The sequence below is a fragment of the Eleutherodactylus coqui genome, chromosome 5 (assembly GCF_035609145.1).
Source record: "Eleutherodactylus coqui strain aEleCoq1 chromosome 5, aEleCoq1.hap1, whole genome shotgun sequence".
Taxonomy (NCBI): Eukaryota; Metazoa; Chordata; class Amphibia; order Anura; family Eleutherodactylidae; genus Eleutherodactylus; species Eleutherodactylus coqui.
The window spans coordinates 137324866-137469044 of NC_089841.1; the positions used below are offsets into that span (position 1 = coordinate 137324866).

At 42.6% G+C, this 144179-nt stretch overlaps 1 protein-coding gene across 1 annotated transcript; it reads left to right on the forward strand.

The window, feature by feature from the left end:
• The first annotated feature begins 16082 nt into the window (after positions 1–16082).
• Positions 16083–89708, forward strand: LOC136626963 (chemerin-like receptor 1). Its single transcript, XM_066601917.1, has 4 exons — positions 16083–16167; positions 17927–18068; positions 83238–83291; positions 87687–89708. The coding sequence occupies exons 3-4, from the start codon at positions 83262–83264 to the stop codon at positions 88740–88742; spliced, it is 1086 nt and encodes a 361-aa protein (XP_066458014.1). The 5' UTR covers positions 16083–16167; positions 17927–18068; positions 83238–83261; the 3' UTR covers positions 88743–89708.
• The last annotated feature ends 54471 nt before the right edge of the window (positions 89709–144179 follow it).

Below are 144179 nucleotides of genomic sequence, written 5' to 3' on the forward strand. Positions count from 1 at the left end.
GGGGGAGGGGGACTGCTTGGTGTATACTCCCACACAGAGTAGATACAGAGTGGTAGACTTTATGATACATGTAGTTCACCCCTGGCATTTTAAAGACACACTGCATGTGAATAATAGATAATAAATGCAAGTCATTAGTTGGATTTTGGCCAAGACACATCAGCTCACTAACCACTTCACGGTTCCTTGCTTGTAGTGAGTCCCTATACTACTATAAATACGCCACAGAAGGAGAAATCTAAAAACATAAAAAGAATCACAGAAAATGGCCATATACTTACTGACTAAGGTGGACAGATAGCTGCATCCCACCATTATGCAGGTAGCAGACTACCAAATGAGGGAGCTAATTACACCTGTGAGGGACACCGATGAAACAGCCACTCACACAGCCTCTTAATATAGAGGGGGTAGCTGCTTGGTGTATACTCCCCCACAGAGTGGATACAAAATGGCAGACCTTCTGATACATGTAATGCACCATGCAGACCAGCAACCTATTAATGACGCCATAATAGTTCGGAGGGTTGCCCTGCACCTCAAAAAGTGAACCACATTGGTACTGCCACCCTGGGCTCCCCCTGGCGTTTTAAAGCCACACTGCATGTGAATAATAGAGCCCAGGGTGGCACTACTAATGTGATTCACTTTTTGAGGTGCAGGGCAACCCGACGAACCTTTATGGCGTCATTAATAGGTTGCTGGTCTGCATGGTGCACTACATGTATCAGAAGGTCTGGCACTTTGTATTCACTCTGTGTGGGATTATATACAAAGCAGCCACCCCCCATATTAAGAGGCTGCGTGAGTGGCTGTTTCATCGGTGTCCCTCACAGGTGTAATTAGCTCCCTCATTTGGTAGTTTACTACCTGCATGTTGAGGGAATGCAGTTATCTGCCCTCCTTAGTCAGTAAGTAAATGGCCATTTTCTGTGATTGTTTTTATGTTTTTATATTTCCCCTTCTGTGACGTATTGATTTTATATCAAATTTTTCCCCACTTATTGGGTACAGTAAAGCACACAAACCAGTTATATTTGCAGTTGTAGAAATGGAAAATTGAGAATTATGACTCTCAAGGCCTTTTTATACAGGCCAACAATCAGGTTTGTCCGCTGATCAAATCTTTTGTGCAGCTGCAAAAAAATCATCAGCAGCAGCAGATATCCCAGTGTAAATGGGTGATGTGCTGCCAACAGTGATGATTCTCTATGCGTAATGAACAATCACATTGACAAGCATTTGTCCCGCAGTAGAGACTAATTTGTTCCCATCTTGCCCCAGAATGCATATGTACTTCCTAAGTGTATGGGGTGAATATGGTGTGGGCTTGGAAGCAGAGCCAACTTCATACACAGCTTTCTTCGACAGCCAACACCGGGCAGAATTACTGCCGCTGGCAAATCCTATACTTCACTATATTCTTAATTTTATGTCAAATTTTCCCCCAATTATTGGGTATAAGGAAACTCATGAACCAGTTATATTTGCAGTTCTGGTAGTGCAAAATAATGGAGAAATATATGATTCTTAAGGCCTTTTTGTACGAGCTGACAATCGGGTTCATTGGCTGATCGTATATTTTGTGCAGCTGGTATAAATAGCAGATATGCTGCCAACAGTGATGATTTTCTATGTGGGATGAATGATCGCATTGGCAATCATTTGTCCTCCAGTAGAGTATAATTGGCCTGTGTAAAAGGCCAGTTAAACTAGCACCAATCCTATGGCAAATTGCTTGTGTGACCTATATATACATATATACATATATGTACTATACATGCTAGGAACATGAGATTAATATGGTGCAAGCTTAGAAGCCAAGCCTGGTCCATGTACGATCAGCGACAGCTGTCTTTGACAGCTAACACTGGACTGCAGCAACTGCAATTGGAGGTCATGTCAATTCCTTTTGTAAACTCTTCTGCTGTCAATTTAAATGTCCTGATTGGAGATTCCAAACAGCCCCTGTGAGATCACAAGGTGTCCTCCAGGTGTCATGGCTGCCATTTATTGCTGCCTATTAGGACGTGCCAGAAATATTGCAGTATATGGTATAAGCAATAAAATGATTGCAAGTTCAAGTCCCTTTAGAGGACTAAAGCAAAGTAAAAATATTTTACTTCAAAAGTAGGGTAAGGCGTAGATACATGTTATACAGTGATAGAGGTACAATAGGATACTAGAGCTTTAGTAATCGTTTTCAAGTATTACGGTGTATATATATCTGGTTCTGAGGATTCAAATTTAGTTTATAACAAACGTTCATTGCATATTTTGTTGCATCTGATCTATCAGGCCTTAGTCACACGAGCGTTTTTTCGCGCGATTTGCGGATCGCATGACGGATGCACATCCGCAAATCGCGTGACCGGGGCCAAAAAAAAAAAAAAAAAACGCCCGAAAAATCTGCTCCTAGCCGCGTTTCATTAGAAACGGGCCGGAGCTGTCCAGCGCATTGAATTCAATGGAGCCGGCAATACAGCCGGCTCCATTGAAAGCAATGCGCTGCGGGCGAGCGAGGGATGAATTGTCGGGAAGGGCTTAAATATATAAGCCCTTCCCTGCAATTCATCCAGAAATGTGTAAAAATGAAAAAAAAAATGTATACTCACCTTTCCGCTGCAGCCGCAGTTCAGCGGCGGCCGCCGGCAGTTCTCCTGAACTGCTTCTCTATAGTATTCAGCAGCCGGGGCTTTAAAATCCCCGCCTGCTGAATGAGCTGCCTCTAATTGGTCACAGCCTGACCAATCAGAGGCAGATCTCACTCACACACCCATTCATGAATTTATGAATGGGTGAGTGACTGCTGCCTCTCATTGGCTCAGCGGGACCAATCAGATAGGTGAGATCTGCGATTTCTGTTCTATAATTTATTGGACGAGCGCATAAAAAGCGCTCATGTGTCCGATACCATGGCAAAGCAATGGTTTTAAAAAAAATCGCCGGACGCATGCGCAAATCGCGCGAAAAAACGCCCGTCTGACTAAGGCCTCAAAGTAATGCATTATTTATCCTGCATGGTGAACGTCATCAGAAAAAAACCCAAAAAACATAATTCTAGTATTACAGTCGCCCCCGTTTCCTAGGAAAAATGTAATAAAAAGCAATCAAAAAGTTTTATGTACTCCTGAATGGCACCAGTAGAAACCACAGGACATCCAACAAAAAATGAGCCCCCACACAGCTGTACTGATGGAAAAATAAAAAAAAGTTATGGCGGTCACAAGATAGCAGCAGAATTTTTTTTATAAGAATATATATATATAAAACAAAAGACAGAGACAATATAAATATGGTATCATCGTGATGATATTAACCCACAGAATAAATTTTGCCATTTTTGCAATAGTATGTATGCAGTAAAAACAAGACCATCCAGTAAAGATGGTGCAATGTGTTTTTTTTCTATTTTATTCCACTTAATACATTTTAAAACATAAGTTTTTTTTGGCATGCTATATGGTATATTAAATAGTATCATTAAAAAATACAACTCGTCCTGCGAAAACAAACCCTCAGGCTGAGGTCAGCCAAGCATTTTTTTTTTGCACACCTATAGGTGTACAAAAAAAGGGCCACTCGCATGTCTGCAAATCGCGTGAACGGGCAAATTTTCTAAGCGCAGAAGACCCGAGCCAGGAGGAGAGAGAGAAGAAGCCCCCCAGGGCTTTGGGATTTCCCCAGAGCAGGGAGAGAGAGCGGAACTATGGGGGATTTCCCCCATAGCATTGAGAGATGGAGCGGGGCTATGGGTTAATTCCCCATTGTTCCGCTCTCTCTCCCTTGCTATGAGGAAATCCCCCATAGGTCCGCTCTCCTTGCTATGGGATACTCCACCATAGCTCCCCTCTATCTCCCTGCCATGGGAAAATCCCGAGGGATATCCCCATAGCACAGAGAGAGTGGGCGTGGCTATATGGATTTTCACAGAGATTCCCTATAGTAAACCATAGAGGGGGCAAGGCTAGAGGGGTGGTGCTAGGGGCGGATCCCTCTAACCCCACCCCCTCCCCCCACACTCTTGGGGAAAGCCATTGGGGAAGCCCTGTAATTCCAACTCCCTCTCTCTCCCCGCTAGAGTGAATTCCCTTGGGGAGAGAGTGGGAGGGAGTCCCCCACTGTCTCCGCTGCTGGGCAATTGCCCAGCAGCGGGGCAGGAGGAATACCCCACTGCTTACATCAAGGCATTTAAAAGGTGCTGCCCAGAAGCACTTTTTAAATGTCCCATTGTAAGTTGCTGTTACTCCCCACGGGGATTACGGGAACCCTCAGTAAGTTCCCTCATCCCCACAAGCACTAACAGGAGTTTACAGCGGGACATTTAAAATGTGTTTTCTGGGCAGCAGGTTTCAAATGCCCTGCTTTAAGCTGGGGGGAATCTATTCAGAGCGCAGGAGTTTCCATTAACTCCTGCTCCCATAGAAGTCAATGGAAACTCCTGAACCGCGCGCAGCACGGACCTGTGTTTTGGCATTGTAGCCATGCATCTCCTATCTTTGTTAGGTGCGCTCCGTTTAGTGCACCTACATTCTCTCATGTGAGCGCTTCTATAGGAACCCATTGGTTCGCACTCTTTTTGTAAGCGCATAAAACATGCATTTTCTGAGCGAACCCTTAGACGGATATGTTGACAGGAAAAAAAAAGACAATATTTTGAAAAGTTGAATGAGAAAGAAAAAATGTAAAATAAAAAAGTCTCTGTCCTTAAAGGGGTTGTCCCGCGATGACAAGTTAAGTTAAACACTTCTGTATGGCCATATACATGCACTTTGTAATATACATCGTGCATGAAATATGTGCCATACAGAAGTTATATACTCACCTTCCCTGCGCTGGCATCCCCGTCTCCATGGTGCCGTCTAATTTCAGCGTCTAATCGCCCAATTAGACGCGCTTGCGCAGAAGGCTCTTCTTCCTTCTGGTCGGTCCGGGCACGAGCGGTGTTCTGGCTCTGCCCCCTTCTACTCATCATCGCGTAGCTCCGCCCCGTCACATGTGTCGATTCCAGCCAATCAGGAGGCTGGAATCGGCAATGGACCGCACAGAGCCCACGGTGCACCATGGGAGAAGACCCGCGGTGCATCGTGGGTGAAGATCCCGGTGGCCATCTTGGAGGAAAAGAAGGAAGAAGTTGCAGAGAAGGGATTCGGGTAAGTAAAAATTTTTTTTTAATTTCTACACATCCCTTGGGTTTGTCCTGCGCTGAACGGGGGGCCTATGCAAAAAAAACCAAACCTGTTTCGGCGCGGGACAACCCCTTTAAGGACACTGCGACTAGGCCATGTAAAAGGGCCCTTAGCATTCTAATCGATATCCTTATCTTTCGAGTCAAGGTGCAACTAATGCTTCATTTATATGGGACGACTGTCGGTTAAACGACAGCATAAGCGCTGATATCACTGGTTGTTAGCGCTCGTGCAGAGCATTTAAACAGGCATTTAAACACCACTGACTATCACAGATTTCTCGCTGGCTTCTTAGCAGGAAGCGTTTATACGCAGCAGGAAGTCAGTGATCCAGTGATGATTTTTATGCTGGTCGAAAATGAATGACAAATGAAGTAAACAAATAGTAGACAATGTTTTGCATTTAGGCACAACGATTATCGCGCATTTTCGTAAAATAGGCCTTAACAAAGTTCAATATTATAAGGGTACCTGTAGATGCTATGGTTGATCTGCTGTGATTGCATGAGGATCACCACTTATTGGATTTCTAATGCTGATATAATCTGTTTCTCTCTATCTAGCTTTTTATGTATCTATATGTTGTCAGCTGCAATTTTAGTATAGCCATAATGTAGAATTAATGTTGTATATGTAGTCATCTTCATATTAAACATATAAAACAGTGAAATTGAGTGGAAAATTTTATACCATCTACTAAAAATCATACAATGAAAAGTCACTTCAAGCATAATCTGTTTTGAAGGATGCAATCAAAAGACACATATAATTTTTCAGGCATAAGAACTTGTTCATCTGTGATTAAATGAACAGTAACTATATATTTATATACCAAAATATAACAAATGATATAAGAGCACTCCAAACTCACCTGTAGAATTCGGGTCAAGAATCACATTGAATACACACAGTCTTTGGTCAATCTGAGTATAGTGGTATCACTAGTATAGTACTTTGCATAGTACAATGTAAACAGTGGTCTTGGCCCAATTTCACAGGATGTGTATATATGCCACATGCCAAATTAATCCAGAATTTATATTTAAAAATTGCTGTCTTACTAACAAGAGGAATAATAATGGTGGCTCACTGGTTAGCACTGTTACCTTGCAGTTTTGGGGGCCTAGGTTTAAATGTCACGAAGGGCAACATCTGCATAAAGTTTCTATGTTCTACCTGTGTTTGTGTGGACTTTTCCCATACTTCAAAAACATACTAGTATGTAAATATGGATTGTTAGCCCCAATGGGGATTTAACATGTCAAGTGATGTGTAATATGCATGTGCTGTATAACTAAAAGTGATTATTATGAAATACAAAGAGAACATACAAACTCCATGCAGATGTTGTCAGGTTTGAACCAAGGACCCTAGCAATGCAAGGCAACAATGCTAACCAGTTAGCCACTACATCACCTCACCAGGATGATTAGTTTAACGGCCCTGTATATTTTTTTAAAATTTTCGTTTTTTCCTTCCCGCTTTAAAAAACCATAACTTACATTACTCCAGGATAAGTTGTATTTTTCAAGAGTACTATTTAATGTACCATATAACATACTGAAAAACGTTAAAAAAAATTTCTAATTGGAGTGAAATGGAAAAAAAAAAACTAAAATTCTGCCAACTTTGGGGGAAGGTGGGGGTCTTGTTTCTATGGTGTACACACTGCACCAAAAATGACATAACTTTATACTATAGGCCAGTATGATGACTATATATATATATATATATATATATATATATATATATATATATATATATATACATATATATATATATATATACATATATACATATATACATATATATACATATATATATATTTTTTTATGTTTTATTTTTTATTTTTTTTGCTGTACTGCTTTTAAAATACAAAATATCTTTAGAAAAAAAATAATTCTGCTCACAGCCATAACTTTTTATTTTTCCATTGACATAGTTGTGCGAGAACTGATTTTTTGTAAGATGTCCTGTAGTTTCTATTGGTACCATTTTGGAGTACTTATAACTTTTTATTTGCAGTTTATTACATTTTTTCTTGGAGATAGGGTGACCAAAAAAAGAGCAATTTTGGTGTTGTTCATTTTTTTCTAATGACATTCACCTTACAGGGTAAATAATGCATTACATTGAAAGAGTGGACTTTTACAGACACAGCAATACTACATCAAACTACTAACAACCACTTGTCTGTAGTATGTGAGTAAGTGCTTCTGATGCTCCGCCCCTGGTAACATCATTGCTCTGCTCCCTGGTGATGCCATCGAAGGTCTTACAACATATATTAAACACAGAGTCTGACCAACAGAAGAACAACACAGTTAGGGCTCTTGGAAGGGGAGGACAAAAGTAACATACTGAGAATACAACTAAGCCATTATAATCTCAGAAGACACAACTCAGCAGTCCTGACATAAGACAACAACCTACCACCACCACAGAGATCCAGTGGGCTAAAGGACCTGTAAAAAATGCAGGAAAATGGGAAGATGGAACAATATCAATGCAGCATGAACTTTCAGAAGGTAACATAATAATGACTTGGAATTGTAAGTCAAGACAGAATATCATACACAGACAGCTGTTTCGTGGTTTTTGCTCCTTATTAGTGTGCAGTAGGTTTTTCGTGCAGCTAGTGAGAAGCCTATAGGTGTGAGTCAGGAAAGGTATCATGTCTTAAGGTGAGTACCTAGAAGGTGTGCAAGGAGACTTATAAGGCCATCTATGCTCCTCTGTGAAATATGCAAATGGAAAGATGGAACAATATCTCTACAGCACCACCTATTGGAAGGCAGCATTCTTGCGAGTCAGTGTCAGATTTTTTAGACAAGCCTTATAACAATCACTGGGAATTGTAAGCCAAGCCAGAATACCATACAGAGGTGGCCGTTTCAGGGTTTTTGCCCTTCACCAGTGTGAGCATTTTTCTGTCTCCGCTAGTGAAGCAAAAAAAACTTTTTTCACGTTAAATAGTGAAAAAAAGGCGAACATTTTTACAGGTATATAGCAGAGTGTGCTAAAAACAAGCCACATGTGCTGTGAACAGATTCACAAGTGTTGAAAATAATTTCTCCCATGTCATGTTTTTTTGTTTCACAGTGATGCATATTTGCAAGAGGAAGTTAGGCCTCATGTCCACGGGGAAAATCAGATCCGCTGCAGATTCTCAATGGAGAATCTGCAGCGGGTCCCTCCTGCCCCGCGGACATGAGCGCTTAAAATCGGAATTTAAAAGCATTTACCTATCCGTAGCGGCCGGCGAAGATCAGCTGTTCCTCACGGCCGGATCTTCATTTTCGGCCGGCGGATGAATTCCTGACGCCGGCGGCACGTCGCCGGCACGTCGCCGACGTGCCGCGCGCATGCGCCGGCACATCCGCCGAGCCGAAGCAAGGGAGATGCGGCCGTGAGGAAGAGCAGAGCTTCGCGGCCCGCTGCGGGTGAGTAAATGCTTTAAATTCCTATTTTAGGTCTCCCGCGGATCCGGACGGCTTCCATAGGCTTCAATAGAAGCCCGCGGGAGCCGTCCCCGCGGGAGACCCGCATGAAAATGGAGCATGGTCCAGATTTTTTCATGCTCCATTTTTTTTAAAATCACTTTTATTGACGATCCGCGGGTATTTATGTACCCGCGGGTGGTCAATGCATCCCTATGGGATGCGGATCCGCATGCGGGAGATCCGCTGCGGATCTTAAATCATATTTTGCCCGTGGACATGAGCCCTTAGTTTCTGGCTTTGGCACGACAATTGTCTCTGTCTCCAAAACAAGCACAGGAGAAATACTTGACTATTACAGTTGATGATGGAAAGACTCGCTCTTGAATTCTCATTTTTGCAAAAGGCTAACCTTATGGGAAATGTAGTCACTGAGCATTCATTATTAATGGTTTGGTATTGTCTTTATCTACCATCCAGTGTGATTCTTAACTTTTCAATTTTTTCATTCTATTTCAGGAAAGAAAAGAGTAACAAAGTCCACATTCAGACAAGTTTTGCTCAGTATTTTAAAATTCTTCTATTTATTCAAAAGTTTTGCACAGAACCATCAGTACAAAGTTCTAGAAATTGAAAGGAAATTCACATATTTTTCTGTCCTGGACTATACACACATTAACAAAAAAGCTGGTTATACCCATGGGGAATCATTGTTCTGGACTGCATCACAGTTTAAAGGTAGATTCAGACAAGCATGGGCGCAGCTACGCTTGGCAGCATGGAATGTAGTTGTGCCTGAATGAGGGGAATCCCTTTGCCGTCTTTTCAAACTCCGCACCTGAGCGCAGGAGTTTGACAATAACTGTGCGAAGAAAGATGCTGCCCAATCTTTCCTGCATGTAGTATTCATTACATGTGGGAAAGATAGGGCAAGTCCTATCTTTACTCGCCAGTACAATTAACGGGCAAGAATTCCAATAGTGAAAATGAAACCAGTGGTTTAGTTTTGTCCTGTTATGGGGCCATGATTATCACATCTGTCTGGAATGATTCACTAAATCATCCCAGACATTAGTCTGTTCAACTTCTGTTTGAACACTTCCATTGAAGCACCTTCTGTGGTAACCTGTTCCACTCATTAATCCCCCTCACTGTCAGAAAGTGTTTTCTAATATCTAATTTGTGTCTCCTCCCTTTCAGTTTCATCCCATTGCTTCTAGTCTTTCCTTGTACAAATGAGAATAGGGCTGATCCCTCTGCATTGTGACAGCCCTTCAGATATTTGTAGACAGCTATTACGTCTCCTCTCAGCCTTTTTTGCAAGCTAAACATTCCCGTTCCTCATAGGACATGATTTGCAGACCGCTCACCATCCTGGTAGTTCTTCTCTGAACATGATACAGTTTGTCAATGTCTCTTTTAAAATGGGGTGCCCAGAACTGGACACAGTATTCCAGATGAGGTCTGACTAGGGAAGAGTAGAAGGGGTTAATTTCCTCACATAATCTAGTTTCTATGCTTTGCGTTATACATCCCAGAATTGTATTTGCCTTTTTATGTGGTTGCATAGTAACATAGTATGTTAGGCTGAAAAAAGACATATGTCCATCCAGTTCAGCCTATTACAGCAATGTTGATCCAGAGGAAGGCAAAAAAAACCCCAGTGAGGTAGAAGACAATCTTCTTTATTTAGGGGAAAAATAATTCCTTCCTGACTCCAATCCGGTAATTGGAATAATCCCTTGATCAACAACCCTTGAAGTTATTAATGATTCTAACATATAATATTGTAACGCTCAAGAAGGATGTTGAAGCATCACACAGTTGACTCATGTTCAGTCTGTGATCTATTAGTATACCCAAGTCTTTTTCACATGTGCTGCTGCTTAGCTAAATCCTTCCTATTCTATATGTGCTTTTTAAATTTTTCTTGCCCAGATGTAGGACTTTGCATTTCTCCTTGTTAAATACCATTCTGTTAGTCGCCACACACTTTGCAAGCTTTTCTAGATCTTATTCAATCCTCTCTTTTCTCTAGTCTTAGTTATCACTCCTTGCTTTGTGCCATCAGCAAATTTGATCAATTTCCACTCAATTCCCTCCTCCAGATCACTTTTAAAAATGTGGAACAACACTGGGTCTAGGACAGAGCCTTGTTGTACCCCACTTGAGAGATTCTTCCCCTTAGATGTGCAGCCATTTATGACCACTCTTTGAGTACGATCACTCAGCCTGTTGTGAATCCACCTAACAGTTGCCTTTTCAATCCCATATTTGGTCATTTTTTTTTAATAAGTATGGTATGAGATACTTTGTCAAATGCCTTACTAAAGTCAAGATATATGATATCTACTGCATTCCCCTGGTCAATCCAGTCCGTAATTTTGTCATACTAGAACATTAGATTTGTCTGGCATGACTTGTTTGTTACAAACCTATTCTGGCTCTGGTTAATTACTCCATTCTCATCCAAGTAATTGCATATATGCTGCTTAATAATTGGTTCAAAAATCTTTCCTGGTATAGAAGTCAGGCCTCAGAAGCCTGTAGTTTCCTGGGTCCACATTCTTCCCTTTTTTCAAGATAAGGACAAAATTTGCCCTTTTCCAATCTTCTAGGACTTCTCCTGTTCTCCAGGAATTTTCAAGCATTATGGCAAGTGGTTCAGCAATTACCTCTGCTGCTTCCTTTAGTATCGTAGGATGTAATTCATCTGGACCTTGAGACTTGAATTAGTTTAAGTTAGCTATTAGAGATGAGCGAACATACTCGGTAAGGGCGATTTCGCAATCGAGCACCGCGATTTTCGAGTACTTCACTACTCGGGTGAAAAGTACTCGGGTGCGCTGTGGGTGAGCGGGGGGTTGCAGCGGGGAACAGGGGGGAGCCCTCTCTCTCTCCCTCTCCCCCCCACTGCTACCCCCCACTCCAGTCTGCAACCCCCCGCCCCACAGCGCACCCGAGTACTTTTCACCCGAGTAGTGAAGTACTCGAAAATCGCGGTGCTCGATTGCGAAATCGCCCTTACCGAGTACGTTCGCTCATCTCTATTAGTTATGTATTTCCTCACCATCTCTCTGTTTATAGATAGCCAGTATTCTTTTATTCCTTCAATAGCACAGGGAAGATCAGCTGATGTTAGATCTACTTTATTAGAGAAAACAGATACAAAATAGGAATTTAAAAGTTCTGCCTTCTCAGCATCATTCTTAACCAATTCACCATTTTCATCTTGTAAGCATCCAATAGCATCTTTAACTTTTCTTTTGCTTTTAACATACCCCCAAAATACTTTTGTATTGCTTTTGGCCTCTCTTGTAAGCCTCAATTCATTATTAGCTTTAGCTTTTCTGATACTTGGCCAAGTTGGCCCACAGTTTCTGCAGACGGCATTATATTCTTCTTTAGATATTCCCCCCTCTTTCCATTTGATAAACATATTTTTCTTCCTTTTTAACATGTGTGCAAGTTCTGTGTTCATCCATCCTGGTTTCTTTAAATGCTTCCCATTCTTCCTCCTTTTAGGGATTGTTAATTATTGTGCTTTGAGGATCTCATTTCTCAATATTTTCCAACCTTTTGGGACATTTCTGTCCTTAAGAACATCCATGCATTGGATCCTTCTTTCCCTCTTTTTGAGTCCATTAAAATCTGCCTTTCTGAAATCCAACCTTGAGGTCTGAGTTCTCAGGTTTTCCTCCCCTTGTTATCCAAAATTCAAGGATGGCATGATCACTGCCTCCTACTGTGTTAAACTGTTTTTGTCCTCCTAGAGAAAAAGAACTTGTGATCTTCTGAACACATCTACGATATACTGCAATACTTCTGTACCACAGTATATTGTACTTTTACCAACAGCCTATTAGGCACGAATACATGGCAAGGCTAAGAGTCTTCAAAATGTCCCAGGCTGCCATTGCAGCCCCCATGCTGTGCTTGTTGCTCTGTAGATGCAGCTCATCTTGGCTGGTTGCTTAGAAACAATTCACACTGACACTATACCTGCTGTATATAAGCTCTGGCTGCCATACCAAACTCAGGTGAGTAGCTCTATTTGTCTCATGGCAGATGCATCTCTGGAAGGAGGGGGGGGGGGGAGCTGCCTTCTTCTAGTTTGCTTCTGGTAGCAGAGAGACTAGTGTTACGGCTGGTAGGGGACAGATGACAGAGGGGGGTCCCTACAATCAGCCCACTCCCGTATCCCTACCTACTTGCCCTTCTGGGCTAAGCCCCAGGGTGACAGCTGGGCGGTGGTCCCTGCTCTGACCTAGTGACAAGGACCCCAAGGGAGAGGGACAGGAGACAGATGGTCAAACAAGCTGGGTCAAAATCTACCGAGAGCAAAACAGAGGGTAACTAAGAGAGTAGTCAGGGAAAACCGAGTCAAACTGGAGAGGCACATGCGCAGTACAAAAGGAGCAAGACAGGAGCGGAGTCAAAGGCATAAATGGGTCAAAGAACAGAACAGCCAAGAACAGTATATGTGGGTGCTAGCAGAGCTAAGTCTAACTAAATACTGGCAACCTCTGCTAGCACTCAGCAGCCTGAAATGTGAAAGTCCCCCCTGAGACAGGGCGGGGAAGTGTGACATGCCGATAGGGGAGGTGATAAGACCGGCTCTCCCCAGGGCCGTGTACTATATAGAGAGCCATGCCGCCAGTCAGAGGGAGCGCGTTCCCAAGCACAGCGGGGCACGCGCCACCGGTGGGAGTGAGCAACCACCAACACGGGGGAACCCCGACTGGAGCCGTCCGCACTGACACCTGCGGCGCCAGGAGGAGTAAAGCATGACCGCCGGCCGCCAGCACCCCCAGCGGTAACCCTATACCTAACAACTAGCTTCACACCTCAGCAGAAAACATATGCAATGTGTGAAATCATCCTATGCAAACTGGGTTTCACGCACTTATATTGTGCTGCAATTCATAATTTCAGTTCTGATTCTGCATCTAATATTCTGCAATATGCTCTCTGTGTAAACTCAATCTTATGGAGTTAAAAAAAAAAAAAAAATCACAGAAAATGGCCGTATACTTACTGATATCCTGATACAACAGGGCAGGTATAAATACCAACTATCCCCCAACAGGCAGACAGCCATTTCTGTGATTTTTTTTTAATCCTACGGAATTAGTTCAATTCAGCAGCAGTAAGACTAGAGAATGGTGCATAACTGGGAAACTATGGTGGTCAGGTACATCAGACATCTGTTGTACAGGAACAGTCAATATATTAACACAGTAGATGAGTGGGAATACATGTGGCTGAAGAAGAGACTCGAAAGTAGAATAGAGAGGAATCCTGGAAGATATGCCTTATCACGGGAACCTAATACAAGTAACAAATATATTTGACCAGCTAGGCATTCCTGCTAATGTGCATACACAGCCCATCCCTCGCACTTACTGGGACAACACAGGCATAATGAGAGTTTATTTGCAACAGCTGTCATTAATAGAGTGTAATGATGGGTAATAGAGAATGCTGTTTAATTAAGTCGACTAAAAGTGAGCAGTGTTTCAAAATATATATTACATTGCATTATAATAGCTTTTAGCTTATTTAGCTATATCCATATTTTCCCAGCAGTATCACATATTAACTTATGTTCTTTTTACATTTTTTTTGCCTATCAATAATGGAGAATACTTTTGCTAACTTACCTTGAACTTTGGTTGCTTTTCAATTCCAGATATCTTTGTTCCATAATCTCCATGTTAATTGTGTGATTGGTTTGCTTATCTTACATGAACCACACTGCCTTGATAATATGTTTTACACCGGGCCAATGACACATGTTGATTGAGGGCACCTCATTGCAATACTTAATAACTGGAATGTAATGGGAAGATAAAGTTCCAATGCATAATTTATCTTCAATTCTGCAGAAACAGTGCTGGGGATGATGTGCCGTGAAACGTCTAAATCACTGAAAGTAATCAAACGATAGGAAGATTTATGTTCAATGCTTTTAAAGAAGTAATTATCATTCTACACGGAGACACAATGCTCAGTCACAAGGCAGGGTGTGGAACTGATGGGATTCTTACCAATGCTTAGAGATGTGATTGTCTATACAATCAAATGAGCACAAAACAATATTTGGTCTATGCCATGGATTTCCATTCCATTATGTCATCTAAAGGTTTTGTTAACCAGTTGTAGTAAGGTAGTACCAAAAATGGGCTTTAGGGGGCTCGAGAGAAGGCTTTCTGGGGAAATATTTGGCAGGGACAGGGTTAGTTTCACCTGTTAATTAGTAGGTGTGGGTATGTCTGCAATACTGAAAAGCTTCTGAGTAAAGCTGCCTGCACACTGCCGAATTTGCATTGTGGAATCCGGAGCTGGCGTCTGCCTCCGGATTTCGCAGCAAATACCTATCATAGCATGCTATGGAAAAGCAGTTTTTCCTGCTCACAAGCAGAAATCAATTGCGATGTTCCGCTCACTGGGAGAAAAAAAAGTTTGCAGCATGCTCTGTTTTTAGGCAGATTCCACACGGACGGCTTCCTTGAAGTCAATAGAAGCCACCCAACCCGCAGGCTTTCCGCAATCATCATTGCGGAAAGGTCGTGGAGTCCGTGTCATCGCCTAGTGACAGAGTGGCATAATCTGTACTGCGCATGTGTGCTGGCCGACACATTTGTAGTACAGACACTGAAGTATGCGGAGTCACCGGCCAGGCATCGGGTTGAATTCCTCTGTGGGATCTTGCATGCAGAATCTGACCCAGTCATGTGCAGGCAGCCCTACTGAGCTCAGAGCCTATTCTGGTCCAGTGGAGACCAACTACTGGTCATTTGTGGAACTTTTGCTGCTACCTGGGAGAACCAAGAGTTTAACAAGGGTGGACATCCCTTAGACTGGCACCCTGGATTAATACAAGATGATGGACTTGAAGCTATGTGTTGGCCCTAAGCCTGAATGGTAGACAGGGTAAAACCTGTGTTATTAAGCAGCCAGATGTCCAGAGACCTGCATATGTTCATGTACACTGTGACAAATAACAAGAGTGGGAAGATTGTGTTATGAAATCTGTTGATTGACCACAATTAAGGATGGATTTACTAAATTTGTATCAAACTTCTAGCCTGGATGTAGTTCAGTGTTATGCAACCATTCATCTGGTAGAGAAAAGATGGCAATCCGATAAGAAAACAACCCCCAAGCTGTCACACACTTTGGGAAGCTACTAATTGCAATCATAAAACTGATATTTTGTTTGCAAATGTAGAACTATTTGGAGAGATGTATAAAATCTGTTGTAAATGAAAAACTGTGTATTTGCCCATGGCAGCGAACTGGGTGTCTGCTCTCATGTTCAAAAAGGCCTTTGAAAAATCACAGCTGGAATCTGTATCATTGTGCAACTACTTTTCCTTTACACTATTTGATACATCGCTCGTTTTGTGTTTAAATTAGATCACTCTTTTGTTGACCACCCAATTTGCCTTGTTTCCTAAAAGGAGTTGTCCCACCACGGCAAGTCATCCCATCCAAAAGATTGCAGATGCAATATTTCTTGTTAGCTAATAAAGGTATCACTTCTAAAATAGTTTTGCTTTCTTGACACAAAATTACAGTATTTAATATAATATTGTTTAAGGTAGACAAAGAGACACAATGGCCACAATATGCTAAAGGGGTTGCCCCGAACTAAGGGACAGCACTACTCATGTTTATAGGATGTCTATATTGGAGCTTTGACAAATGTGAAATTCAATTCTGTTTCTGGAAAAATAGCAAACCTCTATTTTCTAATTTTAAACAGGCTTTTTAAAGGTTTTATGTACACTAAATTGTGTTATATAGTTGATAGTGAATGTCTAAAAAAAACTATTTATACACTTAATGTACACTAAATGATCACTGCATTAAAAACCACTGGTATGTGACATCTTGTGATCAGTAGCGCGGTAACGCCTGATGACCGCATCATGTTCTGCTCTCAGATAATGTGCTGACCTCTTTTCTGCAACATAACATAAGACAACATTTGCTAGTTATGTGTAAACTTGGTGACTTGAGTGACTTAAGCCCCATTTACATGCAAAGATGATCGCTCAAAATTTGTTCAAAAGATAGTTTGACAGTTTGAGCGATCATTTTGCATAAGCTACTAATGGGCACTAATGCCCATTAGTAGCCTTATTAGCTTCATTTGCATGTAAATGAGACTCCCTTTGCTGTATGCAGATACCAGTAGGTGGTCTGTTATCTGCATACAGCCCCTTTGTTCTGCCAGGTTGGACTGCAGCTGAAAACAATGTTATCAGTGTTCTTGTGGAGAACTCAGCTTATGGTCCCTGCTATCATGAAGGATGGATTTAATACTCACATGAAATCCATTGTTCAGCAGAAAAGCAAACAATGGTAGGATTAATACGTAACGATTATCACTCAAAAGCCATCGTTGGGTGAATTTTGAGCCATAATCGTTGCATGTAAAAGGGCCCTAAGACTGCAGGCAGATTGTTGGAGCCTACGGGTGTGATGACCGTATTTCTAAACAGTTGGCTGTTGTTGGTGGTTCCTGAACCATGGTATCAAGGTGTAGTAAGTCTGGTTGAACCATGGACAGACATCTGACAGAAGATCAGATAGTGACAGACCAGGTGTAGTTGATCCTACAGACAGACGTCGAATGGTATTTCTGGTATCTCAGCAACCATGTGCCACAGTGGACCACCTGGCCCAGCAGTATAACAGCTATAATTATACAAATCTCCGCAATGACCATGCAACGAACCTCAACCGAGGCTGCAATAACTGGAGACCATCAAGGGTGCCCCTAGTGAGCCCAATTATCCACAAAGTGTTCACCGACTGACGAAGCTTCTGCAGTGGGCATGGGCCAAGTCGTGTATAGAGGATATTTGCCACCTTGTGGAATCTATTCCCTGACATCTGAAAGCTGTGATTGCCTAAAAAGTTGCAGTAACTCATTATTGAGTAAGTGTTAATAATGCAGTGATCGTTCAGTGTATAGTACATATAAACTTCTATGCTCGGACGTATGGCAAAAGCACGTCTTTTTTGCATTTCTCTATGCATATGCTGATATGCAAATGAAGTGTAAATAGAGCCCTATTTTTCATTCGAAATGGAGATGATCTTGAAGTAAAATTACATTTGAACTGTACATAAAAAATATTTAAGAACTCCCTTGCTTACATTATTATGGCTCCAGAAATCCTGCAGTCACATTTAGCATTTTAATCAATGTAAAAAGGGAAATGAAACTTACAGGCTAAACTTTTAATGTTGACTAAGGCTTTTTATGCTTCTTATTTTTAGGAAACCACTGTCATTGATAAAACTTCCATCATTACTTAAAAGCCATTGCACAGAACGGTACGTGACCCTATACTATGGAAGTTTTGTTTAACTGAAATTGGAAGAGTTTCAAGACACCTCAAGAAAGCGCACAATAAGAAAGGTAAAACAATGCAATATATTTTAGAAACTATTAGCACTGTTATCTTACATGAATGTTAATTTGTATCATGTTTGCTGAATACTTTTTTTGGTACTAGTCATATAAGTGATGTAGCGTATGTTTATTTAACCTGAATTCATGGTGGAATAAGGTGTAAATTTCTTACAATCTAATAACACTATGAATTAATCCCTTTTGTAAAAATACTAAGCAGCCACGGGTGGAATACTGTAGGATTGGCTTAATGTACTTGTTCATTTCAGTTGTAATATATAACCTTGGCTGCAAATTTACTGTACATTTGGGTTTCTGCCAGCACAACTGTACTTGTGTAATCACCATTTCCATAGATGTATCAACATGTCTAGGTTCGTACCGTGTTTATGTCCTATGTCAAGTAAACATATACTGTAAAAAACAAGGATACACCAGGGGTTCCGTCATAGCTGCAGACAAAGCACTGCAACAGAACCCCTGAAGGGAACCATTCACTTGTATTAGTGAAACGGACACCACTTTGGGGTTCATTTTAGGCTAGTTTCACACGGGCGATAAAATTGTGTGATAAGAGAGCACATGAAAATGCAAAATTATGAAACCCGAGGTTTTCAACTGTTTCCTTCACATTTGCAATGTTTTTACTCATGCGATGTTGCGTGAAAAAAAATTGTGGTATGTCCTCTTTCTGAGTTTTCCCTATGGAGCCTTCATTTTATTGCATTGCACCGCAGGAACTTACAATTTTCATGCAATGTGTTTTTAATATTAGAAAGTCCTATTGCCTTTCTTGCGAGAAAATCATGGAAAAAGCAAGCAAAAAAAACGAAAGTGGCAGTGATGGTTTTGCGAGAAAAAAGCAGCGCTGATGCTCAAAAATCATGTGAACAAAGACACAATTTTGCAGCGATTTTCCCACGGCGTTATCGCGATTGCCCATGTGAAACTACCCTTATAAGACTTATGTTCATTTCCATTACTTTTGGAGTATAGGATAACAGTCAACTTTGCTGTTGTATACTCCAAATATAATGGAAATCTTATAAAGCAGATACCAAAGTGGTGTCAGGTTCACTAATCCATGTGAATGTTTCCATTTCTGTTAGGGGGTTCCATTACAAAGCTGTTTTTAGCACCAGATGTCAGAATCCCTAACAGAATCCCACAGTGTACTAAAAAACGCCATGGGAATGCTCCCTAATGGTCAAACTAGCATATCAAAGAATGAAAAAGATTTTTGGATACTATTGGATACTTTTACCTTTGACTTCCATTATATAAAAAATGATTATTTAACATATACTTTGTGGCTTTCTCTAATCAAAAGAAGAGCTGCGTTTGCTTTGAAGAAATGTATACCAAGCCATCCATACACAAGTTTGCCTGACATATGCCAAAAGGAAACATGTTTAACATATTTCTGCCTTATTGGTACTGTACATATGTCTATATGCATTTTCATTTGGAGATATGAGCTTCCAAATATATGGCCACTAGAGATGAGCGAACATACTCGTTTCGAGTAATTACTCGATTGAGCACCGCGATTTTCAAGTACTTCAGTAATCAGGTGAAAAGATTCGGGGGGCACCGGGAGGCGGGGGGAGGCGTGGCGGAGCGGGGGGTTGCAGCGGGGAACAGGGGGGAGCCCTCTCTCTCTCCCTCTCCCCCCCACTCCCCGCTGCAACCCCCCACTCACCCACGGCGCCCCCCGAATCTTTTCGCCCGAGTACGGAAGTACTCGAAAATCGCGGTACTCGGGCGAAAAAGGGGCGTGGTCGAGTACGCTCGCTCATCTCTAATGGCCACACATTGTGTTGCAAGAGCATTAGAGGGGTTTTCCAGGAAAGGCTAACAATGTGCAATTGGTTGGGGTCCAAGCCTTCCCAACATTGCACTTAAGAATATTCTAAAATACAGTGAGTATTACAGTAGATAATTACGAAGTAACGGCTCTTTTACATGGGATGACAGTCGGCTAAACGACTGCAGGAGTGCTGACGTCACCGCTATGGTCGTTAGTGCTTGTGCAGAGCGTTCACACTGACAGAGTTCACTGCTGGATCGTGGGCTTCTTCCTGGCTTCTCGCTCAGCACTTCACCTTCTATGTGAATCACTCAGTGTGGAACATTTACATGGTACGAGAAGCCAGCAAGCCAGCAATAGTTTTTATGTTGACTGAAAAGTCAACTATAACAACTTGCAAACGAATAGTGAGCAATTTTTTTTTTGCTTGCATTTCAAATTAATGAGTATCACTCAAATTTGTTCGTTTAAACAAAATTGAGCAATAATCATTACGTGTAAATGGACTGTTAGACAAGCGTTTACTAAATTGGTGTGCAAATAAGGAGGATGGAACAATACCTCTGCAGTGCCACCCATGGCAGCACTGATGGCAGCATTCCTACAAATCAATGTATGACTCTTTAAACAAGTCTTTAAAACAATGATTGGAAATCTTTGTTTAAAAGACTTGTTAAAAGACTTGTATATTGATTTGAAGGAATGCTGCCATGCAATAGGTGGCGCTGCAGAGGTATTGTTCCATCTTCCTTATTTGCATATATTAACCAGAGGAGCATGCATGGCCTTGCAAGTCTCCTTACTCACCTCCTAGGTGTCTCCACACCCTTTCTGGGTGCTCTCCTTGGGGATCACCATCGCGGGAGCCGCCGCCCGGGAGCAGGGGCCGCAGATGGATCTCTGCCGTCAGCCTAATCTGATAGATAGGCTGACCACGGAGAAACGGGGAAATTCGCAGTGATTCTCTGCTCATGGACACGGAGCCAGCGCTTTCCATAGCAATGCTATGGACTGTAATTTATTTATTTTCATATAGGCTTCAGAACATTTTTTTACCTCCATGTTTATATATAATTTAGTTTAACCACTGAGACGCTGTCACATTTATCAGCCCAGACCTATTTTAAGAAATCTGAAGTGTAAGACTAAAACAAAACTATTCAGTTCCAATGAATTCATACATTGTAATACTGTGCAACAGTACACCATGGCAGAACCAAGGCAAAACCACATGCAAAATATATGTCTGGGTGTAAAGGTGCAGCCAGAAGTGTGACATGAAGTTCCACAATGCAAAATCTGTAAAAGAGCTGTCATGTGCTAGCTATGGTGTCTTGTTTTATAGCATGAGTAAGACTGCTACCCCTCTGCAGACCAATAGCTTCCATATACCGCCGTCTGCAGCAGAATTCTGTCTTATGTGGCTACTCCCTTTGAGCTATTTGGTTAAAAGAGTGTTATAATTGCAGCTTTCTTACTGTTTCAGTGAATATATAGGGGCACTGTAGTAACCACATGTGGCCAAATTCCCCCGCTTGCAGCAGCTACCGTAATAGCAATAAGATTTTTCTGGTAAAAGGGCAGTATTACAGTTTTCTGGCCACTGGGTGGCTTTTTTTTGGGTACGGTTCCAACTACATGCACTTACTGCAGCGTAGCACCCTCAAATGATTTAAGTGTATATATAGGAACTATTAGTCTTATTTGTGCTCTTCTTACTCTTGGACTTGAGGATCTGGTGATGCTTTACAGAAAAAGGAAAACATGTTCCTTCTTTTAATAAGCATTCAGTTATTTATATATATATAAATGGTCTATTCTTTTTTAATTGATTATTTTTATGGCTTTCAAGTTATCACGCTGATGATGATTTAAGCAATTCAAGCAATTATTTTTAATTTAATTAAAGCAGTGCCACCAGCTGCTAACATGAAAGCAGCATGTATCTTGACAGCACTTATCTAGAGAAAAAGTAACATAAGTGCTGCACATATGGCCTTATGGACATCTCAGATAAGGAAATCAACTTCATAAATCAATTACCTTATGGAAGAACAGAAGTCATACAACTTGGACAGTTTTAATTACCTTGCCAACATATGAATGGTTGAATACAGTAAAACCTATGAATGCTTTAAACAGGATGACTTTTTATTAATACCTTATATGTAATACTGAAGGAAAAGTGAGCAAAAAGTGAAACTCTGGAACAGAATGAAAAGTCAGCTCTTAAAACAACCCTCCAGGCCTAAAAAAACAAAGATGGCAGTCCATTGTATGAATCAGTAGTCTAAGGGTTGGTTCACACGTTACGGATTTTGGATCCGTTTTTGTTGCGGATTTCACCGTTCCAATTGATGCAGTTTTTGATACAGAAATTGATGTGGATTTTCTGAAGCAGAAAATCTGCACCAATTTCACTACATATGAACATACCCTAAGACACTACATGCTGCTCTAACTGGCCAGCAATGCTCACATGGGCAGCACTGGTTAATCAAAACAGGCATAGTGTCTTAAGGTTCATTTAGATCCAGCGATTCTCGCTCCAAATTTGCTCAAAGCCATCTTTTGAGCAAGAATCCGTGGGTCTAAACACAAGGCCATCTTGCAGTTTTTGTTAACGATTTGCTCATTGTTGTCTTGATGAGTCTTATCAGGACCACACGCTGAGTTCTCAGCAGGATACCGCTGATACTATTGTTTTAGCTGGTATCCTGCTCAGAGAACACAGCAGACGTATGCAGAAGACAGCGCTCCAGCTGTGTTCTGCGCACCCCGCTTGGAGCGCTCAGCTGTATACCAGCTGAGCACTCTGAGAACACAGCAGCTGTATACAGAAGACAGAAGTCCCACTTGTCTTCTGTATACAGTGTGAGCCTTCATTTACACACTTATGCAACGTGAATGCTCAAAATGGTCACTCAAACTGCTGTTTGAGCAAATTTTGAGTGATCATCTTGCCGTGTAAATGCACACAATGATTATAGCTCAAAAGAGGTCTTTTGAGCGAATTTTGAGCGATAATCGTTGTGTCTAAATGGGGCTTTAGACTAATAATGCATACTAATGCACAGTGTACATCAGGCGTCAGAGAGACTGATGTGGCCATATTTTTTTCCAGGCCTGGAGGGTCACTTTAACCCACTAGGCCACAGCTGAAGACTGTGCTGGCCATGACAAAATGGCAAATGAACACCAATTGTGTGACACACTGGGCAGATAGCATAGGAAATACTGCAATTGGCAAATACAGTGGTTAGCAGTTGTTGATTTCAATGCCTTTGTACTAAAATTCTGCAATAAATCCACCACTTGTGAATGCCTCAATAAGGAACTGACTGTCTCAGCTGACTTTGGCAAAAAGAAAGATGTTTGGTACCGTATTAGCTACCGATAGTAGAACAAAATGTGATTGTTCTCAGTAAGAGGAACAAAATAATCTTATAGATATGATACTTCTAAATGGCTAACAAAAATACATATAAAAAAACAGAATCAGCGCCTACTCAACCATGACAATTTCAGAGTTTATGTGAATACATATAGTACTCACCTGGTGCACGGCAAGACCCTCTGCCTGGAAGGTCCACCGGCACCGTTTATCCACGTTGGCTTGTAGCAGTTCTTGAGGTCCCAAATCTGGTCTCCGGAGAGCGATCGGTGGGGTGACAGCCTTGTAAGGGCTGTTTTACATATAAACCTTGTAAAAGCAAAAAAATACCCCCGCACTCGTGGGCTCCAGGAACATCGAGGACACAATGGTCCGAAGAATATAATTATATTTTATTATTTGGTTGCTACCCGTTTCGGCAGTCTTAACCGCCCTCTTCAAGCATAAAATAAACATATAACAAACATATATTTATACAAATTATCTGTGGGTTAATGTGAGCACAGATAATTTGTATGAATATATGTTTGTTATATGTTTATTTTATGCTTGAAGAGGGCGGTTAAGACTGCCGAAACGCATAGCAACCAAATAATAAAATATAATTATATTCTTCGGACCATTGTGTCCTCAATGTTCCTGGAGCCCACGAGCGCGGGGGTATTTTTTTGCTTTTACAAGGTTTATAACAAAAATACATGATGTTTTTTGTGCAGGCTTTTAAGACTACTTAGATCTCTTCACCAGGCGTATTTTACCAAAATATCTGAAAAAAAAAACACATGTCAAATTCTGTGGAGTTTCCTTTCCTCATTTTTTGTTGTTTATATCTGCATTTCTGCAGATATTTTGTTATTACATATCTGATGAAGAGACCTGAGTTGTCTTGAAAGCCTATGCCGTTACTATTTAATAGCTAACAAAATGAAAACTTGTTATCATATCTACAAGATTATTTTTTTCTGACAGCGATAACATACAGTTGACTTTGAAATTGTTCTTTCAAGTTATTATATTAGCTTGTTCTAGGATAACCCTGGCAACTTGAAAATGCCAACCGTTAAGTAAATGAGACTACGTCACATCCAGGCAGGATGCGCTGGATCCGTAAACCCGAAACACCACGTAACTGCATATCAAATTGTGGTAAAAATTAACACAGCCACAAGGAAAACACTGTCCCTAAAGACCCTTACCCAGAGAAAGGGCCCTTACCACATGCCTGGGCCACTAACAGACCTTACGTGGGATAGGAGAAGACCACAGAAAACAAGATGAAAAGGATAATAACAGCAGTACTTAACTTTGAGCAGACTCAGGCAAACAGGAGATTCAGCACCCTGCTCTGACTTCTATCACAGTCAGAGGAAGACTGAAATTAAACAGCATTGAGCTAAGCACAAGGTCAGAATAAATAGTCCTGACAAATTACCCACAGGTAAGACCCAGCAAGTCTTACCTAATGCAACTCCCACCAGAGCCACAAGATGAAGAAACACATACAAAACCTATACCAGATTCCTAGAAAGGAATCTATGCCAGAGCCGCTGCAACACTATGTTCATTTCCTGCACATGGGGGGGGGGGGCATATGTAGTAATAGAACAGATGGAGGCAGCACTCAGTGTACAGGCAATGGTCCAGTTATTTGCCTACTGCAGCTTATCAGTTCTGGAATAGAGCAGAAATGTTGCGATCATTTATACTGAGTGCTCCCTCCATGTTTTTTGTTCTGCATTCCCTATAGCATCTTGTCTCTAATATCTTAGATTCATAGATCAATGTTGTTCAATATGCTGCTGTTTTTATTTTTTTTGGCTAATCCCCTCATAAAAAAAGTTTGTAAAAGAAACATAGCACTTAATGAGTGAAGCAGCCCCTTTATTCTGAGGATTGGTGGTGCTCCTGGCAGTTGGACCAGTCTTTGGTTTCAAAAGGCTCTATTAGAATAGCATACATTGATAAAAATGCCTTTCATGCCTCGAAAATCCCCTCACAGGGGGCCTTAATGTCATAAGTATAAATGATACAACATTTACATTAATTTAAGCAATTCTAATATAAATTTTTGTGCTTTTTTTCGAATTCTTGAACTTTATACAATAAAAATGCCATGTCTCACATTATAAACTTCAACATTCAAACCTAATCTATGGACCAGTCACTGGGCAGTTTAGGTCGAGAGGAGCGTATGTCGGAATTCCTGAATACTTATCTACTCTATCCAAGGTTCCCACACTACCCCATACCTTTCCAACGTATCCGACCTTATGGCATGTAATCTTTCATACAATGCTATCTGTATTCAGTACCTCTTGAAAGGACAGATGTGGTTGTTTCCATTTGCTTGCAATATGGATCCTAGCAGCCATGCAAATATTTTAAATCAATTAATGTGCCTGGTATTTAACCTTTAATATTGGGGCTCTGTCGAATTGCTATTGCCAAAGGTTCAATGGCTAATGAGAAAAGTGCTGGTGAAAGGGGACATACTTGTCGGGTGCCCCGCCTGATTGAGATAGGGGTTTCCTTATTAGTAGAGAGTTTTAGTAAAGTGGAGGGAGTGGAGTATAGGGACCGAAGGGCTTGCTTGAATGCCCCCCCCCCACCCAATCCCATTTGTTGTGGTATATAGAATAAATATTCCCAGAATGGGGGATTCAAATGCTTTGTCAATATCTAGGGCCAAAAGAGTCAGTGAGATGTTATATATTTTAGCATGATCAATTATATTTAGAACTTTTCTTATATTATCTTAGATGTAAACATTTTCTAATCAATATTTAGTTATGAGATGGGCCTATAATTCTTAGGGGAGAGGGGATCTTTATTAGCTTTAGGGATAACTGTTAGATTAGAGTTTAGAAATTCTTGGGGCAGGATGTCTCCCTTCATCAAAGTCTGGAGCATGTTCTGCAGAGGTTGCAGGAGTATGTCCTTATATTTTTTTTTTATAGTAAATAGCTGTAAAGCCATCTGGGCCCAGTGCCTTTCTCCATTGCAAATTGTCAATAGCCTCGGCTATTTCCTCCAAGGTAATTTTAGAGTTCAGTAACTCCCTTTGAGCTTGGGAAATGGTGGGCAGCTGGAGGAACTCCATGAAGTTGCGCCCCAAAGTCTCCACACCCCCTTTGTGCTCCTTGTATAATGATGCATAGTATTTTTCAAATGTGTCATAGATCTTGTCTAGGTTAGTGGTGGTGGTATTATGGGGGGTGTATAACTTAAAGACTGAATTCATCTTTTGTCTCTCCTGCAGTTTTAATGCTAGCAACCTGTCTGGCTTATTCGTATATTTATAATATGTCACAGGAGAACGCAGAGAATCACTGCAAGCAGCGGAGCTCAGACCACTGTGTCCTCTTAGTTAGCTGGCTAGTGGACCAGTCTTTAATTAGGAATTGATAACATATCCTACTATTATGCCATCGCTTCTTACAGGAAAACTGTGTAGACAATTTCGAGTTTTGATATTTTAAAAACCAGAAAAGAAGCAATGAAACATCCGACAGCCAGGCCTCAATTAGAATGGCTATATCTTTTATACTTTTAGAGAAAGAAAATGTATGAACCGAAATAGTTTAATAAGTGCCATTATAATGTACCTGATATTTCAAGTGACTTTTCAGAATAATCTGTGCTGCATGTACATGAGGGGTAACACTATTTCTGGCCTTTATTATATGACTTGTATCCCTTATTTTACACCAGATTTCAACTCTGTAATTCATATATCTACACTCATTTTCAGTTGTCCCTGAGCTGGTGAGTGTAGACTAGCTGCTATGATGTGTCCAGACACTGTATATAGACAAGGTCAGAATATCTTTTTCTCTATCTCTCTGTAGCACATCCTCATAATATAACGCATCATGCCCGACATTATACAGTAGTACTGAACAGTGTAGATGAAAGTTCAGTTGCTGAGACAGAAAAGACAGAAAAACACTTACCAGTTAACTACAGCCTCTGAGCTTCTCTCTCTCCTCCTTCTCTCCTCTTCATAGACATACATGGGCAGCATAAATCATCATGCTCTTCCACTTCCTGTTATCTGTCTTATCTCTGTTACATGACAACAGGATGTGGACAATAAATCAAAAGAAAGGAAGACCCCTAGTGGCCAGCACTTTTTAAGTACAAAACATCATTTTTGATAATTAAAGTGATTTTTCCCTTTTGCTGGTTATCACATTGGCTACCATACAAGTCCAAGTTTTTTAAAAGGCCAGTGACTATTTAAAGGGCTAGGAATATTTAGTAACACAAAAGTATATAGAATCCAAGTCCTTGTATACTAATAAAGATGAAGCGTGGTTGTATCCAGAAATATTTAGGCCAAAATATGGCTAGTACAGTTCATGTTTATTATACTAAACCTCTAAAGGTACATTGTATTAAAACATACATGATCGGTTTTCTTACTTTCAGCTCAATCTCTAGGTTCAGCCTGGGGACAGTTATCTATAATTCTCCCTTTGCTTATCTTCTATTGTTAGTTCAGCAATATATTAAGGATAGGTCCTTGGATGTGTAGTATAGCAAGCTTTCATTCAGAATTTATATCTTTGTACATGGAGAAGAAAATCTTTAAAATCACTTTCGGCTTAAATATGCCCATATTATGAATTATATTGCATTACAGGTTCATAAGGCGTCATTCACACGAACATATTTGGAATCCAGAATACACCTTTACTGTATTTCAATCAGGTACACATACCACCAGGTGAATCGTATGCAGAGTCTGCATTAAAAAAAATACAGCCCGCGCTATCACATGCCACATCTCAAACCATGCCCCATCGGATTTCAGTGCCTCTAGCGGAAAACTCATTTTGTGAAATCGAACTTCAATCATAAATAAGTGACCAAAATACAGTGACAGACACATGGTTGCAATAATAATGACAGAATGATACAATATGAATGACAGGCATAATACACAAATGCATCTGTATTCAGAATATTCTGCATGCCGTAGACTTCAATAGGTGTTTTCCATCCACAAAGTGGATAAGAGTAAATCAACTACATGTAAATAGGCCTGCAGAGTAATATTTGTATCAGATCTATGATTTTAATACATAATAATGCTGTGTTTCCCTTCAGTGACTTCAGTAGGCATAGACGAGCTCAGGCAACGGCTCATCATCTGCTGTCTCCTTCACAAACCCAGTCTTGCTTCTGTATTACTTCAGTCTATTTATTAGCTTGGGATTTTTTCATTAAGCCTTTTATGATTTATTTATATTATTCTAGTTGGTTTCAAATTTTCATAAACTATTAAGGATCCCCTTTGTTTTTTTCAACCGGAGTTCAATTTATTAAACAGTTTCTTTATCTAAAAATTACATTTCATGACTTATAAAATATGCATGAGCTATAATTGTTATAATTGAGCTTCGTATTATAAATGAAAAAAAAGGAAATTAAGAAGGCTGAATGACGTATGAAGACTAGAAACGGAAGCATTAGAGGGGTTGTCTCATCAAGACAACTCATTCCCATAAAGTTCTGCTGCACTCCATCCTTAGCTATCGCTCTGTAGATCCTGTCCTGACCATAAATTACCTGCACAGCCGTTTATTTAAATACAGAAGAATTAGAAGGCCGCTTGCAAAATGCAGTAACAAAAAACTGTCTTTTTTCCATTAAAGCAGGTGTGACATTTTGGCTGAAGACAGCCTTTTTCAAGCACAGCCAAACACTGTGCATTTTCACTGATTTATACACCCACTGACATCATCAACATGTGTCTCAATTAGTGACATCATAGCAATAGACATACATACATCTTTAGGGCTTGGTCAGACGAGCGGATATTCACGCGTTTCTCCACGCGCAGAAAAAAAACGCACTACGTGTGGAAAACAATCCACGTGACTACATCCATTCCCACCCATATGTTCTATCCTTTGTAGGTGCAAATTTTTTGCCGTGCACGCAGTGCGTTTTTTTTCCGCGCTGAAAAAATGTGCGAATATCCACTTATTTGACAGAGCCCTAACAAAGATATTAAACAAACATAAATTGCCTGGTAATGTACTGCATACCACAAGATCCAATGAATGGCTATAGCTGAGAACTTGATTCAGTATATGTTATTCTGCTGTCATACAGCTTGTATGTATTACTCTGGAAAGTATTAATATACAAAGTGAGGCATTTTTAGCCTTTTGTTGCTATGATAACTTGTTTCGCTTCCTCCATATAGTTCGGATATGTATACTGGATCTTAATTTTCCTGTTTCAGTGCTAAGTGATGGACAGCTAGGGTGTTAGTTTCTTTGAATATTTGTCCTTTCTTCCTTCCAGTTTGGACACTTGGAGTATCTCTTTTACAGTCCTGAACTTCTGAGATCTCGACTGAGTGCAGATGACCGGAGTGTTCTGCCTCCATGGGCACCTCCCTCCCTTTCCAATCCACTGTCTGACGTCTAAAGACATTCTTATTGAAGGCTGTACACAGCTCCGATGTCGGAAGACGTCCAGCAGGGTATTCTTACTGTATATTACTGGCTGCTCTGTTGTCGGGGGCCTCTCCAACATGTCACATACCGCAGTACTGGCTCTAGCCAGCAGATAGCGCCATTGTATAATGGCAGAAAGAGAAAGCCCCCTAGGAAACCCTGAATCCAAAATTGGATTGCAAAGGGTTAAAACCGTATTTTGAAAGCTGCCTTCTAAGAGTGGACTCCTCTTAAGAACACATTTCAAGGACACATCAGGTAATCCAGAAAGAGGTGAGCAAGAAACTAAGAGTAACAGCAAAAGAACAGAAGACTCTACAAACTGCAAAATTCTCTGTTCATGGGTCCGCTATCAGAAATTAATATTGTCAATATAAAAGACATTATCCAGCAAATATGCCCAACAAGCTGCCCCTTCCATCAAAGTGAGAAATCTGTTACGTAGCACCCATGACAGTGGGTCATACTGAGAAAAGGAGATTTGTATTAAGAGAGTGGGGTAGAATATTAAAGTTTCAGTTCAAAAGTCCTGCATATGTGTTTTTTAATATGCATTTTAAGTCATCATATTGATCTGTTAATGTTTTTAATTATAGCCAACTCAGTGATCAACTGGTCTCTTTAGAAAACCACCCCTACAGTGGTATGCCTCCACAAACCACCCCTGCAGTGGTATGCCTCCACAAACCACCCCTGCAGTGGTATGCCTCCACAAACCACCCCTACAGTGGTATGCCTCCACAAACCACCCCTGCAGTGGTATGCCTCCACAAACCACCCCTGCAGTGGTATGCCTCCACAAACCACCCCTGCAGTGGTATGCCTCCACAAACCACCCCTGCAGTGGTATGCCTCCACAAACCACCCCTGCAGTGGTATGCCTCCACAAACCACCCCTGCAGTGGTATGCCTCCACAAACCACCCCTGCAGTGGTATGCCTCCACAAACCACCCCTGCAGTGGTATGCCTCCACAAACCACCCCTGCAGTGGTATGCCTCCACAAACCACCCCTGCAGTGGTATGCCTCCACAAACCACCCCTGCAGTGGTATGCCTCCACAAACCACCCCTGCAGTGGTATGCCTCCACAAACCACCCCTGCAGTGGTATGCCTCCACAAACCACCCCTGCAGTGGTATGCCAGGTATTGAAGTAAATGGCAGATCAGGTAATTTATGAGCAGGGCAGGATCTACAGAGGGAGTGCTGATGAGTGCAGCAATACTTTGCCTATGGAAATGACTTGTCTTGCTGAGACAACCCCTTTAATGCAGATGAGTTGGTGGCATATTACACTATTTTGAGTTGGAAGTAATGGTGTCTATAGATGAGCGAGCGTACTCGGTAAGGACAGATACTCGAGCGAGTATCATCCTTACCGAGTACCTGCCTGCTCGCCCGCAAAGATTCGGGTGCCGGCGTGGGTGAGCGCTGTGTTGCGGGAGTGAGCAGGAGGGAGCGGGGGGAGAAAGAGATCTCCCTCCCGTTCTCCCCGGCTCTTCCCTGCCGCTCCCCGCCCCCCGCCGGCACCCGAATCTTTGCGGGCGAGCAGGCGAGTACTCAGTAAGAACGATACTCGCTTGAGTATCTGTCCTTACCGAGTATGCTTGCTCATCTCTAATGGAACACATATTCCCTTATGCAAGTGTAGAAAAAAACCATAGGATGGATTTACTGTTGTAAACTTGGTAGACTTAGAGAAGAATGAAACCTCCATAGTTAGCTTCACCACACATTGTGTGAATGTTCTCCAGTTACATGGAACAGAGACCCACTCACAAGTAATCAGCGGATAGGTTGCTTCTGTTTCAAGTCGCCATACGTCATTCAGCCTTCTTGATTTCCTTTTTTAAATTTTTAATAAGCTCAATTATAAGAATTATAGCATTTGCATATTTTATAACTCGTGAAATGTAATTATAAGATATAGAAGCTGATTAATATATTGAACTCTGGTTGAAAAAAAGCAAAAAGGATCCTTAACAGTTTATGAAAATTTGAAAGAAACTAGAATAAAATAAATCATAAAAGCTAAAGCTGCTTTCACATCTGCATCAGTTCATGGTTTCCGTCTCACTGCTCCATTTTTGGATGGGAGAAACTGAGATAAAATATAGAACAGATCCGTTTTTTCTCCATTGCTTTCAGTGGGGTTTCAAAAAAGGGGATAGCAGATGGAGGGGGGAGAGGTCTTGTTATTTGTATAGCGCCAACTTGTTCCGCATAGCTTTCAGGTAATTTATTTATTTCCCCTCAGCAAGCTGGGTACTCATTTTACTGACCTCGGGAGCCTGAGTCAAGCTTGAGCCGGCTACCTAAATGATGCTGGGATTGAACTCGCAAGCTTCAGGTCATGAGCAAGAGCTTAGGACTGCTGTCTTAACACTCTGTGCACTATTTTCACATTAAAAAAAACAGAGTGGAACAGAAGCAAACTTAAGGATTTCCGTTTGCTTTCCATTTTTCGAAACCCCATTGAAGTCAATGGGGTAAAAAAATGGATCCGTCTTTTCTTGTTTTATTTCCGTTTCTCTCCTCCAAAAATGGAGCAGAGAGATGGAAATCCGGAACTGAGCGCTAACGCTGGTGTGAAAGCAGCACAAATGAAAAAGCCACAACTAAGAAATAGATTGAAGTAATACAGAAGCAAGAAGCTAAAGAGACAGCAGATGATGAGCTTGTCTGTGCCTACTGAAGTCACTGAAAAGGTGTAAGGGAAACACATCATCATTCTGTATTAAAATCATAGATATGATACAAATATTACTATGTGGGGCTTTTCACATTTGTATATATGGGCTATGTACATGTAGTCAATGTACTATTATCCCCTTTGTGGATGGAAAACACCCATTGAAATCTACAGTATGTAGAATACTCAGAATACAGATGCATTTGTATATTCTCCCTGTCATTCACACATTAGTCTGTCATCAGTGTAGCAACTATATTACAAAGGGGCCTTTTTATGTAATCCAATTTTGTCCTTAGGCAATAGCTCATAAGCATCTGAACTCATGTACAAAGTGTGTGCGTTTTGATTTGTAATACTATGTGCAGCACAGAACCCTATTACACACTGTATCATGGCCACTTATTTCTGATTGAGGTTAGGTTTCACGAAATGGGGTTTTGGCTACATTTTGGAGAAGAACTTGTTTTGAGATGTGGCACGGGATGGCACAGGCTGTGTTTTTTAATGCAGACTTTGCAAATGATTATTACCTGGGTAGTATGTGTACCTGATTAAAATACAGCAACAGTGTATTCTGGATTCCAGATATGTTCGTGTGAATGACGCCTTATGAACCTGTAATACTGATGCAATATAATTCATAATACGAGCAGATTTAAGATGAAAGTGATTTAAATGATTTTTTTCTGAATGTATAAAGATATAAATTCTGAATGAAAGCCTGCTATACTACACATCCATGGACCTATCCTAATATATTGCTGAACGAACAATAGAAGATAAGCAAAGGGAGAAAGAAATATCACTATCCCAGGCTGAACCCAGAAATTGAACGGAAAGTAAGAAAAACGATCATGTATGTTTTAATACAAAGTATCATTAGAGGTTTAGTATAATAAATAGAGATGAGCGAACGTACTCGTCCGAGCTTGATGCTCGTTCGAGTATTAGCGTGTTCGAGATGCTCGTTACTCGAGACGAGTACCACGCGATGTTCGAGTTACTTTCACTTTCATCTCTGAGACGTTAGCGCGCTTTTCTGGCCAATAGAAAGACAGGGAAGGCATTACAACTTCCCCCTGCGACGTTCAAGCCCTATACCACCCCCTGCAGTGAGTGGCTGGCGAGATCAGGTGTCACCCGAGTATATAAATCGGCCCCTCCTGCGGCTCGCCACAGATGCATTCTGACAGAGATCAGGGAAAGTGCTGCTGGTGCCTGAGCTGCTATAGGGAGAGCGTTAGGAGTTATTTTAGGCTTCAAGAACCCCAACGGTCCTTCTTAGGGCCCCATCTGACCGTGTGCAGTACTGTTGAGGCTGCTTTTAGCAGTGTTGCACAAATTTTTTTTTTGTATATCGGGCGTGCAGAGCATTGCGTCCGCAGTCTGCAGTCATTGTACAGAGTATAGGGCCAGTACTGCTGAGGCAGGGAAAGAGATATTCAGGCTATATAGGCAGTGGGCTTTTTCCAAAAAATTGGGGAAAAATACCATATTTGGGCTGCCTGTGACCGTCTTCAGTTTACTGCGTGTCTGCTGGGGGTAGTAGTCCTAATTAATACGCAGCTAAGCGTTACAGCAGGCTTGCGCAAAATTGTTTCCTGGATCTGCTGTCTCTGTTACATCAGCGCTGTCATCCCGCCAGAGGGAAAGAGTATACATAATATTATACGCTGCCTACAGTATCTATCTGCTGGGGGTAGTAGTCCTAATTAATACGCAGCTAAGCGTTACAGCAGGCTTGCGCAAAATTGTTTCCTGGATCTGCTGTCTCCGTTACATGATTGCCGTCATCCCGCCAGAGGGAAAGAGTATACATAATATTATACGCTGCCTACAGTATCTGTCTGCTGTATCAGCTCAGCATTTAAAAAAAATAGAAGCAAAATACTTAAGGCCTACTACTGGCCTTTGGCCACTTGACTGCTTCTGCGCTGTGAATTCCACTAGCTCAGTCATACGCACCTACGTCTCACTACAGGCGTGCGCAAAATTGTTTCCTGGCTCTGCTGTGCGTTCCGTAAGGGAAGTCAGCCTCCAACCACAGGCCAATAAGCGGCACATTTAATTACAGCGTTCTGTTTCTGCACTACTGGTAATACAGCATGCTGAGGGGTAGGGGTAGGCCTAGAGGACGTGGACGCGGGCGAGGACGCAGAGGCCCAAGTCAGGGTGTGGTCACAGGCCGAGCTCCTGATCCAGGTGTATCGCAGCCGACTGCTGCGGGATTAGGAGAGAGGCACGTTTCTGGCATCCCCACATTCATCTCACAATTAATGGGTCCACGCGGTAGACCTTTATTACAAAATGAGCAGTGTGAGCAGGTCCTGTCGTGGATGGCAGAAAGTGCATCCAGCAATCTATCGACCACCCAGAATTCTGCGCCGTTCACTGCTGCAACTCTGAATCCTCTGGCTGCTGCTCCTCCTTCCTCCCAGCCTCCTCACTCCATTACAATGACACATTCTGAGTAGCAGGCAGACTCCCAGGAACTGTTCTCGGGCCCCTGCCCAGAATGGGCAGCAATGGTTCCGAATCCTCTCCCACTGGAGGAGTTTGTCGTGACCGATGCCCAACCTTTGAAAAGTTCCCGGGGTCCGGGGGATGAGGCTGGGGACTTCCGGCAACTGTCTCAAGAGCTTTCAGTGGGTGAGGAGGACGATGACGATGAGACACAGTTGTCTATCACTCAGGTAGTAGTAATTGGAGTAAGTCCGAGGGAGGAGCGCACAGAGGATTCGGAGGAAGAGCAGCAGGACGATGAGGTGACTGACCCCACCTGGTTTGCTACGCCTACTGAGGACAGGTCTTCAGAGGGGGAGGCAAGTGCAGCAGCAGGGCAGGTTGGAAGAGGCAGTGCGGTGGCCAGGGGTAGAGGCAGGGCCAGACCGAATAATCCACCAACTGTTTCCCAAAGCGCCCCCTCGCGCCATGCCAGAGGCCGAGGTGCTCAAAGGTCTGGCAGTTTTTCACTGAGAGTGCAGACGACCGACGAACAGTGGTGTGCAACCTTTGTCGCGCCAAGATCAGCCGGGGAGCCACCACCACCAGCATGCGCAGACATATGATGGCCAAGCACCCCACAAGGTGGGACGAAGGCCGTTCACCGCCTTCGGTTTGCACCGCTGCCTCTCCCCCTGTGCCCCAACCTGCCACTGAGATCCAACCCCCCTCTCAGGACACAGGCACTACCGTCTCCTGGCCTGCACCCACACCCTCACCTCCGCTGTGCTCGGCCCCATCCACTAATGTCTCTCAGCGCACCGTCCAGCCGTCGCTAGCGCAAGTGTTGGAGCGCAAGCGCAAGTACGCCGCCACGCACCCGCACGCTCAAGCGTTAAACGTGCACATAGCCAAATTTATCAGCCTGGAGATGCTACCGTATAGGGTTGTGGAAACGGAGGCTTTCAAAGGTATGATGGTGGCGGCGGCCCCGCGCTACTCAGTTCCCAGTCGCCACTACTTTTCCCGATGTGCCGTCCCAGCCCTGCACGACCACGTCTCCCGCAACATTGTACGCGCCCTCACCAACGCGGTTACTGGCAAGGTCCACTTAACAACGGACACGTGGACAAGCACAGGCGGGCAGGGCCACTATATATCCCTGACGGCACATTGGGTGAATTTAGTGGAGGCTGGGACAGAGTCAGAGCCTGGGACCGCTCACGTCCTACCCACCCCCAGAATTGCGGGCCCCAGCTCGGTGGTGGTATCTGCGGCGGTGTATGCTTCCTCCACTCAACCACCCTCCTCCTCCTCCTCCTCCTACGCAACCACTGTCTCGCAATCAAGATGTGTCAGCAGCAGCACGTCGCCAGCAGTCGGTGTCGCGCGTCGTGGCAGCACAGCGGTGGGCAAGGGTCAGCAGGCCGTGCTGAAACTACTCAGCTTAGGAGAGAAGAGGTACACGGCCCACGAACTGCTGCAGGGTCTGACAGAGCAGACCGACCGCTGGCTTGCGCCGCTGAGCCTCCAACCGGGCATGGTCGTGTGTGACAACGGCCGTAACCTGTTGGCAGCTCTGCAGCTCGGCAGCCTCACGCACGTGCCATGCCTGGCCCATGTCTTGTCAGACCTGCTCGGAAAGGTGCGCCGGCTCTGCGCACATTTCCGCAAGTACCACACGGACGCTGCCAGCCTGCGCACCCTGCAACATCAGTTTCATCTGCCAGTGCACCGACTGCTGTGCGACGTGCTCACACAGTGGAACTCTACGCTCCACATGTTGGCCAGGCTCTATGAGCAGCGTAGAGCTATAGTGGAATACCAACTCCAACATGGGCGGGGCAGTGGGAGTCAGCCTCCTCAATTCTTTACAGAAGAGTGGGCCTGGTTGGCAGACATCTGCCAGGTCCTTGGAAACTTTGAGGAGTCTACCCAGATGGTGAGCGGCGATGCTGCAATCATTAGCGTCACCATTCCTCTGCTATGCCTCTTGAGAAGATCCCTGCAAAGCATAAAGGCAGACGCTTTGCTCTTGGAAACAGAGGCGGGGGAAGACAGTATGTCGCTGGATAGTCAGAGCACCCTCCTGTCTATATCTCAGCGCGTTGAGGAGGAGGAGCATGAGGAGGATGAGGAGGAGGGGGAAGAGACAGCTTGGCCCACTGCTGAGGGTACCCATGCTGCTTGCCTGTCATCCTTTCAGCGTGTATGGCCTGAGGAGGAGGAGGAGGAGGAGGATCCTGAAAGTGATCTTCCTAGTGAGGACAGCCATGTGTTGCGTACAGGTACCCTGGCACACATGGCTGACTTTATGTTAGGATGCCTTTCTCGTGACCCTCGCGTTACACGCATTCTGGCCACTACGGATTACTGGGTGTACACACTGCTCGACCCACGGTATAAGGAGAACCTTTCCACTCTCATACCCGAAGAGGAAAGGGGTTCGAGAGTGATACTATACCACAGGACCCTGGCGGACAAACTGATGGTAAAATTCCCATCCGACAGCGCTAGTGGCCGAAGGCGCAGTTCCGAGGGCCAGGTAGCAGGGGAGGCGCAGAGATCAGGCAGCATGTACAGCACAGGCAGGGGAACACTCTCTAAGGCCTTTGACAGCTTTCTGGCTCCTCAGCAAGACTGTGTCACCGCTCCCCAGTCAAGGCTGATTCGGCGGGAGCACTGTAAAAGGATGGTGAGGGAGTACGTAGCCGATCGCACGACCGTCCTCCGTGACGCCTCTGCCCCCTACAACTACTGGGTGTCGAAGCTGGACACGTGGCCTGAACTCGCGCTGTATGCCCTGGAGGTGCTTGCTTGTCCTGCGGCTAGCGTCTTGTCAGAGAGGGTGTTTAGCGCGGCTGGGGGAATCATCACAGATAAGCGTACCCGCCTGTCAACCGACAGTGCCGACAGGCTTACACTCATCAAGATGAACAAAGCCTGGATTTCCCCAGACTTCTCTTCTCCACCAGCGGACAGCAGCGATACCTAAACAATACGTAGGCTGCACCCGCGGATGGAAGCATTGTTCTCTATCACCATCAAAAACGTGGACCTTTTAGCTTCATCAATCTGTGTATAATATTCATCCTCCTCCTCCTGCTCCTCCTCCTGAAACCTGACGTAATCACGCCGAACGGGCAATTTTTCTTAGGCCCACAAGGCTCAGTCATATAATTTTTGTAAACTATTTTTATACGTTTCAATGCTCATTAAAGCGTTGAAACTTGCACCTGAACCAATTTTTATTTTAACTAGGCTGCCTCCAGGCCTAGTTACAAATTAAGCTACATTAACCAAAGCGATTAATGGGTTTCACCTGCCCTCTTGGTTGGGCATGGGCAATTTGTCTGACGTACATTAGTACTGTTGGTACACCAATTTTTTGGGGCCCTCGCCTACAGTGTAATCCAATTAATTTTTTGCCCACCTGCATTAAAGCTGACATTACATCAGCTGTGCTGGGCACTGCAATGGGATATATTTATGTACCGCCGGTGGGTTCCAGGGAGCCACCCATGCTGTGGGTCCACAGGGAGTTGTAACTGCATGTGTCCACTTCTAAAGAACCCCAGTCTGACTGGGGCATGCAGTGTGGGCCGAAGCCCACCTGCATTTAATCGGACGTTACCTCAGCTCTGATGGGCACTGCAATGGGATACATTAATGTACAGCCGGTGGGTTCCAGGGAGCCACCCATGCTGTGGGTGCACAGGGAGTTGTAACTGCATGTGTCCATTCCTAAAGAACCCCAGTCTGACTGGGGCATGCAGTGTGGGCCGAAGCCCACCTGCATTAAACATGACATTACCTCAGCTGTGATGGGCAATGCAATGGGATATATTTATGTACCGCCGGTGGCTTCCTGGCACCCACCCATGCTGTCGGTCCACACGGAGTTGTAACTGCATGTGTCCACTTCTAAAGAACCCCAGTCTGACTGGGGCATGCAGTGTGGGCTGAAGCCCACCTGCATTTAATCGGACGTTACCTCAGCTGTGATGGGCACTGCAATGGGATACATTTATGTACAGCCGGTGGGTTCCAGGGAGCCACCCATGCTGTGGGTGCACACGGAATTCCCATTGCGGAGTTGTACCTGCCTGTGACTATTTATAAAAAAACGCGGTCTGACTGGGGCATGCAGACACCTTGACAGAATGAATAGTGTGTGGCACATAGGTTCCCCATTGCTATGCCCACGTGTGCAGCTCCTGATGGCGGTGGCACAGGATTATATTCCTCATTGCTTCTGTACAGCATTGTGGGCTATCGCCCCGCCCCTTTTAAAGAGAGTCGCTGCCTAGCCGTGCCAACCCTCTGCAGTGTGTGCCTGCGGTTCCTCCTCATGGCAGACGCACTTATAAATAGACATGAGTGTGGCGTGGCATGAGGGCAGCTGAAGGCTGCGCAGGAACAATTTGGTGTGCGCTGTGGACACTGCGTCGTGCGGGGGGGGGGGGGGGGGTTGGGCAGCATGTAACCCAGGAGAAGTGGCAGTGGAGTGTCATGAAGGCAGTGATTGTGCTTTGTTGGAGGTAGTGTGGTGCTTAGCTAAGGTATGCATTGCTAATGAGGGCTTTTCAGAAGTAAAAGTTGTTGGGAGGGGGGGGGGCACTCTTGCCTCTATTGTGGCTTAATAGTGGGACCTGTGAACTTTAGATGCAGCCCAACATGTAGCCCTTCGCCTGCCCTATCCGTTGCTGTGTCGTTCCCATTACTTTCTTGAATTGCCCAGATTTTCACAAATGGAAACCTTAGCGAGCATCGGCGATATACAAAAATGCTCGAGTCGCCCATTGACTTCAATGGGGTTCGTTACTCGAAACGAACCCTCGAGCATCGCGAAAATTTCGTCTCGAGTAACGAGCACCCGAGCATTTTGGTGCTCGTTCATCTCTAATAATAAACATGAATAATAAATGGCTGTACTAGCTACATGTTGGCCTAAATATTTCTAGATTCAACCACGCTTCATCTAACCTTTCAAAAAACCTGCTTATATTGTAACTAATGTAATAACAAGCAAAAGTGCAAATCACTTGAAATACCTAAAATAATGTTTTGTGCTGAAAAATAATTCTAAAGTGCTGGCCACTAGGGTCCTCCCTTCCATCTGATTTGTTGTCCACAGCCTGTTGTAATGTAACAGAGATGAAACAGATAATAGGAAGTGGAAGAGCATGACGACTTATGCTGCCAATAGAAGTCTATGAAGAGTAGAGAAGGAGGAGAGAGAGAAGCAGAGAAACAAACAGAGGCTGCAGCCATGTGGTATTTACTGCTTTAGAACCTTCATATACAGGGTTTAGTATTACTGTATAATGTCCTGCATGATGCATTTTATTATGGGGGTGTACTATAAAGAGAGAGAGAAAAAGATATTCGGCCTTGTCTGTGCACAGTGTCTGGACACATCATAGCAGCTAGTCTACACCCACCAGCTCAGGGACAACTAAAGATTTCTGTAGATAGGCATTACAGTCTACAGATTTGAAACCTGCTGAAATACACAGGATATAAGTCATATAATAATGGCCATAAATAGAATTAATTCTCACGTACATGGAGGACAGTTTTTTCTTAGAAGTCACTTGAAATATCAGGTACATTATAATGACACTTATTGAAGTATTTTGGATCATACATTTTCTTTCTCTAAAAGTATAAAATATATAGCCATTCTAATTGAGACCTGGTTGTCAGATGTTTCATTGCTTCTTTTCTGCTTTTTAAAATATGAAATCTGGAAATTGTTCACAGTTTCCCGGTAAGAAGTGATGGCATAATTCTAGGACATGCCATCAATTCCTAATTACAGACTGATCCAACTGCCAATCCTTGGACTAAGGGTGCGGGCAGACGAGCGTAGGCGTATTTACGTTCGCACGAGCGCAACGTATAATCGCCCGAGCGATCGTTTTTCACCGATCACGACCAGAGCTAGAAAGCGTATTTTCGTTTGTTCCTACTTTGCAAACGGTCTTTTCGGCGATCGAATATGCGTTGGCGCGTATTTCGGTCGCATATGTTCCGTTTTTTTTCGAATTGCCGTTTTTACGCACCGTAAAATCGCCCATGTGAACGAATACATTCGAAACCATTGCCTCAGATGGTCACGTATATACGTTTGGTCGCAAAAACGCGCTGTTTATGTGCTCGTCTGCCCGCACCCTAAAGGAGCGGCTTCACTCATTAATTACTATGCTTCCTTTACAGACTTTTTCTGTGGACATTAGTTAAAAAGGTGAAAACAGCAGCACAGAGGTACAGCATGAATAGGCTATTGATCCATGACTCTAATAAAACAAAATACAGAACCAAAGAAGATGGAGGGAGCACTCAGTATAAATGATCCATTTCTTCATCCATCGCAACATTTCTGCTCTGCTCTAGAACTGATAAGCTGCAATGGGTAAATAATTGGATCATTGTCTGCACACTGAGTGCTGCCTCCATCTTTTCTTCCACTGCACATTCCATCCATCCATTGTCCATGAAACTAATATAGTTTTATTAAGTCATTCCACATTGTTAAATGTTCCTTGTAAATGTACATAAGTAACAGTAAATCAACTAATAGAGGACCTTTGAGGAACACTGGCAATTTTTTTTTCACATTACATAGATCCGTTGTAAATGGGCCTGTCATAGCATTCACAGCTATAGCGGAAAACAGTCCTAATTGGACGGTTATCGCAATCGGGGCTGTGTTGGGTCTAGTTAGACCCTGGAGCACTGTCAGTTGTCCTGCCAATCACGAGATTGTCTGATAGAGGCAGTGAAAGTAAAAGAGCTTGCTTGTCTGTTTCTACTGTTCTGCAGCATTTGTATTTCTATCTGCTAGATTTTTAACACCCCTCATAAAAGCACTCTACAAGTGGGTGTTACTAGATTAAAGGAATATTATGGTTTCAGCAAGTAAAATTTATTCATTATATAACGAAAAGTTAAAGGGGTTTTCTAGTGAAATACTATTGATGACCTATCATCAGAAAAGACCATCAATAGTTGATCGGCCGGGGTCTGTCGCTCGGGACCCAGACTGATCAGCTGAGTGGGCACATGCTGTCAGCGCCCCAATAACATAGAGGTCGGAGCAGAAGCTTCCTCGCCGACCTCGGTGTAGTGGCCAGCACTTGTAACTGCAGGCATGGCTCTCATTAACCCCTTCCCACTGCAGGGCATACATTTATGTCCTGCAGCGTCGGGGTATGTATGAAGAGAGATGGCGGGGAGACCACTCTTCACACAGGCCGGGCGTCAGCTGTTTATTACAGCTGACACACGTGGGCAATAGCTACAATCCGCCACACGCCCCAATCACGGCTATTAAACCTTTAAACTCTGCTGCCAATTTTGACAGCGGCATTTAAATACCCCGAACATCGTTGAGATGAGATTGCAGGGAGACGTGCAGGTGTCATGGCAGCCAGGGGCATACTGAAAGGCTTGAGAGACTACCTGTCAGGTTGCAGTATGATGTAATGCTGTGGCATTACATCATACTGCAGGAGCGATCAAAGCATCGCAAGTTGTGATCCCCTAGGGGGGGCTAAAAAAAAATAAAATAAAAATAAGATCAATAAAGTTTTACTAATTGTGAAAAAAAGGTATTAAAAATTTAAATCACCCCCCTTTTTCCATATCCATAATAAAAAAAATCTAAATCATAAATACAAAAATGCATATTTGGTATCACCACATTCATGAAAGTCCGATCTATCAAAGTAGCGCGTTATTTACCCTGCACGGTGAACGTCTTTAAAAAATAAAATAAAATAAAGAATGCCAGAAATGCACTTTCAGTCACCCTGTCTCCCAGAAAAAATTCAATAAAAAGTGATCAAAAAGTCGTATGTAGTTTACATGGTACCAATATAAATGACAGGATATCTCTTGCAAAAAATGAGCCCCTGTACAACTATGTCAACGGACAAATAAAAAAGTTATTGCGCGCAGAAAATGGCCGCAGAAAATAATAAAAAAAAATTAAATGTCTTTGAAAGAAAATAAAAGTGGTACAGCAAAAAAATTAAAAACTATATAAATTTGGTATCGTAGTAATCGTACTGACCCATAGAATAAAGTTATCATGTCGTTTTTGTTGCAGTTTGTGCGCCGCAGGAACAAGACACACTGAAAGATGGTGGAATGTTGTGTTTTTTTTTCATTTTACTCCATTTTTTAAAGTTTTTTAATACATTATATAGTACATTAAATAGCACCCTTGAAAAAACAATCCCTCATACAGCGACGCTGATGGATAAATAAAGGCGTTATGATTTTTTAAAAGGAGGGAGGAAAAAGCGAAAATGGGGGAAAAAAAACGGCCGTGTCATTAAGGGGTTAAAATCTTTGGAGGCCATGCCTGCAGCTACAAGCACCAGCCACTACATAGCAGGTCGGCGCGGAGACTTCTGCTCCAAATACACAGAGGTCAGAGCGGAAGCCTCCGCGCCTACCTCCTTATAGTGGCTGGCGCTTGTAACTGCAGGCAAGGCTCCCATTAATTTCAATGTGAGCCGTGCCTGCAGTTACAAGAGTCGGTCACTTCACAGAGGTCGGCTCAGAGGCGTCAACGCTGTCCTCTGTATATTTGCATCACTGACAGCATCTGCCCGCTAAGCTGATCGGTGGGAGTCCCGAGTGGCAGACCCCAGCCGATCAACTATTGAGGACCTATTCTCATGATAGGTCATCAATAGTATTTCCTTGGAAAACCCAAATTTAAATGCAATTTTCTAATATACTTTCTGTATCATTTCCTCATGGTTTCCAAGATTTCTGCAGTCATTCAACGGAAACTTCATAGTGTAGAGACGTAGCAGCGCTGATTAAGAATCAGGCATGCTACATATTCAGCGCAGACTGCCAGGCACCTGTCATAGTGCGACTATTGCCATTTGCTTTGAATGGTGGCTATGCTACGCATTTAGCGTCAAGCTGCTACTTTATTACAGCTGTAACCTGCTAATGCGAGGTGCGGTAGGGACATTACAACTGTACTTTTACAGGATAAACATCTGTCCCGGTCATGTAATACGCACACATTTACAAATGAGGCAGGTTGATGATATGTTGTGGTGACAGAGATGTTTCATGAGCGATAATAAACTTTACTCAAACATTAACAATTGATACATGATATCACTCCACAGGAAGGTTCGTATTCTTGAACGTTACATAATAATTAACTTTTCTTAAAGTGACAGTAACATTCATTGAAATCCAAATGCTACTTACCATATCTGGCATTACACATCAGAATTAGCAGCAGTAAATAGCAATAAACTCTAGCCCTTCCTTATATTCTCTATCTATGCAAAATTTCGTAACTTCTCAGTAGTCCTGATTGATACATGTGCAGGGCTGCAACCTCAATTTCAGGTACAGACAGCATCCAGGGGCTTTACACATTCCTAACAACATTTTAGTATACAAGACTTGAATGGTAGCCCTCACTAAAAGATACGTTTCTTGCGATTTACTTCTGTTTAATAATTCAGCCCCCACTTCTCAAAACCACCCATCGGAACAACCTCTTTAAATGCAGGGAACTCAAAATCTGCAATATTACTCTCCATCAGGTGCCTTGCTGCACTATTACAACCATAATTAACATCTAACAGTACATCAGCCTATGCAACGGCTATTAAAGGGGTTGTCCCGCGAAAGCAAGTGGGGTTATACACTTCTGTATGGCCATATTAATGCACTTTGTAATGTACATTGTGCATTAATTATGAGCCATACAGAAGTTATTCACTTACCTGTTCCGTTGCTAGCGTCCCCGTCTCCATGGTGCCGTCTAATTTCAGCGTCTAATCGCCCGATTAGACGCGCTTGCGCAGTCCGGTCTTCTCCCTTCCGAATGGGGCCGCTCGTGCCGGAGAGCTGCTCCTTGTAGCTCCGCCCCGTCACGTGTGCCGATTCCAGCCAATCAGGAGGCTGGAATCGGCAATGGAGCGCACAGAGCCCACGGTGCACCATGGGAGAAGACCCGCGGTGCATCGTGGGTGAAGATCCCGGCGGCCATCTTACTAAGGTAAGTAAGAAGTCGCGGGAACGCGGGGATTCGGGTAAGTACTGGACGTTTTTTTTTTTTACCCCTGCATCGGGTTTGTCTCGCGCCGAACGGGGGGGCTATTGAAAAAAAACCAAAAAACGTTTCGGCGCGGGACAACCCCTTTAAATGCCTATGTAAGACCTTGCACTGAAATGGCACCATAACTCACATCATACATAGTAACCCTTTAGGGCAGTCCCCTTTAGGGTCTGGCTGCTCCTTTATTATCAGTGGCTGCCTTTTCATCTGCTGTAACACCCGCCACAGCAGGTCTTTTCTTTGTCTGCACAGTGGGTGCTATGCCAACCTTTATGCAGGCCTTTCTATCACTCTTTGCATATGCTCCCAGCATGGAGATATGGCGTCACGTACTATCGGCCTCTGCCGCTTTAAGAAACTGCTGCTGAGTCTTCTCTGCTGTCACTCACACTTGTGGCACAGCACTATTTGTTTTTATAGGGCACCCTCTGGGCACCTGGAACAGTCTTAGTGTTTTGTAGGGGCGGGGCTTAGTCCTCCATTCTTCCCGACAATGGGGTCTTCATCACAGAAGTGGAACGCTAACCACATCACTGTGACATCACAGAGGGGGTAGAGCCTCCTCTCAGCGCCTTCAGTGCCTTTTCAGTTCTTTCTCACTCCGCCTGTGTCGCTGGCTAGTGATGGGGCATCTGACAACTGGCGCTAGCAGAATCTGATCTTCATTGCTCATCAGAGGACAGGGGCTTAGCATGGCAGCTGTCGGGGTGGCCCACATGCACTATCAGTGTAGTGTGGGGAAATTCATGGATTATTACACACAGATTATTGAGTTACCATACTGTTACCGGAACTCTGTCCATGTACCTATGTGCCCATCTGTAGAGATTTTTATCCTATATTATTTTATCCTACACATCACCAATATACTATATTCTGTAGCACTGTACATACAATGACATCTCTCACATCCATCCCTTTTCCCACTGGTGTGCGGAAGGAAACCCACGCAACAGGGAGAACATACAAACTCTATGCAGATGTTGCCCTTGGTCAAGTTTGAATCCAGGTCTCCAGCACTGCACTAACAGCTCAGCCACCATGAGGTTTCCATTGAATGACTGCGAGAATACATTTTGAAAGTTATGAGGGAATTAAATAGAAAGTGTATTGTAAAATTCTATTACTATTTATGATACACAAAGCTACATTTATTTGCTGAAATCTGTAATATCCCCTTTTGTTCTTTGTTCATCATCTGTAAAACAGACATTCTGGGCTGTTTATTTGCAATTACATTGTAATACAATGAGGAAGTCTTGTAGATAGAAATGCTTTTAGGAGAAGAACCACAAAAAAATGAGAAACAAGAAGCCACACATCATTGCACAGTAGAGCAGAGGACAACAGGATCCAGTATACATTTGGTTGGTCCATGGCACCATTGAGCTACAACTGTAGGTGACATTACAACGTTACTCCATGTCTGTGTATTGTGACAAACAATACTTCACCATGGTAGGGATTTGAACGCATCTTATGTCATGTCCGCATTTCAACCTGATATTTGTAAGTATGGGGAAGAACTTTTTCCTTTTTGTTTTGTAAAATGTAAATGTAACTAATTGTATCACTGAACAATAGTCTATATTCTAAGTAATAATCTAAATTCTGCTATCGTAAAACCGTGGTTCATCTTTTAGTAAAATGCAGAATGATGTCAATTCTGCTATTCTTTAATTATATGTATTCTAACTCAGATTTGCTGTCATTTTTTTTAATAATCCCATTTATTATTTTTCCCTTTTCTTTATTTATTTTTTTAAATGCATACCTTTATATTTACATTTTTTTTGTTTTTGCATTTAACTTTAGCGTTGACAATTTCCCACGAGCGTAATGTAATACGTAAATAATACACATCCGTAATACCGACATATTACAGATGACATTACAACCGTATATCATAAGTCTTTGACCCAGGATTTACTGTCATTGGTTTCATTTTCTACTGGACAAACACTAATCCATATTTGCCAATAGAAAATAATACCAATAAATGCAGATAGGGAGGGGCGTAACTATAGAGGATGCAGGGGATGCGGTTGCACCCGGGCCCAGGAGCCTTAGGGGGCCCATAAGGCCTCTCCTCTCCATATAGGGAGCCCAGTACTATGAATAAAGCATTATAGTTGGGGGCCCTGTTACAGGTTTTGCATTGGGGCCCAGGAGCTTCAAGTTACACCTCTGCAGATAGGGAGGCAAAAACGGGAAAAATAGGTCATGCTGCATTTATAGGAAGTTGGGAAACATACCGCCATATGAATAGGTACATAGATTTACATTAGCTTCATATTAAGGTCTGCAAGCTATGGACCAAATAAGAAGGTAAAATATGCTCATCTGAAAGCAGGCTTAATGTTATATTCAAGTTGACCCGTTTCAAAACTCCAGAGTTACCAGCCATTGCTTACTTCTATGTATTATGAAAGGAGTTAATTTCTAGGTTTGCTTTAGGTTCTCCTTTTTTATATTCCGTAAGTATGTATGGCATCATTCTGTGGGATTTATACTTCTGAAACTTTTTTTTTTTTTTAACCAAGAGTTGACATTTACAGTAAGCAATCAGGAAATTTGATATACTGTATGCAGTTCTATTATTATACCATTATGAAAATTCATTTTGCTCCTTACATGTGAGAATTAAAGGGGTTTCCTGGCATTTTACTATTGAATGCCTATCCTTAAGCTAGGTCATCAATAATTGATCGACAAGTCTCTGCCACTTGAGATCACCACAATTAACTGTTCGCCTGGCTGCTGTCATTGTGGACAGAACAAGAAGCTGGAGCATCTGTGCTGATCGATGAGAGATTTAACCCCTTCAGTGGCAGGTTTAGGTAGTCTTCAGCAGATTTCAGTGCAGCAAGCCTCGGAGATTTTCCGGGCGTGCCACTAAATAGGTGGCTGTTTCTCATATTTCAAGAACTTTCTCTCTTTCCTATTTGTAAGACTTTTTCTGATCACATTTTAAATTACTGTAGAAGGCTGGGCTCACACAACAGGACAGTAATACAATGCGTAAAAAAAACAGCATTTACCGAAGTGTGGAAGAGCGTATCTTCATGCATTATCACGTTTTTTTTTTACCAGCGCATTACAGTGTGTCTCGCGCACGCTTTCATGCACGGGCTTTCTGGTTTCTTCTTTTTTTTAAAAACTTTCCTTATATTGTCTTTTAGCAACATTGCGTAACAACGCCACGCATATGCAATGTATTTGTGTATGTACAGCGTTTCCGTACGCACCCATAGAGAACAATAGGGCTGTATCGCGTGTAATACACAGTAAAATAGAAAATGCTGTGTTCTTTATTATGTGCATATTATACACAATGAATATACGCAAGTGTAATACACAATTTAAATACGCCTGTGTGAACCTGGCCTAATTACGAGTAAAGCAACTTTCTACTATATACAACATCTCTGTTTGCACTCAGTAACTACAAAAACTATCCTGCTGACAATCAAAGGGCAGTTTCAGTCGGCCATATGCGCTAGTATGCTCATACGGAGCGTAGTTGCGCATCAACAGTTTTTTTTTTTCTACACCGGCCGTTCAAAAATAGCGGGAAGACACGTCCTGACCTATTTTCCCCGTGCATAGTATTAACTACGCACGGGAAAGATAGAGCAAGTCCCATCTTTTCTCATCCGTACAATTAACAGGTGAGAATACCGCTAGTGAAAACGAAACCACTGAAATCAATGGTTTCGTTTTGTCCCGTTATGTGGCCATGATTTTCTTGGCCACATAACGAGAGAAAAACACGGTCATGTATTTAAGCCCAAAGCTTGAAAACCGGTTTTGATCATGTTCAACTGATAAGTGTGCATAAGCTGCTGCAACAAGCTATCTACTTTGAACAGTTTGAGGGAATGCAGAGGATGCGGTTGCACTCGGGTCCAGGAGCCTTAGGTGGCCCATAAGGCCTCTCTTCTTCATATAGGGAGCCCAGTACTATGAATAAAGCATTATAGTTGGGGACCCTCTTACAGATTTTGCACTGGGGCCCAAGAGCTTCACGTTACACATATAGTTTCAGCATCTGGATGTCAGCAAGAATGTCTGCATTCACTGATAGCAAGCAGATATTTTGAAATCAGAGAAATCTGAAAAACACAAAGTATATTAAAGTACTAAATAGAGATGAGCGAGTATACTTGCTAAGGGCAAGTATACTCGCTCTCTCCCTCTCTCTCCCTCTCTCCCCTGCTGACTGCCGCAACTCACCTGTTACCCGCTCCGGCAGCCGAACCTTTGCTCCCGAGCGGGCCGGTACTCGCTAATTACAATGCTCGATCGAGTAATTGTCCTTAGCGAGTATGCTCGCTCATCTCTAGTACTAAACTTTTCTTTATTATATAATGATTAACATATAAATGAACCTATTCTGTCAAACCACACTTGAAAGGCACAGTAGGATAGGTATAATTAAAAGCAAGTAACGAACAATACCTAAATATTGTTTGTTTGTGTTTTGCTGGCAGACTGATAACTAGATTATAACTGGACAGTACTAGGCTGTTTGGTAAAAGTCATAAATCAATGTAAAAGCCTTTTTTTCTGTGGCCTAGGCAACATCTGATGTGAATGAGATATTAAATTTGATGATCCATTAGAAGTAACAATATCAGCAGGTTTGTGTTGCTACATAGCTGATGTATAATGTTCCTGCTTAATGATGCTTTATAAGTGGTTCTAGCAATGCAACACCGATTTCATAGTCCTAGCTCACATATGATTTTTTTTCACGCACCAATATGAACTCCCCCCCCCCCCTCCTCTCTTCTCCATCTGGAATACTCTGCACACATGCTTACTACGAGCAAGTGGTTATCGTAGGAACTATTTTCTTAATATTGTATTATAAAGTTGTATTAGAGGATCAAATAAGACTATTATCTTATAGGCATTATTATTGTAATTACTAATATTTGCTTCAAGCATTTTGTGGAATCAGCAGCACATTGTTGATTAATAATGTAGAATTTTGGAGACACTGATTAAATGTTAAGTAAATTCAGCCCCAGCCTGACAGATTGACTATAATTTACTCTAGAAGTTCGTGTAAACTGAACCAGGAATCTATGCTAGCACTAAGCTTATGTAGATTTCTGCTGTTAGCACGTGGGAGGCCTGAGATACACCAAATGTATTTAAAGGCATGTGCATTGTAATACATTTCACGCATCCAACTCCAACAGGATTCATATTAAGACTAGAGATGAGCGAACCTACTCGGCCACGCCCCTTTTTCACCGGAGTGCCGAGATTTTCGAGTACTTCCGTACTCGGGTGAAAAGATTCGGGGGGCGCCATGGGTGAGTGGGGGGGGGGGTGCAGCGGGGAGTGGGGGGAAGAGGGAGAGAGAGAGGGCTCCCCCTTGTTCCCCGCTGCTACCCCCCACTCCGCCATGCCTCCCCCGGCCCCCCGGCCCCCCTGAATCTTTTCACCCGAGTACAGAAGTACTCGAAAATCGCGGTGCTCGATCGAGTAATTACTCGAAACGAGTACGTTCGCTCATCTCTAATTAAGACCAACATATGAAATGCTGGATTTATTAAATTCACCCCCCCTCCCCTTCCCACCATTGTTTCTATACCACTTTTCCCTACTAGGAATCAAAGTACTGTAGATAACATTGAACTAGTAAAATAGCAAGGTGGAAGATAAGAAAACTGTGATCTATAAAATACATTATAATGATGGGCCTATAAGATTTGGATTCAGGTCATATGATGCTTGCTTGGCAATGTTCTTGGCTGATAAGCTGTTCCATGCTCCCGTGACATGTTTTGCTGAGGCAGCTCCCGGAGTGTGAAATATCTGATAACTCAGTGTTACGTTCATGCAGGCTGCGTGGAAAACTACCTACATGGACGCAACCCAGTTATGGCTGAATCATTCTGTCATGTTCACCCTGAACGACAAACGCACCACGCCCAAACCATGCCCACTCCATGCCCAGGACAAACGTAAGGGTGTGTTCACACAGGGAGATAGAATGTGTAAATACCATATAACAACAAACTGTGCCTTAATGCTACAACAGATAAACCAGACAAGCTTGCAAACAACCAATAACAGCAAACAAACACCAAAACACTTACCAATAATACCAACATGCATAAGCAGATGGAACAGCTAATAAGTACAAGATATTAGTTAGTAATTTGGCCAAAGTACGTAAGCTCATGAGCCCACAACAAAGGTCCTCATTGTCTCATGAGTCCCTACTGTAAGAAGATAATTCACTGCGACAACCAAGGCTCTTGTAAGCTGTTAGACTATTTCTCACTGAAAAAGGCCCGAAAATAAAATATAATCTTTATTAATTTAAAGGATAAAAAACCCCTCTAGATTCCGGGGGTAATTGAGACCCGAAACAGACACAAAGAGACAAACACACAAAAAACCTATGGGAATTTAAGCAATTGGCTTAGATACATCAATTCATACCGACTTCATTGGTTTTAGAGGTAGGTAATACTGTGAGGGCGTAAAATGAATTAGTGAAAGCGGTGGCCGTTTACTATAAAAGGGGGCCAGAAAGGTGGTCACTAAATAATTAGCTTGTGGTTATTATCCACTGGTGGAAACGTGCGCGTTATGTTAGAGGGCCTCGTTCACACCAGGATATATTGCCACTCCACAGTATTAAGTAAGTGGTGCTGATACTCAGCAATCCATTACACAAAAATATTATTATATTCATATCCAATTGTGACAACAATGCCCTGTGTCCATATGTCACAATTGCTACAATTGCTATTCCGATAGGGGCAACGGTCCGTCAAGACCCAAAAATGTGATATAATCCCAACCTATGTTGGGTCTGACAGCGATCTAAATGTTTTAATAAAAAGCTGGACTAAAGTGGTGTTGACAATTCCTTATGCCAATTATATCAGAAGGAGTCAACAACGTTTATAGTATAAATAGTACACAACAGACATACACTTGATTCATGTGTGTGTCAAACGCTATAGTCTAATAACGACTAAAGCCAACAGAAGTCGTCCGTAATCCTCGACGCGTTTCTGCAGCACGGGTAAAATAAATTTACCGCTGCTTCATCAGGACGAAATTGAGACAATTTATTAGATTATACTAGATTTGCTGTTGTTGATCAATCTGTGTAGTGAGCATCAAAACTGCACAGATCTGATTTTGTATGCTGATGCCTGATAGCTGATGCTCAATACACTTAAGACGCTGCTGCGAGGACTAGTTTAGTGTAGTATTGATGGACACACGGGCAAGCACATTATAATGCCGTCCGGGTAATAGCCGCTAAACTGGGTTGATATAGCTGAACAAATTCTGGCCTGCGACACTTATATTGAATGAGTGCGTTATTTGATAATTATATAACGAACTTTTTTCAAAGTGTCGGCTGGTTAATTGTATAGGAGTCTGATGATTGACTTCCAGACACAATAAAGAGCCAAAAAGAGTCAGTTTAGAATTGTGTTAGTAAACACCCAACCACAGCTAAACTGCACAGATCTGATTTTGTATGCTGATGCCTGACAGCTGATGCTCAATACACTTAAGACGCTGCTGCAAGGACTAGTTTAGTGTAGTATTGATATACACACGGGCAAGCACATTATAATGCCCTCCGGGTAATAGCCGCTGAACTGAGTTGATATAGCTGAAAAAATTCTGGCCTGCGACACTTATATTGAATGAGTGCGTTATTGAATGATTATATAACGAACTTTTTTCAAAGTGTCGGCTGGTTAATTGTATAGGAGTCTGATGATTGACTTCCAGACACAGTAAAGAGCCAAAAAGAGTCAGTTTAGAATTGTGTTAGTAAACACCCAACCACAGCTAAACTACAGCGCGGTCCAAGGTAGTGACCGCTGGCTAAACTACACAACTAGCCCCTATGAGACAGCACTTCAGTTTGACAGACCTACTGTAAGAAGATAACTCACACCCCAAAAGTCCTGCTTACAAGTGGGGCGATTGTTTCAATAGAGACGGTCCCACACTGGAACCTAGTGGCCTGGCTCGCCATAGATGGAATACGCTGAACAGGACACTAATCACACGAACAAACAGAACATACAGCCTAAACAGGTAACTGTTCACACCAACAAATAGGGAATCCCACCCAGAACGTCATGCAAGCAAGCAACACTAGAGCAGAACATGCATGACACCAAACATCAAATTTCTGAGAGGGAATGAGGAAAATAACAAAAGGGGTAAATGACCAGCACCCACTGGGAAGATGAGCTGCTATGTATATGCAGCAGACAGGTCGTGATTGGCTGGCTGGAGAACTCGATACCCTCAGCCAGCCAAATCAACCACACATTCAGCAGTGTGCTCCTGGAAACCCAACAGAACCACAGGTCCTAGGAGCACAATGTGACAGTCCGTTCCCTCAAATACAAATTCTTATGCTTGATAAGAAGTGGTAAATGAATTAAAGTAGTTGTCCAGTTATAAACTATTGATTTTCTGTCTGTAAAGAATGCTTTGGTTAGGGTTACACAATCCAGTTATAGATTGGGAATCAATAGATATCTGTTGCTGGGCGGAGAGCTATTTTGGTGGGTGTATTTCAAGTAACATTGCCACAATCAAAATTGAACCTCTTCCTGATTATATTGCAGACTATGCTGACATCATTCACTAAGGTGAATGCTTAAATATTACCACCACATAGACAATACGATTGTGCAATTGAGCTATTCATAGGCAGCAAGCTGCCAAAAGTCGTTTGTCTAACATTACGGGCCTTGAATGAGTAGCTTTGAAGGAATATATTACAGAGAGTCTACAGAAAGGACCTATTTGTCCCTCAAATTCTCCAGTGGCTGCTGTTTTTCCAGAAAATAAACAAGATTACTGTGAAAAATCCATATCTACTTCCACTCATCCGTCACAATGATTTTCCAAATTGGATTTAAGAGAAGCATGCCACCTTATCCGTATAAGAGAAGGGGATGAATAGAAGATGGCATTTAATACCCCTGAGGGGGTATCATGAAAAATTTGGTCATGCTGCTTGGATTAATGCTCCTACAGTTTTTCAGGCATTTATTAAGGATATTCTTAGGGAGTATGTTGGTTGTTTAGTTGTCTACTTGGACAATTTATTTCCAGAATTTGGACTCTTGTAGGAAACATTTGTTACAAGTGTTTCAGATTTTGAGAGAGAACTTTTTGTGTGCCAAAAAAAGGAAAAATGCCCCATTGTGGGGCAAAATATTTCCTTCTTAGGGTACATTATTTCTCTGCAAGATTTTAAAAAGGAACTGACAAAAGCCTAGGCAGTTCTGGGGTGTGGACAACGACACATTACAGAGGATTCATAAACTCTCCCCACTAGTGCAGACTGCTACAAAGCGGCACACACCAGCGATAGACACCCATTGTATTACTCACCTCCTGCTACCCTAACAGCGCTGACATCCAGGGTGATGATATTCTGCGGCAGGAACAAGAAAAGCATACTGAAACTTACTAAATTATTCCTGGCCAATAAGACCTTCCAAAATGGCTTGATCGTAATACTGCTTCCTCCTCTGGTGGTGCCTCTCCGAAACTCTTACCAGAGATAAGTGAACCACCGCTCTCTTCTGAAGCCCTGTAACTAATGCTGACCTCTTCAGCAAGCAGCCCTATATCCACAGGTGCACTATTTGACCCAGCATGTGGACATGGTTGTGGGAGAATCATCTGATGAAGAAGCAGCAGACATTTCAGCTGCATTTACGCCTTCCTTCCGTTCTACTCCTCACTCCTGGGGAAAGCAGGGTGAACTCTCAAATGCTAATACTCCAGCAAGGCAAATAAGCTGTTACAGTATACTACCCTTGATACGCCAGCCCGGGTGCCCTAGATCTCACCCAAACCCCTGTCCCTGCCTGCTTGCCTCCACTCCTGGCTAACCCCAGGCGGGCAACTGGGCGGTGGTCCCTACTCTCACTAGGGACCGAAAAGGGATGCTGGCATACCAGGATGGAAGGGGTAGAATACCGACAGAAAAGGCAGATGTAAAAACCAACACGAACAATACTAAGCAGAACTGAGGCAGATGGAAAAACCTGGCGGACAATAGCAAAGTATAGCAGACAAGATGACAGAGGCAGGAGACCAACAGAGGCAGACTAGCTATCACACTGAGGGAAACCAATAACTGGCAGTGATTGCAAGTCTCTGCCCAACCTTTAAACAAAAGCCTCTGCCCAGGGGCGGAGAGAGGGAGACAGCCAACTCCCAACAGAACATAATAAAAATGGAGCTTGTGCACGACAGCTGCTCTCACAGTGCACCACCAGCACCATGCCGGCCAGGCACCTGCACCCCCGGCAGCCGAACAACAAGCTGGGGGGACGCGCCTAGTTAGAGTAGGGACCACCGCCCAGTTGCCCGCCTGGGGTTAGCCAGGAGTGGAGGCAAGCAGGCAGGGACAGGGGTTGTGGGTGAGATCTAGGGAACCCGGGCTGGCGTATCACAGGTAGTATACTGTAACAGTTATCCTTTCCCCATCATGGTATTTAAAATAATTTCCAATATTGCACCTGGGCCCAGGAGCCTTAGGTAGCCCATAAGGCCTCTCTTCTCCATATAGGGAATCCAGTACTATGAGTAAAGCATTATAGTTGGGAGCCCTGTGACAGGTTTTGCATTAGGGCCTAGAAGCGTCAAGTTATACCTCTGGGGATAGGCACTATATCCTAGTCAGATCACACCCCTATAGCAATATCAGTTCAAGAAAAATGTAATCAGTCCACCACTAAGATTTGGCATCTTAATAATTACATCTTGCAACACCCAAAATACATGCCTCATTCACTACAATCCCTTTTAGAGGCCCCTTTATAAAATAGGTGTCACACAGCAAAAACACAGACATGCTCTATTAATACAAATGCAACTCTGTACACTACATAGATTAAATAAAATGACGTAATTCTTTGACTCTATCCGAAGAGTATCTGCTTTGGAGCAGCAAGAGATTAATATTTATGAATATGATCTGGTCATAAGAAAATAAAAAATGACTTATTACTGGCATGGCAACAAACCCAGGGCTATACTGGCGTAGCAGGCAAGAGCTCTCAGCTAAACCCAGTAGACCCTTTATTTTATTTATGATGCTAAAAATAACAAGATTTTTGACCCTCAAGGAATTGTTGATGTATTAAGGGATTACTACAAATCCTTATATAATTTAGTTGATGATAGCTCCACTGTTCAATCCATACATACTGATATATCCTTTTTTAAAAGAAAATAAATCTACCCACACTCTCTCCAGCTGAATTGGATGCCCTATCCCAACCTTTTAATTCTGCAGAAGTTCTGAGTGCTATTAAAACTCTCAAACTCAATAAATCCCCAGGCCCTGATGGCCTCACAAGTGAATGCTACAAGGTCCATAGACTAAAGGCCCATTTACACACAATGATTCGCTCAAAATTTGTTCAAGCTATGGTATATGAGCGATAATCATTGCATGTAAATGTTATCGTTTACTTTTCGGCTGAACAATGATTTTAAGGTAAGCTTAAAATCCATTTTTCAGACAGAGAGTAGATAACACAAACCGCAAGCTGTGTTCTGCATGGGAGTCTGAAATTACATTGTATTCAGTCGAAAGCCCATGCCAGAACAAATGAGCTGTGTGCAGAGTTCAGACCACCTGCTGTGATCTGCAAACAGCTACTGAAGGCTCTTTTATGCATAAATAAAGCTGACAAAGTGTTAATGGTCATTAGTGCCCATTAGCATTTTATGCAAAATGATCGCTAACACTTTTAATCTTTCAATCTTCTGAAAGATTATCTTTGCATGTAAATGGACCTTTACTCTGGCTCCCTACCTAACTAAACTATTTAATGAAATAGTCACTAAAGGATGCGCCCCACCAGAAATGTTAAAAGTACTTCTTATTATGCTATCTAAGCCTGGTAAAGCCCCAGATTGCCCCCCCCCCTAACTTGAGACCTATTTTCCTTCTGAATAAGGATATACAATTATTTGACAGACCTTTGGCTAGTAGGCTCTCAGAGGTTATGCGGAATCTAATTGATAAGGACCAGATGGGATTTATTACTGGCACTTGCAGGCTTATCAATATAGTTTCAGTCATGTCAGCTCTGGGAACGCCTTCTCTGCTCTTTACCTTGGATATGGAGAAAGTGTTTGACCAAGTACGTTGGGCCTACCTTGGGGAGGTGCTCCTGAAATTTTGGTTTTGGTGGCTTCTTGATTTCCTTCATAATGGTTCTGTACTCATATCCTTCAGTTCAGGTATAACCATCTGGCTCAATTTCCAATTTGTTCAAAATTTCTAACGGAACACATCAGGGTCGCCTACTGTCACCAATAACATTTGCCATGGTAATGGAGATTCTTAGAACCACACAAGTAAGACTACAAAACCTTTACCCATATAAATGGTCAGAGGGACAAATCCCTTACTTAAATATTACTTTGTGTTACATTCATCCTGGACTGCCAACGAGACACAGAGATCACTTGGTACTATGTTAGCCAGGATGGATTTGTAAGCTTTGCTATACAGGTGGCTAGGCACAGGAATAGACAGATATAAGAGGTCCTAGCATCCACCTACCAACAGACGAAGGGGACAGAATAAGACTCGGGCTACCATCCACCAATGGACAGGTAGGACAAACAAATAAGAACCGAGCATCTAACAACAAATGGACGGGTAGATCAGACATAGAATGGAATACAGACATAAAACAACGACTGACAAACACCCAAAACACTCACCTAAAATGATGTAATTACTAAAGTACGTACGAGGTATTGGTTTTTAATTTGGCCAAGATACATAAGCCCACTAGCCTGCAACAAGGGTCCTCATTGTCTCATTGGTCCCTAGTCTCACAAGACAACTTACCCTAGGAATCCTGCCTGCAAGTGGGGCAATTGTACCAATAAGGATGGCCCCAAGCTGAAATCTTTGGACCTAACACGCCCTAGATTTCAAAATGATCCAAGCAGCACAGGACACAGTTCATACTATCACATAATGGAATGCAGACCACACAAAACAAGACAGTTCACACCACATGTACATCACCCAGCATAGACACACCGAGCACATTGCAGCTCACACCCACAGAACAAGCATGAATTCAAACACAAGAGAGAATGAGGAAACCAGCTCCCTCTAGAAAGAGGGGCTGGTATTTATGTGCAGTGGACTGGTGGGGACTGGTTGGCTGGAGAACTCCACACCCAGCTAGCTCAAACATGCCACACCTGTAGTACTATGGGTTTCCAGGAGCACATTTCCACAGGTCCCAGGAGCACAAGCAAACACTTTGACCTTCCCTATCCACCAATTAGGAGCTACTCATTTCAAAACCCTATCATTTTTGGAAAAAGATATTAAAGCTATACTAATCTGTTGGTTTCATGGATAGGCCATTTCTTTATTGTTAAAATGTTGTTGCTACCCAAAATCTTATACTTCCTCCTCAATCTCCTTGTGATTGTGCTAAATATTGTTTTGGCCAGAATACAGAACTTACTAATTTACTTTATTTCACACAATCTAAAAGCGAGAGTATCAGCTAAGGTTCTATACCTCCATCCTTCCCAAGGAGGCTTAGGATGTCCTTGTATAAAGGATTATTATTATGCTTTATAACTTGACCAACTGAAACGCTAGTGGTTGAATGACTTTTCTAAGCATTGGATCCAAATTGAATCTAGAATTACGGTGTATATCAAACTCTCCAACCTCTTGTGGGTCTCTAGACGAGCCAAAAACACCCCAACCTCTAATTCTCCTACAATAACTGCCACTTTATATATTTGTAAAAAAATCCATGCTTTTCAGCTTCCTCTCTTTCCGAGTCTCCAATATTCCCTTAAGGGGTGATTCAATTATTGATTCCAGGCATAAATTTTGGTGCTAGGTATGCTAAAGTTATCTCTAAAGTAGAAGGATCGAATTTGAAATCCTTTAAACAACTGCACAAATCATTTCAATTGCCATATAAAGAATTTTATAAATATGTTTAAATACAACATTTTCTCTCCCTATTTACTTCCCCAATCACAACTCATTTTACAATATACGAGTCCTTTTTATATAACCTTAAGAAACAGACTAAAGGTACCCCTAAGACTTATACAGCATTATCATTACACTCTCCTTCACCTACTTTGAAAACCATTTGGGAAAAAGACCTTCATGAATCTTTTCACTCATAACTGTGGTTATTGGGATATCTGTTTAATCACAAAACTTTCCATTGTGCACACCACTTGGAAAGTAATAGAAAACTCCTATACAGATTACTTGACTCTGTACGGCTTATCCAAAATGTCACCACAACACTCATTAATACATGTTGGAGACGTCAAAAACAGATGAGCTTATTACTACATATGTGGTGGTCATGTGAACCTTTTGAACTACCGTGGGACCAGGTTTACTATGCACTTCATGCAATTCTGCATACCAGTTTTAATTGAGGCCCTAGTGTAGCTCTCCTATCATTGGGTTTGGAAGATTGCACCTCTTTCGGTCTTCTCATTATCTCCCATGTGTTAACAGCTACCAGGGCATCCATTGCAAAAAATGGAAATGTTCTAATATCCATTCTCTTACCAAAATTTTTTCTAATTGTTCAACATAACTATCTTATAGAACACCTGATGAAATATTCAAACACCCCTGGGCAAAATGGCTCAAATTTTCTGGATACACGTGTTAATTTCGCTTTCTATTTAAGTGATTTAAGTGACCATTGGGTACAGAGAAAGAAAGCGTTGCAGTGACCTGTCTAACTATTCAATTTACTCTACTTGATGTTCATCTCAGACCTTATATTCTTTTTGTTGTTTTTTTCCCTGTTAGTTTTTGTCTATTTTATATGTGTAACTCATGCAGGGTGACTATCGTATTAATTTATAGTTTGTCGTATGCATACCAGTTTTTTTTCCTTTGGCATATATTTGATTGCCTTTATCTTGATTGCTAGGTTAATGTTTGTGGTCCTACTGTGGGGTTATAACTGACTCACAATGCAAATCCTGATAATGAAGTCACCGAGCTACCTCCTTTCTTTTTTCATTACCTTCAATGTGGTTTTGTAACTTTTACACTTTGTATTATTATTGTTTCTATAAGAGCTAATAAAATACTTGTCAAAGAAAGACTCTTGATTGGGCACAGCCGGAGAATTGAAAGGCACTCAAAATAATTCTCTGGTTTATAAATTACTTTAGAATTTATTTGTGGTTTCTCTGAAATAGTGAAGCCTCTCACCAAGCTACCTAGAAAGTTAGCTGATATCTCTAATTGGTCTTTTGCTGCAAGGGAAGCATTCGGTCTACTGAAAAGGTCTTTGCTTCTGCGCCCATCTTGGTTTAACCAGATCTATCCAAGCTATTCCTAGTTGTGGTGAACGCCCCCGATATTGGGGCAGGGGTGCTGCTGTCTTAGGGATCTAGTAACCTTTCTAATTTACGGCCATGTATATTCTTCTCTAGAAACTTTTCATCTACTGAGCACAACTGCGATAAAAGGGATCATGAAGTGTGGAGGCTTGCAAAATTTGTGCCCAAAGTCCTCCAGATCTCCTCCAGCTGGAGAATTACTGCCATTGCCAGTTCCAAAAACACTCTGGTCACACCTTTCAATGGACTTTATTATGGACTTACCAAGTTCCAAGGGGAACACTGCTTTTTGGACAGTAGTCGATAGGTGTAGTAAGATGTGTCATTTGGTAGTATTATCTGGATTTCCGAATCCTAAGACCTTAGCTCAGTTGTTCCTTGACATTGAATATAGTCTGGGGGAGAAGGCATTTTATGTCTAAGTTTTGGTATGCACTTTATAAACATCTCAAAAATGAGTTTTCTTTTTACGCAGTGAAAAAGGGCAAATAGAGAGGGTGAACCAAAGTCTTGAACAGTATCTATGTTGCTTTGTTTAAGTTAGATGGGAAGATTGGGCATCTTTCTTGTCTCTGGCAGAATTCGCTTTAAATATTGAAGTCTGCAATTCACCAGCAATTTGCCATTCTGTTTTAATTATGGTTAACACCACTGTTTTGATCATTTCTCTGCCTTTTCCTGATGTCCCATAGTAAAATGATTTCTTGTTTCAGTTAGCCAGTGGATGTTTTCAGTGCACTGTAGTTGCAGATATTGGCAAATAAATCCAGATTGTGAGTGCTGGACATTCAATCTACTATCTGTGGTGCATCAATTTGTGGTATATCAATTTAAGAGTTGAGGCAGCTGTTTTGATTACACTTAGCTATACCTACAGTGAAGACACATGCTGTAATTTCATATTGACATGGGGCTCTCCAAATCCTTGATCCTTAAGAAATGATGCTTATTGAAGCTGCATAGATGTATTATCCTGACTAGCAGCAGCATGAATTTAGGTTTCTATATATATATTTTTTAACTTAAAGGAAATAATATATGCTGGGGGATAAAATAATCGATATCAAATTTTTTCTTAATTTTGAATATTTGATTTGTTTAACATTGCATTAGTAAAGAGCATCTACCACATTTGGGAAATGTATAAATACTAAGGATGAGCAAGTATACTCGCTAAGGCACTACTCGCTCGAGTAATGTGCCTTAGACGAGTAGCTCCCTGCTCGTCCATAAAGATTCGGGGACCGCTGCGGCTGACAGGTGAGTCGTGGCGGGGAACAGGGAAGAGCGGGCGGGAGAGAGGGAGAGAGAGATCTCCCCTCCGTTCCTCCCCGCTCTCCCCCGCAGCTCCCCGCCCCGCGGCGGCACCCAAATCTTTAAGGACGAGCAGGGAGATACTCGGCTAAGGCACATTACTCGAGCGAGTAGTGCCTTAGTGAGTATACTCGCTCATCCTTAAATACGTCATACTATTTAATTCTGAGTCTCATCAGAACTAAAGGGAATTATTGTTGGTACCTGACACTATTAATGATAAAAATACCAACTTTAGCAAATGTGTCAGGTAAAAGTAATGCTTTTATTATTAAATGATTGTAGCATTGAGAATTTTTCAACAAAAAAACTAAATATTTATACCATCTAGGTTTTTTACCCTAAGAACATGTTAAGAGTGTAAAATCAAACTCATCACATATAGTCTGCCAAAGATCAAGCTATGAATATCAACACAGCGTGTCTGTAATACAGGGCATCTGTCTTCCAAGAGAGGTCAAGCAAAACATTGAAGCACAGATACAGGTTATTTTTCTCATATATCACAATTACTGCTAGTCCATCAGTGTCTTTGGATTATTTATCTAAATAATTCTCCTCCATCTGAACCGCAAGCAAAATGCATTTACTTCAGCTTATTGGAATTGATGACTGCTATAATGACAAATGACCACTATGACACTATGTGAATTAGTAACTTTCATCCTTTTGTGTGAAGGCTATGTCTGGAATTTATGTCTGTCTAGCAGATTCCAGTGTCATCTGTGTATCGTAAGTGGCCAGCTCTGCATGATTAAAGAAGTTTCCTGGCCCCATCAAGTATTTAAATAAAGTGAATAAGGGTAAAAATAACACACCGCTGTACTTGCCTTTCAAATACCCTTTCCTTCCCCTGCAGATAGTTTCCTGGTCAACTGTCAGTTGTTTTTAATGACCACCATTGTTAGTAAGGATCTGCTCAAACGTCAATTTAATGTCTCCACTTCTCTGTTCTATTGTGGAATACAAAAAAGATTAACAGTGTGCTAGATTGGCTAATTGACAGACACCAGAGACTCCTGATAGAGCCCACTGACTAAAAAGTTCTATTGGGTATTCAACATGGTGTTTAGCATTTTACCAACATTTTTTTATTTGGAAATTGTAATGGAAACCTTGAATAAATGTTCTTAATAGAAATGTTGGATCAAGTGAAGATTATGTCCCCCTAATTGAATAAGTGAAGATTATGTCCCTCAGCTGCTTTCTCACTGACACTCATGTCTACCTATTGAACAAATGAAGATTATGTCCCTCAGCTGCTTTCTCACTGACACTTACATCCACCAATTGAACAAGTGAAGATTATGTCCCTCAGCTGCTTTCTCACTGACACTCATGTCTACCAAATGAAGAAGTGAAGATTATGTCCCTCAGCTGATTTATCACTGACACTCATGTCCACCAATTGAACAAGTGAAAATTATGTCCCTCAGCTGCTTTCTCACTGGCACTCATGTCCACCAATTGAACAAGTGAAGATTATGTCCCACTGCTTCCTCAATCACATTGGAGAAGATTTATCTAGCTATTATCTTAGTAAGAATGTCCTTTATTGCCTATACCAACCATTAAGAGCTCATCTTTCATGCATTAATAAACTTCCATTAAAATATCCAAAACTTTGATTTGTTTCTACAACTGGAGACGACATATAGAGTCTGACTGGAATAATTGTAAGGCTCGTATCAAGACAAAAAGGGATGTTCTTCATGACTAGCCTCCAACATATCTTGCAGAATTCACGTGGAGAGAGCAGTTCACTGAACCTTCTGCTTCTGCATATTGCAGAGTAGTTTCCTGTTAAGGACTATGCAGTATGATTGTTTGTTATTTTTATGCTTATATTTGTAATTAAATAAATTGTAATCACCAAGAATATTTACAGGGGACACATTTGTGCCAAATTAAATTTATGTCCTAGAGGTACATATTCTTCACTACTTTATTTGTAGTCAAGTGAAGTTTATGTCTTAGGTGGACTTGATCTTCACTTGATTTAAAATGTCAACAGAGTCAACACCTCACCACTGTGTATAGGGACTGCATGGTGTGGTCATGATTCGAGATAACACATCATTACTGCCATGGAGTATTTGAGAGGTGAGTACAACACTTTTATCTCAACTCTAATTTATTTTAACCCATGTTATTTTGTTTCACTTTAATGGGGCTGGGAAACTCATTTAAAACCTCATTACACATTTGTTTGCTTTAAACTAAATATCTACAGGCATTCAACTAATGATTAGAAGCCCCTAAACAACTCTTCTTTCTAATATATCATTGAATGGTTGTAACCTATGCAAAATCACTATCAACCAAGGGAAAAGGAATGAGGAAGACCCCTTTCTAGGAGTGAGATGCATTGTTTTATATTTTTATACCTTTGATTTAAATAATAAAGACAAATTTTCCATTTAAATGGACTTGGCATTACTATCACTGGTTCCATAGGAGTAGTGCCTCAAGTAGTGGTTCTCACTGTGGCAGATGCAGCAGAGGAATTCTTTAATTCTCTACCGCAGCTGTCACACGTCAGCTGTGGTAGAGGATTCTGCTGCCGGCAATTGATTTCAGGGAAGGGCTTTAATTATAAGCCCTTCCCTGAAAATCAAGTAAAAGTGGTTTAAAAAAAAAAAATAGATACTCACCTCCCTTCAGCTGCGGGGCACAATCGCGTCTACTCCTGCTGTCCCCTCCACTGTGGTGCTGATCTATCAGCTGAAAGAGCTGAATGTGCTGAGGTGCTCAGCCAATCACAGGCAGCTCTCACCCGTCATTCATTCAGGGAGCCCCGGCAGCTAAAGGGAGGTAAGTATCTGTGTTTTTTGTTTTTTATACCACTTTTACTTGATTTTCAGGGAAGGGCTTATATTTAAAACCAAGCAAAACTGTCTCCATATGCGCCCTACAATCCCAAACCATACATATTATATATCAAAACATCTGAAAAAAAGGAGAAACCCATTCCCATACTTTATTTTACCGTAAATATACTAATTTTAAAAAACTATAAATGTTTAAAAAAATATTTTTTTTATCATTTTCCCCTTAATAAAACTGAAAAATGGGAAAAAAAGTCAGTAAAAAAGAGATTCAAATATTATCCCTATATGTCATGGAAAAAAAAACAGCAAAAATAATTTTGGTAGCTGACGAACAAAAAATAGGGCAGTTAAACCATCAAATGGGTAAAATAGTTTAAAAAGTGACTGGTCATTAAGATACAAAACAGCCTGGTCCTTAAGGAAATAATTTCAATAATCGCTTGACAAAAAACTTTGATGTTTGGGCATTGCCACCATATGTGGAGGAAAGTTCCCCTTTGAGATTCGCATCTCCAGCAAATATCTGACTTCTCAGGGTTTACTTTCGCTAAGGAAACTGGCATTTTGTAGCCTCTGGTGAGGATTTTGTATGTGTTTTCCCTCTATGGGGGGGAATTTAGAGAAGCCCTAGGTTCCCACTTCTTAAAGTTGCTTTACAACTACTCCATACTTCCTGGTTGCCGCTGACTAGGACTTGTGACTGCTGCAGCCAATCACTGGCCACAGCAGTAACTTCCTATAGCCAGTGATTGGCTGCAGTATTCATATGTTCTGGTCAGCTGCAGCCAAGAAGTGCAGAGTGGTTGTGAAGCAATACTAAAGAGGTTGATCAGTAGTTGATGGATGGAGGTCCACCGCTCAGAACCCCCATCTATCAGCTGATCATCTAGGCTGCTGTCAGTGCAGTCAGCAAAGGAAGTGAGCGTACCGCCTTCACTCCCATTGAAATCAATGTTAGCATCACACTTCTCTTCCCCTTCCTGTTTCTCTTATGGTCAGTTCGTAACGGAATATAATGTAAAAAGAAAAAAGGCAGTCAGCTCACCTCCTCTAACGGGAAAATCCAGGGTCATGCGTTCATATATGTACGGAGCATTAGACACAGCCGTAAGTCCTGAGCGACAATTGTAGACATCAAACAGGAGAAAGTGTCAACTCTACGTACAAAATATGCTTTATATTCTTTATAGACAGGACATCACATAGCACAGAAGACGTGTTTCCAACGACAAGCGGTCTTGATCACATCTGATACACTCAGACAAACACATAGGTTTAAAAACACTTTAATCAGCTGGGAGTTCTTACCAATTACCGCCCACTGACTAAACAGACAAACCACTCCCCATAATAGGTATGTCTGCTACAACACACAGCAGATTAACTGACATAAATATATTTTAGAAAAAACAGTATTATATCACAGTTTTAGGATTGCATGCATAATAGTTATTACTGAATAAAAAAGTATAAAAGCATGTTGTATTAATTTTGATCTCACGACCAAATTATACAATGGCCCATATTCTATAGAAACTCTGCATTGCTAAATATTTGAAAAGAGACTTAAAAGTTCTCTAAGATCCTATAGAACTAACACATTAAATAATTATTACGCATCTGCTTTTTTTCGCATCTACTTTCTCAAGCCCTAACACACGTTTCGCATCTGCTTTCTCTCTTTTGACCCCCTTGAGAAAGCAGATGTGAAACATGCGTTGGGGCTCAGGATACAGGTCTTGACTAGCATGTGGTAACAGCTTTGCATTTATATTTTGTGTGATCTGACAGTCTTAACTTATTGCCTTGCTTGTCTGGCTTGTACTATATATGACTCAGTAGATCCACTATTGTATTTATTCCTATCCTATTTATACCATGAATACATTTTTATTCTATTGTCTAAGTCCTGTTCCTGCAATCCAGATACTCATTTTCTCCCACTATATATATGTTTCTAACTACCATTTTGTTCTGTAATAAAGTTTATCCATTTTAATTACTCTAAGCTCTATATGTGGATCCCTTTTTGTGTTCTCATTTGACCCTTTAGCCACTAATGATACATATTTATTCACGATGAAGGAATGTAGATTGTACAAAATGAAAAAAAGTCTTAAAAGAGTTTTCTAGCCTCATCATTAAAGTAAAACTACTTAAAAAGATAAAATTAGTAGTATTCACTTTTCCTATCTTATGCCACTCCCATAAAAATGATTCCCGGGTGCTTCGCTGACCTCTAATCATTGGACTCCAGTGATGACTTGTTGACAACACATATGACCCTTTGAAGACAATCATTGGCCACAATGGTGACTTCAGTGGTGTCAACAAGTCAGTGCTATATCCAGTGATTAAAAAATTTGAACTTCGTTCTGTGGTAGCCATTTTCTTCTTTTTGACCACGTCCTTTTCATATCCGAAATTCTATATCCTTATATTATTTAAGGTTGGAGCTCCATTTTTCTTACACAAAACTCCCTGTTTTCCTACACATAGCCATTAGGAGTAGGGGGAGTTTAGTAGCATACTGCATATGCATATTTATTGAATGAAATGAGAGCTGTATGAGGCTATTGCTTTAACCCCTTCCCGCTCCAGGGCGTAAGTTTACGTCCTGGAAGCGGGGTACTTCCCGCAACAGAACGTAAACTTACGTCCTGGGGATAGCGCGGGATCACATATGATCCCGCGCTATCCCGCAGCGGGAGCTGGCTGTCAGTCACAGCTGGCTTCCCGCTGCAACAGCGGGGGGGGGGGGGGGCATCTCCGATGCCCCCCCTTCTGTTAACCCCTGCCGCGATCTAAGTAGATCGCGGCAGGGAAAGAGTTCACAGAGGGAGCGCGCTCCCTCTGTGTCTTCGGCCGACTCCCGCGATGTTATCGCGAGAGCCTGGCCTGTCGCCATGGCAACAGGATGCCAGACACTGGCATCCTGTATTGCCAATGCCTATTATCGCTGTATTAGCGATAAGGCATGGCAGGGCAGTAGCCCTGCCATGCCTTATTACAGCGATGGGCAGTACTGTGGTCAAAGTCCCCCAGGGGGACACAAGTTGTGTAAAAAAAAAAAGATTAAAACAATGAATAAAAAAAAAAAAGTTAACAAAAAAGTTAAAAAAACCCTTTTTTAATGCTTTTTCTCATATTAGCATAAAAAAGGCTAAAAAAAATTAAAACCCCGCATATTTGGTATTATCGCATCCGTAACGATGCATACAATAAGCTGCACATGCTTTTGAGTGTGCACGAAAAAAAGCGTAAAAAAACGCTAAAAAACTGAGGCAAAATGCTAAAAACGCAATAAAAGTGATCGAAAAAGCCGTATGTACCCCAAAATGGTACCAATAAAAACTGCAGCTCATTTCACAAATAATAAGCCCTCACAGAGCTCCGTACATAAAAAATAAAAAAGTTACAGGACTTTGAATGCAGCGACTTAGAAAAAAAAAGATTTCCAAAAAAAGGGTTTTATTGCAGAAAAGTGGAAACACCTAAAAAAAAATTTAAAATTTTGGTATCGTTGTAACCGTACCGGCCCGCAGAAAAAAATGGATTGTGCTATTTATGCTGCATGATTAACGCTGTAAAAAAAAAAAAAATCATGTCAGAATTGATGCGTTTTCTCTCCCTGCTATCATAAAAAAAAAAAATGTTTTACAATATAGTTAAATGTTCCCAAAAGTGGCACCGATAAAAGCTACAGTTCGCCACGCAAAAAACAAGCCCTTATACAGCCGCGTCGACGGAAAAATAAAAAAGTTATGACTTTTGATAAATGGAGAAGAAAATCCGCCAAAAATCATTGCGTCCTAATGCCCAAAATAGGCCATGTCATTAAGGGGTTAAGGGCTTATTTGGACGACCGTATATCGGCTCTGTTTTCATGCCGATATACGGTGTCCCTCTCTACAGGGGGAGGAGGCTGGAAGAGCGGGGAACTTAGCTCCGCCCCTGTCCTGCCCCTTCCATTGCAAATAGTGGTGAGGGGCGGAGAGGGGGCGGGAACTCAGTGCACTGCTCCCGGCTCTTCCAGCCTCCTCCCCCTGCAGAGAAGGACACCGTATATCGGCCGGGGGCGTGAAAACCCGGCCGATATACGGTCGTCTGAATAAGCCCTAAGAGTGCGTTCACAGGTAGAGGATTTGGTGCCCTTTTTCTGCAGCGGAAATTGCACACCAAATTCTGCAGCATTCTAAAACCCCTTCAATTGACAAGATGAAATCCACCACAGATCCGTGTTAAAGTCTGGTCAATACGATTAGTAGGCCATCTTTATTTTCTCTGTTCCCCTACAATAGTCAGTTATTTTACTTGAAATGAATTTATGCAACTAATATTCTTATCTAGAAAAAGTGGTCTTATAATGTGGTTATCTCATTAAATGACTTACTAAGTCATAAGATGTTTCTTACAAGTCGTCTTGTGAAGAGGTCAGGCTGATGGATAAGACAGACTAAAGTAAGGATACCTTAATATATCCAATTCTGCTGCTGGCGAAGATCCGGAATATTTCTAAATAAATTGTTCATTTAAGAATCCCACTTGATGTGAAGGTCAGATGATGAGAGGATGACAAATATGTCTTCATCACACTACATTAAAAGAAACTGTGTTATTCCTACCTTGAGATAAATAGTGTGCCCGTTTCCTGCTTATCTGCAAACTCATCTATCACTATATGCCCTTTTTTTCAAGGACACAATTTTCACAATCTGTGTTATTCTAGGATTCATAAAATGTAAGCAGCATTTCTCAGAAGAGAAAAATATGAGACTTGAAGCAAAATGACAAGCAGAAGGCCAAAATATAATACATGTACTATGAGCAGTTCTCAAAGGTTATGCTCTGACTACTTGAGCATCTTAATTAACTTAGGTCTATGGATTTTTTCTAGAATGTCACTTGCTTCGGGCTAAATATTTAACCCACACAAATCCAATGTATTCTGTTTTGAGCAGACTAACACATCTTGGTTGTTAAAACTTTAGGAAACTAGTGGTTTTCATAAAACTTTGTACAAATAGAGAGGTGGCACTATCTATAAAAATTCAATAACACGTTTTATTCTTGTAGAGCAAATTAGAAACTAGAGATGAGCGAACGTACTCGTCCGAGCTTGATACTCGTTCAAGTATTAGCGTGTTCGAGATGCTCGTTACTCGTGACGAGTACCACGCGATGTTCGGGTTACTTTCACTTTCCTCTCTGAGACGTTAGCGCGCTTTTCTGGCCAATTGAAAGACAGGGAAGGCATTACAACTTCCCCCTGCGACGTTCAAGCCCTATACCACCCCCCTGCAGTGAGTGGCTGGCGAGATCAGGTGTCACCCGAGTATAAAAATCGGCCCCTCCCGCGGCTCGCCTCAGATGCGTTGTGAGATAGCTGAGGGAAAGTGCTATCGTGTTGGAGCTGCTGTAGGGAGAGTGTTAGGAGTTAGTGTAGGCTTCAAGAACCCCAACGGTCCTTCTTAGGGCCACATCTAACCGTGTGCAGTAGTGTGGAGGCTGCTTTTAGCAGTGTTGCACATTTTTTTTTTTTTGGTATATCGGCGGTGCAGAGCATTGCGCCCTGCAGTAATACTACAGGGACAGAAGTGGTGGTTAGGCAGGGAGAGTGTTAGGAGTGATTGTAGGCTTCAAGAACCCCAAGGGTCCTTCTTAGGGCCACATCTAACCGTGTGCAATAGTGTGGAGGCTGCTTTTAGCAGTGTTGCACTTTTTTTTTTTTTTGGTATATCGGCCGTGCAGAGCATTGCGCCCTGCAGTAATACTCCAGGGATAGAATTGTGTAGGCAGGGCCAGAAGACATATATTATAGATTGAATATACGCAGTGGTCCTTTTGAAAAAAATATTTGAAAAAAATCTATTTGGCCTGCCTGTCACTCTGCACAGTGTTCTGGGTCTGTGTCTGCTGGGGGTAGTAGTTCTCCAAATAAATACGCAGCCAGCTAAGTGTTACAGCAGGCTTGCGCCAAATTATTTCCTGGCTCTGAAATCACCAGTCTGTTGCAGTTAATAACAGTGCAACACTGCAGTTCCGTGACACACACATCAGGGACAGAATTGTGTAGGCAGGGCCAGAAGACATATTATAGATTTAATATACGCAGTGGTCCTTTAGAAAAAAATATTTGGAAAAAATCTATTTGGCCTGCCTGTCACTCTGCTCAGTGTTCTGGGTCCGTGTCTGCTGGGGGTAGTATTTCTCCAAATAAATACGCAGCCAGCTAAGTGTTACAGCAGGCTTGCGCCAAATTATTTCCTGGCTCTGAAATCACCGGTCTGTTGCAGTTAATAACAGTGCAACACTGCAGTTCCGTGACACACACATCAGGGACAGAATTGTGTAGGCAGGGCCAGAAGACATATATTATAGATTGAATATACGCAGTGGTCCTTTAGAAAAAAATATTTGGAAAAAATCTATTTGGCCTGCCTGTCACTCTGCTCAGTGTTCTGGGTCCGTGTCTGCTGGGGGTAGTATTTCTCCAAATAAATACGCAGCCAGCTAAGTGTTACAGCAGGCTTGCTCCAAATTATTTCCTGGGGTTCCGTAAACGAAGTCAGCCTCCAACCACAGGCCAATAAGCGGCACATTTAATTACAGCGTTCTGTTTCTGCACTACTGCTAATACACCATGCTGAGGGGTAGGGGTAGGCCTATAGGACGTGAACGCGGGCGAGGACGCGGAGGCCCAAGTCAGGGTGTGGGCACAGGCTGAGCCAGTGCGGTGGCCAGGGGTAGAGGCAGGGCCAGACCGAATAATCCACCAACTGGTTCCCAAAGCGCCCCCTCGCGCCATGCCACCCTGCAGAGGTCAAGGTGCTCTACGGTGTGGCAGTTTTTCACAGAGACGCCTGACGACCGACGAACAGTGGTGTGCAACCTTTGTCGCGCCAAGATCAGCTGGGGAGGCACCACCACCAGCATGCGCAGGCATATGATGGCCAAGCACCCCACAAGGTGGGACGATGCCCGTTCACCGCGTCCGGTTTGCACCACTGCCTCTCCCCCTGTGCCCCAACCTGCCACTGAGATCCAACCCCCCTCTGAGGACACAGGCACTACCGTCTCCTGGCCTGCACCCACACCCTCACCTCCGCTGTCCTCGGCCCCATCCAGCAATGTCTCTCAGCGTAGCGTTCAGACGTTGCTAGCGCCACAGTTTGAGCGCAAGCGCAAGTACGACGCCACGCACCCGCACGCTCAAGCGTTAAACGTGCACATTGCAAAATTGATCAGCCTAGAGATGCTGCCGTATAGGCTTGTGGAAACGGAGGCTTTCAAAAGCATGATGGCGGCGGCGGCCCCGCGCTACTCGGTTCCCAGTCGCCACTACTTTTCCCGATGTGCCGTCCCAGGCCTGCACGACCACGTCTCCCGCAACATTCTACGCGCCCCTCACCAACGCGGTTACTGCCAAGGTCCACTTAACAACAGACACGTGGACAAGCACAGGCGGGCAGGGCCACTATATCTCCCTGACGGCACATTGGGTGAATTTAGTGGAGGCTGGGACAGAGTCAGAGCCTGGGACCGCTCACGTCCTACCCACCCCCCGAATTGCGTGCCCCAGCTCGGTGGTGGTATCTGCGGGGGTGTATGCTTCCTCCACTAAACCACCCTCCTCCCCCTCCTACGCAACCTCTGTCTCGCAATCAAGATGTGTCAGCAGCAGCACGTCGCCAACAGTCGGTGTCACGCGGCGTGGCAGCACAGCGGTGGGCAAGTGTCAGCAGGCCGTGCTGAAACTACTCAGCTTAGGAGAGAAGAGCCACACGGCCCACGAACTGCTGCAGGGTCTGACAGAGCAGACCGACCACTGGCTTGCGCCGCTGAGCCTCCAACCGGGCATGGTCGTGTGTGACAACGGCCGTAACCTGGTGGCGGCTCTGCAGCTCGGCAGCCTCATGCACGTGCCATGCCTGGCCCATGTCTTTAATTTGGTGGTTCAGCGCTTTCTGAAAAGCTACCCCCACTTGTCATACCTGCTCGGAAAGGTGCGCCACCTCTGCGCACATTTCCGCAAATCCCACACGCACGCTGCCACCCTGCGGACCCTGCAACATCGGTTTAATCTGCCAGTGCACCTACTGCTGTGCGACGTGCCCACACAGTGGAACTCTATGCTCCACATGTTGGCCAGACTCTATGAGCAGCGTAGAGCTATAGTGGAATACCAACTCCAACTTGCACGGCGCAGTGGGAGTCAGCCTCCTCAATTATTTACAGAAGAGTGGGCCTGGTTGGCAGCCATCTGCCAGGTCCTTGGAAAATTTGAGGAGTCTACCCAGATGGTGAGCGGGGATGCTGCAATCATTAGCGTCACCATTCCTCTGCTATGCCTCTTGAGAAGTTCCCTGCAAAGCATAAAGGCAGACGCTTTGGAATCAGAAACGGAGGCGGGGGAAGACAGTATGTCGCTGGATAGTCAGAGCAACCTCATGTCTATATCTCAGCGCATTGAGGAGGAGGGGGAGGAGCAGGAGGAGGAGGGGGAAGAGACAGCTTGGCCCACTGCTGAGGGGACAGATGCTGCTTGCCTGTCATCCTTTCAGCGTGTATGGCCAGAGGAGGAGGAGGAGGGGGAGGAGCATGAGGAGGAGGGGGAAGAGACAGCTTGGCCCACTGCTGAGGGTACAGATGCAGCTTGCCTGTCATCCTTTCAGCGTGTATGGCCAGAGGAGGAGGAGGAGGAGGAGGAGGAGGAGGATCCTGAAAGTGATCTTCCGAGTGAGGACAGCCATGTGTTGCGTACAGGTACCCTGGCACACATGGCTGACTTCATGTTAGGATGCCTTTCTCGTGACCCTCGCGTTACACGCATTCTGGCCACTACGGATTACTGGGTGTACACACTGCTAGATCCACGGTATAAGGAGAGCCTTTCCACTCTCATTCCCGAAGAGGAAAGGGGTTCGAGAATGATGCTATACCACAGGGCGCTGGTGGACAAACTGATGGTAAACTTCCCATCCGACAGCGCTAGTGGCCGAAGGCGCATTTCCGCGGCCCAGGTAGCAGGGGAGGCGCGGAGATCAGGCAGCATGTACAGCGCAGGCAGGGGAACACTCTCTAAGGCCTTTGCCAGCTTTATGGCTCCCCAGCAAGACTGTGTCACCGGTCCCCAGTCAAGGCTGAGTTGGCGGGAGCACTGTAAAAGGATGGTGAGGGAGTACGTAGCCGATTGCAGCACCGTCCTCGGTGACGCCTCTGCCCCCTACAACTACTGGGTGTTGACGCTGGACACGTGGCCTGAACTCGCGCTGTATGCCCTGGAGGTGCTTGCTTGTCCTGCGGCTAGCGTCTTGTCAGAGAGTGTGTTTAGTGTGGCTGGGGGAATCATCACGGATAAGCGTACCCACCTGTCAACCGACAGTGCCGACAGGATTACACTCATCAAGATGAACAAAGCCTGGATTTCCCCAGACTTCTCTTCTCCACCAGCGGACAGCAGCGATACCTAAGCAATACGTAGGCTGCACCCGCGGATGGAAGCATCGTTCTCTATCACCATCCAAAACGGGGACCTTTTTGCTTAATCAATCTGTGTATAATATTCATCCTCCTCCTCCTGCTCCTCCTCCTGAAACCTGACGTAATCACGCCGAACGTGCAATTTTTCTTAGGCCCACAAGGCTCAGTCATATAATTTTTCTAAACAATTTTTATACGTTTCAATGCTCATTAAAGCGTTGAAACTTTCACCTGAACCAATTTTTATTTTAACTGGGCTGCCTCCAGGCCTAGTTACCAATTAAGCCACATTAACCAAAGCCATTAATGGGTTTCACCTGCCCTCTCGGTTGGGCATGGGCAATTTTTCTCAGGTACATTAGTACTGTTGGTACACCAATTTTTGTGGGCCCTCGCCTACAGTGTAATCCAATAAATTTTTGGCCCTGCTGCATTACAGCTGACATAACATCAGCTGTGATGGGCACTGCAATGGGATATATTTATGTACTGCCGGTGGGTTCCAGGGAGCCACCCATGCTGTGGGTCCACAGGGAGTTGTAAATGCATCTGCTTCCACTTCTAAAGAACCCCAGTCTGACTGGGGCATGCAGTGTGGGCCGAAGCCCACCTGCATTAAACATGACATTACTACTTCAGCTGTGTTGGGCAATGCAATGGGATATATTTATGTACCGCTGGTGGCTTCCTTGCACCCACCCATGCTGTGGGTCCACAGGGAGTTGTAAATGCATCTGTTTCCACTTCTAAAGAACCCCAGTCTGACTGGGGCATGCAGTGTGGGCCGAAGCCCACCTGCATTAAACATGACAATACTACCTCAGCTGTGATGGGCAATGCAATGGGATATTTTTATGTACCGCCGGTGGGTTCCAGGGAGCCACCCATGCTGTGGGTCCACAGGGAGTTGTAAATGCATCTGTTTCCACTTCTAAAGAACCCCAGTCTGACTGGGGCATGCAGTGTGGGCCGAAGCCCACCTGCATTAGACATGACATTACTACCTCAGCTATGTTGGGCAATGCAATGGGATATATTTATGTACCTCCGGTGGCTTCCTGGCACCCACCCATGCTGTGGGTCCACAGGGAGTTGTAAATGCATCTGTTTCCACTTCTAAAGAACCCCAGTCTGACTGGGGCATGCAGTGTGGGCCGAAGCCCACCTGCATTAAGCACGACATTACATCAGCTGTGATGGGCACTGCAATGGGATATATTTATGTACCGCCGGTGGGTTCCAGGGAGCCACCCATGCTGTGGGTGCACACGGAATTCCCATTGCGGAGTTGAACCTGCCTGTGACTATATATAAAAAAACGCGGTCTGACTGGGGCATGCAGACACCTTGACAGAATGAATAGTGTGTGGCACATAGGTTCCCCATTGCTATGCCCATGTGTGCAGCTCCAGATGGAGGTGGCACAGGATTGGATTTCTCATTGCTTCTGTACAGCATTGTGGGCTATCGCCCCGCCCCTTTTAAAGAGGTGAAAAAGGAGGGTGGAGCAAGACCCAGTGAGGGTAGTGGAATATTTATGGAGTACAAAGAGTTTTCAATGATTGAGTATTTTGAATGGTGGAGGTGCTGCCAACCAGATGACGCTCCACCAGTGTGGGCGTAAGTGTAGCGAAAAGGATGTGAAAAGAACTGGTATGGAGGCGCAACACTCTAAGCTACTAGAAGATGTAGATCAAAGTCCAATGTGTGATGGTGAAAGCACTTCTTTTTTATTATTTTTTCAGAAATTAAAAACCAGCAATGGAATACGCGTTTCGGGGAAGAACCCCTTCGTCAGTTCGGCTGGATAGGACTGTGTGATAAGTACAAATAGATAATGGAGGAGTGATTAACAAAGAAAGGGGAGGAGAGGGGGAAAAAAAAAAAAGAACAAAATTCATATACATAATGAAGTCTCACAAATGTGTCAATAAGAACAATAAATATACGATGAAAACATCGATCTGAACAGTGATAAAATATATATGAGACAAAAAGCATAAAAGAATATGAGCATCCGTACATGTAAATTAACATGAGATTTATACAAAACAAATATCTGTTAAAATAGGATGAAGACAATCCTGAGTAAAATACCAATCTTAAAAGTACCAATATGAGAGCGGATGGACTCAAAATCGTGTGGTTGCTTTCAGCTGAATGGAAAGCTACTTTTTTTTTTTTTTTTCTTCTCATTTTTACATACATATACACATTTATTTATGCACCCCCTTGGGTGTAGCAATCATTTCATATTTCCCAATAGGCTGTACATGCATTTTAATTCTGTAGTCATCCCATTCAGCTGAAAGCAACCACACGATTTTGAGTCCATCCGCTCTCATATTGGTACTTTTAAGATTGGTATTTTACTCAGGATTGTCTTCATCCTATTTTAACAGATATTTGTTTTGTATAAATCTCATGTTAATTTACATGTACGGATGCTCATATTCTTTTATGTTTTTTGTCTCATATATATTTTATCACTGTTCAGATCGATGTTTTCATCGTATATTTATTGTTCTTATTGACACATTTGTGAGACTTCATTATGTATATGAATTTTGTTCTTTTTTTTTTTCCCCCTCTCCTCCCCTTTCTTTGTTAATCACTCCTCCATTATCTATTTGTACTTATCACACAGTCCTATCCAGCCGAACTGACGAAGGGGTTCTTCCCCGAAACGCGTATTCCATTGCTGGTTTTTAATTTCTGAAAAAATAATAAAAAAGAAGTGCTTTCACCATCACACATTGGACTTTGATCTACATCTTCTAGTAGCTTAGAGTGTTGCGCCTCCATACCAGTTCTTTTCACATCCTTTTCCCTTTTAAAGAGGGTCGCTGCCTAGCCGTGCCAACCCCCTGCAGTGTATGCCTGCTTTTCCTGTGGCAGACGCACTTATAAATAGACATGAGGGTGGCGTGGCATGAGGGCAGCTGAAGGCTGGGCAGGGACAGTTTGGTGTGCGCTGTGGACACTGGGTCGTTGGAGGGGGGGGGGGGTTGGCAGCATGTAACCCAGGAGAAGTGGCAGCGGAGTGTCATGCAGGCAGTGATTGTGCTTTGTTGGAGGTAGTGTGGTGCTTAGCTAAGGTATGCATTGCTAATGAGGGCTTTTCAGAAGTAAAAATTGTTGGGAGGGGGGGGGGCCCACTCTTGCCACTATTGTGGCTTAATAGTGGGACCTGGGAACTTGAGATGCAGCCCAACATGTAGCCCCTCGCCTGCCCTATCCGTTTCTGTGTCGTTCCCATCACTTTCTTGAATTGCCCCGATTTTCACAAATGAAAACCTTAGCGAGCATCGGCGATATACAAAAATGCTCGAGTCGCCCATTGACTTCAATGGGGTTCGTTACTCGAAACGAACCCTCGAGCATCGCGAAAAATTCGTCTCGAGTAACGAGCACCCGAGCATTTTGGTGCTCGCTCATCTCTATTAGAAACCTATAAATATAGAAAATTAATGACTGAATAAAACACATGGTCCATCTAGGATTGCCTTAGATCATTTGTTTTTATTATTCTCTTAGGATAGATATATGTTGATTAGTGTTGAGTGAATCGAACAGGTAGAACCTTATTTCAGTTCGAACTTTGCTAAAAGTTTGTTTTGGCATGAACCAGAAGCAAACTTTTAGCAAAGTTCTACCTAAAACAGGGTTCCATTGGTTCAGTTCACTTAACACTAGTCCTGAACACTGGTATATTATACAGTCTGAGGGCTCCTTCACACAAGCGTATTTGTGCATGTTTTAGCACATGCAAAATTTGCGGGCGCTAAGCACAGAGGAATAGAACGCATTCATTTCAATAGGTTCGTTTTCAATTATTAGATCGTTATTAAAAAAGCATGACCTCTGCTATCTTTCTGCATTTTATGCAGCAACAGTCCCATAGAAGTCTATGAGAAGTGTGAAAATTCTCAAGAAGGGTATGACACTGCACAAAACCCAGGAAAAAAACAGCTGGCCCATAGTAGGCTTTAACCCTTTTCAATCCAATTTTGGATTCAGGGTTTCCTAGGGGGGCTTTCTCTTTCTGCCATTATACAATGGCACCATCTGCTGGCTAGAGCCAGTACTGCAGCATGTGACATGCCGAAGAGACCTGACAGCTGAACGGCTGGCAATACACAATAAGAATACCCTGCGGATGTCTTCTGACATTGGAGCCGTGCAGGCTTCAATCAGAATGTTGGAAGATGTCAGACAGTGGATTGGAAAGAGTTAATAGTCATTCACTTTCATGGAAAGGGTGTGTCACATGCGCTTGTGAACTGGCTCTGCGAATGCAAAAATTACAGTAATATGCACAGACACCTTGACTATAACCCTCTCCAAACCTCATTCATGCACAGATACTCCCAGGTGATCTGTACCGGGGAATGTGAACAATCACTGTTTATACGTAACGAGATGCGAATGAGTGAACATTAATTTTATGTCTGCATAAAATGAATAACAAACGGTAGGCCATGGAATTATTGTTCGTCCCTCAATTGTTGGCAATGCTTACACTGAATTATCATTCAAATTCACACAATGTAATGATTTTTTGAACAATAATCGTTCCGTGTAAAAGGGCCCTTATGCATGCTTAAATTCATTTAATGTTGAAAGGCTGCCATAGGATTTAGGAATCAAACCTATGACATCTTGCATCACAGGCACCAGCCCTCCTCACCAAGCCACTACTGTTGCAAAATGTTTGGTTTCTTAGCAAAGCTTCCCAAGAGATCTCATTTTGCTTCTCTAGATTATGACCAGAAAAAAAATTGTTGTTTTGTAGTAAAAAATATTTAATATATAATCAAGGACCGTGAAATGCAAGTGAATAGAGGTTTTGCCAAATCCCCGTTAAGCATAAATGTTAGGGCATGCTGCAAATTTTCAAATGTGCCCCATGCTCTATATCCCAATCTCTGCATTGCAAAGTACAAAATCTGTGGACAATATACAGAAAAATGTAAAACATGCAGATTTTGTTCCAAATTCATGGCCGTATCTAAAACTGTCGGTGCTGTTTCCACACACTGTAACCTGTGTTTTCTATCACGGTTTGAACTTCTTGAAACATTTCTTAAAACATGAAATTTTCAGTAGTGTAAAATCAAATATTCAGCTATATTGTAATAGTAACTTTAATTCTATTGGGTAAATGTTACAGATTCTTTATATTTAATTGCGTTTTCTGATTATTTTTTTTAAACATTGTTCCCCATGCAAGAATAAACTGTCATATACTCAACTCTTCCAGCTTGCTACTATGTCCAGTGCAGTACTCCAGGTCTCCCTTATGATGTAGGGCTTACAGGCTGCAGCAGCCTGTCTATAGGATTCCACAGGCTGCCGCAACCAATGACTGAGCTCAGTGCTTGATTGCTGAGCACTGACATTGGCTGCAGCAACCTGGGATGTTCTGCATAAAGGTAAACAAGCAGCAAGCATGGAAGACTGAGCAGTGGCATGAGAAATACTGGGATCCAAGGGATGTGAATGTATGGTGGCTTGTTATGTTGTTTATAGGGACATAGTTTTTTTTTTTTTTAAAAACAACTTTCAGATTTTTACCATATTTATTGTGTTTACAAATATGCATGCCATGTTAGTTTTTTCTTTTTCATTTCTGACCCTTTTTGCTGTTATATTTTTTTTAATTGTTAAAGGGTTTTAGGGGCTATTTTTATTGTTGGCCCTGTTTTTGGAGTATTGGTGAAGTTCTGGTTCTGTTCAAACTAATCCAGACCAAGCCAAACTTTTTGCCAAAATTCTGCAAACCGGCCTAACTAACCTTTTCAAGTTTGCTCCTCACTAGTCAGTGTGCCATAGTGAAAACATGAATAAATACATTATATTTAGTTTGGAATTTATTAAATATAGATATGAATATTGCACAATAATTTGCATTGATGTAAATCTAATAGCTTTAGCCATGAGGAAGAGTTAATGAGTTTTCACCTTTGTAGTCTAGGTTCACGTGTCACAGTATGATGCAGTTTATGATGCAGTTTTTGATGCATTTATTTAAGCCTAACTGCATCAAAATGTGTTTTTCTGAATCTGGCCTTAGGGTGTCTTTACATTTGCCAATTTTGTAGCAATTTTTGCTGTTATTATTAACCCAAAGCCATAGAATTAAAAAGGCACAATACTAATGCGTGCATATACACCCCTCAGGCCGATTCAGCACTTGGTGATTTGGATTATAAGTTTTTATAAATGGCATGATGCTAAAACCTGGAGGGGATTCTAGAAGTAGAAGTAGAATCTGCCCTTTATAATTTGCAACTAATTTTTCACTTGTATTATCCAAACTTGTTTTTGCTATAAAACTACATTATAAAATGTCTCTACTTCTGCTCCACCTCCTTTAACTTTTGTAATAAGGAAATGAGGAAGCTGAAGGTGGAGACAGGTATCTGCCATATCTAAAAATGTTACTTGGATTTTGAGCATTTCCATAAAATGTTCCATAAAACATTTGCAATTACAAAAAAAAGGCAAAAACAACAGTTTACATAAGTGAATGGCAGTACCTTTAGAGCCAATAACTAAACAGTTAGCATATTTACACTACTGTAACAATAGTTGCCTCAGGCTCATGTAGTTGACAAAGGGTAGATTTTGGTTGAGAAATCTGAATTTCGATATTAGTACAAAAATCAAATGGTCTAGGAAACCTAGTGTACATGTTTCTATCTATAAATACATGTTTCTGTGACTGCATATTCATCTGAATCAGACTTGTAGCACCTTTAATGCTGCCAGAACCACTGGAAGAATGAACTCGTGACAGAGATGCTTGCTGCCCCACTTGGTGTTTCCTTCTGAAATACTGTGGCATTTCAGAATAAATACACTTTGAAGTTTAACTCGATGTTGAGCTCCAAGTCATGGGGCGAGACGCGCCAGCCTCTCCCCACCCACAGCATGAAGACTGACAGCTCTCTCTGTATACACAAAAGGGCTGTCAGTCTGCATGATGTGGCCAGGGAGAGGCCAGTTTGGCCACCCTCATGACTCAGAGCTCTGCACCCAGTCAAATGTCAAAGTATATTTATTCTGAAAAGCCACAGCGTTGCAGAATAAAACACCCACAGGGCCAACAGGCATCCCAGTTCTGGGTTCATGCTGCTTGTAGATCGGGCAGCATGAACCTGATGGCAGAGTCCCTTCAAATGTCAGGTTAATGATTGGTGCATCATGGTATATAATGTATTAAATATCAAGTTAATGTTTGCTAAATCTGCATACCCTTAATCTAGCCATAGACATAACAATTCTCAATAACAGAAACCAAAAATGGCAACAGCACGCAAAATAAATTTACTATCAGAGGTATACATACCTATAATCTAACCACAATTCTCAATAACAATTAAAGTGATTTAGGGCTTCCTCCATGCACTCTTTTCTGTGGCACTTTATTTACATCCTGAAAAACGCTATGTAAAAAGGCAAGTTTTTTTTTAAAGGTTCATTATTTTGTGTTTTTTTTAAAGCATTTTTTGAGTGGCATTTTTTTATTCGCACTTTTTGAAGAAGCTTTTCTTTCTGCCCGTTTTCATTTTCTAGAGAAATCTATGCAAAAATGCCAGAAAAAACACCAAACCTACAGTGTACTGTAAATATAAAAAATACTACTGACCCAAAAACATATGACAAGTGATTGACTGCTTTTGTATAAACACAAGTTTATCACAGGCTAAGCAGTAATTCTGCATATGGAGAACTGATTTCCATTACAGCAAAGGCAAAATAATTATAAAGCACAAATTGCTAAATCTCTAGTGAGAAAAAGATGATTATCCGATAACCTCCACATATACTAAAGGGAATGAGCCTTATTAAAGGGGAGTCTGAAGGGTCACTTTTACAATTTTCTAATTTTAATTCACATCCATATCTAAATCTACTCAGATAAATCCCTCAATAGTAGATTATAACAGGATCATATTAAAAATAGCTGAGGCCTCATTCCAGTCCAAGTCTTGGACAACATTCAATCTCAGAGGCTTAGTTATCACATTGACAATAGCAATGCACTTTGGAAGTGCTTTCTGCATATTCCATAAATGATTAAGAGATAGCCTTACTGATGCATGAAAATTATGGCGTCTATTCATATATATAAAAAAAGTATCATTATCATGATTTATTGATCATAGTATGCAGCATTTAATGAATGCACATTCACATTTTATATTAAGAAACCTTTGGGGCACCTCTAATACCGTAGATATGCTCAACAGCTTAATTAGTATCTCTAATGCTACCTATAGGTGGCTACTCTGTAAGTCAATGTTCAGGGGTTGCATATTTTTTTTCCAGGGAGCATTGGCTTAAAAATTTCCTGGCAACTGAATTACAATAAGGAGAATCAGTACTAATTGAGAGCCGCTAGACAGGGATCTCAAATAGACAACCAGAATTCTGCTCTCTAGCGATGAAGAGTTTGAAGCAGTGTTGTCTACAGTGTTGGCTAAAAACATAAAAGTTGGATACAGACTTAAGGCTCATTTAGACACAACGATTATAGCTTGAAAAATGTCCTTTGAGCGACTTTTGAACGATAATCGTTGTGTGCCTTTACGCTGAAGGTGACCGCTCAAACGTTGAGCAATCACTTAGCGCTCCGAGCGGGGGATGCAGAAGACAAGCAGGGCTGCTTGTCTTCTGCATCCAGCTGTTATCTGCTTGGAGCGCCCGGCTGTTATACAGCCAAGCGCTCCGAGTGGGGTATGCAGAACACAGCTGGACCACTGTGTTCTTTATACTCCGACTGTTCACGGAGCGCTCAGCTTGTATACAAATACTATCAGCTGTATCCCGCTGTGAATTCCTGATAAGGCTCATCGTTGTCTTTCAGCACGCTGAAAGACAACGATGAGCGATGGCTTAACGAAAATTGAACGATGTCAGTGCAGTTGGACACAACGATTATCGCTCAAAAGATGGCTTTTGGGTGATAATCGTGTCTAAATGGGCCTTAACAGTTTGTCTGGCATTGGAAAGTGTTTTCTTTCTACATACTTTTTTCAAAGGAGCATTGGCATGAAGTATCCTTCTTGGAAATCTGCAAGAAGAATCGATACCATTCAAATGTCCATTGACAGTAAATTCCTACTTACTTCAGTTTTGTTAGCATGACTATAAACGTCATTACTTTCATGAAACATATTTTATTTTGCAGAGGATATAGTGGCCAGATCAACCCATGCGTCCTATGGATTGCTGTTCAGAACCAGTGAGTATATTTTCTTTGCTTCACTATATTTATCTTTTCAGTATTGCCCTTAGCAGCTAATCATATTCAAGCTTTAATTTACCCAGCACAAGCTGTAATTAAATGCTAGAGATGAAATATAATATGTTGCCAATACCACTTTTATATATTTTCACACTTATACCTTGAACAATGAGGCTTATTTACTATGAGCTGGATGCTAGCATCCAAAAGTCACAATATATAATGCCCCACCACTTTTTCAAAAAGTGGGCAGGGCCCAGCATTAGGGGCGGACACATTTACTATGATTTACACCAGAAGGTAGCCCAGATTCAAGCAAAAACCTACTCCAACTTCTAGCTGGCATAGATTTTCTTTCGCTGACTGGAGGTACCATGAGATAGAGCAAACGTATTAAGAGGCGCAGGCCTTAACACATTTGTAACTCGTAGCTAGGCGTCGGATTTTCTTAGATCTGTGTTTTTAACCCTAGTCTAAGTTTAAAAAAAAACAATGTTTGTGCGTTAGGACCACAATTTCCAAACTCTTGAAAGGCAATGTTAGCTTAAATGGTTTGCTCTCAAAATGAAATGCACTGACTTTATTAAAGAGGTTGTCCGGTTACTGGACAACATCCCTTTAATAGATCTGACTGTAGTAAAATAATAACCTGAGCCGTACTTACCCCTCTGCCACTGCCAGGATCCAGTTCTGCAGCCCCACTGTGGTCCCAGTGTTTGTTCTGGCAGCTATCGTCACCAGAAGTCAGGTGATTGCTGCAGCCAATCATTCTCCTGGCATTAGCATTCACATCCTGAGCAGCATCATGCCATGAGTTCAGGAATGTGACACTGTAGTCTTTGATTGGCTTCAGCGGTCACCTGATTTCCGGTGATGGCAGCTGCCAAAATGAAGTCAGGGACCACAGTGGGGCTGCAGAGCTGGATCCTGGGGGCAACAGAGGGTTCAATACAGCTCTGTTTGCTATTTAACCCCTTAGTGACCAGGCTTTTTTGCTTTTTTCCATTTTTGTTTTTTTCTACTCCCTTTTAAAAAATCGTAGCTCCTTTATTTATCCATCGACGTCGCTGTATGTGGGCTTGTTTTTTGTGGGACAAGTTGTATTTTTCAATGGCACTATTTATTGTACCATATAATGTACTGAAAAACTTTTTAAACATTCTTAGCGGAGAGAAATGCAAAAAAAAACAACATTCCACCATCTTTCGGTGCGTCCTGTTTCTATGATGCACAAACTGCAACAAAAACGACCTGATATTTTTATTCTATGGGTCAGTACGATTACTACGATACCAAACTTATATAGTATTGTTTTTGCTGTAGTACTTGTATTTTTTTTTTAAGATATTAAATTTTTTTCAATTATTTTCTGCGGTCATTTTGTGCGCGTGATAACTTTTTTATTTTTCTGTCGACGTAGTTGAGCAAGGGCTCATTTTTTGCGGGATGTCCTGTAGTTTCCGATAGTATCAATTTGGACAGCGGCATTTAAAGGGTTAATAGCCGCGATCGGCCGAACGGCCGAGCGCGGCTATTGCCAGCGGGTGTCAGCTGTAATAAACAGCTGACGCCCGCGCTGTATGGAGGGAGATAGCGGCGCTACCTTCCTCCATACACGTCCTGCAGCTGCAGGACGTAAAAACACTATGGCCCGGTCGCTAAGGGGTTAATACAGCCAGTCCCATTAAAGGAATGTTGTCAAGTAACCAGACAGCCCCTTTAATGCTGGAATACTTTGAGAGTGATGCACCAGTATTTCTCTCTGGGGTAGTTAGGCCTCCTTCCCACGAACGGATTTACGCCGCGTAAATTCGCGGCAAAAATCCGCTGCGTGGCCCCCTGCTATTAGATTCTATTGAACCTAATAGCACAATGCTCACGATGCGTAATTCCACCGCGGAATTACGCACCGCGATTTCTCCTGTCCTCACCCGCAGCATGCTCTATTTGCTGCGGGTGAGGACGGGCTGTACGCGCTGACGGCTTCCATTGCTGTAACCAGCGGGAGATAGCGTGAAAAAACGCTTCCCCGCCTACCGCCGCAGCGTCATTTGACGCGGCCGGCGCGTCACGTGACGCTGCCGGCCGCGTCACGTGACGCGGTGGGCGTGTCACACGACGCAACGGCGGTGGGCGGGGAAGCGTCTTCACGCTATCGTCCGCTGGTAAGTATAGGGGCTCTGGGGGGTGCCGTGACGGGCTTTACTGCGTAATATTACGCGGCGGAGCCCGTCACGCTCGTGGGAAGGAGGCCTTAATCTGTGAGGAAATGAATCTAACATAGAACAAAAAAGTTGGAAAGCAATTGTGCATAAGTTTATTATAAAAAATGTTATACTCACTCATCTTTTGTTACAAATTCATATTTTGTTTGTAATATTCCTGGGACAAATTTGTATTAGGGCTCAGTCAGAAGAGCAAATTGTTCATGCATTTATAGGCATGGGGGAAAAAAAAATCGCACAAGACTAGAGATGAGCGAACGCGTTCGTCCGAGCTTGCTATTCGTGCGAATATTAGGGTGTTCGGGATGTTCGTTATTCGTAACGAACACCATGCGGTGTTCTGGTAAATTAAACTTTCTTCCCTGAGACGTTAGCGCTTTTTTTTGGCCAATATAAAGACAGGGAAGGCATTACAACTTCCCCCTGCAACGTTTAAGCCCTATACCACCCCCCTGCTGTGAGTGGCTGGGGAGATAAGGTGTCACCCGAGTATTGAAATCTGCCCCTCCCGCTGCTCGCTATGGATGCATTCTATATGCGCTCAATGGGGCCAGCGGCAGCAGCGCTGACCCCATTGAGAACATATAGAAGACAAATCCTTCTTCTCTGGCACAGCTGTAACAGCTGTAGCAGAGAAGAACGATGTTTGCCCATTGAATTCAATGGAACCGGCAATACAGCCGACTCCACTGAATGCAATGGGCTGCCGGCGATCGCAGGATGAATGGTCGGAAAGGGGTTAAATATATAACCCCTTTCCTGCAATTCATCCAGAAATGTGTTACACTAAAAATATATACCGGCGTATAAGGCGACGGGGCGTATAAGACGACCCCCCAACTGTCACCTTATACGCCGGTAATACAGTGGAGCAAAGAATAAAAAGCATTACTTACGTTTTTAGATGATCTGCGGCGCTCCTGCAGGCTGTCACTCCCTCCTGGTCCACGGCAGACAAGCTTTCTCCACGAAAGACTTTAAATCCCTGCCTCCAGAAGCACATGTGCCTTCAGCCAATCACAGCCAATGACAATGATGTCATTGAATGGCTGTGATTGGCTGTGTTTCTGGAGGCGGGGATTTCAAGCCTTGAAATTTCAAGCCGTCAAAAGTTCAGTCTAGCTTGTTGCCGAGTTTCATTAATAAGACAGGTTGGAACAGAACCAGAAGTTCATGATAAACACTAAAACTAATACTGAACACTATCTAAGAGCATGGTGATTGTCTTTGAGTGGATGTGATTAGCACTGATGCCTTGCAGTGTTGGGGTCTTAGGTTCAAATCTGACTAAGGACAACATCTGCATGGACTTTATAAAACGATGTACAGATGTTGTCTTTTGTCAGGTTTGAACCTAGTACTTCAGTGTAGCAAGGCAGCAGTGGTAACCACTAAGCCACCAAGCATCTTCTTCCTCTTGCTTCTTCCTCTTGCTTCTTCCTTTGTAGGAGTGAAATAAAAGAAGAATGAAGAATGAAAAGACGATCGTCTCTTCTCAATCTCTATATTTTTCTCCCCCTTCTCCTTCTTCTCATTCTCCGTTGTCTTTTTCTCCTTATTCGCTTTCTTTTCCTCCTCCCCCAGTGGAGGAAGTAGGAAAAAAAAGGAGGAGGAAGAAAGAAGGAGCATGGTGGCTAAGTAAATAGCACTGCTGCCTTCCAGTGCTGGGTCCTAGTTACAACTCTGACCAAGGATAACATGTGCATGGAGTTTGTTTGTTCTCTTTGTATTTGAGTTTCTTGCTCTTCTCCTCCTCTAGAGAAGAAGGAAGCTAGAAGCAGCATGGTGGGTCAGTGGTTAGCACCATTGCATTGCAGTGCTGGAGTTCTAGGTTTAAATCTGACTAAAGACAACATCTGGAGTTTTATGTGGTCTATGTAAATGTTGTCCTTGGTCAGATTTGAACCTTGGACCACAACATTGTGAGGCAACAGTGCTAAACACTGATGCACAGCCACCACCATGCTCATAGACAGTGTTCACTTTTAGCTTTAGAGGGTTTTATGAACTTCCAGTTTAGCTGAAACAAACCGCCTGAAGTTTGGATTCTCCTCTTGCCAAACAGAATTTTTAGCGAAGTTCAACAGGCAACAGGGTTCTACTGGTTCAGTTTGCTCAACACTAATTGGGTGTAATTTATCATTATCCTCTCATTTTCTCTTTTCAGACAATGAATACCAATTATAACTATGACGACAACTATGATTATGGAAATGATAATGATTCCTTAAATGTCAAGGATCTTGAGAATGAACAAGAATTAAGTAGCATTTCGCTACAAATTCTACCTACTGTACTATATGCAGCAGTATGTGTATTAGGAATCATAGGAAATGGCCTTGTGATTGGAATTATTGCATTCAAGATTAAGAAATCCATCAACACCATCTGGCTGTTTAATTTGGCATTGGCTGATTTTATGTTCTCGTTTTTCTTACCTCTGACTATTGTCTATACAGCAATGGATCATCACTGGATTTTTGGAAAAGCCATGTGCAAGATGAACTCCTTTATTCTGTTCTTGAACATGTTCACCAGCATCCTTCTTTTAACCACCATTAGTCTGGATCGTTGCATAACTGTTATCTTTCCTGTTTGGTCTCAAAATCATCGGTCCAACAAACTTGCCAGTCTTCTGGCTTTACTAGCATGGATTGTTGGATTTTTCCTTAGCTCTCCTTCTTTTATTTTCCGGGACACTGCTTTCAGGGGCGACCATATAATATGTTTCAACAACTATACAATGTTTGGTGACAATAAAGAGTCAAAGATCCATGTCTTGATGACCATGATCCGATTTGTGTTTGGATATTTAATCCCCCTCATACTTATTACCATCAGTTATGGTATAATTATCTTCAAGATTAAGAAAAACCATATGGCAAAATCAGGAAAACCATTTAAGATCATATTTACCATAATTATGGCTTTCTTTATCTGCTGGTCACCATATCATGTTCTGCACATTTTGGAGCTGTATCAACATATTTTACCAGTCTCCTTGTTTAAGATTGGCCTACCAATTGCCACTGCTCTTGCTAGTGCGAATAGCTGTATAAACCCCATACTATATGTTATTATGGGCCAAGACTTTAAGAAGTTTAAGATGAAAATACTATCGAGACTTGATAATGCATTAAGTGTTGATACTTTACACCCACGGCACAGCTTTAAAAGTTTCACACGTGCTTCTTCCTTGACTGAAAAAGAGTCAATGATATAATATGTTTGAATCCACCAGAAAACAATATTTTTAGATATATTGAATATGAAGTTCATTAAACCAATATGTCAAATGGACTTATATATTTGTATGAAAAAACTTTACAGTATGTTGGTGAGTTCAGTACTGATAATAGAAGTTTTCTATTTTTATAAAACAGAATACAGACTAAATGTTCATTTGTACTCACGCTTCTTGATTTGTACAGGCACTTTTATATTTACAAAGCAAGATGAACATATTTGCAGAGTTCATACCAGATGAATAGAAAGAGAGCATTCACTATACCTGTAGTTAAAGGGGTAGTCCAGTTATCGGACAACATTCCCCCTACAGGGCCCACCTGTCCTCTTCTGCCATGATCCAGCACTGCAGCCCCACCATGGTCCTGGTGCTTGTTGTGGCAGATGTTTGTTAATATCATCAAAAGTCACCTGGCAGCTGCAACCAATCATAAGCTGCAATATCACTGCAATCGGCATTCACATCCTTGGCACCCTGATGTCAGGAGTTCAGAACAATGACGCACAGCCTCTGATTGGCTGCAGCAATCATGTGACTTCCAGTAACATTATCTGCAACAGCAAACACCGGGACTACAGTTGGGCTGCAGCGCTGGATTGCAACAACTAAGGAAAAGTACTGCTCCTATAGTTATTTCAGCACAGTGGAACATATAGGGGGAATGTTTTCCAAGTTCCTTAAAAATATGGAGTGGGCAGAAAAGGGTTGAAAATAAACTAAGGTATAATAGCCACCCCCTAATTCAGTGCCAACGCCTCAGTTCTCACAACCTTCATTCACACAAGCGTATATCGGCCCCGTTTTCACGGCCGGCTTATATACGCTGCCCATCTGATGCATTAGTTTACAACTAGAGATGAGCGAGCATACTCGTCCGAGCTTGATGCTCGTTCGAGTATTAGGGTGCTCGAGATGTTCGTTACTCGAGACGAGCACCACGCGGTACTCGTCTCGATTAAACGAGCACTGACCATTGAATTCAATGGAGCCGGCAATACAGCCGGCTCCATTGAAAGCAATGGGCTGCCGGTGAGCATGGGATGAATCATCTTAAAATGTGTAAAAATAAAAAAAATTTATACTCACCTTTCCGCTCCAGCCGGAGTTCAGCCGCGTCTGGCCGGCAGTTCTCCTGAACTGCTGTGTGTAGTATTCAGCGCTGAGCCAATCAGAGGCAGCATTCACTCACCCATTCTTGAATTTATGAATGGGTGAGTGAGAGCTGCCTCTGATTGGTGAGGCTGTGACCAATCAGAGGCAGCTCATTCAGCAGGCGGGGATTTTAAATCCCCGGATGCTGAATACTACTCACAGCAGTTCAGGAGAACTGCCAGCTGGCTGCGGCTGAACTCCAGATTCAGCGGAAAGGTGAGTATAAATTTTATTTTTCTTTTTACACATTTTAGGATGATTTTCAGGTAAGGGCTTATATTTCTAAGCCCTTCCCGAAAATTCATCCCGCGCTCGCCGGCAGCCCATTGCTTTCAATGGAGTCGGCTGTATTGCCGGCTCCATTGAATTCAATGGGCTAACATCGTTCTTCTCTGCCACAGCTGTTACAGCTGTGGCAGAGGAGAACGATCTTTATGCTGACAGTGCGGGGGGGGGGGGGGGGGGTCTCACTCTTGCCACTATTGTGGCTTAATAGTGAGACCTCGGAGCCCGAAATGCAGCCCTGCATGTTGCTCCTCGCCTGCCCTATCCATTTCTGTGTTTTTTACATGACTTTGGTGATTTGCTAAGATTTTCACAAATGAAAACCTTAGCGGAGCACCAGTCATATACAAAAATGCTCAAGTCGCCCATTGACTTCAATGGGGTTCGTTACTCGAAACAAACTCTCGAGCATCACTGAAAGTTCGACTCGAGTTACGAGCACTAGAGCATTTTGGTGCTCGCTCATCTCTATTTACACCGCATCAGTTCAGATGGGCCTATTCCTGTGGCGTAATAATGGCCGGCAAAGATAGTGCATGCGGTGCGCATTCCAGGCGGATGGTTTTACGCCAGCCAGAAAAGATAGTTCAGGAATAGAGCGGCGGCTCCCATAGACTCCTATGGGAGCTGCCAAGAGAAGGGAGGTGGGAGGGAGTTTAGCAGCAAATCTGCTAAACTCCAACTCTCTTCCCCCCTCCTCTCCGCCCCTTGTTGGCTGTTTGCAATGGGAGGGGGCGGGACATAGCGGGAGCTATTTGCTAAGCTCCCGCCCTGTCCCGTCCCATCCCCTCCCATTGCTGGCAGCTGACAAGGGGCTTAGCACTCTAGCTCCTGCCCCATCTGCCCCCTTCCCCTTGCTGAGAGCTGGTGAGGGGGCGGAAAGGAGGAGGCAGTTTAGCAGAGCTAAACTGTCTTTCCCCGCCTGACGGTATACGGGGCTCGGTGTATACTCGCTGGGCCATCTGAACGGGCGCACAAATGGGGGATGCAGCCATGACTTGGTCATGGCTGCCTCTCATTCACACAATTTTCGGTCGCACTGTGGCCGTGTCATGGCTCACCGAGAATCGTCTACGTTTGTGTGAAAGAGCCCTTAACATCAGAAATGCAATTACCAAATTTATAGCAGCTCCTTTTGCTCCAATTATTGTTTTTATTAATTACTTTGAGTACATAATATCAAATCATGAAGGGGTATAAGTCTCATTGGCACGTTAAAGGGGAATTTGTTGACTTTTTCTTTGGAAGACCGACATGCACCCAACAGTCATCCCATGTAAAGGTACCTTTAGTGTATTGCACAATGGGTTTTCTTAACCCTGTAAGACTGTGCATTTGGATGCAGTATTTACATGCTTTTAAAACGAATTTATATGAGTAAAAAGTATAAAGCTTCCAATTACAGTTCTCCTTTTAGGCTTCACACTTGCTTTTACCTAAACAGAGGCATTGAGAAAATACTGCACCAAACCTGCAATTAGCAGTGCAAGTAGTATTATCTTAGACATACTAACTCAGAAGTTTATTAGCTTAGAGATATGAGGTGTTTATGCTCCCAAGAGCTACGCTGTCTGGAAAATGTACGGAATTCAAATAAAATGAAAGCTATAATATTCGCATCTAGGTTGCATGTTGACAATTTTCTGTTAAAATATTGTTTAAATATTGTAAATAGGGATGAGCGAGCGTACTCGGAAAAGCACTACTCGCTCGAGTAATTTGCTTTATCCGAGTATCGCTGTGCTCGTCCCTGAAGATTCGGGTGCCGGCACGGAGCGGGGAGCTGCAGGGGAGAGCGGGGAGGAACGGAGGGGAGATCTTTCTCTCCCTCTCTCCCGCCCGCTCTTCCCCGCTCCCCGCTGCGACTCACCTGTCAGCCGCAGCGGCACACGAATCTTCAGGGACGAGCACAGCGATACTCGGATAAAGCAAATTACTCGAGCGAGTAGTGCTGATCCGAGTACGCTCGCTCATCTCCAATTGTAAAGCATGAAAGCCAAGTAAAAGTGTGTGAAAAAGTAAAACTATATTGAAGCTATATCATAAAGATGCTACATGTTTTGCTGACTATATAGACAATGTGACGGTTTGTATTGACGAGTGTTGTATTTTGCAGCGTGAATTTTAATGACTGCTTAGAAATGTACTAATATATACTGAAAAACCTCCTGGTACTCCAAATTAACTGACATTCTTAGTAGACAAATAATTAGGGCTGGCTTTACACGGGCGTAAGCACAAGCGTGTGCCCTTAGTGCAACGTCTTTGTGCTATGAACGAGGCTTTTTTGCACGTGTATTGGCTTATTTCACTTCATTTCTGCCTGGGAACCATGTATTTTTGCGCACGGGACACAAACACTCCACGCTTGAAAAGACTAATTCATCTAATAAGTTTCAAATGTGTTCTTTTTCCAGCAGAATTATATGTTTCACAAACCTTGAGCATTGCGCATGCATTTGCGCACCCTCCATTGACTTCTATCGGGACCTTTGGTGTGCAAATACACAGAAAGATAAAGCATCTTTTTTGTGTGGCCGAAATGCACAGGCATAAATACGGGCATGTATACGAACCCTTTGGAATTAATTGGTTCTATTCACTGCGTATTGGGCATACAGATTTTATGCATGCAAATACATCTGTGTGAAGCTGGCCTAAAATTGCACTCACACGGGCAAGTACGATTTTGGTCTGAGATACTGGGACAGATATTACGCTTGTAAAATTGCAATGTTCACTCAGTTTTCCACATACGTAAAAATTGCATGTATTTTCAATAAATCAAAAATCACATTGCACTTGTGTAAAGCTCGCATGTACATGGAAATGCAATGCAATATTTTTCTTCTGCGAACTCGCAGAAAATAGAACACGCTGCGAATAATCACACATGTAAATGATGGGGCGTATTTCAATGCAAGATTCATGCATACTACAACACACAAAACGTGCACAACAAACTCACCCGTATGAACGCACCCTGAAGTCGGCTTCACAGTGACTTATTTGCTCATGTATTTACCTGTGCAAAACGCAATGAATAGAACTTCTTGATTTCAATGGGTTGGTTCGCGTGGGTATTTTTTCTGCGCACTTCGGTTGCACAAAAAAAGATGCAACATGCTCTATTTTCTTGTGCATTTGCACACCAAAAGTCCCCATGGAAATCAATGTGGCTGCGCAAATGCATCCGCAATATGCTAGGAGATGCATGAAACACTGTGTAGTTGTGCAGGATCAACACTTTTTGAAGTCCTTAGACTTATTATCCATTTTAATGTCTGGGAGCATCAGTACTTTTTTTTTTTGACAAGCAGAAATGCACATGCCTTGCACTTGTAAAAGGTACAATAAACTATGCCAATGTGCGCACAAAAAGGGAATGTTTGAATGAAGCCGCCATTAGGCTTCTATGGCCATATTAAGGCTTCAACTTTTGGCTTCAGCATATTACGGTTGTTCAACTTATGATTTACTGTGGAGGCATACAGAGTTAATTTTTTACCAAATTCAATATGAATATAATTAACAGAAATAAATCACTATATTATATAGATGATGTATTGTATAGCTATTGTGTTTTAGAAGCATTGCTTCTACATAAATATTTGGGGCTGTTCACATTAAGATTCTTATTAGAGATGAGCGAACGTGCTCGGCCCCGCCCCTTTTTCGCCCGAATACCGCGATTTTCGAGTACTTCACTACTCGGGTGAAAAGTACTCGGGTGCGCCGGGGGGTGGGGAGAGGCGTGGCGGCGTGGGGGGTAGCAGCGGGGAACAGGGGGGAGCCCTCTCTCTCTCCCTCTCCCCCCCACTCCCCGCTGCAACCCCCCGTGCCACCACGGCGACCCCCGAATTTTTTCGCCCGAGTACGGAAGTACTCGAAAATCGCGGTATTCGGGCGAAAAAGGGGCGTGGTCGAGCACGTTCGCTCATCTCTAATTCTTATCTATGTTTAATGTATATATTAAACATACATGAAAAAAACATATACAACCATATGCCATTTTAAGCTTAAAACGTGCAATAAAAGGATAGCCATTAGAGATGAGCGAGCCTACTCGGTAAGGCAGTTACTCGAGCGAGCATTGCTCTTCTCGAGTAACTGCTTAGTGATCCGAGCAGGCTCGGGGGGCTGCGGGGGGTGAGCGGTGGGGAGCTGAGCAGGGGGAAGAGAGAGATATCTCTCTCACTCTTCCTCCCGCTTCTCCCCAGCCCACCCGAGCCTGCACAGTTCACTAAGCAGTTACTTGAGAAGAGCGATGCTCGCTCGAGTACCTGCCTTACCGAGTAGGCTCGCTCATCTCTAATAGGCATATGTTTCTATACACTTGTGTCCATTTTTACATTTTAAAAAGTATGTTTTTCACTGTAAACTCTTAATAAAGTTTTGTATTTGAACAATTTTTCTTCCCTTTAAGGCATTTGATAAAAAAGCAGCACATGTTTCCATATGTTTTCCATCGACTGTAATGCTTTTTTTTGGTGGAACAGAAAAGTATTGTAGGCTACGCTTTTCCTTCACACAACCCCTCCCCCCCTCAAAAAAAAAACATTCACAAGGAAAAGAAAGGTGAAACGTGGTCAAAAGTATGTATTTTTGAACTAGGTTTGACCCATTCTAGCCTATGGGTACAAGAAGCTATATATTTTTATATATATATATTTTGTATAATGTATGTAATTCACAGATGCTTATGGGCCGCTCTCACATATGAACGCGGCAAAAAGCCGAAATTTTAAAGGCGGCACTTTGCCGCAATCTTAATTTTTGCTTTTGTCCGGAGGGAGCTGTGGCCAACAGTGTGTTGTAGAGCACCCCATCATTGTGATGGGGGATGAAGTGCGCTAAACGGACAAAGATAGAATAGACTCCGCTTGAAAATTAGAGCGCTGGAAAGCACGATCCAGCCCGCTGTCAAGTGCATGTCTGTGAGGCCCCGTTTATTTCAATAGGAGTGTTCAATGTGCCCCGGTAAAAATCACCTGTGTGAGAGAGGCCTAAATGCTAGTTGTTAACAGCCCGAAACTCCAAAGCACAGGTCCATACTGAGTACCATAGAAGCTACACAGAATGATTATTGCTTGATAGCACAGAGGCAGCAAAGATTCCATGTGCTGCATTACAGCCTTCTATGCACAGCCCTACTGTATGCAGGACGCCTTGTGTTATTCTGAATTTTATATAATGTATGCCTATCAACTGAGCATTGCCTTAAACAACAAGTCCCACATAAATGTAAGTCTTTGTACAAGACTGTCACAGATTTATTTACAAAAAAAGCAACTAAAAAGGTACGTTGTGTAATGCAATTTTAACATTACTTGAGTGATGCATCTATAGTATGTATTTACAATGTGTCTCTCGCCATGAACATATATTGAATTGCCGTAAATTATATGACCCTGACAATGAACTTGCAGTATGACATTCTCTATTCAGTGATGCTGGCGTCTATATGTACATCAGATCTGGAGAAACATTGTAATTTTTTATTATGAAGAAGCAAATGATGAATATTCAGCACTTTACTTCACATTTGGTTGTTTTAATGTTTAATAACTTTTTTTTATGTGTTTATAATTGCAATTCTTGTATTTTGTATATCATAATAAAATACTGCCATTCAGAAATATTTATGTTGTTTTATTTATTATTTACTAATTATGAATATTGATTTAGAACGTGTGCTAAAATGTAAGCCAAAGGGCACTCTTGAGAAGGAATAATGACTAATTTAGAAGAAAGTTGCCATGAAGCTTACCTAGTTATGTGTCTAGACCAGTGGTTCTCAGCCATGAAGCTCTTTTGGAACGAAAAGTTTCTCATAGAGCCCAAAAACGGGACAGAGGATGTGGTCATGGTGTGCGGCCCCAGTAGTAATAGCGCCCCCCACAGTGGCCTCAATAGTAATAGTGACACCTACAGTGACCTCAGTAGTAATAGTGACATCTACAGTGGCCTCAGTAGTAATAGTGACATCTACAGTGGCCTCAGTAGTAATAGTGACACCTACAGTGGCCTCAGTAGTAATAGTGACACCTACAGTGGCCTTAGTAGTAATAGTGACACCTACAGTGGCCTTAGTAGTAATAGTGACACCTACAGTGGCCTCAGTAGTAATAGTGACATCTACAGTGGCCTCAGTAGTAATAGTGACCCTCACAGTGGCCCCAGTTACAATAGCCCCACAGTAGCCACAGTAATAATATTAACCTGCACAGAGATATTATTAGCCACTACAGTAATAATAACCCTCTCAGTAATATTAATCCCCTCAGTAGCTCCAGTAATAATAGCCCCCCAACCCATATACTTACCTCCTCCATGCAGTCAGCGCCGCTCCTTCTCTGCTCAGCGCTGATCCGCGGTGCACACTGATGTCAGTGCGTGAGCCAGAACTTTTCATCCCTTGTCCTCTCCTGTGGAACCAAGGAGGAGAGGACTCAGGGAAGGAGGATCCCGAGTGCACACTGACATCATAGTGTGCACCGGGATCAGCATCTCAGCCTGATTACCAGCGGGAAGCTGCGGCACCCTGCCGGTAATCCCTACCGTGGTGAGCAGCCGTCGGCACGTGTGCCTTAGGTGTGCCACCACGGACCCTCGGTCAGAGCCCCTGACTGTCACTCACTGAGCTCTAAGGTCTCTACGAAGCACAGTTTGGGAACTGCTGGTCTAGACTAATAAGCTGTTTTACATATGATTCCTCCACATTTATGCACCAACCAGTAATATCACGGCATATATTAGTTACCCTAATTTTAAAATTTGTTTTGGAATTAAATTAATCTCACACATCTTCAATACCGATGAGTGAACTTTTGAAAAGTTTAGTTCGCTGGTTTGCCAAGCTATTGCAAAAAGTAAATTTTCCTCCAAAATAGTTCAAACTGACCTAGAAGTTCACCAAACCCATAAAACTGGTGTATAACACTGTCTAAAACCTTATTCACATGACCGCGTACGTTTCTACGCTCACCGCATTGCCGCTAAAAATCATGTGAAAGAAGAATAGCCACGATAAAGTCCCAATCTTAATTAGCATCCATTCACAAGGGGAACAGCGTATCGGAGAAAAAATACGCTGCAGTGTGGAAAACCCTTGGTCGACATAAATCCTCAGAATGATTTGCAATAGTTAAATAGAAGCAGCTGTAATCATTTTGCAGCATTGGACGCGGAATGCTCTTTCTGCTCCCTTTTTTCAGCTCCCATAGCAGCTTATGGGAGCTTCCAGTGCATCTCGTCAAAAGATAAGGCAAGACCTATCTTTTCACATGCCATATAAAATGAGTCGCCGTTTCCTGGTCGTCCATGTCCAGAAGCTTGGTTTGGATTTATGCCAAACCAATCTTTTAGCAAAGTTCTACCAGAAACATGGTTATACTGGTTTGGTTCGCTCAACCCTAATCTTTGAGTTGACTTTCTAAGAAATTATTTCTTCAAAAGCTTTACTAAAGCTCAGTAACATGCACTGCATTAACTAAGTTGACTCCAAAATATTCCAGTTTCAAGATCTATGACAAAGATTTGATTAAACAGAAATACAACTTATAACTTCTAGGCTCAGATAAAAAAATCGGTAAAAGTCCTCCAACCATGTCTCAGGTGTGACTGCAACCTTTATACCCACTCTAGCTACAACCCTGTAAGGAGAATCATGGAATTGTTGAGTGGGAATGGACCTTCAGGGTCATCTGGTCCAACCCCATGCCCAATGCAGGATTCACTTAATCATCCCAGACAGATGCCTGTCCAGCCTCTGCTTGAAGACTTCCATTGAAGGAGAACTCACCACCTCCGATGGCAACCTGTTCCACTCATTGATTCCACTTACTATCAGAGTTATTTTCTAATATCTAATCTGTGTCTTTCTCTTTTTCAGTTTCAACGCATTCTAGTGTTTCATTGTGCAAATGAGAATAGAGCTGATCCCTCTGCACTGTGACAGCCCTTCAGATATTTGTAGACAGCTATTAAGTCTCCTCTCAGCCTTCTTTTCTGCAAGCTAAACATTCCCAGATCCTTCAACTGTTCCTCATAGGACATGGTTTGCAGACTGCTCACCATCTTGGTAACTCTTCCAGATGAGATCTAAGGAAAAGTAGAGGGGAATAATTACCTCACGTGATCTAGACTCTATGCTTCTCTTAATACATCTCAGAACTGTATTTGCTTTTTTTTGCTGCTGCATCACACTGTTGACTCATGTTCAATCTGTGATCTACTAGTAAAGCCAAGTCTTTTTTCACATGTGCTGCTCATTTTTCTTGCCTAGGTGTAGGACTTTGGATTTCTTACTTTTAAATACCATTATGTTTGTCACCACCCACTGTTCAAACTTGTCTAGGTCATTTTGAATCCTTTCTCTTTTTTAGTGTTAGCTATCCCTACTAGTTTTGTGTTGTCAGCAAATTTGATCAGTTTCCGATCAATTCCCTCCTCCAGATCATTTATTAAAATGTTGAACAACACTGGGCCTAGGACAAGCCTTGTGGTACCCCACTTGATACATTCTTCCACTTGGATGTGCAGCCATTTATAACCACTCTTTGAGTACGATCACTCAGCCAGTTGTGAATCCACCTAACAGTTGCCTTGTCGATCCCATATTTGGTCTTTTTTTTTCAATAGGGATGGCATGAGATACTTTGTGAAATGCTTTAATAAAGTCAAGATATACTATATCCACCATATTTCCCTGCTCAACATAGTCTGTGATTACTTGTTTGTTAAAAACCCATGCTGGCTTCTCATCCAAGTACTTGCATACATGTTGTTTAATAATTTGTTCAATGTCATACCCGTTATAGATGTCCATAGCACAGGCCTATAGTTTTGTAGTTCTACCTTCTTCCCTATTTTGAAGATAGGAACATCATTTGCTCTTCTCCAAACTTTTAGGACTTCTCCTGTTCTCCAGAATATTTCAAAGATTATGATGAGTGGTTCAGCAGTTACCTCTGCTGCTTCCTTCAGTATCCTAGGATATAATTCATCTAGACCTTGAGACTTGAATTCATTTGAGTTAGCTAACTGTTCCCTCACCATCTCTCTGCTTATAGATAGCCTTCATTCTTTTATTTATTCAATAGTACAGGGAAGCTCAGCTGATGTTACATTTACTTTCTGGGAAAAAAACAGATACAAAATAGGAATTTAAAAGTTCGTCCCTCTCGACATAATTTTTAACCTATTCCCCATTTTCATCCTGTAAACATAGCATCTTTGACTTTTTTTTTTGCTTTTGACATAACCTTTAAATCCTTTCTTATTGCTTTTGGCCTTTCTTGCAAGTCTCACATCATTATTACTTTTAGCTTTTCTGACACTTGCCCTACAATTTCTGCAGACTGCATTGTATTCTTTAGATATTCCCCCCTCTTTCCATTTAATAAACATTTCTTTCTTTCTTTTTAGCGTGTGTATACGTTCTGTGCTCATCTATCCTGGTCTCTTTAAATCCTTCCAATTCTTCCTTCTTGTAGGGATTATTAACGATTGTGCTTTGAGAATATCATTTCACAACATTTCTCATCCTGCTTGGACATTTCTATCCTTAAGAATATCCAGCCATTGAATCCTTCCTACTCTGAGTCCATTAAAATCTGCCATTCTGAAATCCGACTTTGAAGTTTGAGTCTTCTCAGATCATTCTCCTTTGTTATCCAAAATTCAATGATAACATGATTACTGCCTCCTAACGTCCCAACCACCCATACTTCCTCAACCATTTCCTCCCTGTTGGTAAGAATTAGGTCCAAGATCGCAGATCTCCTTGTTTTCTCTTCTACCTTTAAGAAGATAAAGTTGTCAGCAAGAGCAGATAAGAATGTGATGGACCTATTACTTTTGCCTGAGATTGATTCCCAACAAATGTCTGGATAGGTAAAATCTGCCATGACCACTACGTTGCTATTTTTTTGAGAACTTGGCCATAAAGAAAGAATTCATCCATATCTTCTGATTGTCCAGGCAGCCTACAGTAATTGCCAACAATGGTGTCCTTTCTGTTGTTCCCTCCTTGTATTCTTACCCAAACAGTTTCTACAGATCTACCATTCTATGAAGCTTGAATCTCTATGGAGATGTATGCGTTCCTAAAAATATAATGCAATACCTTATATTAGGTCTGTTTCTTATAAGTTCAAGCCTTGTATTCCAATCATGTGTATCATTCCACCAAGTTTCCGTGATGCCTATCTCATCATATTTCTCTTCCTGTGTTCTGAGCTCCAATTCTCCTTGTTTGTTTCCCATGCTCTGTGTATTTGTGTAAATACATTTTAGTGTCTCTTGCTCCTCTACTTTCCTTCTAAATTTTCTGTCTTTGTGGTTTTTTTCCACTTCTAATAGTAAGGTTCTTAATTGTATTCATTAGCTGTATATTTTTGGGTGCCCTTTCACTTCCCTTCTCATATTGTTATAGTTTAAACCTCTCCTGATGAGTGTAGCAAGGCACCCACCAAGTATATGCTTACTAGAGATGAGCGAACGTACTCGGTAAGGGCGATTTCGCAATCGAGCACCGCGATTTTCGAGTACTTCACTACTCGGGTGAAAAGTACTCGGGTGCGCTGTGGGGCGGGGGGTTGCAGAGGGGAGTGGGGGGTAGCAGCAGGGAACAGGGGGGAGCCCTCTCTCTCTCCCTCTCCCCCCCCACTCCCCGCTGCAACCCCCCGCTCACCCGCAGCGCACCCGAGTACTTTTCACCCGAGTAGTGAAGTACTCGAAAATCGCGGTGCTCGATTGTGAAATCGCCCTTACCGAGTACGTTCGCTCATCTCTAATGCTTACCTGTTTTTGTAAGACGTAACCCATCTCACGCACCTTACAAAGAGTCACATGCCTCCATTCCTCTGCTTCTGCAGGTACACTGCAAAATTATTTTCTTTCAGCATTCTGAAGAGTTGCATCCTCTCTTTCAAGGAAATCCTCATCTTCCTTAATGATTTTCAATGTAGCTGTTGTCTCCTGAAGGCTTTGCACCTTTTCCTCCAGTAGAGACACAAGCTTGCATTTCTGGCAGGTGATGTTTGTTTTTTTTCTCCAGTAGGTTCGTAAACATGTAGCATACGTTGCAGCTCACAATCAGGGTTCATGCCTATGGCCGTGACGGTCTCCACAAGCAGAATACCGTAGCGGAGTCTGTCACGGCACCCCCCCCCCCTCCAAAGACCCCATACTGACCTCCAGATCCGCTGCGTAGCTCTCGCAATGAAGTACCAGCGCGCATGCACAGTACAGCACATGACATGTCGGCAGTATCATATGACGTGGCCGGCAGTGTCATATGATGCGGCCGGCAGTGGGCGGGGCGCGTATTCACGCTATACTTCCGCTGTGCTACAGTGGAAGTATAGCATGACTGGCAGCTTCCATTGAATACAATGGAAACCATCCGCGCGTATTTGCACAGCAAATAGGACATGCCGTGGGTTATTTCACGCTGCGGAATTCCACTGTGAAATTCCTTAGCATGAACATTGAACTATTAGAACCTAATAGCTGCGGTGAAACGCTGCAGGTTTCCTCCGCGTTTCACATGGTGGAACTCCGGCTGTGGGCATTAGCCTTCAGTCTGCTTTTCCCTTCTATGTTGCACATAGTCAGTTTATCTCCCCTTCCAAAGTTCTGAAAGTCAAGAGTTCTTGTCATGATATATAACTAGAGATGAGCGAGCGTACTCGTCCGAGCTTGATGCTCGTTCGAGTATTATGGTGTTCGAGATGCTCGTTACTCGAGACGAGCACCACGCGATGTTCGAGTTACTTTCACTTTCATCTCTGAGACATTAGCGCGCTTTTCTGGCCAATAGAAAGACATGGAAGGCATTACAACTTCCTCCTGTCACGTTCCAGCCCTATACCACCCCTCTGCAGTGAGTGGCTGGGGAGATCAGGTGACACCCGAGTATTAAAATCTGCCCCGCCCGCGTCTCGCCACAGATGCATGGTGACAGAGATCAGGGAAAGTGCTGTCTTGCTGTGGCTGCTATAGGGAGAGCGTTAGGTGTTATATTAGTCTTCAAGAACCCCAACGGTCCTTCTTAGGGCCACATCTGACCGTGTGCAGTACTGTTGAGGCTGCTTTTAGCAGTGTTGCACAATTTTTATTTTTTTGTATATCGGGCGTGCAGACCATTGCGTCCTCAGTCTGCAGTCATTGTACAGAGTATAGGGGCAGTACTGGTGAGGCAGGGAAAGAGGGAAAGGTGAAAGAGATATACTGGCTATATAGGCAGTGGGCATTTTCAAAAAAATTGGGGAAAAATACTATCTTTGGGATGCCGTGACAGTCTTCAGTGTACTGCGTGTCTGCTGGGGGTAGTAGTCCTACTTAATACACAGCTAAGTGTTATAGCAGGCGTGCGCATAATTGTTTCCTGGCTCTGCTGTGCCCGTTACATCACCGCCGTCATAGCGCCAGAGGGAAAGAGTATACAATATATACGCTGCATACAGTATCTGTCTGGTGTTTCAGCTCACCATTTAAAAAAATAGAAGCCAAATACTTAAGGCGTACCACTGCCCTTTGGCAACTTGACTGCTTCTGCGTTGTGAATTCCACTAGCTCAGTCCTACGCACCTAGGTCTCACTACAGGCGTGCGCAAAATTGTTTCCTGGCTCTGCTGTCTCCATTACATCACCAACGTCATAGCGCCAGAGGGAAACAGTAAACATAATATACGCTGCATACAGTATCTGCTGTTTCAGCTCACCATTTTAAAAAAGGGAAGACAAATACTTAAGGCGTGCCACTGCCCTTTGGCGACTTGACTGCCTCTGCGCTGTGAATTCCACTAGCTCAGTCCTACGCACCTACGTCTCACTACAGATGTGCGCAAAATTGTTTCCTGGCTCTGCTGTGCGTTCCGTAAGCGAAGTCAGCCTCCAACCACAGGCCAATAAGTGGCACATTTAATTACAGCGTTCTGTTTCTGCTCTACTCGAAATACACCATGCTGAGGGGTAGGGGTAGGCCTAGAGGACGTGGACGCGGGCGAGGACGCGGAGGCCCAAGTCAGGGTGTGGGCACAGGCCGAGCTCCTGATCCAGGTGTATCGCAGCCGTGTGAACCGAGAGCAAGGCAGGTGGTTTGGTCTCCGCAACCAGAAAGGACGCAGACGGGGAGGTCAAGTTAAGAAAAATGTATTTACTACAGGTTAATAAAGGCAAGTTAATGGTAAAAGAACAGGAATAAGGACAAGCAAAATACACAGTAAAGTTGGAGCAATTCAAGTTAGATTTCACAATATATTCCACGTTTACTATGTCCACCTCCACAGCACGGACACTGAAAGAACAATAGTCCCAAAACTATCCCTAACTGACCCTAACTTCACATTTGGGTGTGCACCCCTCTTACCAGTGGTCCGGGTGGACTGCTTACAGTTTGTAGAAGCACGCGTTGGGGCCCAATGTCGTTCTTTCCTTGTATAGCGAAGCGTCCTCTCCTCACGGTTATCACAACATCCGAGGCAATAAGATTCTTCTCAGCAGGCAGGAAAACAAAATGGAGGCAATGAAATCCAACAGCAAGTAGCTCAGCACACTGACAGTCCTGCAGAATCCATACACCGCAGTGTGATATAAGCCAGGGTTGTGCAGTTACCGTCCGGTACTCAACAGCACTGCCAGTCTTTAGCTTTGGTGGCAATGTCCACAGCCACAATGTCAGTATTACTGGTTACCCACTGGGCACAGTCCTTTCAGCATGGCTCCACTGAACATTCTGTCTCTTTACACTCTGTCTGCCTCTGGACTGAATTACACACAGGTTAGTTGCACAGGAAAGTCCTCTAAGATCTCCACACACTCTCCATGCAGCACACACACTTGGTTTTTCTCTCTGCAAAGATGGCTGCTGCTCTCTCTGTGACGTCACATCCTGCTTCCCTTCTCACACTCTATCTGCAGACAGGCAGGCTGACCTCATAGGGGTGTGTCCGTCCAGCATCACATTCCCATTGCTGGGGCTGCTGTCTTAAAGGACCAGAATCACAGAAACACATATACACTCAACTTTAACACAGTATAAACAAATGAAACTTGGCACATCATTGGCCTGTATATTAGGACAAGTATATGCACAGAAGCAGCACTCCTATTGCCATAAGGCTGGGACACAGTCTGTATATTACAGCCGACTGCTGCGGGATTAGGAGAGAGGCAAGTTTCAGGGGTCCCCAGATTCATCTCACAATTAATGGGTCCACGTGGTAGACCTTTATTAGAAAATGAGCAGTGTGAGCAGGTCCTGTCATGGATGGCAGAAAGTGCATCCAGCAATCTATCGACCACCCAGACTTCTACGCCGTCCACTGCTGCAACTCTGAATCCTCTGGCTGCTGCTCCTCCTTCCTCCCAGCCTCCTCACTCCATTACAATGACACATTCTGAGGAGCAGGCAGACTTCCAGGAACTGTTCTCGGGCCCCTGCCCAGAATGGGCAGCAATGGTTCCTCTCCCACCGGAGGAGTTTGTCGTGACCGATGCCCAACCTTTGGAAAGTTCCCGGGGTCCGGGGGATGAGGCTGGGGACTTCCGGCAACTGTCTCAAGAGCTTGCAGTGGGTGAGGAGGACGATGACGATGAGACACAGTTGTCTATCACTCAGGTAGTAGTAATTGCAGTAAGTCTGAGGGAGGAGCGCACAGAGGATTCGGAGGAAGAGCAGCTGGACGATGAGGTGACTGACCCCACCTGGTTTGCTAAGCCTACTGAGGACAGGCCTTCAGAGGGGGAGGCAAGTGCAGCAGCAGGGCAGGTTGGAAGAGGCAATGCGGTGGCCAGGGGTAGAGGCAGGGCCAGACCGAATAATCCACCAACTGTTTCCCAAAGCGGCCCCTCGCGCCATGCCACCCTGCAGAGGCCGAGGTGCTCAAAGGTCTGGCAGTTTTTCACTGAGAGTGCAGACGACCGACGAACTGTGGTGTGCAAGGTTTGTCGCGCCAAGTTCAGCCGGGGAGCCACCACCACCAGCCTCACCACCACCAGCATGCGCAGGCATATGATGGCTAAGCACCCCACAAGGTGGGACGAAGGCCATTCACCGCCTCCGGTTTGCACCACTGGCTCTCCCCCTGTGCCCCAACCTGCCACTGAGATCCAACCCCCCTCTCAGGACACAGACACGACCGTCTCCCGGCCTGCACCCACACCCTCACCTCCGCTGTCCTCGGCCCCATCCAGCAATGTCTCTCAGCGCAGCGTCCAGCCGTCGCTAGCGCAACTGTTTGAGCGCAAGTACGCCGCCATGCACCCGCACACTCAAGCGTTAAACGTGTACATAGCCAAATTGATCAGCCTGGAGATGCTGCCATATAGGCTTGTGGAAACGGAGGCTTTCAAAAACATGATGGCGGCGGCCCTGCGCTACTCGGTTCCCAGTCGCCACTACTTTTCCCGATGTGCCGTCCCAGCCCTTCACGATCACGTCTCCCGCAACATTGTACGCGCCCTCACCAACGCGGTTACTGCCAAGGTCCACTTAACAAGGGACACGTGGACAAGCACAGGCGGGCAGGGCCACTATATCTCCCTGACGGCACATTGGGTGAATTTAGTGCAGGCTGGGACCGAGTCAGAACCTGGGACCGCTCACGTCCTATCCACCCCCAGAATTGCGGGCCCCAGCTTGGTGCTGGTATCTGCGGCGGTGTATGCTTCCTCCACTGAACCACCCTCCTCCTCCTCCTCCTCCTACGCAACCTCTGTCTCGCAATCAAGATGTGTCAGCAGCAGCACGTCGCCAGCAGTCGGTGTCGCGCGGGGTGGCAGCACAGCGGTGGGCAAACGCCAGCAGGCCGTGCTGAAACTACTCAGCTTAGGAGAGAAGAGGCACACGGTCCACGAACTGCTGCAGGGTCTGACAGAGCAGACCGACCGCTGGCTTGCGCCGCTGAGACTCCAACCGGGCATGGTCGTGTGTGACAACGGCCGTAACCTGGTGGCGGCTCTGCAGCACGGAAGCCTCACGCACGTGCCATGCCTGGCCCACGTCTTTAATTTCATGGTTCAGCGGTTTCTGAAAAGCCACCCACGCTTGTCAGACCTGCTCGGAAAGGTGCGCCGGGTCAGCGCACATTTCCGCAAGTCCAAGATGGACGCTGCCACCCTGCGGACCCTGCAACATCGGTTTAATCTGCCAGTGCACCGACTGCTGTGCGACGTGCCCACTCGGTGGAACTCTACGCTCCACATGTTGGCCAGGCTCTATGAGCAGTGTAGAGCTATAGTGGAATACCAACTCCAACATGGGCGGCGCAGTGGGAGTCAGCCTCCTCAATTCTTTACAGAAGAGTGGGCCTGGTTGGCAGACATCTGCCAGGTCGTTGGAAACTTTGAGGAGTCTACCCAGATGGTGAGCGACGATGCTGCAATCATTAGCGTCACCATTCCTCTGCTATGCCTCTTGTGAAGTTCCCTGCAAAGCATAAAGGCAGACGCTTTGCGCTCGGAAACGGAGGTGGGGAAAGACAGTATGTCACTGGATAGGCGGAGCACCCTCATCTCTATATCTCAGCACGTTGAGGAGGAGGAGGGGGAGGAGCATGAGGAGGAGGGGGAAGAGACAGCTTGGCCTACTGCTGAGGGTACCCATGCTGCTTGCCTGTCATCCTTTCAACGTGTATGGCCTGAGGAGGAGGATCCTGAAAGTGATCTTCCTAGTGAGGAAAGCCATGTGTTGCGTACAGGTACCCTGGCACACATGGCGGACTTCATGTTAGGATGCCTTTCTCGTGACCCTCGCGTTACACGCATTCTGGATTACTGGGTGTACACACTGCTCGACCCACGGTATAAGGAGAACCTTTCCACTCTCATACCCGAAGAGAAAAGGGGTTCAAGAGTGATGCTATACCACGGGACCCTGGCGGACAAACTGATGGTAAAATTCCCATCCAGCAGCGCTAGTGGCAGAGGGCGCAGTTCCGAGGGCCAGGTAGCAGGGGAGGCGCGGAGATCAGGCAGCATGTACAGCACAGGCAGTGCAACACTCTCCAAGGCCTTTGACAGCTTTATGGATCCCCAGCAAGACTGTGTCACCGCTCCCCTGTCACGGCTGAGTCGGCGGGAGCACTGTAAAAGGATGGTGAGGGAGTACGTAGCCGATCGCACGACCGTCCTCCGTGACGCCTCTGCCGCCTACAACTACTGGGTGTCGAAGCTGGACACGTGGCCTGAACTTGCGCTGTATGCCCTGGAGGTGCTTGCTTGTCCTGCGGCTAGTGTCTTGTCAGAGACAGTGTTTAGTGCGGCTGGGGGAATCATCACGGATAAGCGTACCCGCCTGTCAACTGACAGTGCCGACAGGCTTACACTCGTCAAGATGAACAAAGCCTGGATTTCCCCAGACTTCTCTTCTCCACCAGCGGACAGCAGCGGTACCTAAACAATACATAGGCTGCACCCGCGGATGGAAGCATCGTTCTCTATCACCATAAAAAATGGGGACCTTTCAGCTTCATCAATCTGTGAATTATATTCATCCTCCTCCTCCTGCTCCTCCTCCTGAAACCTCACGTAATCACGCCGAACGGGCAATTTTTCTTAGGCCCACAAGGCTCAGTCATATGACTTTAGTAAACATTGTTTATACGTTTCAATTCTCATTAAAGCGTTGAAACTTGCACCTGAACCAATTTTTATTTTAACTGGGCTGCCTCCAGGCCTAGTTACAAATTAAGCCACATTAACCAAAGCGATTAATGGGTTTCACCTGCCCTCTTGGTTGGGCATGGGCAATTTTTCTGAGGTACATTAGTACTGTTGGTACACCAATTTTTTTGGGCCGTCGCCTACAGTGTAATCCTAGTAATTTTTATGGGCTTCGCCTGCACTCATGGTACAGCAAGGTGTGTGGGGTTGGCCTACACCTTTGCTACATAAATGTAACTGGGTCCTTGTCTATACTGCAACTACTGAAATGTGCAAGAGACTGTTATCTCCCTAAACTGCTGCAACGGGAATGTTACTGTGGCCTGTCTTGACTGCTACTACTACTGAAATGGAACTAAGACTGTGCTCCCCCTCTACTGCTGCTTCAGAATTGTTACTGGGGCCTGTCTAGACTGCTACTACTACTGAAATGGAACTAATACTGTGCTCCCCCTATACTGCTGCTAGTGATATGTTACTGGGGCCTGTCTAGACTGCTACTACTACTGAAATGGAACTAATACTGTGCTCCCCCTATACTGCTGCTAGTGATATGTTACTGGGGCCTGTCTAGACTGCTACTACTACTGAAATGGAACTAATACTGTGCTCCCCCTATACTGCTGCTTCGGAATTGTTACTGGGGCCTGTCTTGACTGCTACTACTACTGAAATGGAACTAAGACTGCGCTCCCTCTATACTGCTGCTTCGGAATTGTTACCAGGGCCTGTCTTGAGTGCTACTATTACTGAAATGGAACTAAGACTGTGCTCCCCCTATACTGCTGCTTCGGAATTGTTACTGGGGCCTGTCTGGACTGCTACTACTACTGAAATGGAACTAAGACTGTGCTCCCCCTATACTGCTGCTTTGGAATTGTTACTGGGGCCTGTCTTGAGTGTTACTATTACTTAAATGGAACTAAGACTGTGCTCCCCCTATACTGCTGCTTTGGAATTGTTACCAGGGCCTGTCTTGAGTGCTACTATTACTGAAATGGAACTAAGACTGTGCTCCCCCTATACTGCTGTTTCGGAATTGTTACTGGGGCCTGTCTGGACTGCTACTACTACTGAAATGGAACTAAGACTGTGCTCCCCCTATACTGCTGCTTCGGAATTGTTACCAGGGCCTGTCTTGAGTGCTACTATTACTGAAATGGAACTAAGACTATGCTCCCCCTATACTGCTGCTTCGGAATTGTTACTGGGGCCTGTCTGGACTGCTACTACTACTGAAATGGAACTAATACTGTGCTCCCCCTATAATGCTGCTAGTGATATGTTACTGGGGCCTGTTGCTAATGCTACCGCTGAAATGTTACTAATTCTGGACTCTACCTATACTGCTGCTAATGCTATGTCACTGGGGTGTGGAAACGGAGGCTTCCCAAAGACATGATGGTGGCGAGGCCATTTCCCACCAATGCGGTTACTGTTAAGGTGCATATAACCACGGACACGTGGAGAGGACACGTAGTGCCTCAAAAACATCCCCCTCCTCCTCCAACAATGAAAACATTCTTGGCAAATACCTTTGCATAGGTCCGTCTGGTGGCAGTCCAAGAATTTCACCTTTACCGACACAACAAGAGAGTCCCCCCACCATCCCCCCACCACGGCCCACTTAATCCTGGCCACATTCTGAAAACCAACTAAATAAAACCGCGCTACTAGGTCCGCAGTCGCCACCACATTCCCACCAACGCGGTTACTGTTAAGGTACATATTACCACTCTGACTGGGGCATGCAGACACCTTGACAGAATGAAAAGTGTGTGGCACATGGGTTCCCCATTGCTATGCCCACGTGTGCAGCTCCTGATGGAGGTGGCACAGGATTGGATTTCTCATTGATTCTCTACAGCATTGTGGGCTATCACCCTGCCCCTTTTAAAGAGGGTCGCTGCCTGGCCCTGCCAACCCTCTACAGTGTGTGCCTCCAGTTCCTCCTCATGGCAGACGCACTTATAAATAGACATGAGGGTGGTGTGGCTATGAGGCCAGCGTGTGGCATGAGGGCAGCTGAAGGCTGCGCAGGGACACTTTGGTGTGCGCTGTGGACACTGGGTCGTGCGGGGGGGTTGGGCAGCATGTAACCCAGGAGGGTTACTGTGGAGGTAGTGTGGTGCTTAGCTAAGGTATGCATTGCTAATGAGGGTTTTTCAGAAGTAAAAATTGTTGGGAGGGGGGGGGGGCACTCTTGCCGCTATTGTGGCTTAATAGTGGGACCTGGGAACTTGAGATGCAGCCCAACATGTAGCCCCTCGCCTGCCCTATCCGTTGCTGTGTCGTTCCCATCACTTTCTTGAATTACCCAGATTTTCACAAATGAAAACCTTAGCGAGCATCGGCGATATAAAAAAATGCTCAGGTCGCCCATTGACTTCAATGGGGTTCGTTACTCGAAACGAACCCTCGAGCATCGCAAAAAGTTTGTCTCGAGTAACGAGCACCCGAGCATTTTGGTGCTCGCTCATCTCTATATATAACCTATAAGATGTGACTAAGTGTAATGCAGACAACTGTCCCACTCACCTCAACTGTTCACTCTTCCCTGAATGCCACCGAGGGAATAAGCAAATGATCTCTCTGGAGCTCCAGGAGGACCATCATCATTCTGATATCACTACTTATTATTATATGTGGTTGTTTAGTATTTTAGTACTATCTCAGTTCAAACCTAAACTTCTTTTACGGATGTTGACAGAGCAGATGTTCTAAGTGTTCTGCATCTGTCTACATCATTACAGTGTATGTTAACAGTTTACAAATAAATGACAATATGGTCTTCAACATTGCACAAAATAAGCCCTTCTTATGACAGAAAAGTGAATCTGGCAGATCAGAGAACACCTTTAGGCAATCATTTGACAAAGAGTCTTGAATCCCTTGAGTTGACAGAAACGTCCAAAGTAGTGAGTGTTGATACAATCAACCATTTGCATAAAACAAATAGATTTAGGATATGTAAACCAGACTGTTATAATCTTGCTCTTCACTTTCCAACATTAATCGAATTGTCAGTGCCATAGTTTACAGCCCTGGGCAATGCTTGGACAAACTCTGTAAGCAGATGGAAATTCTCAGGAGATCGTGTTAGCATTATTAGTTGTTGCAGAAGATAGGAAGGTGAATATAAAAGATTCCCATAAAATGATGAGCATTGTATTACTAATAGAGAACTGTATTTCTAATTACATGAATTACTTACGGTGAAGGTTCAGGCATTGTTATGAGATACATTTCTATTGATAGTCTCCAAAAAAGAGGAGCTGTGGCTCATTTCTCTCCATGAGGTACTATTATTATACCAACATACTGGGCCAGGGATGAAAAGCTGATTAAACCAGGTCATATTCTTTCCACTCCTGGCAGTTATTTTGATGGGGAAAGCCACGGACAGCCACGTATTTCCCTTGCTGCAAGGGAAATATAGCATTAAAGGTTGGATATCCAAAGGAATGGCTGCCCTGTAATACAAGGACAGTACATTATTACTGAGCAACTGTTTTAGAGCATGCCAGCTATTTAAGAAACAACGTTTAACTCGAACATTTCCATGAGGCCTCGTTGACATGGGCTTCGTTTTCACGCAGAATAGGCGCATGGGGAAAAAAAAAGAAAATCGCAGCTATTAGAACCAATGGTTTCCTATAGAAACATGCAGATGAAGAAATTTAAAACGCGCAAAAAACTCGCACCTTAAAAAGATAGGACATGCATGACTAAGGTCCGTGCTGTGTAAAAAGATAGGACCTGACCTATTTTTGGTGCGTGATGTGCAGGAGTTTCCATAGACTCCTTTTGGAGCTGGATGACACGCAACACACAGCTCCCGATCGTGTGAATGGGCAATTTCTCCGCTAATTAAGCTCGGGACTTGATAGCTGGAAATCGCCTATTCATGCGATTTTTAGTGCAGTTTAGCTGTGATTTTTTGACGCGACTATTCTGCACCCATGTGATAGAGCCCTTAAGAATACAGCCTAGCTTGGACCTTCAGAAAGCAGCATTTCTTTGCATCTCCACATTCCAAAAACCATAGCTTTTTTATTTTACTGTCAACATAGCTGTATGAGGGCTTATTTTTTTGTCAAATGAGTCACATTCTTTTGTTGCAATTATTTTTGGGTACGAGTATTATGGTCATCATATGCTAAATGCTTATTGAATTCTATTGTGCCACTCACGCATGCGTTTTTTTCATGTGCATTAAAAAACATGGCATGTCCTATTTAAGTGTGCATTATGAGGATAATATACACCAATATAGGCAATGACAAGGTAACATAAGCAGCAAATACACCTGCATGCGGATTTGCTGTGTACTGTGTGTTTTACGTGCGGGAAAAATACATGTAACATGCAGTCGACATACGCCCATGTGCTTGTGCAAATACATGCGCAAACATAGTAGTGTGACGACGCCCTTAGTAAGATTTTTCCCAGCACACGATGCACTGAATACATGAAGAGGTGCACGCTCCTTCATGTACTGAAGAAGTGTGAAGCACACACTTCTTTACATATAGTAAAACCTCTACTAGCATTGACTTCTACAAAGGCCATTTTTTTAAGCCAAAATTTTGTCTCTAGTAACATTGGTTGCCTCTAATAACACCGGCGTGTGCTGGCCTGCGTGACCTTGCTGCTGAACCCACGTGATCTCCTGTTCGGTGTCTCCTCCTCCTGCTGCTAATGCAACCCATCCTTCTCCAATATCGGCGACAGGTAATACACTATTACAGTACAGTACTGTACAATTGCACTCCAATGTAACAGCAAAGAGAACACAGTGATAATGCTGAGGACAGATAATGATGTCACCTGCAGTCCTATGTAACAGCACAGAGAACAGTGATAAGACTGAGGACAGATAATGATGTCACCTGCAGTCCTATGTAACAGCAGAGAGAACACAGTGATAACGCTGAGGACAGATGATGTAGTGTGACCTGCATTTCTGTGTAACACCACAGAGAACACAGTGATAACGCTGAGGACAGATGATGTAGTGTGACCTGCATTTCTGTGTAACACCACAGAGAACACAGTGATAACGCTGAGGACAGATGATGTAGTGTGACCTGCATTTCTGTGTAACACCACAGATAACACACAGTAACATATTCAATAGCATGTTAAATGTTCATTTATTCTTTACAGAAGTCTTTTATATTCATTTTTTTATTGTTTTTGGTATTAAAGGCCATATTTATTCTCTATTATATGTGGTTTGGTGTGTTTTTTGAAATGTCTAGAACAAATTAATTGGATTTACATTGATTCCTATGTAAATCTGTCAGTTTGGGGCAGCCATGTCCCTTCCCAAAAGCCCTGTTCACCTCTTGGAAAAGTGGCGGAGCCGGTGCAAAAAAGGTAAGTCACAAATTTTTGCATCAAAAGATGTTTTTGCAAACATTTGTGTCTTTTTTTTATGCCAGACAGTGGTGTAAAACTCTTTATGAATGTGCCCCATTGTTTTTACTCATCCTGACAGAATATAAGAGGTATTGACCCTAGCTGCATCATCAGTAAGTGATTGTGGAACAGTTGAGGATTCTGTGCTGGTTATTTTTTTTAATTTTCTGGAGACCCCTTTTAAGTTTCCCATTAATGTCGGTTTGCGATTCCTTTGTATTGCCTAAGTAGAATCCAGATTAGTTCTGATTGATTACTTAAGTCCCAATTACTGGATTTAAGGTTTAAAGAAACATTGATCCCATATTCTATTTGTATAAGTATTGCACTTCTTGTCTTTATTTATTCGTGTCCTTTGATATTGAGTGTTCAATTCTCTATGGGAATCATTACCAGCTGGTTGATTTTTTATCTAGACAAAATACGTTTGGGATTTCTATTTACAGCCATCACGGAAGCTATCAATATTGCAAATGATTTAATCACATATTGTTAACAATGCTATTTATCAGGCATACCTGAGTAATAAATATACAAGAGCCTGAAAAGCTATGCTTAAAAAAAGAAATAAAAAATATACACTATATAAAAACTCCTTGCTCAGGTCAACAATTGAAAGTAATCACAGTGGAAATTTGAAGAGGCACTTACCTGAAAGGGGTCTGATAGAAATACAGCCCCCCAGTGACGATGCTAGAAGTGCAGAATCAATATCACAGAGGGTCCTTTATTGCAGTCAGAGGCGTAACTTGAAGCTCCTGGGCCCCAATGCAAAATCTGGAACGGGGCCCCCAACTATAATGCTTTATTTATAGTACTGGGCTCCCTATATGGAGAAGAGAGGCCTAATTGGCCCCCCAAGGCTCCTGGGCCCGGGTGCAACCGTATCCCCTGCATCCTCTATAGTTGCGCCCCTGATTGCTGTAGTATACAATCACACATGAACTATGATAACATTCTCACAAGCGTGAATTTCTAGGTCTCCAGATCATTTCCTTTGATTTCGGGCCAACAGGGATTGGAAGTGCGACGGCTAGTACATATCTAGGTTCAGCTATTCACTCCAGGTGAGTCCCCCTTCCTCATTTATTCCATCACTTCCGACCTACTTTGTTATCTAATTCACTCCGAAGTGCTGTCCTATTTGCGCTTTTCTTTTTTAGGTTTAAAAAAAGAGAACACAATCATGAAATAAAAAGTGAATGTTGTGAAGTCCCACTTGGTGAAATTTCTTAATATTATCGTAAAGGCCATTTAGATACAACGATTATTGCTCAAGATTTGCTCAAAAGCTGTCTTTTGGGTCTAAACTCCTGCCCATCATGCACTTTTCGTGCACTATTCGTTCATCTCTGACTTCAAGCCAGCCTGAAGTCAGCGATGAGCTTTATCAGCGCTGCATGCTGAGCTCTCAGCAGGATATCGCTGATAGTAATCTCTCAGCTGCTATCCCACTCGGAATTCTCAGCGGGATACCGCTGACAGCTCCGAGAACAAAGCAGCTGTTTGCAGATAACAGCGCTCCTGCTGTCATCTGCATACAGCAGGAGCCTTCAATCACATGCTAATAAACTCTAAAGTAGCTAATTAGCTACTTAAGAGTTTATGCAAAGTGATTGCTTAAAACTGTCACTCAAACGGCTGTTTAAGTGAATTTTGAGCAATCATCTTTCAGTGTAAATGGGCCTTTATGGTCAGCAGATGATTGGGAAACTTTTAAAATGTTTTAATAATGTTTCCCAAGTAATTAGCATCTCTATGGAAAACTGAGCTTTGCAATCAATTCAACTGAATGCTTATGGAGTGCAGGATAATACGTCTTTGATTAACAGATCAAATGCAGAGTTTTCAGTTTCCCATGGGAAATACAAGAGCCACCACAGTTTTAGAAAAATTAAAGCGACCTTCCAGTCCCAGATCAAAATTTGCTCATGAACTGGGAGGTGGATATTACCAGCCTTTCTTATTCCTTGCAGTTCTGCCACAGATTCTTGGACCCACTCTTTAGTCTTTCAAGATGGCTGTAGCACGTTTATGACTACCCAATGCATATTGTACATGAGCGTGAGCAGCACTATTCAGTCTGAAAGAAGGTTTGGGTGTCTTATTACTGATGCACAATCAGTAATAAGACACTAAGAGTAGAGCTGAAGCCATATTGGAGAGCTGGCAGGCACAAAAGGTACATCCCTATAGGACATAAGGGGGCATTAATACTGTAAAGAGGTTACTAATGGGGAATCACTACTATGTGGAAAGTCGTAAGAAGAAATTCTTAGTGTGGAGCATTAAAGGGGTTGTCTCGCGGCAGCAAGTGGGGTTATACACTTCTGTATGGCCATATTAATGCACTTTGTAATGTACATCGTGCATTAAATATGAGCCATACAGAAGTTATTCACTTACCTGCTCCGTTGCTGGCGTCCCCGTCGCCATGGTGCCGTCTAACTTCGGTGTCTTCTTGCTTTTTTAGACGCGCTTGCGCAGATGGATCTTCTCCCTTCGGCTGGTCTTGGAAGCATCGGCGTTTTGTCTCCGCCCCCTTGTACGCGTCATCGCGTAGCTCCGCCCCCGTCACGTGCCGATTCCAGCCAATCAGGAGGCTGGAACCGGCACACGTCATGGGGCGGAGCTACGCGATGATGCGTACAAGGGGGCGGAGACAAAACGCCGATGCTTCCGAGACCAGCCGAAGGGAGAAGATCCATCTGCGCAAGCGCGTCTAAAAAAGCAAGAAGACACCGAAGTTAGACGGCACCATGGCGACGGGGACGCCAGCAACGGAGCCGGTAAGTGAATAACTTCTGTATGGCTCATATTTAATGCACGATGTATATTACAAAGTGCATTAATATGGCCATACAGAAGTGTATAACCCCACTTGATTTCGCGAGACAACCCCTTTAAGGGAACATCCTTACCATGTGGTGCAGAAAGGGGCAAATTTACTGTATGGGGCACTAAGAGAGTATATTTACTGTGGGGGGTACTAAGAGGACATCACTACTGCGAAGAAGCACTAAGGCAGCATCACTACTGTGAGGGGGGCACTAAGGTGTTGGTATCAATACTGTGTAAAAGGCACTAAAGGGACATTCTCACTGTGTGGAGCACAACGGAGGCATACTTAGTTTGTAGGGAAGCCCCAGGAGAATATCCTTACTGTGGAGCACACTAAGAAGTTATCTTTACTGGTGGGCATCACTACTGTGAGGGAGACACAAAAGAGGCATCATTATTGTGAGGGAGCACCAAGGACGTATCATTACTGTGTGGGACATTATGTCTTGATGCCACACAGAAAGAGCATCATGAAAGTATATGGGGCACTTACTGTGTTGGGACATTAAGTGGGCACGATTAATGTGTGTTATACAAAGAACACTATTACTTTATGGGGACACAGAGGGGATTAAGTGGGATTAGACGTGTATGGAATGAAATTGGGCAGGGTTAGACGTCTGACTTAACATAAAAAATTGCAGGATTTGTCCCTTTTTCCATTTTTCAGAGGTATTTTATATAAAGATACATATAGTAAGAAATCAATCAGCCAGCAATATTGAACCTAAAAATGCAAGATGGAAGATTCAAAGAAACTCTCGAACAGGCAAACTATCTTTGTTGCCCATAGCAACTCAACTATTATTTTTTAAGAGCATTATGTGATTGGTCCCTATGGGCACCAGGGACAGTTTGTAAATTTTCCTGAATTTCCGCATTGGCATTAAAATGTCAACATTCCTTTCAAAGGTCGTTCTTCTATTAATGATTCTTTTAACAAAGTTGCAATGTATAGCACACCTTATCTATCTCTGTTCCCATTGCTCTTATGCCACCAATTCATGGATTTCACTCTAATCTACAAAGCTTTATCCTATTCTGCAGCTTCATAAATTTCCTCCATATAAAATGTAATTCCTCCCTCTTGCATTTAATGTCCTCTAAAGAGTCCTCTCTCTGGTATTCCAACACTGCTTCCCCCTGACATGTGTAGAGCTGCTAATTCCTTCTCCTGATCACTTTAATCTATTTTCTACTTCCTATAGTTTGTAAACTTATAAGCAGGCTCCTACCTAATGCACCTAGGAATTATTGTTTCATGTATATGTACCACACAGGAATATATTAACTAATCCTCTCTAATAGTTATATACCTTTCTAATAAATAGTATAAACTTAGACCTGGTAGTCTAAAAATGTGTTAAAATGTATAACAGTGTCCCATGTTGAATGATAAATTTGGCTCATCATTAGACAATTATGGGTTTGGCTTAATTTGCAGTAATTTTAGTACAATTTTGGAGTACATTGCTTTATTTAAGCTATGTGCTCTCCAGTGAACGCGTACCGCCTTTTAACTAAACTATGCTTCCTCATTCAGCAAGAACTTGAAAGTGTCTAAAACACTTTCAAGTATGGTCAGAGCTTATTGGCTTTATACTTGTAGTTGGTGCTGAGCTAACCAATACAGTTGAATCCTGTTGTTACGGTATCCTACCCGATGATACGCCAGCCTAGGTTGCCCTAGAACTTACCCGCAACCCCTGTTCCTGCCTACTTGCCTCCACTGCTGGCTAACCAGGCAGGCAACTGGGCGGCGGTCCCTGCTCTCACTAGGGACCGAGAGGGGGGACTGGCGTATCAAGATGGAACAGGGTAGAATACCGACAGAAAGGGCAGATGAAGAAAACCAACAGGAAATACATGCAGACTGAGGCAGATGGATAACCTGGCAGATATAGCAAAGGCTGACAAACAGGAGCCTGACAGAGGCAGGTGCTAGCACACTGAACAGAAACCAATAACTGGCAGTGAATGGACCTCACTGCCAGCCTTATAAACAGAAGCCTCCCCCAGGGGCGGAGAGGGGGAGGCGACTACCTCCCAGCAGAATCCAATAAACAGGGACTCGTGCATGGAGCTGCACTCACAGACGCGCGCATACGTCGCTGCCCGGACCCAGGAGTGTGTGCACCGCGCCGACCAGCCACCTGCACCCCCGGCAGCCAGACAACCAGCCGGGGGACGTGCCCCGACCGCGGGACCCAGTGCCCCGCTGCCCTGGGAGGACCCGCAGCCGCCGCATGGTAACACCTGTTGTGGGTTGAACTTTGCTAAAAGTTCGGTTTGTCACAAATCCGGACCTTCATGGGTTTTTTTTCAGCCATATTCACTGAAGCTCGCAGAATAGCGTCACGCCGCACGTGTTGAATATTTATGGGTGATTACAGGGGGCTGGGTCAATGATGACAGCATGATGTATTGCTTGCATGGTTTTATGCATGCGCATATGCACAGCTATAGTGAAGGGGAAAAAAAGAGAGAAATATACAGTTACACGCACTAAAAATACTCTTTGCGCAATTACGTTGTGCAGGAACAAGCGTATTTGGGCTTACGCTCATCTGCAGGAGCCCTTGTACAATTTTTATGTGTATTGTTGAAGTTCCACTTTGGTTTTAACTAACTCGGACAGAACCAAACCTAACTTTTTGCCGAAGTTGGTGAACCGGGTGACACAAACTTTTTAAATGTTTGCTCAACACTACTAGTATAATATAACGGTAAAGTATAATGGTATGAAACTATTAGTTGATGGTAAAACTGAGAATAGTATAGGTAAAGTCCCCTGGTGCAAGCACCGAGTCATGAGTGACTCCTCGGGTGACATCCCAACGTGACGTTTTCTTGGCAGGCTGTTTTTGTGGGGGAGGGGGTGCCTTTGCTCTCCAGTCATCTTTTTATCCTCCAGCAAGCTGGGCACTCATTTTACCGACCTGGGAAGGAAGGTTGAGTCAACCTTGAGCCGGCTATCTGAACCATGACCTGAAGGTTGCTGGGATTGAACCCGCAACCTTCAGGACGTGAATGAGAGTTTAGGACTGCATTTCTGTAATCCCAAGCCTGGCTACTGCAGTAAGAATGGAGTTGTCTGCTTCTGCAGCATAGAATAGAAGGCATAAATTGTAATGTCCTTTAGTCCAGCTGTGCTTCTATTCACTGTGCACTGCAGTCATCATTCAACAAAAGCTGTATTGATTCATGTAGAATGGAGAATCCGTTTTCTAAAAAAAGAAGATATTTATCTGCCAGATTTAGCCTGTTTCTTTTCATCATTTTGTAACACAGATATTTTATTTATTTTTATTTTACTCATTTATATCAGAATACACCATTTCATGGACTGAAAATCTCTGTCCATCAAACTTAGATATGTTTAAATTATGTAGTCGTTCTGAAAATGCTTATGGGGGTATTTATCAGCCTTGTGCACACAATTTTCCTGTCTGAGACCCCCACTGATCAGCTGATGACGGCTGGTGACCTCATGCACTGAACTGATTTCTGCAGGAAGCAGCCAGCTCCACTTAGAGTGCGGTAGCCTGGATTGGTATTACAGGCAAAATTCCCTTTCACTTCAGTGGGAAATTTGCCTGTCATCCCAAGCCTGGCCACTGCAGTAAGAATGGAGCTGCCTGCTTCCTGCAGAAATCAGCTCAATGCACAAGCGCGCTACTCGTACAGCTCATCAGCGAAAGTCCAAGATGGTGGACCACCACAGATCTACTATTAATGTTGAGGAGAGGCCATCAATTGTTTACAACCCCAAGTACACTATGGACTGCTCAGGTTTTACTTTGTTATCCAAACATTTCAGCATACATTTAAATTGTCGTCTATCGCGGTTTTGTGGAATTAAATTTCATTTACTGTAAGTGGATACAGCAAATTTCAACAACTATTTCAACATAGGCAAAGCTGTTGTGTGTTTCAGACAGGGAAGTGTTTTGTGCTGTGTTTGCAGCTGAAGAAAATGTGACTTTTTAACATACAAGGGTTCTTCTTTCAACTACAGATGTTTATTACTGTCTATTCATCATTCATAATAATGACTCAGTTTCACATTGTATTTGCAAATACAGGGTTTACAGAAGCTAGGAAATACTTCAACTGTTTTACTTGCTTTGTTTTTGCACAGTTGTATATTTAGTTTTCATTAAATATGTTAAAAAAATACAAACACGGACTAAAACTTTGGTTATGTCAGTGGTGCTTAGGAAAATGGCCTAAATAGTGGGATATCTAGAGCAGTATCCAAAATAGATAAAAATGTGATAATCATACCAAACTGACTTTTTATTTTAAAAGACACAAGTCCGTCAGGAGCATGCCTACAGATCATGCTATTAGGCTCTTGGGGAGAGGGAGCCCAGACCTGATGGAACTCATTTCCTTTGTTATTGGGTAGCAAGAATAAATTAGCAAGAGTCATAGAAAGGGCACTAGAGATGAGTGAGCATACTCACTAAGGACAATTACTCGATCGAGCATTGTCCTTAGCGAGTATGTCCCAGCTCGGCTGTTGGCGGTGGGTGGGGAGCTGCGGGGGAGAGCAGGGGGAGCGGGGGTGAAAGAGAGGGAGAGAGATCTCCCCTCCGTTCCTCCCCGCTCTCCCCCGCCGCTACCCGCCCGCTGCGGGCAGCCGAACCTCTTCTTCTGAGCGGGCAGGTACTCGCTAAGGGCAATGCTCGATCGAGTAATTGCCCTTAGGGAGTATGCTCGCTCATCTCTAAAGGGCACCGACTTAAGAAACAAGCACCAAACCCTTCTGACCTGGGTAGCAAAGCCCAGTACCATATAGTGAGATGCCACTTTGATGTTTGCTGTGAGGTGTCTTCCCTTCTATGTAGGTTACTGAATTAAAATGTGTGCATTATTGTAAATATACTACCGTATTATTTAAATGAACCCCTTTCTGAATGTTTTCTCTTCTTTCTTTTTAACTACTCTTGTGCATCTTATTGTACTTACAGTATTAGTACACCTCATTTACCCTTTCATAATGGCTTCCAAATGTATGACGTACTGTAATGCATTAGGTAAAATTACATTATCAATGGGAATTTCATTATATGGAACAACTTGCCACTTGAAAGTGTAACTTCCATAACTTTATCCAATAATAGTTTCCTTAAGTGTTGTAAATTATTGACCAGGTGTTACAAATAATACCTGTACTTTAAAGTAAGTGTTCTTTCAAATTGCCAGATCTGTATTGATGTAAGGCAAGGCTTCATCAATTACCTTTCAAGTAAAAATGTAGTATTGATTACCTCTTGAGGAGAGGAAAACATTTTTACTGTACTTTATAATGTTCTAGCTGCTTTCAGCTTCCTTTTTAAATATCAGTATAAAGTTTTGTGTCCTGAAATGCTTTTTAATTAGAAAATAAAAAGTAGTTGCAGAGCTGTTTGAAATCTGCATGTTATAGTATATGGTACAAATATAGTATTGATTGACTGACGTACTTGTTATATGTTCAAGCACTTGGCAGTCGCTGGCACACTCATTAGAATGAATGGAGCGGTGGCTGAACATGTGCCCTGTTGCTCCATTCAGGGCACCCAACACTTGAATAGGGAATAACATAATTTCACTGGAATACCCCTTTTAGAGGAATATGTCATCAAAAAACGTGTGGGATGGGCATTGCTCTTACCAGAAATGGTATTGCAGGTCATTTGTAGTTGGGTTATGTATGGGTATTTGCCCTCTTTTGGGAGAAAATTTGTAATGTGATTTTCTCACACAGGGGGCTCAAAGATCCCCCATAACAGCTCAGACCATCCAGCTGATATGTGGGGAGTTGTGAAGTAGAGTAGTTATGAATCTTTTGGAACACTCTGATGGGGACAAGATACAGAGTAATCCTAAGACTTTTTACATGAGCCGAGTTCTCATTTCATTTTCTTTTACATGGGCGAAAATTGGCTCATGGGGATGACAAACACTACTATGATCATTTGTCCCCATAGGCTCGCTGTACATTTTTCTGTTCAATGGGGAGAAGTACGGCTGATGATTTTTATGTTTGCTGAAGTTAAACAGCCAGTTTGCTCACTCATCAGTAGATATTGTTGGTCCATTTACATAACCCGATGGTCGGCCGAACGAGCAGTTGGAGGAACATTCGGTCCCAATTAGCAGCCTGTGTAAAAACACCTTAAGTTAAATATCTTATTTGAAATCACAGAAGGTGGCCAAACTTCCTGATACAAGGGTAAAGAGGCAGGTACAAGTACAGTTTCCTGCATTCATGTTTATATCTGTACTTGTATATCTGTATCATCAAGTATTGCCGCCTTCTGCGATTTCAGGTAGATTTAATCCCATAATCTGCAATTAGTTTGTAACTATCATCCTGGTCGCATATTCTTAAGAGTGACTTGACTAATAGTCCTTTAACATAGGACAAGCTATTGGGCAAACAATGCCCAACACTGGTCCCAGTGATGCTCGCTCCTGTGCTGTTATACAGGATTTGCTAAGTTTACCGTTTTTTCTGAATACCCTTAAAGGGAACCTGGCAGTTTGAATATGTTGTTAAAGCAGCATATTATAGACCAGGAAAAGCTGAACAGAAAAATAGATTAATGGGAAAAAATTCACTATACAGGATTATTCACATGATTGCATTTGTGTTGCGTATTACACGTTGCGTGCGCAATATGAAATGAATAGAACCCATTGATTTCAATAGGTTTGGTCTTTTCATTTGTCTTTCGTTGTGTATTGTGCACAAAAATAGCACATTTTAGACTCATTTATCTTAATTGTCCATTGAAATTAATAGGAGCATGCTTGTATGTTTTTTGCACATGCAAATATGCAGGGCATGCGCACAAAATATAAAGTAAAATACACACACAAGCACAAACGTGCAATGTCCATCACGCAGATATGCAGCATAAAAGTTGCTTATGCCCATGTGAAACTGCCCTAACTTGTATTTTTTTCCAATTAACCCTTTTCAATCCAATTTTGGATTCAGGGTTTCCTAGGGGTTTTTCTCTTTCTGCCATTATACAATAGCGCCATCTGCTGACTAGAGCCAACACTGCGGTATGGGACATGCTGGAGAGGCCCACGACAAAAAAAACGCCAGTAATATACAGTGAGAATACCCTGCCGGACGTCTTCTGACATCGGAGCTGTACAGCCTTCAATCAGAATGTCTTTAAATGTCAGACAGTGGATTGGAAAGGGTGAAGTCTCTATTTTTTCTGAGCTTACAGGTCCAGCAGGAGGGTTTATCAGTGATCGACAGCTATCTGTGTATCACTGTGCATACAGAGGTAACTGTCAATCACTGATAGGACCGCCCACTGGACCACTACGTTCAGAATGAGCAGAAATTAAAATGGATAAAAGGCAAGTTCTACTAAATCTTTTGCCACAAATCTATATATCAATCCGCTCAGCTCTTCTTGCTCTATAACATGATGCCTGCAGAATGGACTTCATTTTCAAAGTGACGGGTTCCCTTTAAATAGGTTTTAGATTTCATAGTAGGAAGCCATTGAAGATACAACCATTCCTATACCTGTAGGATAATTGCTGATGACAACTCTGAGGGGCCAAATTGAGAGACTGAAAAATGTTCTGGAGAGCAGAGGTCACAATACTGGTGTTAGAAAGTTTGAAAGTGAGGTACCAGTTCAGTGAGCTGTAGATTGGTCAGGAAACCCCAAATGGAGAAGAAGTGTCAATATTTACACAGAGGAAAGCTAGTGCTTGATACAAGCATTGAGAACCATGTGCTATCAGTGAATACACAGGCATTGCTCCTTGATCAGAAGCCAGGTCACTGGTGTGAACCATTAGTAGTATATGTTATTTTCTTATATGATTAGCAAAGTGAAAAAGAAAAACATGCTTAGGACACTAGGGAACCTGAAGGCATCAACTCTAGAATCTCCCCCCAAAATCACATTTTTACATAAAATTGATGTTCTGTTCCTGGCATTCCAAACAACTGGCATGAAATATGTATAATAATGGAATAATACATTGACACAGGCCAGAAAAAACTATTGATGGAGAATTTTTATTTTTCAGACTAGATGTATTAAGACAGGCGTGTTAATATACCTTTCTTAATATAAGCAAATAGTCTGAGTTATAATATTGACATCATTGGTGTAACAGCTCCTATTCCACTCAATAGCTTTGTTTTAGCTCATTTTCAAGTGGGTAACTAGGAGCCATATTTGATACTTAGTCTAGGGATCTAGCCATCTTTCTAAATATTGTCTATGGGGTTTGAGAATGTCATACATCAAGTAAGTGGGGCTTATGAATATGGTTGGTGTATGTTCTGGGAGCTTTCCAACTTCTATGCTGAACATTGTACACAAACATGATAGTTTGAAAACTGTAAATCACAAACTTTTTTCTCCCATGCACTAGGCATCACATTTTTTAAGATTTGTGTGTAGTTGGCAGAAAATTGATTATTCTATTTTTGAGTCTTATATTCACAAGTTTAGTGCAAATTTCATGTTTCATCTAGATGTTGCATGCAAACATTAAAGCAATCTTTTGTAGTGCATTTAAGTAAGACATCACTGAGTTAGGCCTCATGTCCACGGGTAGATCGGATTCCGCATGCGGGAGCCTGCAGCAGAATCCGATCCTGCCGCGGCCGAGGACCCTTCTACTTACCAGTTAGAGTCTTCATTTTCTTCCCTTCAAATGTGTGCCCACTGCAGTTTTTTTTTAAACTCCTGCTTTCCCACGTAATCCATGGCCTGTCCAGGCTGCGGATCGGGTGGCTTCCATTGACTTCAATGGAAGCCGTCTGTGCAGGATCCGCACTGAAATGGAGCATGCTGCGCTTTTTTTCCAGTCCAAAAGGTCGGCAAAACAAATCTGCATGCTTTATTTCATTTGCGGATGCCCATGTATCCCTATGGGTGGCTTCTTCCACAAATCAGATCCGCCTATGAACATTGGGCCTAAGGTTTTCTAGATTCCCTGAGAAAGTGGATTGATATATAACCAAAATAGAAAGGCTTTATGGACTAGGGGATTGTCCAATAGAAATCCTTACTATTGAAATATATAGCAGCCATTTGAGTACTGTGATCCGTCTTTATATGTATATGTACATGTATGTATATGTATATATTTATGTACATGTGTGGTGCCATTTAATGTATTATATTCAGGGGTTCTGTGATGCTTATTCGTGAGTTATAGCTAACTGACCACCTCATAAGAAAGATATCAACATGCTGTCAAATTGCGCCATCATTGACAAGATTGCTATTGAATTTACCAGCATATTTGCGTGATAACATTGCATTTTTGTGCCCATGTGTGTGTATTTTACTGTATCTTTTGCGCGCATGCCCTACATATTTGCATGTGCGAAAAAACATACAAGCATGCTCCCATTGATTTCAATTAAGTTTAATTAGTCTAAAATGTGCTATTTTTGTGTGCAATACACATCAAAAGACACATGAAAAGAAACACGTGACCGAAGCTATTGAAATCAATGGGTTCTATTCACTTCATATTGTGCACGCAAATTTTACCCGTGTAATACGCAGCGCAAATGGGATAGGAGAATGTGTTTGTATCTCTGTTGCCTGGGAAACAATGAGAAGGAGCTGGATCATCAGTCACATGACTTGATGACTGTCATGTGACTGGTATCTGGTCAGTGACATCATAAGACACACCCCAAATGGGTGGGGTTACTTCTATTTAACCTTAGTCCAATGCTATATCTACCAGAGCTGCCAGTTACACCTGAGATAGGTGCTTGTGGCGGCTGCTACAAGCAGTTAGAGAGGCCGGGACTTGTTGGCTGATCTTTGTAGTTCGGCATGTAGATAGGATGTGCTGTACTCACCCTACTGCTAGCCGATGCTAGTGACTGCACTATAGGAAGCTACTGGAAGGATGGATGGGAGAGATGTGCTACTGAGATAAATGGTGATAAGCTATTGAAGGTCATCATCTCCTTTCATGCTATGGGAACCTAATTGACAAATAGACCACTGACAACATACGAGCTTTACTTTCCTCCACAACTGGAGAGGGCCATTCCAAATCTCTCTGCTGCACTACGAGTCAGTGATCTAGGCCAGTTGCAAGTGAACGAAGCATGAATAGTGATCTCCCCAGATCTAAGGGATCGCTTGGTCCGCTATATACCCTGAGAATTCCATCATATGCTAATGGTTTTCAGAAATGATAGGGATAGGGCAAACTTTTTAAAACATTCAGAAACAAATACACACCTACCTCCTATAAAGATCATATAATAAAGTGTTCAATATACACCAAATGCTCTATTTTCTCTGAACATAGATCCCTGATGAGACTTGGTACAGTTGAAATGCATTGGGTCCATTCTCAGGGTATTTTCATGGTGCGATACCTATCTGTGGGAGCATTTTGTGACCAAAGTTACACTACAGTGCCTTTTTTCTCCACCTGGATAGAGCACTCCCTCTCGCCTCAGATTTGTGCTGATGTGATAGGGGTTGGAAATAACCAGGGGCTAATACTAATTGTTGTATGTCCACATGTGTATATAGTGCCTAGGGCACAGGTTCTTTTAAAATATTTAAATAAGTTATATTTTGCATTAAGTAAGGCTAATTTCACACGGGTGAGCGCGATATGGGACCATGAACCCAGCCCTCATATTGCGCTCACCATCCATGTGAAATCCCCGTGGATGTAAGGCGTTTTCGTAGCAAAACAGCCTCACATCACTTTAGCCGCGTCGCAGACTTGCAGGGTTTCTCCCATTGTTTTCAATGGGAGACCTTGCATTGCGTGCACCTAGCCGGCCTCATTGAAAGCAATGGGTGATGCGATGTGAGAGCATGCAGCAAGATAGAACATGCTGCGATGTGTTTTTCGCATAGCATCACATTGCGGTGCCATGCAGGAAAACATTGCTCATGTGTATGACCCTGTTCAAAGGAATGGCGTTTATATTTGTGCAAGATTTGTACGTCTTGCAATGCACAAAACCTGCACGATTTTGACGACCCTATGAAGCTGTCCTTAATGTTAATAACAGATCTGTAAAATTGTACCTAATGTAACACTTTTAGAGGTAACTGCATGAAAATAACCCTATTGCACAATATTGTGAATTCTAACATGAACCAACATCCAGGGTTCCTTACTGCTCAGCAAAATGAAAGAAGAAATAAAGAAATCACAGATTATAAACATTGAAAGGGTTAATAAAGTTTAGATTGTTTCCCCCTGTAAAAATACAGATGCCTGTTTGATGGTGCGGAAAGCTCTGGTTGGTGCAATAATATACTTGTAAAAGGACTTGGAGAAACAACACTGATCTCTTCTCTACCATACAGGGTACACAGAGTGATAGATTAGCAGGTAACATTTTGCAATTTATTACTGACTCGTCCTGTCCATTTCTACAGAGATGCAAAATGTTCGAGCTTCTACTAGAAGTCCTCCAGGGTAAGACTATTCCTTACACTTCCGTTTCTTCAATAAGTTTCATGTTAGATATATTAGATAGACAGAGGTAATAGTAATATCTTGATGAGCATTATCAATCTAGGTGTTTGCATTATTTGAAAAACAAACAAACAAACTGCATATCAAACTACTAATGACCACTTGAGTATGTATGTGCTTCTCATGGTGTGCTTCTCAACCTCTGGTGGCGTGATCGCTCCATCACCTCGTGATGGCATCACAGGTTCTACAACATATATAAATCCCAGAGCCTAAACAACACAAGAACAACACAGTTAGGGCTGTTGGAAGGGGAGTACAAAAATAACAAAATGAGAATACAACTAAGCTGTTATTATCTCAGACACAACTCAGCGGTCCTGACAGGATTCACCGACCTATGGCCACCACAGAGATCCAGTCGGCTAAAGGACCTGCAGTGATGTAACTGCTGTAGGAGGAGTCAAGCTGTGTTTGGCTTGTGTGGGAATCAAGATGCATGTAGTAGAGCTGTGTGTGGCATTTGTGGGGATTGTAATGGATGTACGATGTAGCAGAGCTGTGTGTGTAATGTGCTGTATTTGTTACCATGTGGCGGCGGCCGGGGCCGCAGGAGGATGGTTGGCGCGGTGCGCATGCTCGTGGGTCCGGACAGCGGCGTGCGTGCGGGCGTCTGTGAGTGCAGCTCTGTGCACGAGTCCCTGTTATGAGATTCTGCTGGGAGGCGTTGCCTCCCCCTCTCCGCCCCTGGGCGGAGGCTTCTGTTTATAAGGCTGGCAGTGAGGTCCATTCACTGCCAGTTATTGGTTTCTGATTCAGTGTGCTAGCTTCTTGCCTCTGACAGTCTCCTGTGTCTCAGATTTGCTTTATCTGCCAGGTTATCCATCTGCCTCGGTCTGCTTATATTTTCTGTTGGTTTATTCATCTGCCCTTCCTGTCGGTATCCTACCCTGTTTCATCTTGGTACGCCAGCGTCCCTCCTCGGTCCCTAGCGAGTGTAGGGACCGACGCCTAGTTGCCCGCCTGGGGTTAGCCAGGAGTGGAGGCAAGTAGGCAGGGACAGGGGTTGCGGGTAAGTTCTAGGGCAACCCGGGCTGGCGTATCATCGGGTAGGATACCGTAACAGTATTTGTCTCGTGTGGGAACCAGGATGGATGTAGTAGAGCTGTGTGTGTGATGTATGAGGATCATAATGGATGTACGATGTAGCAGAGCTGTGTGTAATGTGCTGTGTTTGTCTTGTGTAGGGATCAGCATGGATGTATTAGAGCTGTGTGGGAATCAGCATGGATGTAGTAGAGCTGTGTTTGTGATGATCATAATGGATATACTATGTAGCAGAGCTGTGTGTGTAATGTGCTGTATTTGTCATGTGTGGGAATCAGGATGGATTCTTCCACAAAGAACTGTATAGTAAGCACCCCGAATAATCTTAGATGGAGAAAAAAGTGTTGTTGTGAAGAAAAGGAGATAGGTGGTTGCGGGGGATTCCCTATTGAGTAGAACAGAGGCCGCTGTCTGCAGACCTGACATCTCAGGAGAGGTGTGCTATCTTCCAGGTGCTCAAAATAAAGATGTGTCTGATAGGCTATCGAGACTCTTCAGTCCCACAGACCACTACCCATTCCTACTAATACATGTAGGGACAAATGACACTGCAAAAAAGGACCTTGCAACTATCTGCACAGACTTTCAAGACCTCGGCAGGGAAGTGAAGGAACTAGGCGTAGAGGTAGTCTTCTCATCTATCCACCCAGTGGATGGCCATGAAATAAGGAGATGAAACAGGATTCTAGAGCTGAACAACTGGCTACATTGATGGTGCCATCAGCAAAGATTTGGATTTCTAAACCATGGAGGGAATTACTTTTATGACAGACTCCTTGCTAGAGACAGGTTGCACCTTACAAAAGCAGGTAAAAAACAAAGAAAAAGAGAGTGCTTTGGTGGAGGTAAGGACACAAATATATGATAGTAGATCTATATGTGATGTATAAAAAAACAAAATGGCTGTCTCAAATAGGAAGGTCAAATGATATTCAATCTCACAATTTTAGTGAATATCCACTACAAAGTGGAGAGCAGTAGAGCCATTAAAACACCAAATGCACTATTAGTGATCTGCGAATAAAATACCAAGTAACCACTGAGTGGAGAGAAAATATAGGATCTGCGCTACACAAAAAATAGTGTATGTGAATAAAAAGAGTAAGATAACTTACTTAGGTAGGGGAGGTTTCATAGATAAGAGCATGTTAATGAAGACCAATGAATATAATTATTATGTGATCCAATCAGAGGATATTTATAAGGCAATATGATCCACAGGAAGTCCCAAAAATTTGCTTTCTATGTTGATTTAACAATAATTGATTTTTTGACAGTAACATAAGCTAAAACAGCAAAGGGAATGCAATATATAGTGGATCCAATCCATAAACTAACCAAAGATGATGCATGTAATGCTCTGGTCGCGGGATGCCGGGCTGTATCGTGACGTAAACCTGGCGTTCAGCGCGATCATGCGACAAGCGTCACATGTCTAACAATTGGAATGCAAATGCATTCTACTGATTAGGAGACAGGGGAATGTGTATGCACTTGTGTCTGGTGCCATGATAATGTCACTCTGGGGCTGTGGGACCATGTGATTTAAATTGAAACAAACTTTATCAACAAACACAAAGAATTCAGAGCAATGAAATACAAAACTTTTTTTGGGAAATACTAGTAAACAATTCTTTTAAAATATAATAATTACCGTATATACTTGAGTATTAGTCGACCCTAGTATAAGCTGAGTCCATAAGTTTTACCACAAAAAACTGGTAAAACATATTGACTCGAGTCTAAGCCTAGCTATACTCGAGTATATACTAGGTAAAGAAAAAAATGCAATACTTCCCTCCAATGGTCTCCCCACTGTATTGAAAGATGAGATTCAAGAGACTCCTACAGTCATTTTTCGGAACAGGTCCCTAAAAAATATATTGGCCCTCTCGTCTGAAAAACGGAACAAAAAATGGTTTATTGCACAATCACTGCAAATGCTGTCAGGTCATAAATAATGGAATAAAAACCAATAAAGTGGACCAGGATAAGGAATGTATTAGATTGAAAGATTTTTTGAATTGCAGCTTTAATTTTATGAAATATTTATTAGAATGCACTTGTGGCCTCTGTTACATGGGTCGTATCACTAATACCCTTAGATCGAGGATTAGCAACCATTGGTTTAATATACTCAGAGGTTTTACCAAACATAGTGTTTCTAGGCATTTTCTAGATAAACATAACTGTAATGTGGACCACCTAAAAGTAACCCCCTTAGAACGAATATACCCAAAATCTTTTTCTCGTTTAAGAGCACGTGAAATGTTTTGGATTTACTGGTTACATACCCTAGTGCCGTCCGGGTTAAATGAAGTTTTAGAAAAAATTTGAGGATTCATTTATATATCTTTATTTCACCACAATTCAGTTATTTATACTAAACTCTTTCGTCATTCCATTGACTTATCCCCATCTGATCCTAGATCCCAATCCACCGGTCCATTGAGGGGGTCAGGGTCCAAAAGACAGTGGTATTTTCTTTTTGGCACAAATTCCTTCAGCTTCCCCCTTCTACAACCACTTTCTCCTCCAACCACCTTCCCACCTCCTCCAGCAACGCTTCCTATGTCACTGAACGACCCCCGAGTGGCGCGGGACAACTCTGCTAGCCACAGAATCTCTATTGTAAGTAATATTTTTAGCTATATAAAGTGTTTTATTGTGTAATATCTGTATGCTTGATAGACTCCAGCAAGGAGCTGAAATCCGTTGTACCGCATATATATCCCGGTTGTGTATACTGGGTCTTTTATTCTTATCTTCAATAAAAGTGAATTTCTAGTCCCAGTGGATGTTGGATTCTTATCCTACCAGGCGATCCAGTCACCGAAAAAGAAATTTAATTGAAATTACTAACTTTATTAAATATTACTTAAAAACACCAATTTTGGACAGACTTACACATATACGTAGAGTGAGGTGGGAGTCTAGTTAATGGATAGGAACCACAAATCTTAACACCTCATAACCCAAACCTCGTGATTATACTTTGCTACCACATATCCACCCGACCAGTATAGATATTGGTGCGATATGTGGAAAACCCTGACACCGCAATGGCGCCGTGATATCACTGGATTGGGAAGGCACTTCCTTTTTATTGTCTGAGAGCCTCCTTATTAGCTTTACAGACTACAGATTTTACAGGGACAACCTGCATATATAGAAATTTCACTTAATCCATCAGATCAGAAATAGGCAGTGGTTCTTTATATTATATATAGGTCAACACTGCCTTCCAGACTCAAATACACTTTTTTGTACGTATATGTTAGCAGTCTTTGTATTAATTATTTTACCCCTTATTTCTGATCAGTAACAGAATACCCAGATATTAGGGCTGGTCTCGCCAAAAATCCACCACTTGATTTGATTAGTTCCTGGGGACTAATCAGACTTTTAGGGAAAGCAAAAAAGGTATGAGTGCACTAGCTGATATGCAAGCTACACTCTATTGTTCCCCCAGTCGGCTAATTCAACCCCTGGGCCACAAAAAGCAGAAATGAAGAGGTTAAATTGATCTGGACCCTGAGAGCGGGCACCTATGCAGTCCCAAACCGACATGAACTCTTTCTTCATCACATGGCCAAGTTCTCAAAAAAGTACAACATAGTGATCATGGGAGATTTTAACTATCCAGACATTTGTTTGGAATCTCTCTCAGGCAAAAGTAATGGGTCCAACACATTCTTATCCACTCTTGCTGACAACTTTATCTTCCAAAAGGTAGGATATAAAACAAGGGAATCTGTGACCTTGGACCAAATTCTTACCAACAGGGAGGAAATAGTTGAAGAACGTAAGGGTGGCTTGGACCTTAGGAGGCAGTGATCATGCTATCCTTGAATTTTGGATAACAAGGGAGAAAGACTTGGGAAGAATCAAACCTCAAGGTTGGATTTCAGAAAGGCAGATTTTAATGAACTCAGAAAGAGGGTTGGAAGAATCCAATGGCTGTATGTACTTAAAGACAGAAATGTCCAAGAAGGTTGGGAAATATTGGGAAATGAGATTCTGAAAGCACAATCGTTAACAATCCCTAAAAGAAGGAAGAATGGGAAGCATTTATAGAGACCAGAATGGATAAACACAGAACTTACATACACACTAAAAAGGAAGAACACTAAAAAAGTAGGTGTAACATCAGCTGAACTTCCCTGTGCTATTAAGAATAAAGAATACAGGCTATCTATAAGCACACATATGGTGAGGGGACACTTAGCTAACTTAAATTAATTCAAGTCTACAGGTCCTGTCACAGAGGCAGACACAGTCTATAAAATAGAAAAAGCCCTTCCCAGAATAGACAAAAAAACACTAAAAATTAATATTTTATTGATAATCACCTTAAAACACTAAACTAGGGCACTAGAAGGCACATCTGATGAGTGCCCAAAAGACAGAGTCAAACTAGACAAACAGTCCACACACTGGAACAGACTCACAAAGTTTACATGCAACTCCCATTTGATAGATCCAAAAATGGATATTTTTCAGAATGGACCAGTTAGTGGTCAAGGAGGAGTGTTGTATGATTTGTGGTATCTATAAACTATGGGAAGACAGACGATTGATCGATAAAGATTTTCAAATGTTCCCTAAGTCTATTCATTGATACCTGTGTTGGTGCCCCCAAATAAGCCTCTTTCCGAAGTGTAGGAGTACAACGGAGAGGTTAAGGTATTTGGACTCACAGTTATATCACTTATCTCTGGCTCCGCACCATCAGTGGAGCCTGTGAGATATGACTCATACGTAAGTATTCCCAGAGGAGCAAAGCAGCGCAAATGGAAATATGTATGGATCCCAGATGTATGATGCAGTTTGAAAAATAGGAGTTATATAATTCAGCTCATGAGAGGATTTCACTGATCGGAATACTCCGTTTAGATTATTCGGCTCAAATAGAAGTTCTTCGACGTGTTTTCCTGCAAACAAAGCAGAAATTAAAGGGGCAGTATTAGCAACCTACACTTGTGTGGGAGACTGGCCAGATCTCTACTGCACAGTCACCATCAGGCAAAATATACCGAGTGTGATAAAAGTCATTAGACTAGTGTGTAGCCAATAGTTTGGACAAGTGCTCTGTGTCAAATATCTCAGGGTGAAGGGTAAGTGAATTCAACCCCATGGTACAGTAGAGATTTCGACAGGGGTTTATGCATAGACTTAAACACTAGGCTCTGCAGTTACCGTAATAGTTAAGGTCGGGAACCTGACCTGGGTAAACGGAGGAATAAAATATGGTTTTCCCCAGATTAAGATTCAATATTTTAAAAATCTGGGATCTCATAATTTAAGGGCCTGATCTGGGCTCTGATAATAATCAAGAGGTTTTGTCCAGGGTCTAATACTTCAGAGGGTTTGAGTCTGATAATTTAGGGATCTGCAGTTATTTAGGGAGTTCGATAAAATTAGGAGTCTTCACCTTTTGCAGCTTTAACTTTCATATGAAGCTGGTAAATATTTATGCTCAGATAGGGTGCCAATTTAAATATTTATTTTGGGGCTCAGCCTTTACTAGCAATGCCCCTGACCTTCTGTCAAAACAGAACAAAAGAAACTGCAAAGTGAAGTATGAGGACTGATGTTGACATATGTTTGTTATTCTAAACAGTACTCTAAGAAATACTTTTCATAGTTCTGTGTTGCACAGATAATTTACCAACATTTCTGAAGAAGTTCCTTTTTTCATGTATATAAACATGACAATTTCTTTCCCGTAGACAGGAAGCCTGTAGTCTGAAGATAAAGTTTTATCTGATTCCGAACGTCTCACTGTGATTGATATATAATGAAGAGCAGCTCCCTAGCTATTCTTTAAGTCATAATCAGTGAAAGAGAAATATACAGAAATGAAATACATACAATGTAATTCTTATTTCTAGTAGAAACAGGCTCTTAGAAGCAGGATAGCTTCAAAATGGACTTTTATTTATTCTTCTTAAGTAAACTGTCTCGGACAAAAATAGATAAGGGGAATACCAGCTCTAAGCTGCAAGGGGATGAGATAACCTGTAAAGTGGAGAATTCCAAAAGGGACATATTAAAGTGCTAATTACAGGATTTGTTTTATTCAAAGTCATTCACTTGGTTCATCCTAAACAAGAAAAGATTTATTGTTTATCTAAATGAAATGATGTGTTACAAATGGATTACGGTTGTCATTTGCAATCATTTGCATTTGATGATCTTTCATTACAATTTAGGCTTAATGGTAGGCAGAGTAGTAACTTTGGGTGGGAATGCAAAATCTGCAGCTGGCCCCCACAGCTATCAAAACTAGTCACTTCTCATGTAACAGGGGGACCTTTGGGCCTCTTAAGGCACCATTGCCCAGGTTCTACCACAACTTGTGCATCCTCAGTGGCAGCACTGCTGATGGCAAAAAAGTCCGCAAGGCAGAGTTCATACTCAAATTTTATGAAGCTGGATTCAAACAGTTTTTGAAGTAGTTTTCCCACCTAAACTTTCGAGTATGTACAAAAGGTGTGTATATTATGCTTTATACTTTTCTTCCCTTTTGAATCCATTTCTGTATGCATGCAAAAATGCATTAAAAAGTGACTAAAACTACAGGTGCGATTCCAGCTTCATACATTTCATCAACCTTTTTTTAGGAATGGTCTGAGAAAGGCAAGAAGAATAATGTTAGGAGCACTCGTCAGGTCTGTTGCAAAAATGTTTACAATTTAAAATCCGTATACCTGGATTTTTATGAACTCCATTAAGATATATGGAACAGTCACATAAATATCTATAAAAATATGCCATGTATAAAAATATACCTTTTAGATTCGCCAAAGAAGACTAAATAGTAAAAGGGGAGGGGTTGACTCTTTAATCCTACCCTTGCCTACACTCCTAATTGGGAAGTACAGAATAGTTTTGTTTTGTAGCTTGTTTAATAGCAATACAGCATTTGTAGATGAGGTTGAAAGTCATCAAAATCACAATGCAATTTTAAAAATATATATTTTAAAATAAACTTATCTTTTGCTTTATTTCTTTAATTGATATTTTAAAATTATTATAGCCTGCTTGAGCCCCTTCTCTATAGGCATTAAGTTTAGGCCTTCATTCAACATATCTTTCACAAGTAGATGATTGCAGAGTGCTAATTGAAATCAGACACTCATTGTTTTAAAGTATTATCTGATATATGCAACAGGGATGAAACATAAACTCCTGGGCCCCAATGTAAAATCTGTAACAGTGCTTCCACCTACCATGCACTATTTATAATTCTGATATCTTCTTATGTGACAGAGAGACCTCTGAGCTACTTAAGGCAAAAGAGCATAGCTGTTATTGATATCTCTACATCCCTTTTACCTACGCCCTTTATGATACCGTTTGGGGGTCTTGATATAATCAAATATTGTCCTCAATTCGCAATTTTAGTGCCTGCCAAGACAGGTGACCATGCCTTGGCTTTCTAGATAGTCTTTGATTCAAAGGAAACAATGCAACTTCAAACAATGCTGCTCTGATGTCCCAAAATAATGCTCACGTATGCGGACTGAGTTGCAAGTTCTGGTGATTGATTTGTTTCTGCTTTATGGACTACATATTCTTCAAGTTTGTTGTTTTCTTCTTGGTATTTTTCCCTTCCTGTTCTATTGAAGCAGTACCATTGGCAGTAGAGGTACCAGTTTGGCAGGGAACAAACCAAGAGGGAGATTGACTCTCATTCCCAGTTGGTGGGCGTGGGCCAAGGATAGTGGAGCGGACCGATGCAGCTACTGGAAAGTCTCAGCTGTCATTGAGGCTGCCATAGAGGTTCTGATCATCAGCTTGATGTTCAGCTCACAGTGCGTAAGGCTTACTTCACTTCGCACAGCTTTTTATCTCTTATTGAACCACCTATTGCATGGATGGAGGAAACCATTTGCGAGGCAGGAAAAGATTAGCGTTGACACCACATGGCCTGCTTTTAAATGTTAATTTAATAAAGAACTTATATATCATCTCTGAAATAACAAATGGCTGATCTAGTGGCAGCAATTGATTTTACATTCTTCTATCAGAAGAGAACTTTCACCACTCCAACAGTCAGTTGCCAATCTCTCTCTAGTGGTTCAGTACCAGTCTGGTTTTTATTGTGGCTTGTAGAGCATTGCTACAGGAAGCCTTTCTACTCCCCCTTTTTTCAGAATGAGGTGTCTCCACACTGAGATACATCCTCTCACACAAATGCATGGGTCAATGAATTTCTATCCCAATTTAATAGCTGTATACAGATTGCATTGCACTCTGTCTCTCCATGTCTCACACTCCACCCAGGCAAAGGTGTAACTTGAAGCTTCTGGGCCCCAATGCAAAACCTGTAACAGGGCCCCCACAACTATATTGCTTTATTCCTAGTACTGTGCTCCCTATATGAAGAAGAAAGGCCTTATGAGCTCCCTAAGGCTCCTGGACCCGGGTGCAACCGCAGCCTCTGCATTCCCTAAAGTTACGCCAGTGCACCCAGGCGTACCTCCTCTCTTCCTCCTGCCTCTTCTAGTTCACTCATGCCAACACATTCTTTCATCAATCACCTCTTTGCTGCCACTTTCACAATTAACTTTTGCTAAAGGCCCCTTTTACACTATAATACCAGGGCTGGTCACAGAGACAGGCTGTACAGTTGGGAAGGGGGGGAAGGGCAAGGGGAAAATAACTTACTTTTCTCAATGTTGGTGATAATGCAATAATTGTCCAAGATATGTTTTATCCTGACTTCATGGCTCGTACATACCTCTGTCCACAGTATTGTATAGTCACGACTGCTGACAAGTCCCTTTAAGGCACACAGAAGCTTGCAGGCTATAGAACTTTCTGAGTAACACATTTCTTCCCTGAATATAAATATCCCTTATACCAGCATCTTTTATTACCAGGTCTGCAATTTTGGTGGCATTACCTGATTTGTAGATGCTCTAGCCACTGTCCAGTAAATCTAACTGACTGACATAAGAAGCTGAAATATCGTAGATGTGCAATATTTGTAGGGTGCAGGCAGCATTTTTCCCCGTAGGCAGCCCTGCATCCCAACTGCTTATTCCTCTCCAGCAGTATAACTACTTCTCCAGCTGTTGCCACTACTCTTACACACTGCTATACATGCAGTTTGCAGAGCATACAGTATGTATTGTAATTGTATTATGGAATTTAATCCAATCTGTATACAGCTATTAAACTAGAATATAAATTCATTGAGCCATATTATGTCATTTGGGGTGAAAAAGATCTCTTTTGCTGAAAGTAGAGGGATTTTGATTCTTAACTACACGACAATAAAATGAGCTTCATTGCAAAACCTCCCATACAAACCAAAAGCTTTAAGGAAACTGCTGGGTGAATCTTGCGGTAATGTGTATTGAATTCCCTGCCAAAAGTTGCATTGTTTTACCAGTTGTTATGACCATATAAAATGCTATATTTATTAGAATAAAACATTTTTTTTCATATTTTATAAATCTCGAGCTTTTGCAAGATTCATGGAGCAAGGGAATTTTATTTCCAAATATGAAACTCAAAGTGAGATAGATCTGTCTATTATCAAAGAGGCCTCAAGATGGCACTGGGGATTCCCTTCACACTGTGCAGCAAACAGCTAGCCAAGCTCAGCACAAAGGAGGAAAAAAGAAGCATTTATTTCTCTTTATAGGTCTATGAATCAAAGCAGAAACTTCACAGTGTTTTCATAAGTGAGCCTACAAATACAGTAGCTCAGTCCATACCCCAAAAAGGAGCCAAACATTACTTTATGTGCTATTTGATGTAAAATATACAAACTGAGTTACAAAATGTGACCTTTTTTACACAATATAGTTGCATTCCAGTTTCTGTATCATGACCACAATAACACAGACATCCTACAAAGAGGTATAGCTTGAAGCTCCCGGTCCCAATGCAAAATCTGCCGCATCTACCATGTGTCATTTATAATATTGGTATGTTTTTATATGGCAGAGGGACCTATGGGCCCTTTAAGTCACCAAAGCAACTGCTAAATCTGCACTCCATATAGTTGCTCCTTAGGTCTCATGTCCACGGGCATACATGGATTCCGAATGGGGATCCCACACGGAAACCACCCATGCCCATGGTCGATGACCCTGCGTATCTGTCCATGTCTTCTTTCTTCTGTACTGCCGATGTGTGTGGACGTGTCAGCACCGGCACATATGCACAGTACACTTTTTTTTTTTTTTTAATCCCCTGCCCTTCCCGCAGAATACGCGGATAGGCTGCAGGTCAGATGGCTTTCATTGACTTCAAAGGAATCTGTCCATGCGGGAACCACAGTAAAATGGAGCATGCTGTGATTTCTCATCCGTGAGCAAAAACTGCAATTGGTTTCCACTTGCGTACATGAAGAATTGTTTTTCCACATGATGCTATGGAGGGTTACTGCAGCGGAATCTAGAGGCAGACCCCCATTCCGGATTCCGCAGCAAAAATCCGCCTGTGGACATGAGGCCTTAAACAGATTTAGATTTCCACCAAGTGAATTGCGCTATGCTCGAATCTCCTGCGCAGATAGTGAATGGCAGCGCAGTCAAAAAGTAAGGAGAGGCCACAGAACTAAACCAGGGCAGCGGTTCCTTCATTATCAGGGTTAGCGGGGGTTTCGGTCACAAAAGTGATGATCTGTTAGTGTTGGCATACCCTATCAATATGCAAGCACTTTCTAATATATGAAAATAAGGTCTGTTTATGATAGACGTGCAATGCAGTCCCAACAATAAATGTTCAAGTGCTTCATTTTGTACACCATCCAAACTTAAAAGTTCTTGCACTCAAAAGATAAAATCAGTATGTTCATAACTCATCGGATCTATATGCCACACAGAGCAGGAAATAGTATTTAATTACTCAGAGAACAAAAATCATCATAAATACTTATATGTCATCTTCCTGGACCTCTTTTCCAGATAATTAGTATACTGATGTTAACTGAAGTCACATCTTACTAATTTGCATATAGATAATTATGACATTAGGGTCATGCATCAAGTGTTGTAGAAATAAATATCTCAGAAAATATGATAAATTGTCTGTTAGTAGCATTTTATCCTATTTTGATCATCTTTCCAGTATGACCAATTTTAGGAAGGAACACCTACGTGGGTCACTATAGATCTTCATATGTCCAGTCTGAAAATACTGGGGCAGATTTATTATTGAAAATTGTGTCAGAAAACGGTTTTTCATGTTTTGCTCCACACTTATAATGTGCTTTAGACACTTTTGGACACTTTTTTCAGTGAATCTGGAAAAGAGGTCTGACTTCTTGTGAAGAGGGTGTAGCCTAAATGTGGCACCAAAAAGTGTACCAAATTTGAATAAAACATTTGGCATTAAATCTGGCATAAATAAAGCCAATTAATAGGTTGTATAAACTTAGACTAGACAGTCTAAAAATACGCCACATTGATCATCCAGCAGAGTCACTGTGTTAATCTGGCACATTTTAAGATTGTCCCAAGTTTTTACTTGGTTAACTATTGCATATTATTAGTAAACCTGCCCCAGTGTATCTATGTCAGGACATACAGGCAAGTTAGAATATTACAGCGCCAGACTTGTCACCAATCCATAAATATCTTGCAGATTTAGAGGCAAAACCACAGAAACGAAAATGTTGTTAGAGTGACACTTTTTATACCTAACCTTAATTAAGGGATGCATAAAACTTAAAGGTGTATTCCGACCTTTTTCAACGGATGACCAGTTGTTTGGATATACAATAAACATAGGAAGAAAGTGGTTATAGATGCAATCCCTTTTCTTAAAGAGGCAAGAGGCATATTTCTAAGCTCAACTCCTCTGTCGAAACAGCATAGAACAGACACATTTTGGGGCCATTGCGCCTCTTCCTCAGTATTTTAGCTGGGGACACACTTTTTTCCTACAATTATTCTATGTATTTGCACGTGCTCCTGGGAAGGTGTGATGTTTTGGGGACTGACTTCACCCTCTCATGCTCATCAGGAATTGAGCAATCTCACTCCCATATATAGAATAAAAGAAAAAGAAAATACAATTCCCAAATCAAAGCATCGGTTTATAGAATTTGAAACTCTCAAATACATGCTTCGCTCTCCATTTTTTCCTCTCATCTTTCATTAGCTATTGTTTGAATATATCATCAGTAATTGATCAATGGGGTTCCGCCAGGGCAGAACCAGATTGACCACAAGAGAAGCAGGAAGTGTAATAGAAGTGCAAAGCTCTCATTGATTTCATAGTTGTGAAGTCAGTACTTTCACTTCCTGCCCTGACCACTGATGACAATGTCCAGCCGTGCTGCACCGATAACAGGTTGGACAGTCAACTGATGGATGGGGACCTAAGGAATGGATCAACTATTGATGAACTAACCAGATGATAAATCATCAGTTGCAAAAGGCTGGAATACCCCTTTAATATATTTCAGTGAACCAAATTATTTCATTTCTGTAATGCAAAAAGGCTCACATAACAATAGTATGGAAGATGCTCTTTAGCATACACTGGCTTCTAAAATCCGAATCTAGGAATTTATACCAGGTAAGTAAACGTATTTCACATGGAAAAACATTTCATTAATCTGCCTTAAACACATGAGGGTGACTAAGAAATCGTTTTGGAAAATGGTTTCTTGTTGGATTTTTTAATGTGTTGTCCAAGTTTAAGAATTCTTAAGATGTTCTAAGTTCAGTTGAACCTGTAGAAATATGGGTAGTATAAGAATACTGTATTACTATCACACAACTTGATCTTGTTATGAATCAAATAATGGATAGAGAAATAGATAGAGGGATATATATGAGAAGGATAGATATGAGATAGAAATATGAGATAGAGAGAGAGGGATAGATATGAGAGGGATATATATAATAGGGATAGATATGAGGTAGAGAGATAGAGAGAGGGATAGATAGAGATAGATATGAGAGGGATAGATATGAGATAGATAGATAGATATGAGATAGAGAGATAGATATGAGAGGGATAGAGAGAGAGAGAGAGAGATATGAGAAGAATAGATATAGATATGAGATAAAGATATAGATATGAGAGGAATAGATATAAGACAGATAGAGAGATAGATAGAGGGATAGATATGAGATAGAGAGAAATATGAGGATAGATATGAGATAGAGAGAGAGAGATATGAGAAGGATAGATATAGATATGAGAGAGATAGATATGAGAGGAATAGAGAGATAGATATGAGAGATATATGAGAGGGATATATATAAGATAGAGAAATAGATAGATAGATAGATAGATAGATAGATAGATAGATAGATAGATAGGAGATAGATAGAGAGAGAGACAGATATGAGATAAATAGAGATAGGTATGAGATAGATGCAGAGAGATATGAGAGGGATAGAGAGGTATGAGATAGAGAAATAGGTATGAGAGGGAGAGATATGAGCGAGAGTATTTTCACTCTTCACATATTTTCAAATCTTTTCAAAGTATGCTGAAAGTTAAAGGTCTTAAATCGCCATCAGGTAACGGCTGGTGGCTCATTCTGTCTGTGAAAATAATTTGATCCATAGGTCAACTAAAGTTGGTGGCTCAGTCAGAAGCATTGCTGCACCTCTGAAGCCTTGCTATTAAGACCTGAAATGATTTCTTCTTTATGATGTTGTTTGCTGCTGCGATCCAGAAAGTGCACATACTGTAGGTAAACTCAGTCCTAATTTAGCTTTGCAATTTGTACATTCAAGTACCAGTAATTAACTGCATAAGCAGCAGGTGTGCATCATTTACACTATGTCACTATCATCGCTGTATATAATCACACTATAAATTAGACACTTTACTAGATACAAATATCCAACTACATTTTACATCTTGAAAATATAGATTATTTTTAATGTTATATGGAAGTCATTTAAATACTCAAGGATTGTAATATGGAATAACAGGGGTTAAAAACCCAGGATTTAATCATATTTATCCAAGGTGCAGATGTTCTGAGCTCAGTTGTGGTAAATTTATTATTTGAACTTGCATTCAGATCTGACAGTTTTTTGTCAGGTATTAAAGGCAACAGGATTTAATTTGCAGTTTTACTTCATGAATCATAAGTAGGAATAATAGATGAGCTACTTCATACCATATTTTATGCAGTGACCTGTCACACCATCTGATGAGTCCATGGAAGTCCCTGCTCTGCCTGGTAATACCGCTCCCGCTAGACACCTGCATTTAGTTTGGAATCAATTTATTAGTTTTATCATCATGATGACGAATGTATAAATTAGTAATGAAAGGACAGTTAAAAAAAAAAAAAAATCACCGCTGGTCATTTCCATTTCTACATTTAGCACATGGTGAGTGCTGCAGTAATTCTTAATGCATGAACAATGATTGTGGTGACTAATAAAATCATATTTATGAACTACTTTTTAAAGAACTGTGCCATCAATGGCCATCAGTGTCTTAATGAATACAAAGTTCAATAAACGCTATATGGATTTTTCGGTTCATAGTGTATATTAAGGAAGAAAACCGGCCATTAAGTTCGGTTTATAGTTTATACAGAGAAAGGTAAAAACAAATCCTAACATGAAGTATTGTTTTAACTTTTCACGAATGTTGTACTGTTGCCTCCATCCTTTGCTACATTTATAGTGAGGAGGGTATCCTTCATCCAAAAAGGGTATGGAACCAACCCCAGCAGCACAATTTCTGTCCAGTTAGAACAAGCAGAGTTCTAACTCAGACTCAGGATGGGAATAGATAAAAAAAGAAATACTAAGTAAAGCTGATGATAAATACTTGCAGGTATGTCTCTCAACCCCCTCTGATCCTGACCAGCATCAATAAATATAGGTTGACAGCAGTGAAGATAGTAGCAGCTGTTCTAGGAATGTAATTAAGAAGTAACCATATGATTTGGATGCAAGGATTTATTTAGTCATAGAATACCAACAGAATAATTTACATATATAGAGAATTGAGGGGGAAATACTCCTCCACAGTACCACCTATAAGAATGGTAGCTACCCTATGAGTCAATATCCAACCTTGGAATAATCATCTACAGTGCCACTCATTTGAATGGTGGCCACCTTATGGGTTAATATCCAACTGTTTAACAGGCCTTTCAACATAAATGTTATGTCTGCTACCCATGTCTGCTGCCCTCTTGCTGTCCCGGGTGTCACTCTGCTCCTTCTGTGTAAATGTACTTGTTTCCTCTATATTCTATCAGCACTGAGGGAGTTAACCAGTCCCCTTGCTCTCAGCCCAGCTGCAGGCATTACTATCTCATTTATTTAAGCTGGGCTGATGCACTTCCTCTTTGCCTCAGTATTGATGTGTGTTTCTCTCAGACACTCGGCATATCTAGGTCGCCTTTATCAGCACTGATTTTTCTTTTTGATCTTGTTCCTGCATCTGTTTATTCTATATGTTCTTTGCCTTGTGCTTTAGTCTGTGTGCGTTTGTCCATTTCCCTCTAGT

Excerpts from the sequence above, each read along its gene's own strand:
- LOC136626963 (XM_066601917.1), top strand. The coding sequence starts at position 83,262 with ATGCGTCCTATGGATTGCTGTTCAGAACCA. Across the intron at positions 83,292-87,686 it reads TGGATTGCTGTTCAGAACCA|ACAATGAATACCAATTATAA; the intron begins GTGAGTATATTT and ends TTCTCTTTTCAG.